Below are 144,179 nucleotides of genomic sequence, written 5' to 3' on the forward strand. Positions count from 1 at the left end.
CCACCGGTCAAGGTGGTGGACAGCATGATGTGTCAACACCACACTCTTGTAGAATCCATACTCTTTCACCAACGTAGAATTAGTGCAAAATCCAAATATAGTGCTCCATGATCATGAGGATGGACAGGACAAACGGATATTGCAGTAATTTCTGGTAATTAGGTCAGAAGGTGAAGGACATTAAGTCTTATGCTAGTCATCATTGAGAATTACACTAGTCTATCAACCGATTTGAGTAACTGTTGGCACTCATTGCTTAGTTACTAAACATTTCTGTACTATGTGTGGAGTATTACATAACATTATTCATAAGTCATCTGATTACAGTAAATATTGGCACTCATTGGCCAGTTGCAAACCATTTTTATGCGTTATTCATAAGTGATCATTCAAAGCAAGAGTTAATTAATGGCATAGCATTTACATAATTCATCTAATTATAGTAATCATTGGCATTCATTGGCCAGTTACTAAACATATAGCAAGTATTGAATATTACAAAACACTTTTCATAACTCATCTGATTGTGGTAATTATTGGCACCCATTGGCCAGTTACAAAGTATTCATATAGTTTTATAAAACATTATTCAGTATTATTCAGAAGTCATCATTCAAAATTAGAGTTAATTATTGGCATATCATTTATAGAGTACAACAAAAATATTATTTACAGAAATTATTGGCATAGCATATATGCATTATTACAAAACATTATTCAGTATTACTCAGAACTTATCATTCAAGTGACATAGGACATATTTAAAATGTAACACAATGTAACTATTACTCAAGGTCTGTGGTCCAATAATACATAGATATAATGGATTAATACATCTGAGAAATTTGCATTATATTTAGAACTAGAAATATCTCTTAAACTGGTAGCATTATTTGGGACTGGAAATACATTTTTTGTGCTAGCAATGCATTGCGTTGAGATCGATAATTAATTGCTGGGGCATGAAAATATTAGCTTTTGACTTATTGCTGGAAATGAGGATTAATAACGTCATTTGTCATGAGTCAGCTGTAGCAAGGTTATGAAACAAGTAGAATATATGTGATCACATTCATGAATGATACACACAAATGGGTAAAATAAAAAGTGTCGCAAGTACTAGAACAAGTTTAATGGCTAACTGAGCACATTAATTTCATGAATAGCTTCTCCTGAAAAAATACAAAATGGATTATTCAGCTGAACGAAGAAACGCATATTATGCTGAAAAGTAGTGAACTTCGAATTAACAGGTAATGAAACGTGTACTCAATATGTATGTACTCTAGCTGTCCTTTCCAAAACATTCAGTCATTATACCATGCGACATAAGACATACTGTCAAAATGAACTGCAACAAATACTTAAATAACTACATAGCATCTCTTAACTAATAGTAAATATATAAACTTCATCATTATTATCATCTGCAAGGAAAAACTTCATTATTCATATTACCATAACTTCATTACTATCATCACCTGCAAAGAAAAACTTCATTATTCATATTAGCATATTCTTCATATAACTATTCATCACCATTCATTATCATCTGCAAAAAAGACACTTCATTATTCATTATTCATATTACCAATTACTTCATACAACTATTCATAGTATAGAGTTTCTTATTTCTAGCATATTTCATCACTAAAACTAAGATGTGTAGTTCTGTCTGACAGCCTGCATCAATCGCCTCGTATTCTGAAAGAAAAATAATTAGTTAAGACTGCTATCATACGATGTGTATAGTATATTCTTGTTAATGTTTGTTAATTCTGATCCATTTACTCTTCGTGACAAGATATTGCATTTTCTTTCGTTCATTCCGAAGATGAAATTCCCATTTCATAGTAATCCGCTGTGGTTTGTTTAAGTTATTTCTTTTACACGTTATTGCTTTCTGAAAATTACGAATAAGGATTAATATCTTACATTTAAATCATATATTCATTAAATAAAAACTTGTTTCTAGTGATATAATTAAGCATACAGCATAGCATGACAGAAAACGTATTATGTCAAAAACATAGACAGTTTTCAAGTGCAAAAAAAATGTACACAGAGTATCATAATGTAGTAGCAAAAAAAAATGTAAAATAGTCACGATGTTCAGATATCATAAGAAAATATGTCAAAGTCAACTGATGTTTGTTATATCTTAAAGATTTCGTAGTGCATACAAACAAAACAGGAAAACAATCATACATACACGAAAAATTGAAAATGTACACGGTCTGATATATAACGACAAGAAAAGCGACCTGCTAACCTCACCTTGCTGGGCACTTGCCAAGAAAAAATATGATAATCATCAGTAAGTAATCACATAGATAGAATTGCATAATTGGTCATAAAATATTTAAGTTTATCTGGGAAAATGTGCACGGTCTGATGTGTAACGACAAGAAAAGCGACCTGCTAACCTTACCTTGCCGGGCACTTGCCAAGAAAAAATATGATAATCATCAGTACGTAATCACATAGATAGAATTGCATAATTGGTCATAAAATATGTAAGTTTATCTGGAAAAATGTGCAAGGTCTGATGTGTAACGACAAGAAAAGCGACCTGCTAACCTTACTTTGCCGGGCACTTGCCAGGAAAAAATATGATAATCATCGGTAAGTGTTCATATAAATATAATTGCATAAGTGGTCATATAAAAAAATCAGGATATGGCATTAAAGTGAGATAAATCATAAAGTATGTTCATTCAACAAAGGGTTTAATATTGGAGCCATGGTGATTGCCCTTGCTTTCTCTGGTTCTCAAAGTTTCGACGTGTACTACATTGGGTTGAGGAATGCTGCGAATTCGATATGGACCTGCGTATAGAAGCTCAAATTTACTGCATCTACTCTTTCCTCTGTTGGATAAATAGTGTGTACATACTAATATCTTCTGTCCAATGTGAAAGTCACGGCGTGTACAAACCTGTTTTTGCTGTCTTCTTCGGCGCTCTGCGGCACGTTTGATGTTGTTGAGTGCAATGACAATTATTTCATGGTGGCGTAGTCGACGCGATGTAGGAAAGGTTACTAATTCTTTAATTTTGTTAGGTGGTTCAACATTTTTCAATATAACAGTCGGAGATAGCATAGTAGATTCATTTCGTATGGAATTAATTACATCCTGGAATGAGAGTATGTGTGTGTCCCAGTTAATATGTCTTTTATGGCAGTATATTCTACACAGTTTACCAATTTCTTTCATTAGACGTTCACAAGGGTTCGAAGAAGCGTGATACTTGGATATATAGATCGGAGAAGTGTTTCTTGCTCGTAACATACGTGTCCATATAGCAGATCGAAACTGTGGTCCATTGTCGGAAATTACTTTCAATACATGTCCTACATGAAATAGAAAATGTTTTACAAATGCTTTCGAAACAGATTTAGAAGTAGCTTTGCGTAACGGAGTGAAGGTAACAAATTTCGAAGTGAGTTCAACAGCGACAAAGATGTAGCAAAGACCTCTATTAGATCTGGGAATCGGACTAAAAAATGTCTACAGCGGCCATGTCTCAATTTAACGGGTACAATGGGATGTAACGGAGGAATATGTGAAGTCGTGTCTGACTTAGCTTTCTGGCAGATTTTACATGACGCTAAAACTCGTCGAATAAGTTTCTCCATGTTGGCAAAATAACAGTTCTGTCTCAGTATAAGAAAACGTTTTCTGGCTCCGTAATGTGCGTAACCTAAATGAGTATACCAAATTAATTTGTTAACAAGTTCGTCAGGAATGCATAGTAACCAGTTGTTGCTGTCAGGGTGAGAGCGGCGAAACAGAATGTTATTGCGTACAGTGTACTGGTTTCTAATGGTAACATTATTCCTATCTTGCCAAAGGTGTTTAATTTCTTTCCATACGTTGTCTTTACTCTGCTCTTGCGCTATGTCTCGTAATGACACCGAAATGAAATTTTCAAATGCAACTTGTTGAATATACATGACGCTAAAATTTACTTGGCAGAAGTTGGTTGCGATGGCTTGCTGATTGTTGCTGAGAGAACGGGACAGTGCGTCTGCTACAATATTTTGCGTACCGGGAATATGAACAATTGTAAAATTAAATTCCTGTAAATAAAGTTTCCATCTGCTTAATCTGTCGTGTGTAAATTTAGCGGAAAGTAAAAACTGGATAGCTCTATGATCTGTGTAAACGGTCGTATGTCTTCCATAAAGAAAATGCCTAAATCTCGTAAATGCCCATACAACACATAATGTTTCAAGTTCTGTAACAGAATAATTGCGCTCAGCAGGTGACAGAATGCGACTCGCAAAGGCGATGTTTTTAATTACTGTAGTATCGTCTTCTTCAATTTCCTGAAAAATGTGTTCGCCTAAAGCGGTGTTAGAACTGTCGGTGGCAATGGAAAAATTTCTAGTAAGATCTGGGTGTGATGAAAGAGCTGCATTCAACAAGGCATGTTTCAAATTAACAAACTCAGACTGCGCTTGGCTATCTCAGGACCAAATAGTGTTTTACCTGTCAATTGACATAATCTAGGTGTGTCTAAAGCAGAGTAATGAATAAATTTACGAAAAAAGTTAATTAATCCCAGAAAGCTGCGTAATTGTTTCTTCGTCGTAGGTACAGTAATGTCACGTAAAGCTTGAAGTTTTTCCGGGTCAGACGCAATGCCTTCTGCTGAAATTACATGTCCAAGAAATTTTATAGAAGTTTTGCCAAAGTGCGATTTGCTAAGATTAACTGTGAGTCCTTGTCCACGAAAAGTTTGCAACAGTTGTTCAAGAGTCAGATTGTGTTCAGACCAGTTAGCTTCTGCAATAAGAATGTCGTCTACATACGTTGTGATTCTGTCTTTTAGTTCTGTCGGAAGTATAGCATTCAAACCGCGAATAAACGCTGCTGAAGAAATAGTTAAACCGAATGGTAATTTACAGAACTGATAACAGTCACCAAAACAGAGAAAAGCTGTGTACTTTCTGCAGTTCGGATGGAGCTGAATTTGCCAAAATCCCGATTTCAAATCTAACGTGGAATAAATAGCAGTACCATGAAATTTCTGTAGAAGTTCTTCTAGTGTTTGAGGGCGATCTGTTTCATTAATAATAATGTCATTGTTGTGGCGCGAATCAAGTACGAGCCGAAGTGATCCATCCTTTTTCTTAACAATGTGGAGCGGGTTTATGTACGGACTAACTGCCGGTTCAATAATACCTTGGTCAAGCATAGCTTGCAATTCTTTCTTAACTTGTTCTCTGTGAATATACGGAATGGGATAATGTTTGGCATTAAATGTATTGTGCTGTTTTGAAATTCATACATAAAACCGGACATAGTACCAGGGATGTTGTCAAAAACTGGAGCTTGCTGTAAAAGAATTTTGCGTAGCTCTGTACGTTCGTCGTCTGTGTTTGCACTGCTCTGTTTAACTTTATCAGAAATCATTTGCATAACGTCATAGTCGGCTTCGTCTGGTGTGTTGTAGTTGTGAACAATGTGGAATGACAGTCTATGTTACGTGGTGCAGAAATGACCTCTGTACGATTAATTGTTTGTTCTTCTGCAGATAAAGAGTGCTGAAATTCTAATGCTAGTTGTACATTTTCATCCTTTAACATTAAATACGAATTTCGAAAGTCAATAATTGCGTCGTGTTGTACCAGAAAATTCGTACCTAAAATAACGTCTGTTGTCAATAAGGGAACAATCCAAAAATTTGAGTGAAACGTATGACCTGCAATACAAAATGATAAGTGTGTCTGTAATTTTACATCTACTCGTTTACCAGATACTGCACCTTTTACTTTAGTTTTGCCTAATGGTAAAGTAGGATAGGTATTCTCTTTGTTACATTCGTTGAAAGTTTCCTTATTTATAACTGACATAGGTGATCCAGAATCTATTACTGCTGAAAATTTGGATGATCCAATCTTTACTTCAGTGACAGGGTGGGAAATGGTTTTTTGAATAACTGGTTTCTCCTGCAAAAGAGTGTCTCGGATATCGTCAAAAGTAATAACATTTTCGTGAACAAGATTCTGTGTGTCAAAAGTATGGCTTACTTTGCTGGAAGATGCAACCTGTACTGTATCTAGTCAAATTCTTTCTGACGTGCTGTTATTTGCGGGAGGATGCTGTGGCATTTCAACTATTTGAACTGTTCTGTTATTTCGTCCTGACGTATTACGTTCGGGATGATATCTACTGTCTGGTTCATTCATGATAATCTGTTGTTGCGGTTGATTATGCTGCTGGTAAGACCGACTGTTACGCTGAAAACTATGCTCATTACATTTACGTCTGTCATAATAATCATTGCTATACGGCGCGTTGCGATAGAAATTTAAATGATGTGTTTTCTGTACATACTGATTTCCTTGTTGCTGTGCGTTACTGTTTGGTGGAGCCGACGCTATACGTGTAAGCGGCGAAACATTAAAGCTTGGTTGACCTTGCAGACTACATTGTTGGTTAAGTATGCTAACCGGCTGGCTTTGATGCTGTTGTGGGGAAAAACCTCTATTGTTACCAAAATATGTCTGCGATTGCTGAAAACTTTCCACATACTGATGATTAAAATTTTGTCTGTTATTAAAATTCTGGTGGTTGTCATTTCGCGAGTGTCTAATGAAAACTGTCACTTTCGGTAAAACTTGTCAAATCAGGTTTTCTTTACACATCCTAATCCTAGATAGATCGATAGCTGAAGAGTTGTTTTGATAGATATAAAGGATAGTAGAAGAGAAGGCAGCAGTGCAGAAAACTAAAGAAGAAATAGCACTACTACGGCTCGGGGCCCTGCGCACGCTACGACACATATTCATCGAAGTGTAATGAATCCCCTGAGGTCAATTACGCGCTGCAAATAATTTTTAGTTTCTGCGTTACAGGCAATGCCGGTAAAAATTCGAAAGAAAATTATTGTATCCAGTTCAAAGGGTGAATCTGTGTTTTGTCATTATTAAATAACTTTAATTTTCTCACTGATAGAAAGTGCTTATAATCAAAATTATCGTCTCTGAATGTCTGAACAGGCTCAGGATTGTATGATAATCTGTTTGTCTGTGACTGTTCGGAATCTAAGTCACGTACTCTCTGTAAATTACCTAAATTATACTGGCTGTGTGAGTCTGACAAATGTTCGGAAAATGGCGTATGCTGTGATGTGTTAAAGGCTGAAATATATTTCATCTCTGTCACTTCTTGCTGTAAAGTTGACAATTTTCTACGTAATATATTATTGGACGAACCTATCTCACTGATCGTCTGCTGTAAATTTTGGAATTCGGGTGTTTGATTAAGCGAAACTGGTGACGTATCGTCTGATTTGGTGTCATTATTATTTTCGATAACGTCAATACGACTGGCCAATTAATCATATTTTTCAGTCAGTGCTTTTACCTGATCATCGTTTTTAGTATCACAAGCATTAATTTGTTTTTGTATTTTACGTGTGGTTTTGCTCAATTTTTTAACGTCTGCTTTAATGGCATCGGGATCCTGCACTAGTTCCAACTTTTCAAGTCTGTTGGTCGTTGTCTGAAAGTCTAATGTGTGTGTGTCTGTTTTTGTTTTAAGATCGGAGATTTCATTATGCAATTCGGTGTTCAACTGTTTGATTTCGTCTGATACTGTAGCAATATTGTTGTCTACGTATGTTTTTGCTTTCGTAAACAATTTACGCTTATCTTCCTGTCTCTGTGCAGTAATTGTTTCCATGACTTGTTGCTTTACTTTATTCTGTTCCAGTATAAATTTACTGTAACGCGTTTCACTGTTTTGTAGGTGGTGATTAAAACGTTCATCAATTTGGCTGTTCTGTTGGTCAAATTTCGCGTCTACTTTCGCATCCAGCGTGCGTGAAAGTTCTGCTGACATTAATTTAAACTCGTCGCGTAACTGTGTTGCGTTTTCAGAACATTGTTTAGCGACTGCACTAATTTCATCTCTAAGTAATTTAGTTGTGGCTGCATGTGTATTACCTAATTCTTGTGCCACAGATCTAATTTCTTCACTACTGTTCCTAGCACAAGCCTTAATTTCCTCGCGTAATTGTTCTTTAGTATCGCGACATTGTACGGCAACGGCTGTAATCTGTTCACTAAGCTGTTTGAAATCGTTGTCTTGTTTTTCATTCAACTGTTTAGAATTGTTGTCTAGTTTTTCATTAATATGTTTGGAATTGCTGTCTAGTTTTTCATTAAGTTGTTTGTTCGATTCGTTAAGGTTGTCGTATTTTTCATTAATCTGCTGTTTGAGGTTTTCATTAAGTTGTAGCAATAATGCCATAAATCGATCCGCGCCAAAATTAGCTGCTGTATTCTCTGTGCTGTGTGATGGTGTATCTGCATATGTCACGTTTTGTGTACCGGCAACCATTTGGTCATTGTCTGATTCACAAAAAGGTTCGCCAATCGGATGTGCCCTGCAGTGTTGCCAATTTAGCGACTTTGTCGCTAGAAATGGCGACTTTTGCCTTCGTCTTAGCGACAAAAAAAACTTTTTAGCGACAAAAATTATTTAGCGACTTATCTGGCGACTTTTGAAGTACTGACGACTTTTGAAGTACAAATCAAAACTATTTTGGGCCAGTATTTTCATTAACAAAACTAAGATTTTAACTATAGAATGGGTACTATACTGACTTTGTTCTAGATTTACTAAGTTAAATTAAGTTCTTAGCAGATTATGTAGCATTGTTTAGCATTTAGTAAACCTGAATGTGGGAATTGCCTACAGAGAAAGAAAACCTTGACTATAGAACAATTTGTTTTTCATTACCCACTAGCCTGTTATTGTCGATAGTGTATCGATCTACAATTCTTCAACTTTTGAATTCCCTTTATTTTTCGAATTGACAAAAAACATACGTAATATTAAGTATAATAAAATACATTCCTGTCCAGAAACCTCTAATTTTTCGAAATGTTAACTCGCTGTCAAATTATTGTCACATGCACAGTGGTAAAGCAACAACAATTCGGTGGGGGTATCTCAGACATTATTAAGTTTTAAGCAATGAACAATAGGACTGACATCGAGTTACCGAATGAGTAGATTGTTTCATGACCTCTAGGTCGCCTGAGTTTTAATGTATTTTCAGTGATTATAAATTGGTGAAACTTATGTTGTGGTGGCTTACATAATGGATTTACCGCAGAAGAAGAAGCAGTACGCTCAAAAATATCGGGATGCGTGGGAAGCGGAACCTGAATTCAATGCGTGGCTGAAACCAGTCATTGGAGACTTATCCAAGGCAAGATGTCAAGTATGTGCAACAGAGTTTTATGCTAAATTGTGTGATATTAGAAAGCATTCGAAAACTATTAAGCATAAACAAAAAATTTATTTAAAAAAACACAAACCACCTTACCTGTGAAAATTGTTCCGAAAACTACAGTTAGAATAGCAAGCAGAGCGGAAGGCGCCCATTCTTTATTTATTGCTGAACATTGTTCTATTTTAGCTGTAGATCATTTAGGAATACTGCGCAAGAAGGTGTTTCCCGATGATGAGGGCGCTAAAAACGTGCAATTACAGCGTACAAAGTGCACCAACATTATAACTGAAGTTTTGGCTCCATATTTTACACAATCATTGGTTCAAGATATAGGTAACCAAAAATACAGTGTACTAATAGACGAATCCACAGATGTATCAATATCTAAAATGCTAGGTATCGTTATACGGTACTATAGTGTAAACAACCAAACCATTAGATCAGCATTTCTCAAACTCGCTGTAGTAGAAACTGCAGATGCAAGGAATCTGGCTGCGGTTCTTGTGAATTCTTCGAAAGATCTCAAACTTCCAATCGCTAATATGGTAGGAATTGGCACAGATAATGCTTCTGCAATGGTTGGAATAAACAATGGGCTTTTCGAACAACTCAAGAGAGAATATGGTTTGAAGCATTTGGTATTGATCCGTTGCATTTGTCACTCTCTTCAGCTTGCAGTTTCGCACGCCTCAGTGAATACCATACATAGTGTTTCTTGTACGGGAAACCTACAATTGGTTCTCCATTTCACCCAAAAGACAAGAGGAATAAAAAAAGGTTTATTAGATAATAAATAATAAACTGTGGAAAACAGTAACTAAAAATTTTGAAGGTCTGTGCAACACGTTGGCTTCAATTGAACCAGCAATACGAAGAATTCTGGTGCAGTGGGAAGAACTAAAACTACATTTCTCACTTGCCATGGTTCAAGACAATTGTTAAACTGCCGATCTTTTGTACAAGATGTATTGTGACGACTCAAATCATCTTTACACGTTTTACCTTAAACATGCTTTAAAAGACGTACAAATAGCAATAGAAGCTTTTGAAGGAGAAGACAATGACCCTACTAAATTACTAGATACACTTGTATTGCTCATGCAGTCACTCGGACAAAACATAGTTTTTTCAACTGTTGATTTGTTGACAATACCAGTTCCAAGCGAATGTATGTACTCAAATCCGAACCTTGGCTTTATGTTTGAACAGAAATTGTCCGAGTCAAGTTTGTCTGAAGAAAATAAGTTTACTTGAAGAAGAGATGCATTCAGTTTAGTATGAAACTCATAAAAGAAATTCAACAAAGACTGCCAAGTAACGTTACGATCCTGAAAAAAATGTCAATGCTGAATATTGAAGAAATACTAAAAGTGAAAAAAATAATGCTGTAGCGGATGTAGCCAAAGAATTGGGTTTTAGTGAGGATTTCATAGACGGTATGCTGCAAGAATGTCATAATATCAACTTCATTAGGTGGAATAACACTACTAACACTGTTCGATTTTGGAGTGAGGTTTTACAGTATAAAAATGCCGCAGGGGAGAATCCTTTTTCTTTGATTTCACAGCTAGCACTGACTGTTCTCTGCTACCGCATTCAAATGCAGAAGTGGAAAGAATATTCAGTTCTATGAACATTATAAAAACTAAACAACATAACAGATTATCGTTAAAGATTTGCTCATATTGGGAGACCAGCTGAAGAAACAATATAAAGATGGTGCATCTTTTGACATACCGTCAGACGTATTGGAGCTTAATGGAAGGAACAAAAGTTCCTCTCTTGCGACAAAACCAGTCGAACTGCAACATCATCTTTTGAGTGACGTTCAACCCTCTACATCAACTAAAGTTCTGTCAGAGTATGAAACAGAAGAGTTATTTGATCTTCTGAGTGACGACGATGAATAGCTCACATACCGGTATGTAGATGTTTTGTAACCTAATTTGAGTTCTTGCTTTCTTTTGTTACAAATATAGTTGTATATTTCTAGTATATTTGACTACTGCGATTGAAACAACAATTTATGTGTTGCGTCAATTATGATAATATGTTTAATTAAACGTTAGCGTATTTTTTATGTATGTTGTTGCAAGCGATGCGTCATTTAATGAAGACAATGTAGCAATTACGTATCAGACAATTTTTATTAATATTTTATTACGCCCCCCCCCCCCCCCCAATGGCTTATTACACCATTCACAGCACGAAATTTTCAGTACACCCCTAGTAAAATCAGTTTTAGCGACTTTCTAGCGACTTTTGACATTGAATCTAGCGACTCGGGTGTTTTAGAGTTGGCAACACTGGTGCCCTGTTGGTCACTACATCGGAATCAAATAGATTTGACGTGATTTGTGTATATTGTTCACCTTCGTTAGCAATATTTATCTGTTCACTGTGTAAATTTTGCAAATCAGGTGTGTTAAACTGGGCAGCGTTCATTGTAACGGAAAGTGCCGCGTCATCAATTGTCGTTAAATTAACAGAGGACACAATTGAATTTGTTTGCTCATCATTAGCATTAAAATCATTACTAGTGACGGGCACGCAATGATTATCTGTAATTAGAGGATTATCGCTATTACACTGAGTGTCGCAAGTATTATCGGTCAAATTATTTGAGTCGGCTATTTCACTCATTGCACATCGCGATGTACTGTTAACAGTTTTTCGCGGCATTTTTCACAAATCAAAATTAAGCACAAAAATGAAACAAAGACGAAGCAAAAATAGAACAAACAATTACAACAAAGAGCAATAAATTGCCGATGCTCTGTGAAAGAAAGAGTGACAAATTAGTAAATGCGTTGCGCCAGATGCAAACTACATTTAAGTAAATAAGAGCAGATATATGACTATTTTTCAGAAATTCACAAAGAAAATACGATCCTGGCCGGTTGTCGCCAAGTGTAACCTCCCCACAAAATTCATTGTTTCACATTTGTAACCTCCCTGCAAAATTCTTTCCCATTTTAGTGTAACCTCAAAACAGAAAAATTCCTAAACCTCTCAATTAAATTGTCGCTCACTTATAAGTTTTCAATAACTGACGGTGAATTTAACCAGGTAAATTTTGGACGTCAGCAGTGCTGCGTCATGGCCCTGAAAGATCATTCTGAATAAAAAAGAGAAAAATTCTTACCTCAATGAAGTCGCCGGATAACGCATATATATCTGCTCTTACAATAAATTTTTTTTAGCACAGCCCTCTGCAATGCTGGCCGATAGATTTGTCAATTATGAAAGGAAGCAGCTGATTTTTCTTTTGCAACAATCGGAATGATCATGGATTGGAGAAATTAGTAAATTCTTTAAATTGAAATGAATGCTTGTTAAAAATTACTTTATATGAGAAAGATTAGTATTAGGACATTTTTAAAACATTTACATGGGAGTTCAGATAACATTACTAGATATGCGCGAGGCTGCTTTTTACCTTATACAATAATACTCAGGCTCCGGCATCACTGCACCGCGACTGGCCCAGCCAACACGATGCACTATACCAGACCAGAGCAGACTGCAGACTAGCCACCAGCAACAACTTACTGCTACAGCTACACAGTTCCTACTCAGTCAACACAGCTCTCTGGTCAGCGAGTCTCTTATACCTTGCATATCGCAGGCAGCACATGAGCAATACATCGAAATTACATCTGCTCGGACCTCTTACATCCTCAAATTATTTGCCACCGAAAGTGCAATTTGCTTTTTTATTTTTTTTAAGAACTCTTACGGTGGACGGGTGACAAACCTATAACCTAAAATGACTATTTAAATAAAACCCATAAAATGCAGACTTACATAAAATGTACAACATGCTCCACATTACACATATACCACCTCGCAAGATGATAAGCAAGATAGAAAAATATTTCAAGAATTCGGCCTTTCAGCAATATATTCGTTAACACCGAATCCGACAAACATGACACAGGCAGCTATTAACGTATGGCAGATTGACGGGCGGAGGGGGGGGGGGTATTAAACAACCCGAACTGCAGATTGCTCTAAACCTCCCCAAATCCACAAGGGAAAAACGGACCACCCAATTCACAATAACCACCTTCCTGTGGGTGGGCAAACTGAGAAGAATGGTGGGATGACCACAAAACAAAGTGGCTGGTGACCTCACCAAGAAAACAGGTAGAATTTAACAAGTAAATGAAACAACAAATCACGAATCGCTTAACTTCAAAAACTTCCGATTGTAAGGTGTCAGGCAAATCCAACACCTTCCATGAAAACCCTGACATGATAAGCAAATCCAGTAGTATGTCACATAGCTTCGATTAAATCGGGACATTAAATTAACCAAAGTAATACGAGTAACGAGTGAGCAAATGGAATACCACATGCCTAAATGCATGCCATACCTTCCCACCGTGAGACAGACGCAGTTCCGAGGAGAGAAACGAGAACAGAAGCCGAGATCAGAACCGTGTTAAGCTAGAAGCCCCTACGATAATGGACGGACTGGACACCCACGTCGCCAGCTAACCACTAGGACCACCCCAGCTGCAAGTTTTAGCGTGAGACTTTTTCGCGTCTCTGTTACGTCAGGACCACCCCCCAGCCCATGTTAAAAGCTAGAGCCCTCCAGAAGAACAGTATAGATCTTACGATAACACAAAAAGGGCCACCCCCCAGCTGCAAGTTTTAGCCTGAGACTTTTTCGCGTCTCTGTTACGTTGCAAACTTCAAAAACATTGCCCCACCACGAAAAGTACAACGTTTCTCATTGGATAGACAGAATTTTTGTAGGCGGAGCTTAAGGTTAACATTGAGACCCTGATTGGTCAGATGAAAACACAGCCAGATAGTTTTTTTAAACCAACTTCGGTACATTGTAGTAAGGAGAAGTTAGGAGAGAGTTGCTTCCGAGACGGCGAAGTGCGGAGCTGTGCTGGCCGCCGCCCCCTGACGAACACCGACAAGGTAATGAACGCACGCAATGCCGCATAACAGCGCATAAAGCTTCACTCAGAACTGCAGAAGTCTCATCTGTTACACCCCCTTTTTGCGTAATACTAGTGTCGATCGTCAATTAAAGCTCATGGTGTTCACATTTGCCACTTGAAGTAAAAATCTGAAACACGATGATTATTCTGTTATATAGTCATTGAGAAGCCACATCAGCCACTGTAATTTACAACAAGTTAGATAAGTAATTAAAGATATCTGAGGGTCACTGTAGACCATTTTGATAGTTTTCTCTTTTGTGAAACTTAATTTAAACCTAGATTATAGATGTGATATGGCATAGGTCATCCTTCGATCCACTGTAGAACTTGGAAACCCATTAAGGGAATATTCGTTCACATTTTTGTTGAACGCAGTTGGTTTTTACCATCCTGTATTAAAACATTTCCTTATATCAATAGTGCAATTTATAAATAATGTTTTGTGAGTAGAATAAAATTTCCAATGGTAAGCTTAACTGCTTTTTCGACGTTATTTTACCAGCTAACTAAAAATAGGAAAGCCTTGAACCCCTTCCACTAAATTTAGTTAGTATTAAGATTCTTTTACAGGGAGTGCAGTGGAGCTGGCGCTGAAATAATTAAGTATTTGGTTATATCATCGCTAGTCTCACTGAACTCTTCTGAACTCTACATGTCATGTGTGGTCTGGCGTCTCCTTACCAGCAACAGGTCCCAGGTTCAAACTAGTCAACTCCCTAAAAACATGCTCAGAGCGTCGTTGCGCGAAAGTGGTAGGGATATAGAACAGACACCACGCAAAATGTTAGAAAATGGCGACCCTTTCAGGATGGTAAAATACCATGATTGAATGTCGACCACATGCCTAACTAGGTCAGAAAAATATTCTGTTAAAAAAATTTTCGTAGTAAAAATTTTTTTCTTAAAGTTACACATAGTCCATAACAGTAGCTGCAGCGATAGATAGTAAGAAAGTATTTAATAAAAGTGATACATTCTGGCAGAGGCAATAGCATAATTAAGTTATGAATTTTAAAAATTGTTAGAATTAAGTTTTCTCCTCAATGCAAGCGCACAGGTGGCGGATACATCGTTGACAAGTTGGTTCTGACCCAACAAGTAAGTGAATGGATTGTCAAGTCGTGTGTGCAAAAAGGTTATGAAACGCGTGAGATCGTATGTGTTATGGATGGGCAAGAGAGCCAACCCGGTATGAGAGGAAGCCGAAAGGCACGCGTTGTAGCTAACGCAGGCTGGCGTGAGGTCTGTAACAGATCAAGGAAATTAGACTAGCAAAAAAGGACGTAGCTGTGGAATACTTAACTTTAATCCATAAATGGTGAACATCGCTCTTGACGGTACATGTTTTACAGCATCAATAGTAACTGGTAATGGCGCCTTGCTAGGTCGTAGCAAATGACGTAGCTGAAGGCTATGCTAACTATCGTCTCGGCAAATGAGAGCGTATTTTGTCAGTGAACCATCGCTAACAAAGTCGGCTGTACAACTGGGGCGAGTGCTAGGAAGTCTCTCTAGACCTGCCCTGTGGCGGCGCTCGGTCTGCAATCACTGATAGTGGCGACACGCTGGTCCGACGTATACTAACGGACCGCGGCCGATTTAAAGGCTACCACCTAGCAAGTGTGGTGTCTGGCGGTGACACCACAGTATGAGCGCATGTTGACGCGAAGTAGGGCGCGTGAATTGCTTTTAAAACAGAAAATAAGGGATTCGGAAAGATAAGCAATGGCAGACCGAGACCTTGACCGAATTGAGGTAGAGACCCAGCATGAAAATGGGCAGAGAATAGAGGACAGTACAACAGACGATGCAGTATCGCGAGAAATAGGACATATAACGCACCATAATGACGATAATGTAAGTCAAGGCATAGAAAACGTAAGTCAGCATACGACAGAGGAGCAGGAAAGTAGAGAGACAGTCGATGAGGATTCTAACTTGCGTCTTGAATACGTAGAACCCATAGTACAAGTAATCAGAGCTCCATCACCACAGAGTACAAGGAATGCGAGCAGAAACGTGTCACAGCACAGTTCAATGCAATCGGTTGCGAACCAACACTTGGGCGAAAACACAGAGCGTAGGACGTCGGAAGAAATCGCAATAGGACCCACCAATCTGGCAGAATTGTTACAACAAATTACGGAAACCATGACAAGGCAAAATAAAGACATAGCGAACCAAATTCAAATTCAGAATGCAGAAACCACGAAACCAATGCGTGAGATTAAAGAACAAAACAAAAAAAATTCAGTTACATCTAAGTCATATTGAAGACGAGGAAAAAGAATCTCGAGAAGTGATAGGAAACTTAATAACAGGTCACAATCAATTGAGAACAGACATTGACAAGGTACAAGCGGACGTACAAACATTGCGTAACGACATTCAGGACGAAACCAAAAATTACGTAACAACACCCAGGAAGAAGTCAAGAAACTAGAGAAACAGATAAACGAAATTACTAGACAAGCAGCAGGTACAGCGCGTGAAGGTGTTGAAAACAGTGTGTTATACAAACGTATCACAAAAGCAGCGCTGAAAAGATATGATAACCGTATAGTCAAAACAGAAGCGCAAACGAAGCGAAAATTTCAGAAATTGCGAACAGAGTTGTTGCAAACCATTGAAGAACGTAGTGAACAGGATCGAACAAGCACAGAGTCTGCAACCACATCCGTATCTGTAACAGCACAGGAAAAACAAGCAATTAACGAAGATATTACGCATTTGCGATTCCAATCACAGGCGGAAAGTAACATACGTGAAATCAGACAGCCTGCACAGCAACAAACACGTTTCGAAATTCTTGATGAACAAACGTCATCACAAACACATGCGGAACCACAAATGTATGTTTCAAAACAGTTTGGATCGTGCAATGAAGCAGCAAGGTTAGCCAGACAAGATACCGAACCAATACCTGACAATGGGAAGCCAGGTCGCGAAGAGTACAGTGCAATGCATTCAGCTACACGTTCACAATAGATGGAAGAAAATTATTGCGTACTACTCCAACGATACTACGCAAGGGTAGGCGAAAGTTACAGTGGACAATATCCAATGGATCTACCACAACCGGAAAGAACGACGGGAGAAATGATCAGAAACAAAAGTGGGGAAGAATCGCGAATTTCATATGGAACTATGACGAAGTACGACAACGATCATTTCCTCACAGTCAGAAAATTTCAACACTTTCGAGAAGGAAACTCATTACATCCACGAACTTTTATTGATCAATTCCGAGTAGGATTACCAGAACACTGGACGCTAGCACACAAATTAGACTTTATATGTGCACACGTGTCAGGAACAGTCGCAGAAACCATGCAGAATGTTGCAGCGACATGCCGATCGTACGAATTTTTCAGAGAGAAGTTTCTCTCACGATATTGGTCCAGCGAAGCTCAGAACAGAGTGAAGTACGAATTATTACAGAATCCATATTTTGAAAATTCAAGAGAGAAGAGTCCCGTGAAATTTTTCGAATTAATGGCAAAGAAAAATCAATGCTTAGATGTACCATACAGTGACGGAGAGTTGATTAAATTATGCGCGATGAAGCTACCATTGAAATACCAGCAATCATTAGTAGGTCGCGGAGCCAATGGCGTCGAAGCATTTAAAGGTATTCTAAGGGAACTAGAGTTCATATTTTCGGAAGATGACGCAAGAAAAAGACGAAGCGCACGTGAAAACGAAAGCAAAAAGCAGTGGAATCCACAAGACACAGTACGAAGAAACAATAATTGCGAACCATGTGATAACTTCGCACCAAGAAACGGCAATAGATTTCAACAAAGAACCAGTTATGGATTTAGAAGAGCATATGGCAATAACTATAATACACCCAGGAACGGCAACAACTATTACAGAGGGAATAACGACAACCGGAACGGGTACTGGAGAACCAATAGACCGACAAATTATCAACAAAGAAACCACTGTCAACAAGCTCAACAAGAAAAGAGAATACAGATAGAAGAGGTGGAGGTAAGACCCCCAAACCCCGATAAACGTTCGAATTGACAGCTAAGCGCCCATGCCAAAGAGAATGACGCACCGACCCCAGACAATTACAGCACCTTGAACAGATAAGTAAAAATCTTATCACGAGAAGAGAAGAAGGAAGAAACAAATCCGCAGGGACCAGATGAAAATGAAGACAAGAAAATAACAATATCGTGTTGGGACGAAATTATTTGGGAGAATACTGACGAGGAAGATGAACTACCAGAGGCATGAACAACGAATGTAGGAGGAAAGGACGAAGTAATGAGTATTGCAGAGCTATTTGAAGTGGAAACCAGGGAAAGCGAATTCAATGAGGATAATGCGCAGTTGACAGAAGTTGAAAATCAGTTACGAGTGGGCACACAACCCAACTTATATAATGAAGGAAGTTATGAAGCGATAATTAGAGCATTTAGATGCGATTATGTGGAAGTAGCGACGAAGGAGGAGAAGATAGACGAGGATGAGGAAAAAGTAGAGGATGTTGAAGAAAGTGTAAATGAAGGAAGAAATTGAGAAGAGGAAATAAAAGAGAGGGAAGTAGCAGTCGAAGCTTATCCTACAGAAAGTTCGGATTCACAAGGGAAATTCCTAAAAAGACTCATGTATGATTCAGTGGAGGATTCGTTGATGCAAGAAGAAGAAGAACAGAACCAACCCTTTCAAATTCAAAAAATTGTGAAGGCCATGGTAAAGCATATCCCAGTCAATATTGTAATTGATAGCGGAAGTGAACTGACTGCGATCTCAGAAAATTTATTCATGCAGTGTAATGCCAATGAGGAATTGCCAGTTCTGAAAACACGTAAGATTAAAGTAAGAGGTCCTATTAGAAACAATGCTGCGGAAGTTACGAGACAAACAAGGTGAACTATTTCGTGTCAAGGTCAAAAGATCGAAGCCAACTTCGTGATTATACCTAAACTAACTGTAGATTTGATTATAGGTGCAGATTTTTTAAATGAGAGACGAGCGATAATAGATATGGGGAAAGGTAGTGTAACACTTCTCTTTGAGCAAAAGCTAAAATTAGAAGAAATACCAGTTATAAACAAACAATTAAGAATGATGCGAGATAAAGAGGATGAAGAATTAGAATGGTACGCACAAAAGGGGCAATCGCCTCAACTCATGTTAGAAGTCCATAAAGAAATAGACGAAAAATTGCAAGAAGTTCAAGGTATTTCAGAACACAGTAAAAGAGAATTAGAGGGTATTTTACGAGATAAAGCAAAGGTATTTTTACCTAAGACTGGCAGTATTAAACACTTTCAGTACAAGTTTAAAGATTAATTTTATTACTGGTAAATAATCAGCACAATATTTCAAGATTATGTTGCAGAAAAGATCGTCAGGAGAAAGAAGAATGAAGAGAAAGGAAGGTGGGAAAAAGAAAGTAGTTTCAATAAAAACAAAAACAAAAATAATACCAATAGTACCATAGATTAAGGTGAATGGATAAAGCATAGATAGTCTAACAGCATCAAATACTAAAATGCTATACACCACGACACTACACAAAAATAAAAAACGAATTTGAGGATTCTTGTAGACGTTAAAACTCAAAATATCTTAGAATTGTAACATGGAAAGGGCGCTGAAATTTGTAAAGCTTTTAAGAAGGCGTAAAACAATGTAGGTACTAGACATATGTTAGATGATTATAAGTAAAACTTTTTGTAAGAACCATTGTAAAAACTCCAGCAAAGACCAGATGCAACGACCCACAAGTTGCAAGGTGAGAAGTATCAAGAAAGAAAAGGACGTAATTAGCAAGACATGATTCCTACAAGGCAGAAGCGTCGAGAGAAGGGAAAGGACAGTGAGACCAACAGAGGGCTCTTGTATCGGAAGTGGGCAGTAAATAAATCTGCTGCCAAGTGGAACCACAGGGTAGCAGAACCCTGCAGAGACACGACAGGACACCGAACGCCAGAAGGGTCTCGGAACACCCCCACTCAGCGAATCGAGCAAAAAACGGCGCAACGAGAAGACCGCTTCGGCAAGCCATCACTGGCAAAAAAATATGTGTAAAAGTCACACTACTGCTATTAAACAGCACGCTGATACATGAAACTGAAGAAAACTTCCACAAAGTAAAAATGACATGCCCAAACAAATGATCAAACTGTTACTAAGAGGAGTCTTCAAAGCGACTAGTTATCAATAAATATTTCCATATCCTGCCCAGAGAAGAACCAAGAAGCAAGTAAGAGGCAGAGCAAAAGCAGGAAAAACAGAAGTTGAAGATTCGCAAGATTGAGACCAAGAAAGAAGATGGGTGAAGAATAGACGACATACCTTCCCAAATCCCTATCCTATTATAAACTAGTCGTCTGCGAAGTATTACAAAGAAAAACGACCGCTTTCAGCGACACATAACGATGACTTTCACGCATACAAAGCCAGTAAACCACGAGATTCTGCACTCACAGCTCCATTCCATTATGGGACCTCCACAACAGCCACACACACTTGCAAAGCCAACAAGGAACGACGAACGAAGCTGTACATCAAATACTTGCCCACATCCATCTCGCTCAAAACCATCACCTTGGTCCAAAAAAAAAAAAAACGCCAACCTTATGCTTAAACATTTATAGGACTGTGTGAATGTGTGAAATCAAATTATGTGATGTAGGAATTGTGCAAAAGAAACGTGTGAAAAACTAAATAAGTTAAGCACACCAGACAGCTAATAAGCTACAAAATAACCGTCATTGACTATGGACTTAAGTAAAAAAATAAACTATCGATAAAAATAAGTCATTAGTTGTGAAATGGACAGTATATAAAGAACAAAAGTAAGGCATAATAAACACTGAATCTATATGCCACTTATTTTCTCCTCATAAAAAATAAAAGAATAACTATATTTTACTTATTTTCTGCTTATAAAAACAAAGAATATAAAATTGTCTTGTTGGATGTTTTCCCTGTTTTTAAACATTTGCACCATTTGTTAGGATAATATCTCAATACTTGTGTATGTATATTTCTTTGTCAAAGCAATTCTTGGAAATAATTCTTATTTGTTAGTGTAACAATGTTGAAATGAGTGTCTAGAAACAAAAATATTTTACTTGTACATGATATTTAGAAAATGTGTTATGAATAGATTTTACTTAATTACTACATTTATATAAAAAAATATATTTCTAAGAAAATCGATTGAAAGACTCCTCACTTTCGATAACAAACGTCTTAAAAAACAAACTTCACACTTAAATAAAGAAAGAAAATAATTAAAATGTAATAGTAGCATAAAAATATTCTTCTCTTCCCGTTTTTGAGAATAATGTGGAAGAACATAAAAATATAAATTAGTAATACAAACTAGCATAGAACCAGATAACATGGCTGAACAGTAGGCACCAAAATTTACATAAAGGAATAATTTTTGACTGACTTAGACAACGATTCAATCATTGCCTAAATTCAGCGCAAAAATTAAGTTCCAAGGGTGGTGATATGTAAGGTGTCAGGCAAATCCAACACCTTCCATGAAAACCCTGACGTGATAAGCAAATAAGTATGTCACATAGCTTCGAATAAATCGTGACATTAAATTAACCAAAGTAATACGAGTAATGAGTGAGCAAATGGAATACCACAGACTAACCATACCTTCCCACCGTGAGACAGACGCAGTTCCGAGGGGAGAAACGAGAACAGAAGCCGAGATCAGAACCATGTTAAGCTAGAAGGCCCTACGATAAGGGACGGGCACCCACGGCTAACCGCTAGGACCACCCCCCAGTCTATGGTAAAAGCTAGAGCCCTCCAGAAGAACAGTATAGATCTTACGATAACACAAAAAGGGCCACCCCCCAGCTGCAAGTTTTAGCCTGAGACTTTTTCGCATCTCTGTTACGTTGCAAACTTGAAAAACATTGCCCCACCACGAAAAGTACAACGTTTCTCATTGGATAGACAGAATTTTTGTAGGCGGAGCTTAAGGTTAACATTGAGACCCTCATTGGTCAGATGAAAACACAGATAGATAGTTTTTTTAAACCAACTTCAGTAAATTGTAGTAAGGAGAAGTTAGGAGAGAGTTGCTTCCGAGATGGCGAGGTGAGTGGAGCTGTGCTGTCTGCCACCCGATGACGAACACCGACAAGGTTATGAACGCACGCAATGCCGCATAACAGCGCATAAAGCTTCACTCAGAACTGCAGAAGTCTCATCTGTTACACCCCCTTTTTGCGTAATACTAGTGTCGATCGTCAATTAAAGCTCATGGTGTTCACATTTGCCACTTGAAGTAAAAATCTGAAACACGATGATTATTCTGTTATATAGTTATTGAGAAGCCACATCAGCCACTGTAATTTAAGACAAGTTAGATAAGTAATTAAAGATAATTGAGGGTCACTGTAGACCATTTTGATAGTTTTCTCTTTTGTGAAACTTAATTTAAACCTAGATTATAGATGTGATATGGCATAGGTCATCCTTCGATCCACTGTAGAACTTGGAAAACCATTAAGGGAATATTCGTTCACATTTTTGTTGAACGCAGTTGGTTTTTACCATCCTGTATTAAAACATTTCCTTTTATCAATAGTGCAATTTATAAATAATGTTTTGTGAGTAGAATAAAATTTCCAATGGTAAGCTTAACTGATTTTTCGACGTTATTTTACCAGCTAACTAAAAATAGGAAAGCCTTGAACCCCTTCCACTAAATTTAGTTAGTATTAAGATTCTTTTACAGGAAGTGCAGTGAAGCTGATGCTGAAATCATTAAGTATTTGGTTATATCATCGCTAGTCTCACTGAACTCTTCTGAACTCTACATGTCATGTGTGGTCTGGCATCTCCTTACCAGCAACAGGTCCCAGGTTCAAACTAGTCAACTCCCTAAAAACATGCTCAGAGCGTCGTTGCGCGAAAGTGGTAGGGAGACACGATATAGAACAAACAGACACCACGCAGAATGTTAGACGATGTCTGGCGAAGACCTAGCGCAGCACCCCTAAAATGCTAGAGATAAGAAACTCTATACTATGAATAGTTTTATGAAGTAAATGGTAATATGAATAATGAATAATGAAGTGTTTTTTTTTTTTGCAGATGATAATGTATGGTGATGAATAGTTATATGGAGAATATGCTAATGAATAATGAAGTCTTTCTTTGCAGGTGTTGATAGTGATGAATTTTAGATGGCCACTTAACGCACCACTTTTAAGTTTTTCTTTGCATATGAGAACAATGATGAAGTTTATATATTTACCATTAGTTAAGAAATGCTATGTAACTATTTAAGTGTTTGTTGCAGTTCGTTTTGACAGTATGTCTTACGTCGCATGGTATAATGACTGAATGTTTTGGAAAGGACAGCTAGAGTACACACATATTGAGTACACGTTTCATTACCTGTTAATTCGACGTTCACTATTTTTCAGTATAATATGCGTTTCTTCTTTCAGCTTAATAATCCATTTTGTATTTTTTCTAGGAGAAGCTATTCATGAGATTAATGTGCTATAAGCAGTTAGTCATTAAACCTGTTCTAGTACTTGCATTTTTTTTTACCCATTTATGTGTCATTCATGAAAGTGATCACATATACTCTACTTGTTTCATAACCTTGCTACAGCTGACTCATGACGAATGACGTTACTAATCCTTATTTGTAGCAATAAGTCAAAAGCAAATGTTTTCATGCCCCAGCAATTAATTATCGATCCCAACGCAATGCATTGCTAGCAAAAATAAAAAAAAAGGAAAAATATGTATTACCAGTCCCAAATAATGCTACCAGTTTAAGAGAGTTCTGAGTAATACTGAATGATATTTTCTAACCACAGACCTTGAGTAATAGTTACAGTGTGTTACATTTTAAATATGTCCTATGTCACTTGAATGATAAGTTCTGAGTAATACTGAAGATGTTTTGTGATAATGCATAAATGCTATGCCAATAATTTCTGTAAATAATATTTTTGTTATACTCTATAAATGCTATGCCAATAATTAACTCACATTTTGAATGATGACTTTTGAATGATACTGAATAATGTTTTATAAAACTATATAAAAACTTTGTAACTGGCCAATGAATGCCACTGTTTCTTATATTTTAAATTTGTCTTATACCACTTACATGATATCATATATGAATACCAGTAGCTTGATGCTACACTCATTAGCTCTTGTTTTGAAAGATGACTTCTGATGGTTTGTAACTGGCCAATGAGGGCCAATAATTACCGCAATCAGATGAGTTATGAAAAGTGTTTTGTAATATTCAATACTTGCTATATGTTCAGTAACTGGCCACTGAATGCCACTGTTTCTTATATTTTAAATTTGTCTTATGTCACTTACATGCTATTATATATGAATACCAGCAGCTTGATGCGACACTCATTAGCTCCTGTTTTGAATGATGACTTCTGATGGTTTGTAACTGGCCAATGAGTGCCAATGATTACTATAACTAGATGAATTATGTAAATGGTATGGTATGCCGATGTATTGCTCATGCGCTGCCTGCGATATGCAAGGTATAAGAGAATCGCTGACCAGAGAGCAGTGTTGACTGAGTAGGAACTGTGTAGCTGTAGCAGTAAGTTGTCGCTAGTCTGCGCTAGTCTGGAGTCTGCTCTGGTCTAGTATGGTGTATCGTGTTGGCTGGCCGGTCGCGGTGCAGCGATGCCGGAGCCTGAGTATTACTGTATAAGGTAAAAAGCAGCCTCGCACATATCTAGTAATGTTATCTGAACTCCCATGTAAATGTTTTTTAAAAATGTCCTAATAATAATCTTTGTCATATAAAATAATTTCTAACAAGCATTCATTCCAATTTAAAGAATTTACTAATTTCTCCAATCCATGATCATTCTGATTGTTACAAAAGAAAAATCAGTTGCTTGTTTTCATAAATGACCAATCTATCGGCCAGCATTGCACGGAGCTGTGCCGGAAAAATTTATTGTAAGAGCAGATATATTCGACGTTTTTATTGAGGTAAAAATTTTTCCTTTTTTTATTCAGAATGATCTTACAGGACCATGACGCAGCACTGCTGTCGTCCAAAATTTACCAGGTTACTGAATTTATTTTTTATTACGAGGTTTAGGAATTTTTCTGTTTCGAGCTTACATTAGATGAGAAAAGAATTTTATGGGTACATTAAATGGGAAACAAATTTTGTGTGGAGGTTAAATGTGAATGAATTTCTGTAGGGAGGTTATAAATGGGAAGCAATGTTGTTCTGAGGTTACACTAAAATTAGAATCATTATCCATATTATTATATATATTTTTTTAAATTTTTGTGGGGAGGTTATACAGTCTCATCCACAAAATTTGTATCTTTTTTGGGAACATGAAGTCCATGAATGGCTACAGATGGTCTCCAAGTAGCCGAACATAACCATTTCCAGTCAATGATTGGGTCAGCTGGACTAGAGGACCCAGTCCATTCCATGTAAACACAGACCACACCATTGTGGAGCCGCCACCAGTTTGCACAGTACCATGTTGACAACTTGACTCCATGGCTTCAGGCTGCGGGATCTGGACCATACTCGGACCTTACTATCAGCTTTTACCAATTGAAATCAGGACTAGCTGACCAATCGAAGGCCGGCCTCTGTGGCCGAAGGGTTCTAGGTGCTGCAGTCCGGAACCACTCGGCTGCTACGGTTGCAGGTTCGAATCCTGCCTCGGGCATGGATGTGTGTGATGTTCTTAGGTTAGTTAGGTTTACTTAGTTCCAAGTCTAGGGGACTGATGACCTCAGATGTTAAGTCCCATAGTGCTTAGAGCCATTTTGGACCAAGCCACGTTTTTCGAGTCGTCTAGCGTTCAACTAATATGAGCAGGAGAAGAGGAGAGGCACTGCAGGCGATGTGCTGTTAGCAAAGGCACTCGCGTCAGTCGTCTGCGGCTGTAGCCCATTAACGTGAAATTTCGCCGCGCTGTCCTAAAGGATGCCTTCTTTGTACGTCCCACACTGATTTGTGTGGATATTTCACGCAGTATTGCTTGCCCATTAGCACTGACAACTCTACACAAACGCCGCTGTTCTTGGTTATCAAATGGAGGCCTTCGGCGGCTGTGTTGTCTGGGGTGAGACATAATGCCTGAAATTTGGTATCCTCGACACACTCTTGACACTCTGCATCGCGAAATATGGAATTCTTAAACGATTTCCGAAATGGAATGTCCCATGCGTCTAGCCCAAACTGCCATTCTGCGTTCAAAGCCTGTTAATTCCCGTTGTGCGGCCATTACCACGTCGGAAACCTTTTCGCATAAATCACCTGAGAACAAATGACAGCTCGGCCAATGCACCGCCCTTTTGTACCTCGTGTACGAGATACTACCGCTATCTGTACATGTGCATATCGCTATCCCAAGAGTTTTGTAACGTCAGTGTACGTTGAACGAATCCCAAAGATTTTGATCACCTCTCTTGGTTTGCGTTAATGAGGAATGCAAGTTGGAATTCAATGAATACCGACAACGCTGTTGAAATATTAATTGTCTTTATTGGACCAGAAAGAATATTCCAATCATAAAGAGGGGATATCTCTTCTTTTTTTAAGCATGAAGAATTGTAGTTTGAAGTGTTAAGATTACAAACAATTTCGCCTCTGACAGTGATTCTGATTCCTTGCCCAGATCGAATGTCGATACGGAAGCAGTGGCAGAGGTACGCGGGCGTCATACCACGGTTGCTGCTCGCTCTTGCGGAGGGTGCTCCCGCTACCGCCACGGGCGTATCACGTGGGCCCGTTCAGATGGTTCAAATGGCTATAACACTATGGGACTTAACATCTGAGGTCATCAGTCCCCTAGACTTAGAACTACTTAAACCTAACTAACCTAAGGACATCACACACATCCATGCCCGAGGCAGGATTCGAACCTGCAACCGTAGCAGCAGCGCGGTTCCGGACTGAAGCGCCTAGAACCGCTCAGTTACATCGGCCGTCCGTGGGTCCGTCCACAGACACAACAAGAGTCCGTAAATACCGCGGCGCCGCACCTATCCAGTAGCTTTCGCTATTCCCGTAACCTTTTGATACACGCCATTGATATTAGAGTGACGACCTTGCCTATGTTTGCGTTTTTCGATTCGGGTCGCTCCCTGGACTGTGTGGACACTCTTAAAATGGCTTTTGCTATGCTCTGGACTTCGCTTCTAGCTAGCCATACACCTCGTGAACTCCGCTGTCACCAACCACAGCTACTACCTGTTTGTTCCTGGTCTCTGTGTCATCGCCAGTGTGCGTGATCGTGATCTGTACTGTACCTACTCTGTGCAGGATAGAAAAAAAAGGAGGACACAGATTCAAAACTATTTAGGAAGAGGAAGAAGAAACTGCAAAAGAGAGGAAAAACTGTCAGAAAGAAGTAATGAAGAAGCTACTGGCAAATAAGGCAAAACTGATGAGCGAAGGACTGCTATAAAGGAAGGAAAGCGACCGAAATAAAAGGAAATCAAATAGCAGAAGTCGCCACAGACGCCTGTGCTCGAGAAGTGCCGTTTCAAGCCCTGGAACTGGAAGAAACTTGTACTACCACTATTTGGCCGACAAGGTGCCAAGTCCCTGTTTACCAGACTTTGCGCCAGCGTACTGGGTTAAATTCCAAGCCTCTCCGAAGTGTTTCGTAGTGTGTGATCATATGAGAGCATATGACGCAGTCGATGACGATGCCTCCGTCTGATGGGGACAGTAAGCTCGGCGGTGCCTTAGATGCTATTCGAGAGGAGCAGGCTATGTACCGGCACTAGGTTTAATCCTTACGATTCCCTCGTCATTGTGCATTATGAAAGCGAGACCACACCAACTTAGGAAACAACTCTCATGCACCATGGGGACAGAGAGACCATAGTGCATAGAGGACGGGAACCCTTTCAGTTAGGCCAACAATTTCATACGAATCATTTTTTATTTTGTTTTCCATTTTGTGAAGACCTTCTTCATTTCTAATCAGATCACTTATTTTTCAGCATTCTCTGACACCACACACAAACACTTCAATTCTTTTCGAAGGACAAAATATTGTTTACGAAGATAAAAATCTAATTTGTTGGGCCGCGTCATGTTGCTCCTCAGGCTCTTCTCACGCAGTCGATGTTTCAGTCCCTCTGCTGGGATCTTCTTCTGCATCTTCTGATGTTCACGGTTAGCTAGCTGAACACTGTGAAAGACCAGTGTCGCCTTCACTTACAAAAGTGAGTTTTCTGGTTCAAATGGCTCTTCTGAGCACTATGGGACTTAACGTCTGAGGTCACCAGTCCACTAGACTTAGAACTACTTCAACCTAAATAACCTTAGGACATCACACTCATCCATGCCCGAGGCAGGATTCGAACCTGCGACCGTAGCAGCAGCGCGGTTCCGGACTGAAGCGCCTAGAACCGCTCGGCCACAGCGGCCGGCACCCACAGGTCCCTGATTTTGTTCCTGAACGCTTTTATTAAATATTTATGCCTCCTGTATATTTTTAATGAATCTAGCGTAATTCCGTGCGTATTACATCTGCCAAGATAGGGGGTTGTTAGGTTAAATTTCTCCGGTTCTGTTGATGGCCACCGTCAATGGTAGGTAGCGAAAAATGCATAGCAAGAAAGGGGGAATACGTAACAAAATATTATTGTCGTACCTCAGAGGTACGCAACCAAGATATTAATGAATATGACCTCCTGTGGCCGCTATCGGAAAGGTTCGGTGGCATGACAGTAACAAATCCACATTAATGTTTTTGACTGTCGCATACTCTGTGAAAGTCAGAATGATTTCAAATTGTCTGGTCGTTCCAGCATCAGAGCACATTATTATGGGCCTCAAGCGCACAGGTAAATACCCAGTGCGACCGAAGCGCCTTCACTCCAAGATGAAATAATGTTGTGATCAACCAATAGTTATTTGTATTCCTCGCGCAACTAGAATGGGTATTTCCTTCGTTCACGGCGGAAAGCTGGAGGCTTATAGCCGTCATCTCTATTGAAAAAAGTTTCGATCTCAGAAATCTCAATCGGGTCTCCGACTTTCCTTTCGTAAATGTTGGCTAGCAATCGCGCGTTGTTGAAATCTACGTATTGGCAGTTGTTCTGCTAGCACGGATTTCACTCTTTTTGTTTTCACAGCGTATGCCGTTTGTGCTCTTTAATACGTTCTTTTACTTTACTTTTCTATCGTGCTTCTTCAAAACAAGAGCAGGGAAGCTGCCTTTTACAAGTGAATGCGACGCTGGTCGTTGACGGTTTTCAGCTAACTGGAAACACTAGAAAATCCTGAAGAAGGTCCCCAGCGGAGGGGTCGAAACGTCGATTGTGTAGAAGAAGTTGAATATGATTCGGCGTAACTTCATAGACGATTTTAACTTCATTGACAAGGGCCACGTAAGCCTGAAACTAACATACCGTATTTCGTTCATCTACATATCTACATACATACTCCGCAATTCACCATACGGTGCGTGGCGAAGGGTACCTCGTACCACAACTAGCATCTTCTCTCCCTGTTCCACTCCCAAACAGAACGAGGGAAAAATGACTGCCTATATGCCTCTGTACGAGCCCTAATCTCTCTTATCTTATTTTTGTGGTCTTTCCGCGAAATATAAGTTGGCGGCAGTAAAATTGAACTGCAGTCAGCCTCAAATGCTGGTTCTCCAAATTTCCTCATTAGCGATTCACGAAAAGAGCGCCTCCTTTCCTCCAGAGACTCCCACCCGAGTTCCTGAAGCATTTCCGTAACAATCGCGTGATGATCAGACCTACCAGTAAAAAATCTAGCAGCCCGCCTCTGAATTGCTTCTATGTGCTCCCTCAATCCGACCTGATAGGGATCCCAAACGCTCGAGCGGTACTCAAGAATAGGTCGTATCAGTGTTTTATAAACGGTCTCCTTTACAGATGAATCACATCTTCCCAGAATTCTACCAATGAACCGAAGACGACTATCCGCCTTCCCCACAACTGCCATTACATGCTTGTCCCACTTCATATCGCTCTGCAATGTTACGCTCAATCGACTTGACTGTGTCAAGCGCTACACTACTAATGGAGTATTCAAACATTACGGGATTCTTTTTCCTATTCATCTGCATTAATTTACATTTATATATATACTTAGAGTTAGCTGCCATTCTTTACACCAATCACAAATTCTGTCCAAGTCGTCTTTTATCCTGCTACAGTCACTCAACGACAACATGTTCCTGTACACCACAGCATCATCAGCAAACAGCTGCACATTGCTATCCACCCTACCCAAAAGATCATTTATGTAGATAGAAAACAACAGCGGACCTACCACACTTCCCTGGGGCACTCCAGATGATACCCTCACCTCCGATGAACACTCACCATCGAGTAGTAGTAGTAGTAGAAGGGTTTTGTGGACGCACGACAGCAAGGTCTGCAGCGCCCGTTCAGTATCATAGTGAGACGGGGGTCAAGAAAGAAAAGCAGAACATTTACATCAAACGGAACATAAAACACGGGGAACAATCATGGAAAAATATGTGCTCACCCACACCGAAGCGTGGGATGAAGCAGGGCGTCAGCAGTAAAACATGGACAACACAGGAAGAAAAAGGTAGAGGGAGCTAAAACAATGGAGCAGATGGAAGTGGCTGGCTGACCGCAAGGAAAAACGGAGGAGTCAGCCACTCTGCAATACACTAAAACCGCCAGCCTAAAAGCTTAGGCCAGAGTCCAGACACATCACTCACCATCGAGGACAACGTACTGGGTTCTATTACTTAAGAAGTTTTCGAGCCACTCACATATTTGGGAACCAATCCCATATGCTAGTACCTTAGTTAGGAGTCTGCAGTGGGGCACTGAGTCAAACGCTTTCCGGAAGTCAAGGAATATGGCATCCGTCTAATACCCTTCATCCATGGTTCGCAAGATATCATGTGAAAAAAGGGCGAGTTGCGTTTCGTAGGAGTGATGCTTTTTAAAGGCCGTACTTATGCATGGACAGCAACTTCTCTGTCTTAAGGAAATTCATTATATTCGAACTGAGAATATGTTCGAGAATCCTGCAAAAAACCGATGTTAATGTTATTGGTCTGTAATTTTGAGGATCCGTCCTTCTACCCTCCTTATATACAGGCGTCACCCGCGCTTTTTTCCAGTCGCTCGGGACTTCACGTTGCGCAAGAGATTCGCGATAAATGCAAGCTAAGTAAGGAGCCAATGCAGTAGAGTACTCTCTGTAAAACCGAATTGGAATCCCATCAGGACCTGGCGATTTATTTATTTTCAACCCATTCAGCTGCTTCACAACCCCAGGGATGTCTATCACTAACTCCTCCATACGGGAATCTGTACGAGACTCAAACGGCGGTATGTTTGTACGATCCTCCCGCGTGAAAGATTTCTCAAATGCTGAATTTAAAATTTCAGCTTTGTTTTTCTGTCTTCCGTTGCCAGGCCAGACTGATCGGTTTAAGCGTCATGCAGAGCTGCCCAGCAGTCGTCGAATTTTGCTTTCGAATGAAATTGAATTCAGGTGTCCGCGCGTTACCTAAGCATTCCTGCCGTTACGTTTGTGAACCAGAACGGACACGCACGGTAATACTCACGATACACGCAACAGGAGGCACGCAGGATGTCCGAGGGCTGCCTCATCGTGCCCGCATCGCGTGCCGGTCACACGTGGCTGGCACGTAACACGTAAAGGCAAACCGCCGGTATGCTCCTAGCGTTCAGTTACTGCCGCCTGCTCTCGTATGGAACTTTGAACTCTTTTTGCTTGCGTGAAAAGGTGACAGTGAACGGTTTTTAAATGACATGTACAATATATAAGGAGCCATCAAGAAGTTTCCGTTTGAGGGCTTTCTTGCAGCGTACATTTAACGTATCATCGACGTGTAGGCCTAGGGTTAGTGTGGCATTCGTCTCTTTTCGATGTGCATGCGGTAACTGCCAAAAAGGTGAACTATGGCGACGTTATTACCAAATACGTACAAGCAGGACCAACGTCCTGTTATTCTTTCCTTGGCTGCCGAAGGATCAACACCAGTAGACAGTCACCGGATAACGGAGAATGTGTTTGGGGCAGTAAGTTGTAACATCACAATCTACATCTACATCTACATTTATACTCCGCAGGCCACCCAACGGTGTGTGCCGGAGGGCACTTTACGTGCCACTGTCATTACCTCCCTTTCTTGTTCCAGTCGCGTATGGTTCTCGGGAAGAACGACTGCCGGAAAGCCTCCGTGCGCTCTCGCATCTCTTTAATTTTACATCCGTGATCTCCTCGGGAGGTATAAGTAGGGGGAAGCAATACATTCGATACCTCATCCAGAAACGCACCCTCTCGAAACCTGGCGAGCAAGCTACACCGCGATGCAGAGCGCCTCTCTTGCAGAGTCTGCCCCTTGAGTTTGCTAAACATCTCCGTAACGCTATCACGCTTACCAAATAACCCTGTGATGAAACGCGCCCCTCTTATTTGGATCTTCTCTATCTCCTCTGTCAACCCGACCTGGTACGGACCCCACACTGATGAGCAATACTCAAGTATAGGTCGAACGAGTGTTTTGTAAGTCAGCTCCTTTGGGGCTACATTTTCTAAGGGTTCTCCCAATGAATCTCAACCTGGCACTCGCCTTACCAAAAATTAATTTTATATGATCATTTCACTTCAAATCGTTCCGTACGCATACTCCCAGATATTTTACAGAAGTAACCACTACCAGTGTTCTGCTATCATATATTCACACAATAAAGGATCCTTCTTTCTATGTATTCGCAACACATTACATTTGTCTATGTTAAGGGTCAGTTGCCACTCCCTACACCAAGTGCCTATCCGCTGCAGATCTTCCTGCATTTCGGTGCAATTTTCTAATGCTGTAACTTCTCTGTATACAGCAGCATCATCCGCGAAAAGCCGCATGGAACTTCCGACACTATCTACTAGGTCATTTATATATATTGTGAAAATCAATGGTCCCATAACACTCCCCTGTGGCACGTCAGAGGTTACTTTAACGTCTGTAGAAGTCTCTCCATTGAGAACAACATGCTGTGTTCTGTTTGCTAAAAACTCTTCAATCCAGTCACACAGCTGGTCTGGTATTCCATAGGCTCTTACTTTGTTTATCAGGCGACAGTGCGGAACTGTATCGAACGCCTTCCGGAAGCCAAGGAAAATGGCGTCTACGTGGAAGCCCGTATCTAATATTTTCTGGGTCTCATGAACAAATAAAGCGAGTTGGGTCTCACACGATCGCTGTTTCCGGAATCCATGTTGATTCCTACAGAGTAGATTCTGGGTTTCCAGAAATGACATAATACGCGAGCAAAAAACATGTTCTAAAATTTTATACCAGATCGATGTCAGGGATATAGGCCTATAGTTTTGCGCATCTGCTCGACGACTCTTCTTGAAAACTGGAACTATCTGTGCTCTTTTCCAATTATTTGGAGCCTTCCGTTCCTCTAGAGACTTGCGGTACACGGCTGTTAGAAGGAGGGCAAGTTCTTTCGCGTACTCTGTGTAGAATCGAACTGGTATCCCGTCAGGTCCAGTGGACTTTCCTCTGTTGAGTGATTTCAGTTGCTTTTCTATTTCTTGGACACTTATTTCGATGTCAGCCATTTTTTCGTTCGTGCGAGGATTTAGAGAAGGAACTGCAGTGCAGTCTTCCTCTACGAAACAAGTTGGGAAAAAGGTGTTTAGTATTTCAGCTTCACGCGTGTCATCCTCTGTTTCAATGCCATTATCATCCCAGAGTGTCTGGATATGCTGTTGCGATCCACTTACTGATTCAAAGTAAGACCAGAACTTCCTAGGATTTTCTGTCAAGTCGGTACATAGAATTTTACTTTCGAATTCACTGATCGCTTCACGCGTAGCCCTCCTTACGCTACTTTGACATCGTTTAGTTTCTGTTTGTCTGAGAGGTTTTGGCTGCGTCTAAATGTGCAGTGAGGCTCTCTTTGCTTTCACAGTAGTTTCCTAACTTTGTTGTTGAACCACGGTGGGTTTTTCCCGTCCCTCACAGTTTTACTCGGCACGTACCTGTCTAAACGCATTTTACGATTGCCTTGAACTTTTTCCATAAACACTCAACATTGTCAGTGTCGGAACAGAAATTTTCGTTTTGATCTGCCTCCTATTACTTTTGCTAAACAGATAAACCTTCCACAATAAGTGTCGTTACATGATTAAAAATTAGTGCCAAAACAAATCTTCATACTATCTGATATACAAAAATGAAAATTAAATCGATCTTTTATGCAACTAATTAATCTCAGCCCCAACAAGCGCATGCCTGTGGAAACAATATGGTTCGCCGTACTTATTTTTTTCATTCTTATGTGCACGTCCTGTGTCCTTATTTCCGTTTTTCACCCTTCCTGAAAGTGTGTGCTCAAGTGTGAGTGATTTGAATGTAGTAGCAGACGAACCAGAGAAGTGGTGGGTTTCTTAATCTTCTACCAACCTATAGAAGGTTGGGCCAAAGATGTGTAAAGCAAAACGTTTTCCTAGCAGAGGTTGGTCATGGGCTTCCCCCAACACCTCGGGCGGTTCGGAATAAATGAAATGAGGGTACGGCATTGTGGGCCGAGAGTCCCCCATTCGGGGAGGTTCAGCCGCCGAGGGCAAGTACTTATTGCATTCGACGCCACATTGGGCGAATTGCGCGCCGGAGATGGGGATGAAATGATGATGAGGACAACACAACACTCAGTCCCTGAGCGGAGAAAATCTCCTGCCCCAGCCGGGAATCGAACCCGTGCCCCTTGGCGTGGCATTCCGCCGCGCTGACCACTCAGCTAACGGGGGCGGATGGCGGTTCGGAGAGAGCTCCGCGCGACAGGACTTTCCCTCAGAACGGCTGTGTCCAACAAGGGACAAAGGGTATTTGAATATGTTATTAATTAGTTAAACTCAACAATTTTCTCTCGTAGCTATTTTTGCAATGACCATTAGGTACTGGTCATAATTTTTGGTTCAGTTAATCGGTTGCAGAATAATGTGATTTCCGTTAGGAGCGACCACGCGGTCTATAAATTCAGATCTCAACTCAAACCTTGAAAGTTACAGCTTGCCTTTTTATTTTTGTTTGTGGTAAACATTTTAAATTATAAAAAAATGAAATAGCAACGAGCGTGCATTTGACAAGATGAGTCGATTAGTTTCCAAGCGCTTCTTGCTAAAGATATGCAGCCACCAAATCCTGCTCGTTGCCAGCCACGAGGTGCATACTATTCTTCTGACTAAAAATGCTGTCGTCATTTTGCTTGCTGTGTGAATTTAGTGCATGCGGATGTCTGTGTTTCAAAATCGACCAGTGACCACGTGCTCCCAAGATCTCCCCACACCACAGGACTCTGGAGATTAAGGCCAACGTGGCTTGTAATTCTCGAGTGAGAAAGACGTAGGACAACTTGGTGATAAATGTATCATGAATGTTTTGTCCATCTGTTAAATACAAAAAGATTATTGTTAACATGCGACAGATTAGTCAAAATAAAGATTTTGTCATTTGCAGCTAACTTCCGTTATCATTAATTTAGTTCTCAACATGTCGGAAGAGAGTGTCATATTAGTAGCATTTGATGGATATACTCCCCAAATCTAAAGTTCTTGGCACAAGATTAGTTCACAGCACGTAATTTTCTCTGATTGCCCCAAAGAATATCATTGCGTTATCCGTTGCGACCGTAATAAATTCAACCAGTAAAGGGATTGTTCTGAAAATTTAGATGGGCCTAAGCCTCAATCAAATAACGGGCAAAACAATCATAGAAGGTTACGTCGCCAAAGAAAAATAAGAATGTGCACAAGATATCCTATCACAGCAGGCTGGAAGAAAAGAAATAATAAAAAAAAAAGTTCCTGCTAGGCAAAGTAAGCAACCCTACATAGCCTGCCACGAACAATGAATAGTAAGAAACCAAATTAGAGTTACAATGTCTGTCGAAAACCCCGGTTGTGGAATGGCGCGCGGCGAGAGTTGCTGCTGCTCCATAACGCGCGTCACATTATCGCAAACGTCTTAATGCAGACGTTACGGCAATGTAAGTGGGAGACACTCGAGCGCCCGCCCTATAGCCTTGATCTGTCCCCATGCGATCATCACGTCTTGGGTCACTTAAAAAAAAATGGTTCAAATGGTTCTGAGCACTATGGGACTCAACTTCTGAGGTCATTAGTCCCCTAGAACTTAGAACTACTTAAACCTAACTAACCTAAGTACGTCACAAACATCCATGCCCGAGGCAGGATTAGAACCTGCGACCGTAGCGGTCTTCCAGACTGCAGCGCCTTTAACCGCACGGCCACTTCGGCCGGCTCTTGGGTCACTTAAAAATGGCCTGGAAGGGTCGACGATGCATATAGGAGGAGGATGTGCAGCAAGCGGTGACGGACTTCTTCACCACCACGACCCAGTGTTTTACCAAACGGTACTGCCGACACGGTCCGCCGGTGTGATAATTGCCTCAATGTTTTAAATTTCGCACCTAAGAAATCATGTAAGCCGTGCCGGCTCGTATCGATTGATCGATCTGGTCGGTATGGTGTGATCTTTGGGCTCGGCTGTTTGACGTGGCTTTTGGTCGCGACGGGCGTTGGGGCGAGAAAGGGGACAGCCGGAGAGCCGCGCGGCGCTGGAGAATCGGAGGCGAGCGTGGTTGAGCAGGCCGGGGCACGACGCAGAGGTGGTGGTGTGTTTGACACGTCTGCAAGACCGAACCTGGCTTGTAGTGTAGGAACTGGACTCGGCCACATTACCCGAATCGAGTCGTGCGGCCCTGATTTGGGTCTGTAAAGGATTTTTATAAAAGATTTGGTGAGAATTGCTTGTCGTATTTTTGGTGCGAATATTATATTGATCCTTGCTTCCGAAGTATCGGCACCATGACTGGAAACTGTTGTCTTGCCAACCAAAAGGTCCCCTCCATTTAGAGCTGTTTAAGTAAACACGTGTTGTTGTGTTTGGTTAAAGCTTTATCTGGAGTTTGTGGTGTGATAGAGTCTGAGTAAGCGACGTGTATTAATTGGTACTATTGCTGTTCGGAGTGACGGACGGCATAAGCCAGTCTGGTGAAACTGTAATACTTTTCCTGGTACAGTGAGCCGTGCGAACGTTGCTATAGTTGGTTCAAAGCATAGGCTTCACATTGAATCTGTACGTTCTGTGTTATCTAATTGCATTACTTGTTCACTCGTAAACTGTGAAATGGTAGCCTTACTTGACTGTTTAAGTTTATCAGTATCCTGTTAAGGGGTAATTTAAATGAACTCCCCAGTCTCAGTGAGCGTATCTTAACCTACTAGTGCAGTTTGAATTTCTAAGCTGACTTGATATTATGCTATTCGCCCTCGTACTTTGAGGTTATGTGAAGGACATTAGTTATTAATTCACCCTTGACTCTTTTATTTCAATGTTCGTGAAATGCCGGCCGGAGTGGCCGAGCGGTTCTAGGCGCTACAGTCCGGAACCGCGCGACCGCTACGGTCGCAGGTTCGAATCCTGCCTCGGGCATGGATGTGTGTGATGTCCTTAGGTTAGTTAGGTTTAAGTAGTTCTAAGTTCTAGGGGACTGGCGACCTCAGCAGTTGAGTCCCATAGTGCTCAGAGCCATTTTTTTTTTGTTCGTCAAATAGGCTGTTATTTTATACATCGTAGTTATTTTACGTTTGAGGAATTAATGTTTGCCGTTTACTCCCCCCCCCCCCCCCTCACCTTTTCTCTGAAATTGTATAGTAGCACGGTCTCTAAGACCTTTTTCTCCAGTGTGTTATAGTGTACTGTGTGTGGCACCCTGTCCAACTTGCTCGCTTGCTGTGGGTTCTGAGTCTAGCCGCCTCTGGTCTGGGTCCAACGGACCCCTTCTGCTACTTGAATTTGCCCGTGCCGATGTGACGTCACCTGTTTTGAAAATGTGTCACGGAGGGGTGTACCTGTTGGTATTTTCTCTTGTGTTAAAATTTTTTTTGTGATATCCATTATTGGTTAAACTTTATCTCATCATTGTAGTCTCCTTTTGGGAGATTTACTGTGTATAGAATTTAATTAACTTGCAAGTCACTTAATGATTGGTTAAAGATTAATGTTGTTGTTTGAATAGGGCGGTTGCCCGTGCTTGTAAGGATTTTGAATTTTAAACATAAAATTTTACTTGGCCAAGGACAGTTAATAAATGTGTTGTTGTTATAAACTGTGAATGTTGCTTATGTGGCCCAGCCATTCCGCTCAACAGCAATTGGCTGATTAGGGTGGATTAACCACCACATCATGCACGCGTGAGGATCGTACAGACTTACAGTCACTGGACGGCTGTATGAAAATGAGAGCATAGAATAGTCATGGAAGAAACCGAATGAAAGCAATCCTTCAGTCGGTTGATTGAAAACAATCGAGTCATTCGGTTGACGTTTTACGTATCGGTTGGAATGTTCATTCATTGTTTTGAGTAGAATCAGTCTTCAGGAATAACCGAATGAAAACAATCGATTCAGTGGGCCATAAAAGGGACGATCAAAAAGCTCGTACAGTCCAGATTCGCTATGCCAGTCAGGCAGAATCACGTTGAGCATTGAGGTAATCGTCCCACCGACGCACTAGATTAGAGATAACTGTTTGGCGAAACAATGAGCCCAGCTGAATAAAGCAGTCCGTTACCGCCTGTTGCACATCCTCGTCCGACAGCAATCGTCGACCCTTCAAGACCTTTTTTAAGAGACTGATGTCGTGATAATGGCATGGGGAGACAGCAGGTCTATAGAGCGAGTGGTCTACTATCTACCACTTGAGTTGACGTAACTTTTGGTTTACATTTGCGATATTGGGGGGGGGCTTGTGTCGAATCAGGACCAGCACAGAACTTGGCGCACCATTTCACAGTGGTCATTTTCGACAAATATACTGACCCATACGAATTCTTCATTCACCGATGGACATTTAACGATGTTTGTCCTTCGGCAGCCAAGAAAATAATAACTGCACTCTCGTCGAAAAGGTACAAGTGACACACTAAATCCTTGCCTTCAAGTCGGTGCTTATATACCTGCATTGGAGTCGCATTACATTGCATGTACGTTGCTGCAGCAATGTCCTAAAGCAGAAACTTTTTTATCGCCTCATAGTTCTATGTACGAGGGTTGTTGTTGTTGTTGTTGTGGTCTTCAGTTCTGAGACTGGTTTCATGCAGCTCTCCATGCTACTGTGCAAGCTTCTTCATCTCCCAGTACTTACTGCAGCCTACATCCTTGTGAATCTGCTTAGTGTATTCATCTCTTGGTCTCCCTCTACGATTTTTACCCTCCACGCTGCCTCCAATGCTAAATTTGTGATCCCTTGATGCCTCAGAACATGTCCTACCAACCGATCCCTTCTTCTTGTCAAGTTGTGCCACAAACTTCTCTTCTCCCCAATTCTATTCAATACCTCCTCATTAGTTATGTGATCTATCCATCTAATCTTCAGCATTCTTCTGTAGCACCACATTTCGAAAGCTTCTATTCTCTTCTTGTCCAAACTATTAGTTTGTTAGTTAGTCAATCATTATCCGCAATTTCGTTATGTTTCTGTTTATTTGGTAGTACTGTCGTTTTACGTTGATGACGCATGCTTTGTTTATTTGTTGTTATATCTTTGCAATTTTCAAGCTGCTAGGTTAGTATCGTTATCGCTACCGAGCTGTTAATCATGGCTGCTCCGCTGTCTATTTGCACCAGAGAAGAGCAACGTTCAGTGATCCTTTTTTTGTGGTCGGAAGGCATATCAGGGGACGAAACTCATCGATGACTTTCGGTACAGTATAGGAACAGTGTTTTGTAGCAACCGAGTGTCTACTAATGGATCCGAAATGGTGGCACAAGTCTTAAGCACGATGGAGCCGGACGACCGTTTACCGCCACAAATGAAGAAACATCGAGCGTTCACGTGAAATGATTCTCTTAGACAGACGATTAACTATTGACGAAGTGGCACATCGTCTGCAAATTAGTCGCGGTTCTGCCTACGAAATCATTCACAACATACTTGGGTTTCATAAAGTTTGTGCAAGATGGGTCCCAAAACAACTCACACAATTGCATAACAAACGCGCTTGGACATCTGCAAAAAACATTTTGATCGTTATGGTAACGGAGGGGACAACTTCTTAGACAGGATCATTACTGGTGACGAAACATGGGTCCATCTTTACGAGCCGGAGAGTAAACGGCAGAGTACGGAATGCACGAAAAAGCTCAAGAGCCAACCGTCCGCACGAAAACTGATGCTTACGGCTTCTTTGGGATGCACAAGGTCCAGTACTGGAACATTATGCGGAAAGGGCACAACAATAAAAAGTGTACGTTACAGTGATATGCTTACTGCCAGGCTAAAGCCTGCAATTCGTAGCAAACGTAGAGGATTGCTGTCAAAAGGTGTTGTGTCGTTGCACAATACCCGTCCGCATACAGCTGCCCACACTGCTGAAACACTCCAGAAACTCAAATTTGAAGTACTGGATCATCCCCCATATAGTCCCGATATTGCGCTAGCTGACTATCACTTGTTTGGTCCACTCAAACAGCCATTAAGGTGCCGTCGAATTGCCTCGGGCGAAGCAGTGAGAGAAGCGGTGCATTCCTGGCTCGCAGCTCAACCGAGAACCTTCTTTTACGAGGGCATCAGGAAGTTTGCACAAAGATTGACCAAGTGCGTTGAAACGCAAGGAGACTATGCCGAAAAATGATGTTCTTATAAGTTTAATAAAATTTTTAACTACTTTGCGGATAATAATTGACTTACCCTCGTATCTGCTGATTTCTTTTCTTTCGAGTGAAACCAGTCTGTGGATGCAACTACATGAAACAACCGATACAGTCCGCTGTAGTTTTGTATGTTGACTGAATTATTCATTCTTTCTTTACAAGTGAAATCAGCCTGTACTTTTACTGTAGGCTGGAACACGTTTTCGTTCTTTCAGTCGAAAGCACTCTTTACTGTTTTAGTTGACTGAGCGATTCCTCTTGAGTGAAATCAATCTGTGGTAGGGAAGAGTGTTGTACCTAAAGGATACGTCGGTATACATGATGTTTTTTGGTCGGTGCTTCACTCTAGTGACTGATTTTAGAATCGCATGAAGTAACAGAGACTGCCACAAACAGTTTCCACCATTTTCTGCGGGCTTTGTTATTGTTAGACATGAGGATTGTGGAGCATTTGTAAATACTTCACATTCTACGTATTTAAGTGCTGTATACGATTAATATAATTAAGCTATCTGGAAGATGGTAATGCTTCAGTTACAGAGTTTTATGGTGTGTAAACAGCTATATATCTTTAGAATTATTTATAGAACATGTTGGCAGTTAAGACGTATATCACCGGTCGTGCATCATCTTGTAACTTAAAGCGGAAGAAGCTCTTTCACCATTGAACACAATCAACTTACAAATAAACTGTGTTTCTTTAACGTCTTAACAATTTTACCCGTGTTGCAAATGGAAATTTATGTTAGTTTCCATTAGGTTCGGTTTCAAAACTTATTTGATTTATAACTGGTTTTTGATAATACTTGTGCTTAATTACGTTTCACTTATTACTGGTGTGTAGGTAATGTAACAGATAGAAGTTTAAATAGAGTATTGAGAAGATTCCCTTGATTGCAACGCTTTGAAATGTAAATGGACCACGTTGTGACTCTTCAGGCTTTCCCGGCGGATATGTCGTAAATAGTCTTCACGGGTGTGCCGTCGGATGACGTGCAAATCCCACAACATTTCCTCGGAGCAACTGTCCGACATCATCAGGTGGTTGAACCTCGCTGGTGGCGAGGAAATATTGTGGGATTTGCACAACGTCATCCGGCGGCACACCCGTGAAGACTATTTACACTAAATGGACCACATTTGAAAAAAAAATTAATTTTCCGGCGCAGTTTTTGTTCTTTCATAAAAAGGCAGCACACAAAAGATGAGCGCCAAAATTTAGAAACTGATTACAAAAATTTATTAAACTTCTGTTACAAGGATGGCTAGAAGTGAAAGTCTGAAAAGTGTTCCAATGTGCAACACACTCCCCTTCTTCCATTGGTTAAAGATTTTTTTCATTTGTTTTTCCACTTCTGACTGGTTCGATGTTATTTGTCATGTATTATTCTCTTGTGCCAACCGCTTCATCTCAGAGAAGTGCTTTCACCTTGCGTCCTTTTGATACATGGGTATGACAAACTTTTTAGTTTTAGTCTACACTGTATGTGTGACGTCACTCGTGCCCTGTGAGGAGTGTAGGAGATGACGGCGAATGATACTTAATTCCTGCTCCATGTGATGGTTGTTTGGTTAGTTTATTGGGGAGGGGACCAGCCAGCTATATCAACAGTCCCATGACCTAAGGTGGCAAAAACCATGGGATGAACTACACTAACAGTACAATAAGGTCAAGATTAAGGGGAAAAGGGCAAGCATAGAGGTAAGAAGAATGTTGGGGCAGCAGGAAGAGTAAGAAACACGAAGGGGGGAGGGGGGGAAGGGGGATGATGAGAGTAGGTGCGACCAAATATGCTACCACGTTGGGGCCCCAGCATCGCCACCAACCCTTCCGGATCCCCACACCATACCATGATTACGACACATTGAGGACAACAATAGGGGAAGAAGACACAAGAAAATGGGAAACAAAATGGCACAAAAGTAGGGAAAAGGGGGGACAACCAGGCCAGTGTGGAAGAAAGGCCAAGGCCTCCAAACCAGTGCCAAGGATAACCCAGGGACCTCAGTTCTAGAGAGAAATTCAGATAGTTAAACCTGGGAGAACAAACCACTTTCACAAAGAAAACTGAATACAGAATTAAACGTGCAAGGGTAGTCTGCTTATATCCAAGACAAGAAAGGTGGGAGGGCATATTTAGTGCAAAGGCCCGAAAGGCTGGGACAGTCCAGGAAAATATTGGTCTCCATGAGGAGGCCCGATCCACAAAGAGGGGGCCAGCTCATTGCAAAGTAAAAGACATGGGTTAACTTAGGGAGGGAAGAACGCCACATGATAGGAGTCTCCCTAATTGCAGGCTCGTTAGACAGAGGGTAGCCCCCCCCCCCCCCCCCCACCCAAAGAGCTGGCCCATTATTGAGCCAAAAGGGATTTAGTGTAAAGCCACAATCCACCCCCAGAGGGGTCATGTAGAATGGCATAGCCAGGCGATTGGCAAGTTTATTACCTGGGATAGCCACATGACTGGGAATCCAAAGGAAATCAACTGAACAAGTAGTAGTGACAAGATTGGCGAGATGGCTGTGGGTGGCAGAGACCACAGGGTGAGGGGCAAACACTGAGTGATAGACTGAAGGCCATTCATTGAGTCTGTACATAACAAAACTTGGATGAGGGAGGACCTTTCAGTAAAGCAGAGGGTCAAGAGGTGGCCATCAGTTCTGCAGTAAACACCCCTTACATGACAGGCAGGAGATGGTATTCTGTGCCAACAGAAGACATGAAGGCATATTCCACGTGACTGACAGATTTAGCCATCAGTGTGAAAAACGATAGCACCCTCTAACTCCTATAAGAGTGGGTGGAACAAATGACAGAACGCCATTGGGGTGAAGGAGGATTTATCATCCCAGAAGAGATTCATCGAAATCTATGTCCGAGGAACTAAACCGAGAATGGGAGATCAGGTGAGAATGTGAGGAAGAGAACAAGGAGGGAAGATGAAAACGGCAGTGGAGAGAAGTAAGGCGAATCCCAATCAATAAACCCACCTGAGAGTGGGCAGCAAGTGATCCCAGCATCAACCAGAAGATTATCAACAGGGCTATTGTGAAAGGTAGCAGTGAGTAATGGATACCATGATTGTGAACTGGATCCACGAGAAGCTGCATAGAAGGGGCAGCTGATCCATAAACTTGACAGCCATAGCCTAGACGAGACAGAACTAATGCCTGATAAAGGTGGAGAAGAGTGCAACGATCTGTGTAGGCAGGGAAGGACGTTGAGTTTACAAAAAACAGTCAACCCTTAGAATGCGGATATGGGACAACCAAGTAAGCTTGTTGTCAAAAAGAAGACCCAAGAAACAGGACAAGGGGTCCACAGTCAGGTGTTGGGCATCGAGGTAGAGCTTCAGATTAGGGTGGACTATAATACAGCGACAGACATTCGCCACCCTCGACTTGATGGGAGAGAACTGAAAACCATGAGAGACTGTCCGTACAGAAGCACGCTGGATGGTACTCTGGATCTCTCAGAATGCAGAGGCCACCAAGCGAGAGCTAGCTCAAATTCAGAAATCAGCGTTATAATAGATCACAGGTGATCTACCGTCTGGAAGAGGCCCCAAGTCCTTTAATAGCAGTGAGGAAAAGGACACTCAATACAGAGCCCTGTGGAACACCGTTCTCCTGGGTCTGTGGAGAACTGAGAAAGATGTCAACCAAAACTCTGAACAACCTGTGGGACTGGAACTGACGAATAAAAATTGGGAGGGGGGCCCCAAAGACCCTACTCATGGAGCATAAGTAGGATGTGATGGCATGGCACCACCCTGTGTCGTAGGTCTTATGAAGATCAAAGAAAACTGCAATAAGATGCCAGAGCTGAGAAAAGGCCTGCCAAACTGCGGTTTCCAAATGAAGCAGGTGACTGATAGAAGAATGTCCCTCTGAGAGCTGCATTGGTAATCAGGTAAAAAATCCCAAGATTCGAGCCACTAACATATCTGTGAACTTGTTCTATATGCTCGTACCTTCGTCAGCAGCCTGCAATGGGGCACCGTATCAAATGCTTTCCGGAAATCTGGAAATATGGAATCTGCCTGTTGCCTTTCACCCACTGTTCGCAGTATATCATGGGAGAAAAGGACAAGCTGAGTTTCGGACGAGCGATGCTTCCTAAAACCATGCTAATTCGTGGACATGCGTATCTCGGCTTCAAGAAAGATTATTATATTCGAACTGAGAATATTCTGCAGCAATAGATTCTGTAGCAAATCGAAGTTAGGGGTATTGGTCTGTAATTTTGCATGTCTGTTCTTTTACCCCTCTTATGTACAGGAGACACCTGCGCTTTTTTCCAGTCGCTTGGGACTTTTTGTTGGGCGAGATATTCGCGATAAATGAGCCAGTGCCGTAGAGCACTCTTTGTGAAACCGGACTGGGATTCCATCCGGTCCTGGTGACATATTTGCTCTCAATCTTTCAGTTGTTTCTCTACAGTAGGAATGCGTATTTCTATGTCGTCCATACGGAAGTCTGTTAGGTGGTAAAAAGATTGTATGTTTGTACGATTTTCCTGCATGAATGCTAGAACGCAAAATTTAAAACTTCGGCTTTCTTCAACTGACACACGAGACTGGTCAACAAGGGACTGAATGGAAGGCTTAGACCCGCTTACTGGTCTTACATAGCAGCAGAATTTCCTCGGGTTTTCTTCCAGATCTTTTGCTGAAATATGACGGTGGTCGTTGTTGTAGGCTTCCCGCATACATCTTTTCACAGTTACACAGACGCACGAGTCTCTATGAACCGAGAGTGCAATAGCTTCTGCTTCCTCAGTATCTTCTGAATTTCGTTATTAAGCCATGGTGGGTCTTTTCCACTCTTTATCCACTTACTAGGCGTATAACTGTCCAGACCCCGATTTACAATATGCTTAAACTTTGCCCACACAGTGGCAGTCATCAATCGTCGGATTCAAAAATGCTTGTGCAACACATAACTTTATCGACGTGATATTGTATTACACTACACTGTAAATCCTACGTACTCGGATCCTTTCTAAGAAGGCAATGGAAAGTGAGGCAGGAAAATCAGGCAGGGAAGTTACGTGCAACAAGGCTTTCATATCTTGCATACAATAAACATGTACTATCCCTCGTGTAATACAGAGTGTATCATACTTAATGGCGTAAACGCAAACAGTTGAAGGTACACGATACTAGAATCAAAAAAGTCTGAGGAAACATAGGGTCGAAAATGCATACCTTAAGACCTACGAGCAATTTTTCATCTTCGAAGCAAATCTCTTCTACTGCAAGCTTTTTGCTTTCCATATTTTGGGAAGCGATAACATGGACCAAAACAAGAAAGAAATGTCCAGTAAACATGTGCTCTAAAATGCGTACCTTAAAAGCTATGAGCACCTGTTCATCTGCGGTACTTTGGAACACAACTCTTCTAATGAACAAGTGCGCATAACTTAAGGTAAGCGTTTTAGAGCACATGTTTATTAGACATTTTTTTTTCTTGTTTCGGTGCATATTATCTGTTCCCAAAATATGGAAAGCAAAGAGCTTGCAGTAGAAGAGAATTGTTTCACAGTATCGAAGATGAAAAATTGGTCGTAGCTCTTAAGGTATGCATTTTCGACCCTATGTTTACTGAGACGTTTTTGCTTCTAGTATCGTGTACTTTCAACTGCATGTTATATGTGGTGGAAGGCGAAACGCATTCTGCTTCAGAAATCCTAGCGGTACTTGCGCCCGGCATTGCGTCCACTCGTAATACACGCTCCTCCGTTCACTGTGTCCAGGCTGTTCTTTGTCTACCTGTATGTTGCGTGTTGGGTTTAAATGAACCGGTCTCGTGCAGGTGCTGATGGGACACAGAGAACATACTGCTGTCTGGCCTTTTCTCTGAGGAAACGCTTCGAGACACAATCGTGCCGGCTCCCGTGCCTTGCCATTAGCACGCACGTACATAAAGAGGTTGTTAGCCATTTCTTCGTTTGAAAATGTGTGTTGAGTCATAGCAACCGCTTCAAATGCTACACGAGCACAATGCGTTTGCTGCTCACTGTGGCAACTGTACTTGGAACATAAGGCCTTGTTTATGCTGCAACCTCGCTGCTCGCATATCGCTGGCATGCCGCAAAACTTTTAACTGCGATTGGTTGCTGCAAGGCCACCCTTCGCTTCACAGTGGAAGAAACTCGCTCACTTGACTGAGAGCGATGCGCCAACAGTGTAGCTGCAGCATAAACGTAGCCACAGATGTTAATAATGCTGCAGCACTGGCATGACTGCACTTGTGCATACACGGTATATGGGAAACCACTATCTTTCGGGGTGTATTTATTATCATCATTTGCTTGTTACACTGTAACCCTCCAGGGTAGCCGAGAGCGCCAACGCGCTGCTTCCTGGACTGGGGTAGGCGCGCCGGCCCCGGATCGAATCCGCCTGGCGGACTAACGACGAGGATCGGTGTACTGACCAGCCTGGATGTGGTTTTTAGGCGGTTTTCCACATCCAGATAAGTGAATACCGGGCTGGTCCCCGCGTTCCGCCTCAGTTACATGACTCGCAGACATTTGAAACACGTTAGCGCTATTCCATGGCTTACACTAGACGCAGACAGCTGGGGTACACTGATTTCATCCCAGGGATACAGGGTGGTGACAGGAAGGGCATCTGGTCACCCCTTAAAATTAACATAACAGCAGACCGCACAAGTCGGGATTAATGCTTGAAAAGAGAGATTTACTTGTTTCATTGTCCTCTACACACCGCTTTCGTTTGTAATAGTCAAACAACTTGAATACAGAATGTAGATAGTTTTACTATTGTCTACTTCGTGCAGCTGCTCTGAAATGCTGATTACATACAGGGTGACTCTCCTAAGAGACGTCAGGCGCATTTTCTCTGGCGTTTCAGTTATAATTTCACGTCTGTTTTGGCATTGTGTAACCGGAGTCAGCGCAAACAAACTGCGTTCATCGTGTCTTTCATGTGACGCCTAGTGTCGAGCGACAAGAAGCCTCGGTTTGTTTCCCAACATAAACAAAATTATTTTAAATGTGGAGATTTAAACGCCCATTGGATAGAACGGCCCAAAATTAGTCTAGTGCGATATCTGTTTTATCGATATGTATCAACAGGGAGATTAAAACTCCAAGAATAACCAGCACTCCAACAGTGACAGCAACACATTGATTCACGCTGATTTCTACCGCCAAGCACGCAGTGCTACTGAGGCACTGCTGGAGTACTGGATATTCTTCGCTTTTCACTGTCCCAGTTAATACATACAGATAAAACAAATATCGCACTAGACTAATCTGGGACAGCTCTATGTAATGGGCATTTAAGATTCCGCTTTAAAATTCATTTTTGTTTATGATGGGAAACAAACCGATTCTTTTCGTCGAGACTGGGTGTCTCGTGAGAGACGTGATGAGCACTATTTGTTTGGGCTGACTCCAGCGACACAATGCAAAAAGGAAATTGCAAATATCTTTCGAAACACTAGAAAAAAAATCACCTGACGACTCTTAGGAGAGACACAATGTATATAGGTGTCCATGCAGGTAGTATATATCATGCCAGTTTGACATCTGGTGCTTGCTGTCTTCATGATGCAATTTTAATGCCTGGACTTTTATATGCTGCACTAGTGGTGATGTGTGTTTTATGGAAAGCGTCTTTTAATTCCGCTGGTTGTTGTTCACTAGCGCTTGGACTTTTATAACTAAAAATCACCATAATGTGCGCATAAATAAGATATTATGACCAAAAATTTACAAAAACATGCACAATAACATAAAAAATATATTCTAACAGTATTGAAATGAAGGAAGTTGTATGATAAATTAGAAATTCGGTTTATGATAACTTATTTAAGAATAAAAGCACATGAGGAACTAGCTAAACTACAGAATTTGACGCTTTATATGCTTTTTATTAACATTATCAGAACATAATTTACGATGATTTTTATATATTCTCATTTTTACTTTAGTTTGCGAATTTTGCGTTGCAGTATACTGGATACTTTTTGCATATTTTCAAATAAAACAGACTTCCTGTAGTCAGCCAAAAAAGCATTGTCCTTCGGAAAACTTCATTCTAATTCATCTTACAGAAGACGAGTATATTTAAAATGGGTAATGTCGTACGCATCTGGATCGAAATGATTAAGAGAGTACTTTCACCCAACAAAATAACTGAAATGGAACACAGGTTATATGCACTTCGTTTTTATTTTTTTCTAACAATTTTTCGATTGTAATTGACATTTCCTTTTCCTCTTTACCACAGACATCATATGATGCATTCACAGTTTTTTTCACTTCTTCTCGCTGTTTCACTAGTGACACTTCTCATTGCTTCAAAGCAGTCATGGAATTAGGAATAAATCTAAAATTTGAATTTCTGTTGGAAAGTTTGCCTGAAATTACAGCATTGGTCATTAATTCCTTGGCTAGTCCAACTAAAGCGGCTTCACTACTACTGAATGAACCAGTGATCTTTCCGCCTCGTTGAAGTTCTGCCAGTAACAGTTGCAGGTTTTAATCTAGGACAACAATCTTGTCGAAATGGGAGATGGTGAGAAGCGAATGCTGCAACACGTGAAGGGATTTTCAAAAATACCTTATTGACACATCCAACAAATTTGTCAACATCACTGAATTTATTACGAATCTCTTCTGCAACTTTGTGTAATGCGTAATATAACCAAGTCACTCGCACCATTTTACTGCATAGTGTTTTTAGTGACTCCGCAGCTTTCACCATATAAAGTGCAGCGTCCCTTATGAAGAGCAGTACATTATCGTGTTTAACGCCTTCGGGCTGTATGGATTTGTCAAACAGCTTACTAATGGCGGAAAAATTTATTTTTTCTAAATGTTCACAGTTTATTAGAAACTTTCTTCCAGAGTTCCCACAAAGACATCTGCAATATATCTTAGTATAGAGTTTGTGGTTTCATCAGTTGATACATGTATTTTTTTAAATTTGTAATCCATTGCCTGAATTGTATTGTTTCTCCGTAGTTTCGGCTGATGTGGTCCTTTCTTAATGTGAAAGAACCAGGAAGAGACTTGCCTGCGAGTTTCCAAGAATTGGTGAAATTTTGTGTGGCGCAGTTTACTTAATGGAACGTCAGCACAAAGGAATGCTGTACAATATTTTTCAAAGAATGGCGAATACGATTGGCGGGATTCCCTTCGGAGCATTTGGTTTCGCGTTTTTCATTATGATTCCCTTGAACTCCACGTTGACACATGCCGCTGAACGTTAAATAACTTCTCTGCAGGTACTCTTATGTTGCACCCTTGGCAATACAGTACACTTCATCAGTCGTAGATATTTCCCCACCACAGTGAGACACGAACTGTTTTAATTTTATTTGAATGCTTTGCTTCACATTAAACATTTTGCTAAACATCTTGATAAACAATTAGTCACATTGGTTTTCACTTCGAACTTTATTACAACTTTTCTGTGAAGATCAGTTAATTACTTTTTTATATAATGGCCCACACTTAGAATCTATGCGCCGAATAACTATCTGACTTCGAAGCTTGGAACTTTAAGTGCACATTAACAACATATCTGCCTGGAGAGTACACTACAATTATGCCATGTCAGTCACAAGTTTTTATTCTGGAAATATTTACATCCGATAATCAAAAAGTTTCTTTTTTTAAGTAATCAATATGTGTTTTCTTTTCTGTTGATAATAAGTCAGTGTCTGTAGTCTACTTTCCCCCAGACAGTATCCTGCAACTTCCCAAAAAAATTCAGACCTCTAGCTCAATTAGATTTTTTGTACATAAAATAAACATGTCAAAAACTTCAATGCTAGGGAAATTAATTCAAAGGTAAATTTGATACATGGCTGACCTCTGTTGTTCCTAATACGCCCCAGTTACGTAATCTTCTTCGTTTACGTGTTACTCATCTTCTCTCTTCCTATTCTTGTTTCTCGTTGTGCCCTTAGTTGCCTCAAGGGTCCACTTTTCAGCTTCGGCCACTCTTATAGAATCGATTGCCAACAATGAATATCCCATATTAAACTCAGCACATAATTTTAGCAACTTTAGAACTTCACACCTACTATCTATCCCACGTTAAAAGAAATTACAGGCGTAATAACTTCAGATAATGTAAAAACAGCAGTAACTCAAAATACAGAAATGTTTATAAGGAAAACGACGCTCGAAAACCGAATATACACGAGGAAAACATAAGAACATCGCAAAGCTTCTCTTCTAACAGGGCTGTAAACTTGAAAAACAGTGGTATAGTATATGTTTCTCGGAGTCTGATGGCAACATTGACATGTGAAAGCAGCTGAAACAAGGTTGTGGACGCACAGGGAGCGATCTTTAAGTTCATTTTTACGTAACTTCCTGACATCCACATCACTTATCTTAAACACCGTTTTGTTCAAAAACTTTAAACATCGATTTAAGATGAAAAACAAAAAATCGATTTTTGAAGCGGATCCATAGGCATATTACCTTAAGCAGTTACCTGCCCACAGGGTAACAACAGGCTATACAAGCTTACTGATGCATGATGGTGAAGTTCATATTGTGAATTCAAACGAAATTGGGGAGTGTAACGGAACATATTAAAGGCTTTACTGTACCGAAGTATGCGATACCCTCCAAATTCAACCAGTTTAACGAGTATTTATGATTATAGAAAAGTTATTGTGTATGTTAACAATGATTGCATAACATGTCTGCATAAACAGTCAACCCATTAAATTATACTGAATAACACAAAAGTTTATATCACTTGATCACTGATACAGCAAATGTCATCATGTAAAAACACTAAGTTCATCTTAAATAATTAATATGAAGTACGAAAAATAGTGGCCAACTTAGGTATTTTGGATCTCCTTAAATAAAAATCACCCAGTGAAACCTATTTGTTCACTAGGAGCGTTTTCACTCAGTATTCACGTAAGCAATCCTATTTTAGACGAAAACCAACGTAATTCTTAATAATTCATGTTATTTACTTATTTATGCAAATTAGAGAAGTCAATTGACAAACTTCTAAAAAACGGCCTTTTTGTAACAAAGAATTATTCTGTCAAGTCAACAAATCTGTCTGTCATTTTAATAACATGTTAACTTATGTCACTCGATGCAAATTAATAACTTTTCTGCACAAATTATGATAACAGATGTACATGTGACTTATAAACTATATCTCTTTTTAGTAGTTCTTTGACAATGTTATAAATACGAGCAGCAAGAAGGGTCGGGAGGCAGTCGGAATGTCACTTTGGTAAAGTGTGTTTGTGTGTTATTGTTTGAGGTGGATAAACAATGCAAAGAACATGTAAAGGAAGTTGTGTTGTGTCATGGTCTTTGGTGGACAGTGGAATTAAGATGGCCACCAGAGTAATAAATATTTGAAGTTTACATATTTGTTGGTTTCGCTCGTTCTTTATCATCAAAAGCACATAAAAAACACGGGACCTCATGTTTTTGACCCTAGACAACCAGATGTAGAGCCAGCATCCGCATCGAGAGACAGCAGCGATCCAGCAAGTAGCAGCGATTACCACAACACAATGCATTTTAATGGCGCCAACCTAACATCAAGTGCTAACAAGCTCCGTAAATGGGAGTGAAATAGTGCGATTATAGCAATTAGCAATATCTACGACCAGGCGACCATTACAGGAGGAAGGCAGATACGGAATTCTGAGAAATGTAACACAGAAAAATACATTGCTTGAGAACAGTTATTTACTCCTTGAAAAGGTAAAAATATAACTGGTGTGACCATTTACTTACTAAAATATGCTCTGTTAGCGAGAAATGGCCGTATATGCAAGTGACTTAACAATTACAGCAGGGTAAGTCCGGGAACGTTGGACTGCTTTTCTTTTCAGCATGAAAATTGTGTGTTTTTCAAGTCTTTTTTTTCTTCTGGTAACTTTTTGGTATAGAGCGTCATATAAACTTAAGTACAATATATTACTGAGGCACTGACACACAAAATAGAAGAGATACGATAAAATGAAAATATACGTGAGTGGTCCATCTCACCAACAGCTGAATGGGTGAGGTGGACCAAGTACTGGGAGAGATGGTCCACATAAAAAGGGGTGAACACATAGAAAAGAGTCAATTAAAGCTACATATTTTTATGTGGAACATGTTGTAATGAATACAAAATTATACTATTAAATATTTTATCCGTTTATTATAATCTTGATTGAACATTGGCTTTTATAATGAGTTGTTGGATTTGTTCAGGCATTAGCCTGTCTTTCTCTCACCATAGCAATTACACTTACTGTCAAATGTTGATCAGCATCCACGTGGCCATCGTGAACAAAAAGCAAACTGCATCCAATCGTCATTTTCATTAGTTCCGTAATAAATGTCACTACATCCAAAATCAAAGTTATTTTCGTAACCCTCTACAATGTCTCCGTCTGATGAACAGAGAGCTATTTGCAGTATTGTTTCCTTTGTTAGCTTCTTCAGTGTGTTTTACTCTTCACTAATATTTTCCTTTGGTGATCTTTTTGTAACTTTTTTCTGTTTCTTTTCTTTTCTTAGCCCTCTTTTTATTTACAATTTCAATGTTTTCAGCAGAGTTTAGCCCTCTGTATATAGTTGCTGTCTGCCTTTTAAAATTCATGGTTTTATCAATAGGAGCAATCGGTGATATTTCTTCCAGAACTTTTGTCTGTGTTGGCTTAGGAGCTGTCAGTTTGGAGGAAATTATTTTGGAAATTTTAGGTATAGTGTGAGTGTAATTCGAAATTGTGCCCGTGAAGGAATTTGACTGGACCAGATAATTCTGCTCTTTTGGTGTGGTTAGGACCACTAGGTCTTTTGATGAGCTTTGAAGTGGTTGATTGAGCTGTGTGCGAGATTCTGATACTCCATTTGTTGTAACAGACTTATCTTCCGACAAATAAGCATAGTCTGTGACTACGGCCATCTTCAGTGGGATTGCTCCACATGGCTTGCAGCTAAATTTAACAGTGCTGTATATCTCCCACCTTAAAACAAGAGGTACATCTCTCCAAAATAACACTGGTCCATCTCTCCCGATTGTCTGGGAGTGGTGGACAACAATGACCTCTATCTGTAGCTAGCGAACTCGGCGGTCATTTCAGCTTACACCTATTTCAAGCTCGCTATAAAAAAACTGCATCAATATTGTACAAACTTAGCTTTAATAATAAAATTACGTAACTACACGTTGAAGCCTTTCGGCTTACCAGAAGGGACAACGTGTTTTTTCTCCGTAATTCACACGAAATTAACAGCAACACTTTTGTACCACGTTTGTTCACAAAAGAGCTTCCTCACAAGTAGTGGGATCTACTCTGTAGCGGCGCGTTTGTGAAATACGAGGTCTGTTCAAAAAGTTCCGAAGCATTCGTAATTTCGCGCCAATGGTGAGTTGGAGGGAAATGCGGTTAGCATCTCTACATACGCCTGTGTTTAATGTGTAACTATCGGAAGTTTAATTGTTCAATATCCGTTAGTTATTGTTCAATGCTGTATTGATTGCAACGTTGTGGCGCACAGTTTGCGAATCTTGAGATAGTAGAGGAGCAACGCGTCTGCTTTAAATTTTGCGTGAAACTCTAGAAAACCTTTATAGAGACACACCAAACGATGCAGGAAGCCTACGGTGATGCGTGCTTAAGCCGTACTCAGTATTACGAATGGTTCAGACGGTTTAAAAATAGCCGGACAGAAGTTAAAGATGGCCCTCGTTCAGGACGCCCTTCATCTGCCGACGACGCTCACGCCAGGAACGTCAACAAAATTGTACGTGTCAATCGAGGACTGACTGCCCGAGAGATTGCAGAAGAATGTAACATTTCCATAGGATCATGGCACGAAATCCTGACACAGCATCTTAGAACACATCCTGTTGGCACGAAGTTCGTCCCACGGTTCATGAGTCAAGACTAGAAAGACCTTCGTCTCGCAATCTGTGAAGAGCTTTTGGATCGCGCAAATGTGAACGAGATGTTCCTTAAGAAAATCATAACTGGTGATGAGACGTGGGTCAACGGTATGATGTTGATACCAAGGTTCAGACTTCCCAATAGGTCGGGAAAGGTTCTCCAAGGCCCAAAAAATGTCGTCAGGTCAGGTCAAATCTCAAAGTCATACTGATACTTTTCTTTGACTTCGAAGGATTAGTTCATCGTGAATTCATGCCACAGCCGCAAACTGTTAATGGATGGAACTATCGGGACGTGTTGCGGCACCTACGAGAAAATGTAAAACGGTCTGAAATGTGGCGAAACAAATCATGGCTCTTACGTCACGATAACGCACCCGCACATTCATCCCTGTTGGTGCGTGACTATTGTACAAAAAACGAAATCATTCTGCTGCCTTATCCTCCGTACTCTCCAGACCTGGCACCTGCGGACTTTTTCTATTTCCAAAGTTGAAAACACCGCTTCGCAAGATCGAGCAGGAGGCGTACCAAGACTGCTTCCGGAAGTGGAAATGGTGTTGGTTGCGGTGTATCAATAGTGGAGGAGAGTGTTTCGAAGGAGGCCATGCCCAATAAGTAAAAGGTAAGCGCAGAAAAATTTTGTGGAGAAAGTTGCGGAATCTCTTTGAACAGAGCTCGTACGCCACTGGGTCCGTCTCAACCAGAGTTCCAGCGCTCCCAGACTTACCCTAATTCATTTTGTTTTTTCGTAATCGACATTTATGTGTATTTAAGAAACATGTCAGTCTTACCGAAAAATACACTACTGGCCATTAAAATTGCTAACCACGAAGATGACTTGCTACAGACGCGAAATTTAACCGGCAAGAGAAGATGCTGTGAAATGCAAATGATTAGCTTTCCAGAGCATTCACACAAGGTAGGCGCCGGTGGCGACACCTGCAACGTGCTGACATGAGGAAAGTTTCCAACCGATTTCTCATATACAAACAGCGGTTGACCGGCGTTGCCTGGTGAAACGTTGTTGTGATGCCTCGTGTAAGGAGGAGAAATGCGTACCATCACGTTTCCGACTTTGATAAAGGTCGGATTGTAGCCTATCGCGATTGCGGTTTAGTGTATCGCGACACTGCTGCTCGCGTTGGTCGAGATCCAATGACTGTTAGCAGAATATGGAATAGGTGGGTTCAGGAGGATAATACGGAACGCCGTGCTGTATCCCAACGGCCTCGTATCCAGGTTCTGTTTACAGTAGTCGAGATGACAGGCATCTTATCCGCATGGCTGAACGGATCGTGCAGCCACGTATCGATCCCTGAGTCAACAGATGGGGACGTTTGCGAGACAACAACCATCTGCACGAACGTTTGCAGCAGCATGGACTGTCAGCTCGGAGACCATGGCTGCAGCTACCCTTGACGCTGCATCACAGACAGGAGCGCCTGCGAAGGTGTACTCAACCACGAACCTGGGTGCACGAATGGCAAAACGTCATTTTTTTCGGATGAATCCAGGTTCTGTTTACACCATCGTGATGGTCGCATCCGTGTTTGGCGACATCGCGGTGAACGCACATTGGATGCGTGTATTCGTCATCGCCATACTGGCGTATCACCCGGCGTGATGGTATGGGGTGCCATTGGTTACACGTCTCGGTCACCTCTTGTTCGCATTGACGGCACTTTGAACAGTGGACGTTACATTTCAGATGTGTTACGACCCGTGGCTCTACCCTTCCTTCGATCCATGCGAAACCCTACATTTCAGCAGGATAATGCACGACCGCATGTTGCACGTCCTGTACGAACCTTTCTGGATACAGAAAACGTTCGAATGCTGCTCTGGTCCGCACGTTCTCCAGATCTCTCACCAACTGAAAACGTCTGGTGAATGGTGGCCGAGCAACTGCCTCGTCACAATACGCCAGCCACTACTCTTGATGAACTGTGGTATCGTGTTGAAGCTGCATGGGCAGCTGTACCTGTACACGCCATCCAAGCTCTGTTTGACTGATGCCCAGGCGTCTCAAGGCCGTTGTTACGGCCAGAGGTGGTTGTTCTGGGTACTGATTTCTCAAGATCTATGCACCCAAACTGCGTGAAAATGCAATCACATGTCAGTTCTAGTATAATATATTTGTACAATGAATACCCGTTTATCATCTGCATTTCTTCTTGGTGTAGCAATTTTAATGGCCAGTAGTGTATATACCCTGCCACAAACATCGTAGCCCCATTGATGACTGTGGTGTCTGCGGCTGCGGACTGCGGCAGTGAACTTTGTACGGCAGCGTGACACCGGGTCCGTGGCCGGCAGGGCAAAGCCCCTTGTCCCGGCGTCGCTTGATTTAAATGAGGCGGCAACGAGATGATGAGGGCGGCCCCAGCGGGCAGGTCGCAGGCTCAGCAAAGGGCCCCCGCAGGCATCCCTGCTGTCCGCAAAGCCACGCCGTCCAGCCAGGTCACTCACTTCCTGTGCAGGCGTGTGGCCGTCCCGCCCACACAACCTCAACAGGTGGCTGCATCGAGGCGCCGGATCTCGACTGTGGGTTGGACTCAGCAAGCCCTACACACGCCAGTAGCATTCTTAGTTTTTATTTAATTGTCTCGAATAGAGCAACCGGTTCCGGCTGTACAATAGTGCATGGGGGCTTAAGTAAAAAGAAAAGACTAACATTAATGAATAAATACAATAATTTTAGTAGCTGTGTGACCGGTTGCGAAGTCTCGTAACCGGTCGGCCCCGACTATTATTAGCACGCAATCTGATTGCATAAAATAAAAATTAAGAATGACAAGGAATATCCATTAACACAATTGATTAATTAAGTCCCCTGCAACTATAAAAGCTAAGAAAGAACAAAGCACAAGTTTAACTGTTCTGTGTGTGACTCAACGTGCGTGTATCTGGCTCGGTTCTTTCTCAATACGACATAATACTTTAAACACCATTTACAATGAACTAATTGAAAAACCAGAAATACTATAATTGCACATAGAAACCAGAATTACAATTCTAATAAATGAACACGAGCCAGATGCTTTGTTGACTGTACCTGTGAGCTAGAGGGATTGTTATTAAAGAAAACTGTAATACCTTTTTACCTTATTATATATTGACGAAAATATTCCACTACACCAGCATCATAAAGCAAAAGCCCATCACCTTTCTTAAATATATTCTGACAATTGCAATACATTACACCAACCGAACAGTACAACATTTCAGTCAACACTCAGGTCGTCTACACTCTCGCCCAACAGAACAACGACTGCCCTCGACAACCTCTGAACTACTACTGCGCCCAGTGGAGGCGGCGGAATAATAATCATTGTCGCAATCTCTGGCGCTGTGACTCAGTGTAGCCACCTTTCAATAGTCATCTTCAGATTCTGCAATAAAAGTAAAGAACAGTACCAGCTAATACATTAATAGATTAAAAACAAATGACAGAAGTTATAACAAACAATATACCTCCCATTCTGCTGCACTGCAGCAAGTCATAACACATAAAAATAACACGAGTCATTAATAGTCATGCAGGTATCAACCAGTTATATGTAGGATGCAAAGGAAACCCAGAGGTCGTTGATGCATGAATAACGTACAGATGATTATACAAGACGTTAAAAGAAAATTCATTTAAAACTACAATTTTTTAAAATATTTTCTGTCTAATACGTGAAAGCATGTTTTAAAATGTTTATTACTTCAACGGTATTCGTCTGCTGACAGTTTAAACTGTAAGTAGGCTGTTCAGGTTTTTATGTTGGTAACGCCACGTAGCGCTCTGTATGAAAATCACTGACTGTGCCGTGTGCAGTCTGTGGCTGGTTTGCATTGTTGGAATATTCGCTATTGTAGTGTTGGGCAGTTGGATGTGAACAGCGCGTAGCATTGCGCATTGGAGGTGAGCCGCCACCAATGATGTATGTGGGGAGAGAGATGGCAGAATTTTGAGATCGGACGACCTGGACGTGTGTCCATCAGAAAGTGTAAATTTGCGATACTGGATATCATGAACTGAGATATATATGATGACTTTTGAACATTATTAAGGTAAATACATTGTTTGTTCTCCATCAAAATCTTTCATTTGCTAACTATGCCTATCAGTATTTAGTGCCTTCAGTAGTTAGAATCTTTTATTTAGCTGGCAGTATTGGCGCTCGCTGTATTGCAGTAGTTCAGGTAACGAAGATTTTTGTGAGGTAAGTGATTCATGAAAGGTATAGGTTATTGTTAGTCACCGCCATTCTTTTGTAGGGATTATTGAAAGTCAGATTGCGTTGCGCTAAAAATATTGTGTGTCAGTTTAGTGTTGATCAGAATAAGTAAAGAGAGAAATGTCTGAGTACATTCAGTTCTGCTCAGCTGTTTGAAAGTCAAATAACGTAAGAGATTTATCAGCACAGTAATTTATTAATTTTTCTAAGGGGATGTTTCAAAATTGGTTAGAATTTAACAAGACGTTTGAAAATTAAACTGACTAAGCAATCATTCCAAGGATGAATACAATGTCAGAGCTCTAAAATCAATCTCATAAAGGAAAAAGGTGTAATTAACTTAGAAAACATGCATATTTCCCTGTTTCTCGTATTCCAGTTTGTGTTTAGATGAGGACAGTAAGTAATAAAACTGTCACGGGAACGGACGTAAAGTAACCAAAAGAAGTAAATTACCACAGTATTTCAATACAATAAATAACAGGTATAATAGTTTATTGTGGGAAGGTAGTGAAGTGCAGCGGTGGTCAGTAGATGACGCTTTCTTATATTCAACTGAGAATATTTTAAAGAACTGTACTTTTAAATGAATTTCCTTTTAATCACTTGTATAGTTATGCATGCACCAACGACCTCTAGCCTTGCTTTGCGTCCTATGTAAAAGTGGTTGAGGCATGCATGCCACTTTTGACTTGTGTTATTTTTACATGTTCTGACTAGTTGTAGTGCAGCAGAATGAGAGGTATATTGTTTTTTATTGAACCTCTGTTATTCGTTTTTAATCCATTAATGTGTTGGCTTGTAATGTACTTTCTTTTACTTCTGTTGTAAAATCCGAAGATTCCTATTGCATAGCCAAAATCGATTACTCTGTTCAAAAAGCTGTGCTATCAACACATTTAAATAAAGATTATGTGTGTCGTGGTCTCACTCCAAAAGGTCATTTTATCCTAATTCTGCTCAAATAGTCTTTTTACTGATGATAAAGTCTTCTGAGTCGCTTGGCCGCGCCATACTCCTCTTCAAAATTCTATATTGCTCAACGTTTCGAATCCTAGGGTGGGACCTCTTTCAGGATTACACAGGTGTACCTGTATGGCTGAACGCTATCGAAAGACAGTATGGCATTCACTTATAAAAGACTATTATCCTGCGCTTTTTTCAGAGAAGTGAAGTTACTAGATAAAAATCTCCCGGTTGGTATTGATGGACTGTCAAAAATCCTGAAAGCAGATACCAACAGAGAGAGAGAATCCAAAGTACAGGGCTACTGTACATGACTCATTCGTTTTGAGACCTCTATATTTTCCAAAGTATTACATTTACAAATGCGATTGATGCAGGAATAGCACGACACTCGTCCCAGTGGTAAAGTTCGGTCCATACCTTATGTAGCAACGTTTTGTACATGGCCGTCACAACAACACAGATGCGTTCTCTGAGATGTTGCAGTGTTATTCGCAGTGGCGGCATGTAAACACAATCATTAATGTAGCCGCAAAGGAAAAGGTCACTGTGCGGCTGGTCCCGGCGGAGGTTCGAGTCCTTCCTCGGGCATGGTGTATGTTTGTCCTTAGGATAATTTGGGTTAAGTAGTGTGTAAGCTTAGGGACTGATGACCTTAGCAGTTAAATCCCATAAGATTTCACACACATTTGAACATTTTTGAAAAAGTCACAAGGCGTTAGGCCAGGCGATCTGGGAGCCTGAGAAAACAGACCCACATCATTTTCACCACTATGCCCAATCCAGTTGTGCAGATGTTCGCCAATGTTCCAATGAGGGAATGCCCCGTCTTGTTGGAAGATGAAATTCCCAGAATCAACAATCAGCTGTGGAAACAAACACAGATGCAACACATCCGTTCTCGCTTCCCACGCCCGGGTTCCCGGGTTCGATTCCCGGCGGGGTCAGGGATTTTCTCTGCCTCGTGATGGCTGGGTGTTGTGTGCTGTCCTTAGGTTAGTTAGGTTTAAGTAGTTCTAAGTTCTAGGGGACTTATGACCACAGCAGTTGAGTCCCATAGTGCTCAGAGCCATTTGAACCATTTTTTTTTGCAACACATCAAGGTAAGTAGCATCATTCACAGACATCTCACAGAAGAAAAACGTCCCACACACCTTCGTCTGGGACAGTGCACACACAACATAAACCTTCGGCGAATCGCGTTCCCGCCACAGCTTCATGAGGATGTTCAGTGCCCCATACTCTCACTTTCTAGCGACTAACCTTTAGAGATAAATGGAAGGTTACTTCGGCGCTAAATATGAGCTTGGAGGCGAGGTGTTCATCCGCTGAAGCTTTCTACATTTTGATGCGAAACTGAAGGTAATGGTCGTAATCTACAGTTTGACGGTACAGTATGAAATGGAACTGCCGTCTCAAAATCTTCCACACAATTTGCTGCGGTATTCCAAGTTGGAGGCTTGCACCTGAACCGTGCATCTTCCCTCACCTTCTCCACGGTTGCATCTGGCACATTTGGTTACAGATACTGCTCTGTTTACAAAAGTTATCGATACGAACACTGCCGGCCGCTATGGAAGAGCGGTTCTAGGCGCTTCAGCCCGGAACCGCGCTGCTGCTACAGTCGCAGGTTCGAATCCTGCCTCGGGCATGGATGTGTATGATGTCCTTCGGTTAGTTAGGTTCAAGTAGTTCTACGTCTAGGGGAATGATGACCTCTGATGTTAAGTCCCATAATGCTTAGAGCCATTTGAAACATTTTGATACCAACACTCTGTTGTAACAGATAAACTTCTCGCATATTTCGACACAAAAAAGCTCTGTTCTTGAAAGGAAGGTAGATTATAGTTCAACATCCCATCGACAGCGCGATCATTAGAGACGGAGCATAGGCTCGCATTATAAAAGAATGGAGAAGAAATCGGTCGTGCCCTTTTCAATGGAATCAATCCCAGCATTTGCCTGGAGCGATTTAGGGAAATCACAGGAAACCTAAATCTGGATGGCCGGACACAGATTTGAACCGTAGTCCTCACGAGTGCTGGTCTAGTGTGCTCTTTAATTGCATCGTTGCCGCTTTGTCAAGGCACTCGTAACCCCAGCTGGTGAGCACACTGCAAGCTGGCGAGTTTACGGTTCTATCCAGCCATTATTCCTGCTTGAACCAATAACAAACACAACAACAACACCGTTCGAGCAGGCCTTGAAGGCCCAACGGCACCGACCCACCGCCGTGTCATCCTCAGTCAGGTGGCGAGCGGAAGTGTTTAATCTCAGAAGAGTATTCTTGGAGCCACTCTGTAGGCGTCACCGGATTCGGATACGGGGGGCATGTGGTCAGCACACCGCTCTCCGAGCCGTTGTCAGATTTCGTGACCGGGTACAAATAATACTTTTAGAAAATATAGAGCTCTGATAAAGAATGAATCGTTTAGACACTGAAGAGCCACAGAAACTGGTACACCTGCTAATAGGTTTAGGGCCACCGCGAACACGCAGAAGAGCCGCAACACGATGTGCCACGGACTCGACTAATATCTGAAGTAGTGCTGGAGGGAACTGACACATGAATCCTGCAGGGCTGTCCATAAATCTGTAGGAGTATGAGGGGATGGAGATCTCATTTGAACAGCACGTTGCAAGGCTTCTCAGATATGCTCAATAATGTTCATGTCTGTGGAGTGTGGCCAGCGGAAGTGTTTAATCACAGAAGAGTATCCCTGGAGTCACTCTTTAGCAGTTCTGGGCATGTGAGGTGTCGCATCGTCCTGCTGGAATTGCCCAAGTCCGTCAGAATGCACAAAGAACATGAATGGAAGCAGGTGATCGGACAGGATGCTTACGAATGTGTCACTTGTCAGAGACGTATCTAGACGTATCAGGGGTCCCATATCACGCCAATTGCACGCGCCCCACACCATTACAGAGCCTCCACCAGCTTGAACAGTCCCCTGCTAACATGCAGGGCGCATGGATTCATGAGGTTGCCTCCGTACCGTTATACTTCCATTCACTCGATACAATTTGAAACGAGACTCGTCCGCTGAGGTAACGTGTTTCCAGTCATCAATAGACCAATGTCGGTGTTGACGGGCCCAGGGGAGGCGTAAAGCTTTGTGTCGTGCAACCATCAAGGGAACACGAGTAGGTCTTCGGCTCCAAAAGTCCATATCGATGATGTTTCATTGAATGGTTCGTACCGCTGACACTAGCTGATGGCCCAGCATTGAAATCTGCAGCAATTTGCGGAACGGTTGCACTTCTGTCACGTTGAATGATTCTCTTCAGTCGTCGCTGGTCCTGTTCTTGCAGGATCTTTTTCCGCCCGCAGCGATGTCGGAGATTTGATGTTTTACCGGACTCCTGATATTCATGTTATACTCTTCAATTGGTCATAGAGGATAATCCCCAATTCATCGCTACCTCGGAGATGCTGTGTCCCATCACTTGTGCGCCGACTATAGCACAACGTTCAAACTCAAATCTTCGTAAACCTGCTACTGTAGCAGCAATAACCTATCTAATAACTGCGTCCGATATTTGTTGTCTTTTATAGGCGTTGCCGACCGCAACTCCGTATTCTGCCTGTTTACATATCTCTGTATTTGAACACGCAAGCCTATACCAGTTTCTTTGGCGCTTCAGTGTAGTAGCGGGCCATGGTGGCCGAGCGGTTCTAGACGCTACAGTCTGGAACCGCGCGACCGCTACGGTCGCAGGTTCGAGTCCTGCCTCGGGCATGGATGTGTGTGGTGTCCTTAGATTAGTTGGGTTTAAGTAGTTCTAAGTTCTAGGGAACTGATGACCTCAGAAGTTAATTCCCATAGTGCTCAGAGCCATTTTTCAGTGAAGTACCTCTGTATTATAGTTGTGACGCTTCGGTTGTTTCCTGGTAGCCGTTCCTCGCTCGCTGTGGTTCGGTGTTTACTTCCGTGGTAGCGGTTGGTCGCGAAATTGGAATCCTGTAGCCTCATCTCTATTGAAATAGTTCTCACTCTTCGATATTTGTTCTTTTTCACGCGCTTTCCTTCTATAAGTACTACTTTCTCTGGTTAGCACGCATGTGTTTTTAAAATCCATAAGCTGGTCATACTCTCCGTGGTTCTTCACTGCCACTGATCCTGCGTTTTGTGTTAACCAGTGCTCTTTAACGCGTTCTTTTACTGTCCTTCAAGTTTCGTCGATGTATACTTTGCCACAACTGCACTGATACAGTCCTGCAATGCGGCGACGGCCGATCACGTCCATTGTAGGTTGGAAGAAGTCTTTTATGTTGTGTAGACTGAAAAACGTACTTCTTAAACTATTCTTTGGAAGGATTCCGCCTATGCGATCGGTTTCTCTAGACCTTATGTAACGTTCAGGAGGTTCCTCATTCTTGTTGTCATTACCGCTTAGTTGAAGGACGTGTTTACTGAAACGTCATCATAGGCGTCGGCCATCAATGTTTTCCTGAGAAAATCTAGCTCTTACTGTAGCCATCATGTTTATGCTAGTGACTGTTAAGCTTTTTATTTCCACTATTGCAATTTCGGCCTTAGGCCATTATCAAGTGCAGATGTTTTGGCTTTAACCCATGTCAACTTTATACACGCTGACACATTTATATGCCGTTGTCATTTGCTATAATATACATTCTTAACGCTGCTAAGCAGTGCGAGCACACATGTCCATATATCGTAAAACAGCACAATCTGTACATACACATATATGTTCCACCATCACTAGTAACTTTCCTTGTAAAAGTTACTAGTGATGGTGGAACAAACATGCCATTGATTTTCTTATGGTTTGTAGTTCTTGCAGGTGAAATTATCGCCCGCGCTTCTCGTGTCGCTCTCTTCAGTCCACATACGGCTTCAAATTGCCTTCCATTACAATAAACACGCCTTACAAGTATTCCCCAAAGGTTTTCCACAGGGCTGAAATCCGGGCTACGTGTAGGCCAGGGCAAGACATTTATATATTCATCTTGAAACATGTTTTTGGTTGTGGCAGAAACATACACAGATGCAATATCTTGCTGAAACCGAGCAACGCGTAAGTTACATTTAGCGTAGAAGGCTGCCCAAATCACATCATGGCCATGATAATAAGATAAAAGAGATTAGGAGACATATAACAGCATGTGGATAGTCGTTCTTCACTCGCTCTGTACGCAAATGGCGCAGGAGAGAAAATCGATAATATTGTTACGATGTATCCTCTGCCACGCAATGCACAGTAGCTTTTGGAGTACAGATGTAGTTATATGTGTAGAAGTACGAGGGGACGTTGATAAATCGTTGGCATTATGAAGAAAAAATTCTGTTATGGGTTTTTAAAAAAATGATTTCGAGTGTGCTGCCTACCACTTATCCGCAGGCTTTCTGATTTCCTCAGAGTTCAGAAATCGTCTTCCCTAGAGCCGTTCTTAAAGTTTGGGAACAGATAATAGTCTGAGGGGCCAAGATAGGTGAATATGGTGGATGTTTGAGGAATTAAAAGTGAAGATATGCCAATTTTTCCTGCTTGGTGACCTCCTTTTAAGCAGGGGCATTGTCTGTCAGAAACAAGATTCATGTTCTCAGGTTTCCTTTAAGTTTAGAGACCAATTGTTGCTTGAGTTTGTATGAAAGTTCAACATATTACTTTACCGTGATGATTTTACATGTTGTAGGTAGTCAATAATTAGGATACCACCTTCATCCCAAAAGACGGATGCGAGGAACATGTCTGTTGATCTTTGTGTTTCGAACTTCTTTGGACATGAAGAACCACTGTGTCTCCATTCTTTGGAGTGTTCTGTGGTCTTTGGATCATAAAAATATATCCATGTTTCACCCAAGGTGACGAGACGTACCAAAAACCCCACGGAATCTCGGCGAAATTAGAGGAAAATGAGCTGTGAAGCAACCACTCGTTCATGCTTTTCGTCTGCATTGTGACATGTGGGAACCCATTTTGTTGAGACCTTTCCAATGTCCAGCACCTCATGAATAAAATAACCCAGATTTTCTCAGGATATGCCTAGGTGTTTGCTATCTCTTTAGCAGTTATGCCCCGATCATCCAGGATCACGGAATGAACAACATCCATAGTTTCCGGAACTGTGGCTTGATCCTGTCTTCCAGAGCGCTCTACATTTTCATTTCTGAAATGCCATGTTTTAAATGCAGCAACCCAGCTCTAGACAGTGAAGCAAGGACAGCTACCACCTTCTGCACCAGACATACAAGGCTCAACAAAAGTTTGGAATGCTATCATAAAATGCAGTCTACAGTACTAGTAGTCTCAATGATCTAGGCACTTCATGTATTATCCAGTTAGAGCCCATACACTGGTTGGTGTTTACTACTGGTATACTTTGTGGCCGTTTCCCAGTCACGTAAACATACCGCTGCCGCAGAAGTACACCGCGAGCAGTCCAGTACAAGCAACAGCTTCATTCAGTTTGTCTTCAGCACTGCAGTAACATGCCACATAGAGGCATACAGTACTTCGGTAGAGTCAGGATAGCGGCTCATACACAGCAAGATGTTGCTGATCGGTTAGATGTCACTCAAAGTAATGTGTCTAAGGTGCGGAGAATGTACAGAGATATGGGAGATGTGAACGGTAGACCTAGCAGAGGTCATTCTCGTATGACAACACCAACACAGGATCGTATCCTCCAACTTTCGGCTCGCAGGCGTCCAACATCAACTGCCACAAATATTGGAAATGTCATCCTCAGGGAAAAAGGGATTCGTATCTCAGACAAAACAGTGCATAGAAGATTGCATCAGGGTGGTCTTCATTCCAGAAGACCAATGAGAAGTTTTGCACTGAACCAACGGAACCGACGCAATCGTAAGACCTGGAATCTTGCATATCAACATTAGACCATTGCAGAAAGGAGTAATGTCATGCTTGTTGACGAGACCAGGGTTGTTTGCGACCGGATACTAGATGTGTTAGGATTTAGAGAAGTGCTGGACGACACCAAGACCGCCGATACGTTCACGAAGTCCATCCGTTTGCAGGGGAAGTGTAATGTTCTGGCCGGCAATAATAATGGGACGGCACGCATCTCTAATTCCCCTCAACAGCAATTTGACTGGTACCCGTTATCTCCAAGAGGTCCTACAAACGACTATAATGTCGACAGAGGGGAAGTCCGTGACAACTTCATCCTAGTCGATGACAAAGCAAAGCCTCGGTATCTTCAAAGATGCAACATCAACCGAAAGCATTGACCAGCACAGTCCCCACGCATGATTGCAATTAAGCATATATGGGACATGCGCAGCGTCCGAATCCACTTAGCAATCTTCAGGACCTCACTGAAGCTGCCATTAAGAAGTGAGACCTCATAACCCTATATAAACTTAATGGTCTCTTCCAGAGCCTGCCACGCGGAGTGGAAGAACTCGTCCGTGTTTGGGGAGGATGTACTCACTACTAAACACTGATAATCATCACAATGAGATAAAGATTTTCACTGTTTTTGTTTTCACGTTTTACACTGAGGAGAGAGCCTGCTTTGTTTTGTAGTTTTTTTTTTTTTTTGTAACTAACCAAAATCGTTTTTGTTTTCAGAATGCATTATATTTTTGTTGTTGATAAGGTAGTGTAAAAACCTCAGTGAGTGTACTATAAGGAGCCATTGCAGTAAACTCTATGAAATCCCAAACTTTATGTATCATCATAAATTTGTTTGGCCCTAATCCCTTTTAAAAAAAGTTTAATCACAACACCACTCTCTTACATTGTTAATTCTTTATTTTCTTGCGTTCAGTTCGAACCTGCACAGAAAAATAAACACCAATGTTACTGCTACCCAATTACTGTCACGTATAATGTAAAGAACAAGGTTTGATGCCAAAACATCAGACTTAATCTATGTGCATTGTAACTGGGAAGCAGCCAAGAAATTATCAGCACCTCCTTGCAGATCTCGATAGCCGCTCGACTCCATAGAATCCTGGCATTAACGCTACAGTTTCTGCTCCAGGTGGTAATTCGTTCCTGGTGGTGCTGTTAACAACTCCGCACTCATAAATACCGTGACGATGCGTTTCTTGTCGCGTCATTTCGCAGTGATTACGCGACGTTTAGAAACGCATCTACTCTCCTTCCGTCTTCTTACAAAGTGCCGATGTCTCTCAGTTTATATCCTTATATACTCACCGGTGGTGATTGCAATTTAATTTTTTTGGAAATTTGTGGAAAGTTCCTACGAGACCAAACTGCTGAGGTCATCGGTCCCTAGGCTTACACAATACTTAATCTAACTTAAACTAACTTTCGTTAAGGACAACACACACACCCATGCCCGAGAGAGGGCACGAACCTCCGACGGGGGGGAACCGTGTGAACCGTGGCAAGGCGTCTTATACCGCACGGCTAACCCGCGCTCCTGCAATTTAATGGACAGCACGTCAGATGAATAGCATTGTTAAATTGCAAGCGGTGTCCGTCATGCAATGAAGATATGTTGAACTTTCTTTGCAAAGATGTGGACGAGTGATGTCCTATTGTCACACACTTTCAAGAAAGCTCTTGAAGAGCGGGTACCATTTCGTGCTCTGTAGCCTCCGTGATGTGTTTAGAGTTCTCATAATCGCGACAGTCGGTCTCATTCATTGTATCCAGTGCCGCCCTAGACCGCTTCGTGAGGCGTTTGTGTGGTACTAAACTACACTACTGGCCATTAAAATTGCTACACCACGAAGATGACGTGCTACAGACCCGAAATTTAACCGACAGGAAGTAGATGCTGCGATAGGCAAATGATTAGCTTTTCAGAGCTTTCACACAAAGTTGGCGCCGGTGGCGACATCTACAACGTGCTGACATGAGGAAAGTTTCCAACCGATTTCTCATACACAAACAGCAGTTGACCGGCGTTGCCTGCTGAAACGTTGTTGTGATGCCTTGTGTAAGGAGGAGAAATGCGTACCATCACGTTTTTGACTTTGATAAAGGTCGTCGGATTGTAGCATATCGCGATTGCGGTTTATCGTATAGCGACATTGTTGTCCGCGTTGGTCGAGATCCAATGATTGTTAGCAGAATATGGAATCTATGGGTTCAGGAGGGTAATACGAAACGCCGTGCTGGATCCCAACGGCCTCGTATCACTAGTAGTCGAGATGACAGGCATGTTATTCGCATGGCTGTAACTGATTGTGCAGCCACGTGTCAATCCCTGAGTCAACAGATGGCGACGTTTGCAGGGCAACAACCATCTGCACGAACTGTTCGACGATGTTTGCAGCAGCATGGACTATCAGCTCGGAGACCATGGCTGCGGTTACTCTTGACGCTGCATCACAGATAGGAGCGCCTGCGATGGTGTACTCAACGACGAACCTGGGTGCACGAATGGCAAAACGTCATTTTTTCGGACGAATGCAGGTTCTGTTTACAGCATCGTGATGGTCGCATCCGTGTTTGGCGACATTGCGGTGAACGCTCATTGGAAGCGTGTATTCGTCATTGCCTTACAGGCGTATCACCCGGCGTGATGGTATGGGGTGCCATTGGTTACACGTCTCGGTCACCTCTTGTTCGCATTGACGGTACTTAGAACAGTGGACGCTACATTTCAGATGTGTTACGACCCGTTGCTCTATCCTTCATTCGATCCCTGCGAAACCCTACATTTCAGCAGGATAATGCACGACCGCATGTTGCAGGTTCTGTACGGGCCTTTCTAGATACAGAAAATGTTCGACTGCTGCCCTGGCCAGCACATTCTCCAGATCTCTCACCAACTGATAACGTCTGGTCAATGGTGGCCGAGCAACTGGCTCGTCACAATACGCCAGTCACTACTGTTGATGAACTGTGGTATCGTGTTGAAGCTGCATGGGCAGCTGTACCTGTACACGCCGTCCAAGCTCTGTTTGACTCAATGCCCAGGCGTATCAAGGCCGTTATTACGGCCAGAGGTGGTTGTTGTGGGTACTGATTTCTCAGGATCTATGCACCCAAACTGCGTGAAAATGTAATCACATGTCAGTTCTAGTATAATATATTTGTCCAATGAATACCCGTTTATCATCTGCATTTCTTCTTGGTGTAGCAATTTTAATGTCCAGTTGTGTATATAATGCAGTTTGTGGTATTAGTGTTCGCCTCCACAGCATTCCCCTCATTATGGGCTACAACTACAGACCAACCACAACGAAACCGAAAAGACAATTTCTTACCCAAAGGGTACTGTGAGTAGTAATGAGTGTATTACAAATGAAAAGTGTGTCATTTACTGTGTTAGGAATGAATGGAATGGAAGTTGTCAATAACGTTATGAAATATCTTGCTATGTCTTACGTACAATGTCATCGAAACTTAAATGAAAAAGCAAAGATATTGTAAAGAAACTAATCCGATCAGAAAAGAGATACTGCCGGACAAACAGTTGTGCTGTGTGAAAAGAAGCCAGGAGGATTTTCTGCGATCATGTCTGGCATAAATACAGGCTATTTTAAAATGGTGATCCACCTGTAACGTGTTGAATACTTGGGACCACCGACCGGAATCTGTTGCATTGACGTCAGATCAGGAAAGTACTGCTGAAGATTTGAAAGACTGGGGCGTCTGTGAGCACCACGGTGCGGTACGGTCCCAGTACGTAGTTTGTGGGCCGAGAGAGAGTCACACATTGCTCCCGAGTCAACAAGCGGCGCTGGCCACGAACATGACATTCTGCAAACAAATGTCTAAAAGACCTTTGGCAATGGCGCTTGTTACTGAAATAGCGCCATGCGTCGCTTACGCAGCGATCAAAGAGTGTGAAAACGTCCGGCGTGACTTACGTCGCCTCGTGCAGCACGCGTCGGAAAAAGATGTTCGTTCCTGCTCATAGTCCACTTTAAAGTTCTCGTCTTCACCACACCAAAAAACTGAAGAAAAAATTCGCATTAGTACTTAAAATCATTGAAGACTTTTGAACATATCAAGATATAGTTTTATTGGTGCTTCTTTCGTTCAATATCATTAGCCTATGAATATTCCTAAAAATTTTTCTTAATTCAATTCAGTGCCGTACACTTTTTTCTGAGAAACTACTCTATTTGTTTAACAAAAAGACCATTCGATCGTGTTGCGTACTGTCTCTTTTGGAGATGACAGTGCTTAAGTACTGCTTTGTCATTACATTAGAAAGTTGACCTCTTAACAGAGTGGGTTAAGACTCCAGATTACAATTAATAAAATGTTCTCGGCTGTTATGTCGTGGTCTAATAGATTTCACCTTAAAACCCAACGGTTCGTCCCCATCTGCGGAGGACATTTTCAAGGGGGATCGTAGCTACTTTGAATGTACAATTCACACCCTGGCTCGCTACTTATTGCAACAAAACTCGGTTCCGCTTGCTCCCGCGCAGTAACGTCACGTCACACGTTTCGAACGCGCGAGCGCAATTGGCTTTTGTCGACTGCCGTCGTCCGCTGTTGCCGTCACCCCATGGTGGAAGGCTGGTACACATCTTCTTCAGCATCGTAATCGAGATGTCATTCAATTTAACGCCCTCCTCCTTCCCATTAAAATTCCTGCGGTGTTTTAAAATCTCTATGGCCTCTCTGTATAACCTTTTGTGATATCCGCTTATGGGTGGCACTACTTGAGTGCTATCAAAATGAATGTGGTGAATTCATTGGTGAGATATTTTATTCTGCTTCAAGCAGCTCTGGTTCGCAGATTTTCCTTGCTCTATCCGGCAACGTTTTCATGATGTCTCACTTCTGTAATGGGTGGTGGTGCGAGTCCCCGCGTAGGCAACGGTCTGTGCCGTTAGGTTTCCGGTAAACAGTGTGGCCGAACTACCATCATCTTTCTTGAAAACTAGCACATCAAGAAAATTTAATCTTGCGCCGTCTCTTCCTCCATGGTAAACTGAATCTTCGGATTGATCCCGTTGAGATGTTTGTGAAAACGATCCAGTTCCTCCCTGCCAATCGTCCACAAAACAAACGTATCATCCACGTACCGGAACCAAATATTCGGTTTCTTGTTCGCAGTATCCAATGCCTGCTCCTCGAATTTTTCGGTAAAGAAGTTCGCTGTAACGGGGCTTAAGGGACTCTCCTTAGCGATGCCATCAGTCTGTTCACAGAACTCATCGTTCCATTTGAAATACGTGGTTGTGAGGCAATATTTAAACATTTCTGCAACATCTGGAGGACAAATCCGATTCAGCTGTTGCAACACTTCATTGAGCGGCACCATACTGAATAGTGATACCACATCAAAACTAACTAATATGTCCTACGGCTGTTGTTGTTGTTGTGGTCTTCAGTCCTGAGACTGGTTTGATGCAGCTCTCCATGTTACTCTATTCTGTGCAAGCTTCTTCATTTCCCAGTACCTACTGCAACCTACATCCTTCTGAATCTGCTTAGTGTATTCATCTCTTGGTCTCCCTCTACGATTTTTACCCTCCACGCTGCCCTTCAATACTAAATAGGTGATCCCTTGATGCCTCAGAACATGTCCTACCAACCGATCCCTTCTTCTGGTCAAGTTGTGCCACAAACTTCTCTTCTCCCCAATCCTATTCCATACTTCCTCATTAGTTATATGGTCTACCCATCTAATCTTCAGCATTCTTCCGTAGTACCACATTTCGAAAGCTTCTATTCTCTTCTTGTCCAAACTATTTATCGTCCATGTTTCACTTTCATACATGGCTACACTCCATACAAATATTTTCAGAAACGACTTCCTGACACTAAAATCTATACTCGATGTTAACAAATTTCTCTTCTTCAGAAACGCTTTCCTTGCCATTGCCAGTCTACATTTTATATCCTCTCTACTTCGACCATCATCAGTTATTTTGCTCCCCAAATAGCAAAACTCCTTTACTACTTTAAGTGTCTCATTTCCTAATCTAATTCCCTCAGCATCACCCGACTTAATTCGACTACATTCCATTATCCTCGTTTTGCTTTTGTTGATGTTCATCTTCTATCCTCCTTTCAACACACTGTCCATTCCGTTCAACTGCTCTTCCAAGTCATTTGCTGTCTCTGACAGAATTACAATGTCATCGGCGAAACTCAAAGTTTTTATTTCTTCTCCATGGATTTTAATACCTACTCCGAATTTTTCTTTTGTTTCCTTTACTGCTTGTTCAATATACAGGCTGAATAACATCGGGGAGAGGCTATAACCCTGTCTCACTCCCTTCCCAACCACTGCTTGTCTTTCATGTCCCTCGACTCTTTATAACTGCCATCTGGTTTCTGTACAAATTGTGAATAGCCTTTGGCTCCCTGTATTTTACCCCTGCCACCTTTAGAATTTGAAAGAGAGTATTCCAGTCAACATTGTCAAAAGCTTTCTCTAAGTCTACAAATGCTGTATGCCGTTTAATTTACTGAAAATGTGCCGAATTCTTGATTTACGAATCCGATAGGCCCATATATGGACGTTATATGTTGTCAGGATCTTGGCAATAGTTGGGTTTTAGGGTGACATCCATTAGACCACGGCATAACAATCCGGAACATTTTATTAACATTTTATTAACTGTGACATTTTCGGCCGTGAAAGTTTACATTTTACAATAAGACTCGAACCGGACGTCGGATTTGATAAGTGACGTAATGACTTGAAGATATTTATTTTGCTTTTATATTACTTTTGGAATGTTAGATTTCTAAGGGGCCAAACTGCTGAGGTGATCGGTCCCTAATAACACACTATTTAATCCGACTTATGCTAAGAACAAGACACACAACCGCGCCCGAGGGAGGACTCGAACCTCCGGCGAGAGGGGCCTCGCAATTCGTAACATGGCGCCTTTAACCGCAGTTTGGTTGTAAATTGGCGAATCCAACGGAATTGTCATGAGAATAACTACAATTCTTGCATACCGGATTTCGAATAATGGTTTATATCCATTCCGATAATGTTGCTGGTCAGAGTAGACAAATGGAATCGGTAGGTTCAGTATTTCCAACTGAAACCATTTCTGTAAATGTACACCAAAGCCCAAAAGAAGAGTAATGTTATACGTAAATTACATGTATTATTACATAGTGAAAAAGGCTGTAAGCCTCCCATTCTTTAATGAAATTCGGACTACATGCAAAAGTGTCTTAAAATACGCCTTGAATAAAACGACCTTTTTCGTTTAAGGTTTAGACTCATGAAATCGTATAACACTACCTGGCTGCACTTTAAGGAAATACACTGAAGCGCCGAAGAAACTGTTAAAGGGATGCGTATTCAAGTACAGAGATACGTAAACTGGCAGAATACGACGCTGCGGTCGGCAACGCCTATATAAGAAAATAAGCGTCTGGCGCAGTAGTTAGATCGGTTACTGCTACAATGCCAGATTATCAAGATTTAAGTGATTTTCAACGTGGTTATTACAATTGGCATACGAGTGATGGAACACAGCATCTCTGAGTTAGCGATGAAGTGGGGATTTTCCAGTACGGCCATTTCACGAGTGTACCGTTAATGTCGGGGATCCGGTAAAACATCAAATCTCCGACATCGCTGCGGCTGGAAAAAGATCGTGCAAGAACGGGACAAACGACGTCTGAAGAGAATTATTCAGCGTGACAGAAGTGCAGCCGTTCCGCAAATTGCTGCAGATTTCAATGCTGGGCCAACAACAAGTGTCAGTGTGCGAACCATTCAACGAAACATCATCGATATGGGCTTTGTCCGCAGCTCGTGGTCGTGCGGTAGCGTTCTCGCTTCCCACGCGCGGGTTCCCGGGTTCGATTCCCGGCGGGGTCAGGGATTTTCTCTGCCTCGTGATGACTGGGTGTTGTGTGATGGCCTTAGGTTAGTTAGGTTTAAGTAGTTCTAAGTTCCAGGGGACTGATGACCATAGATGTTAAGTCCCATAGTGCTCAGAGCCATTTGAACCATTTTTGATATGGGCTTTCGGAGCCGAAGGCCCACTCGTGGGCTCTTGATGACTGCACGACATAAAGCTTTACGCCTCGCTTGGGCCTATCAACACCGACATTGGACTATTGATGACTGGGAACATGTTTCCTGGTCGGACGAGTCTTGTTTCAAATTGTACCGAGCAGATGGACGTATACGGATATGGAGACAACCTCATGAATTCATGGACCCTGCATGTCAGCAGGGAACTGTTCAAGCTGGTGGAGGCTCTGTAATGGTGTGAGGAGTGTGCAGTTGGAGTGATACAGAACCCCTAATACGTTTAGATACGACTCTGACAGGTGACACGTACGTAAGCACCCTGTCTGATCACATGCATCCATTTATGTCCATTGTGCATTCCGACGGACTTTGGAAATTCCAGTAGGACAATGCTACCCCACGCACTTCCAGAATTGCTACAGACTGGCTCCAGGTACATTTTTCTCAGCTTCAACACTTCCACTGGTCACCAAACTTCCCAGACATGAACATCTGGGATGCATTGCAACGTGCTGTTCAGAAGAGATCTCCACCCCCTCGAACTCTTACGGATTTATGGACAGCCCTGCAAGATTCATGGTGTCAATTCCCTCCATCACTACTTCAGAAATCAGTCGACTGTATGCCACGTCTTGTGTTGCGGCACTTCTGCGAGCTCGCGAGGGCCCTGCGCGATGTGAGGCAGGTGCATCGTTTCTTTGGCTCCTCAACGTATAACAAAAGAAGAAAAGAAGTAACCTTCACTCCACCAAGTGAATTCTGTCTAAATTTTCTACACATCCACATCTGGGAAAATTCAGTACACCTGTAAATGAAGAGAAACTAATTCTGGTAAAAGTTATCTACGTTGTGGAGACCTAGTGTCCTCAGAAGAAGTGATCGTACAAGTATAGTTCAATAAGAAAAAAAATCAAGGAGTGTAAAGACTTTTACTGTGATTTTATGAAAAGACATGAAGACTTGAGGCTGAGGATAGCTGAAATTCCTTGTTTGCAGCGAGCAGCAAGTTTCAGCAAATGAAGTAGCTTGACATATTCTTTGACAGATTTGGTGAACTGATGCAAGTTCAAGTTTATAACATCCAATAAAACATTTTTGCAGCAAAAATGCTTCTTTCCACACTACAACTTCATGTGCAATAGAACTTATCAAAATTTTGAACGATCTAAATGCAATGTGTGGAAAAAATATTTAGAAATCAATGAATGCATATTCTTATGAGATCGAGTTTTATAATTCTATTAACTAACGTATCATAGTATTGCTTACTGTGAAGACTATTCCAGTACAATCTTCAGAAGAGATTAGGAATCAGGCTCTACTCGAGTTTCTGCCACTAGATTGTGTCTTAAATAACAGTTTAATTGAAGAAGACCTGAAACATTTCTGATATCCTCTCGTGGGCAGATTAATTCTTTCTCTGAATCTAACAACTGTGTTACTGACGAACTCAGCGAAATACATAGATCGCCTCTGAGAGAAATTGGAAGGTGAAACCCTAGTATTGAGCCCGCATCTCGTGGTCGTGCGGTAGCGTTCTCGCTTCCCACGCCCGGGTTCCCAGGTTCGATTCCCGGCGGTGTCAGGGATTTTCTCTGCCTCGTGATGGCTGGGTGTTGTGTGATGTTCTTAGGTTAGTTAGGTTTAAGTAGTTCTAAGTTCTAGGGGACTGATGACCATAGGTGTTAAGTCCCATAGTGCTCAGAGCCATTTGAACCATTTTGAACCCTAGTATTGATAACATGCAGTTGGAGATAATAAGCTGTTTACAGTAAGCGGCAGTTCACAGCGCTGCGAGACACTATGCTGACGCTGACTTACCTGCCAGAACTGCATCCCTGAAGGCCACCCGCACTTACTAAACCAGTCAAACTCACCTGACCTAACCTCCAGTAGAGTTATCAGTACGCTGCACTCCAACAAGTGAATTCTGTCTAAATTTTCTACACAACCACATTTGAGAAAATTCAGTACACCTAAAAATGAAGAGAAACTAATTCTGGTAAAAGTTTTCTACGTTGTGGAGACCCAGTGTCCTCAGAACAAGTGATCGTACATTTATAATTATATTGAAACCAAATCAAAAACTGCCCTTATCAGAATTCACACAGCTCACTCAAACACTGGTGTGGCGATACCAGTGGCTCAGAAGTCAGACACGAAAACTTTAATCACGTACGAGTTTTTTTGTATAAACGCTACAATGCAGCTAATCTATGTTGAAAAGATTCAGTTAATGCCATTTGCCATGAAGGACTATCACACCTGGCCAGGGTAGTTTGGAAAAGCGTGAAATAGTTGGTTATATACTCTCCAAGCAGATTGAACGCCAGTAAATTGCAAGTCGTGACCAATAGGTCATCAGCGATGACAATATCGCAACACTTTGTTAGTTAACAGCTCGATAGTTTGCCGAGGCCATAATCTGGAGTGATGAGCCGCACACGACATAAGGTTCGCTCAGTAACTACTTAAGTGTAAGCCTCAGCAGTTTGCAGAAATGTACTTAAACACATCCTTAAAGCTCGCTGAATGCGCGAATTTACTTACAAGGGAAACTCCCCATGGCATCCCCCTCGTATTTAGTGGTCTCAGATCAAGCATGAAAACAGGAAGAAGGTGTACTGAACTATGATAAAAACGCAAAATAGAAACAGTGAACGGTCCAAGGACAAGAAGTGCAATATAGAGGTACGCGGAACAGAAATAGCATCGTGGTTATTCCCAGACCGGTTGCACGTCGGCACGGTAGCTCAGCGTGTTCGGTCAGAGGGTTAGCTACCCTCTGTAACAAAAGAATTGTGTGAATGTATCAACAAAGATCCTAAATGTGTGTCATCGGACGTCCGCCCTGAACAAATTCGACAAAAATATAGAACAAAATGAGATCAGCAAAAAAAAAAGCGTATACGGCACAAGAGCTGGCCGGTCTGTGTAATAGAAAAACTGCTTGAAGGGATCAACAACCAACTTCAACAGCTGTCAAGTGACGTCCGCTACGACGAAATACAACGTAAAAAAAAGTTACGATTTTGGACTACCAACGGGACGAGACGTGTTCAAACCTCTCCCGTGCATATATATTGGCTGTTCGCTCAGATTTGTATCTGTGACGTACTGTGACGTCCGTTTGCAACAGCGAGGTGTAAGGTGATTCTGCACAACTACTCTGTTAGTAGCAGAAAGGAAGTAGCTTTCGAATGGGAACCGCAAACGTTTGCTGGCAAGGCGACAAGTCAACCGAATCCCCCACCGGAAAAAACGTCTGTTGTGTCACATACGGCATTAGTGACAGTACGTGTGTCATTTGATAGGAATCTCTTATCGACGCACCTAATTTGTGCGACTGGTAACTGAGCGAGATATGCCTCCTTACCTTCGAATCCTGCCTCTGGCTTGGATGTGTATATTGGGTTAGTTAGGTTTAAGTAGTTCTAAGTTCTAGGGGACTGATGACCTCAGATGTTAAGTCCCATAGTGCTCAGAGCCATTTTAGCTTACCTTCGAATGAATCTGAATGTGATCACTTCTAAGGATATGACGAAAACATAATAGTTTGTCACATAAGCTGCAACAAATGAACGCAACAGTCTCACAATCACAGTTTCCTTGTGTTCTCTCAAAACATATGTTTTTAACGTTTTTGAAGTTGAGTTCCATTTGGAAGTCTTGACTCTTGAGTTCCTTTGTTGTAACGTCGTTCACACCTGTTTATTTGATGTTGTAGTTGCTGTGAGACGTCTGTGTGATATCTCGCCTGCTCCCACTATTCATCACATTTGCTTGCGACGGTGGCGTACTCTTACCACATGATCCATATTGTCACGTAGAAGAAGGTGTAATTAGATAAATGACGAACACTAACTTCACTTAACGAAGGTTTATTCAGCACTTGCGCATACAATCCAGATGTCATTCAATTTAACGCCCTCCTCCTTCCCATTAAAATTCCTCCGGTGTTTTAAAATCTCTATGGCTTCTCTGCATAACCTTTCATGATATCCGCTTATGGGTGGCACTACTTGAGTGCTGTCAAAATGAATGTGGTGAATGCACTGGTGAGATATTTTATTCTGCTTCAAGCAGCTCTGGTTCGCAAATTTTCCTTGCTCTATCCGGCAACGTTTTTATGATGCCTCACTTCTGTAATGGGTGGTGGTGCGAATCCCCGTGTAGGCAACGGTCTGTGCCGTTAGGTTTCCGGTAAACAGTGTGGCCGAAGCTACCATCATCTTTCTTGAAAACTAGCACATCAAGGAAATTTAATCTTGCGCCGTCTCTTCCTCCATGGTAAACTAAATCTTCGGATTGATCCCGTTGAGATGTTTGTGAAAACGATCCAGTTCCTCCCTGCCAAGCGTCCACAAAACAAACGTATCATCCACGTACCGGAACCAAATATTCGGTTTCTTGTTCGCAGTATCCAATGCTCTGCTCCTCGAATTTTTCGGTAAAGAAGTTCGCTGTAACGGGGCTTAAGGGGCTCTCCTTAGCGATGCCATCAGCCTGTTCATAGAACTCATCGTTCCATTTGAAGCGAACTGCCTCCGGCCAGGAAACATGCGGCATATACAGTGTGGTCCATTGATAGTGACCGGGCCAAATATCTCACGAAATAAGCATCAAACGAAAAAACTACAAAGAACGAAACTCCTCTAGCTTGAAGGGGGAAACCAGATGGCGCTATGGTTGGCCCACTAGATGGCGCTGCCACAGGTCAAACGGATATCAATTGCATTTTTTTTAAACAGGAACCCGCATTTTTATTACATATTCGTGTGGTACGTAAAGGAATATGAATGTTTTAGTTGGATCACTTTTTTAGCTTTGTGATAGATGGCGCTGTAATAGTCACAAAAGTATAAGCACGTGCTATCACGTAACATTCCGCCAGTGTGGAAGGTATTTGCTTCGTTATACATTACCCGTGTTAAAATGGATCGTTTACCAATTGCGGGAAAGGTCGATATCGTGTTGATGTATGGCTATTGTGATCAAAATGCCCAACGGGCGTGTGCTATGTATGCTGCTCGGTATCCTGGACGACATCATCCAAGTGTCCGGACCGTTACGTTATTTAAGGAAACAGGAAGTGTCAGCCACATGTGAAACGTCAACCACGACCTGCTACAAATGACGATGCCCAAGTAGGTGTTTTATCTGCTGTCGCGGCTAATCCGCACATCAGTAGCAGACAAATTGCGCGAGAATCGGGAATCTCAAAAACGTCGGTGTTGAGAACGCTACATCAACATCGATTGCACCCGTACCATATTTCTATGCACCAGGAATTGCTTGGCGACGACTTTGGACGTCGTGTACACTTCTGCCACTACAAGATGTTTCAATGCATGACAGAATGGCGATGGACTTCCAACATGATGGATATCCGGCACATAGCTGGCGTGCGGTTGAAGCGGTATTGAATAGCATATTTCGTGACAGGTCGATTGGTCGTCGAAGTACCATACCATGGCCCGCATGTTCACCGGATCTGACGTCCCCGGATTTCTTTCTGTGGGGAAAGTTGAAGGATATTTGCTGTCGTGATCCACCGACAACGCCTGACAACATGCGTCAGCGCATTGTCAATGCACGTGCGAACATTACGGAAGGCGAATTACTCGCTGTTGAGAGGAATGTCGTTACACATATTGCGAAATGCACTGACAAGGAGACGGCACGACCGTGGGGTCGGGGATTTGTCCGCAATTTTGTGTGTTGAAAGAGGACCCCTAACACCTCACGTGGTTAAAATATTAGGACGCACTACTCGGAAAATCCCCAAAGTTTCTTAGGTGCCTTATGATCATAAAATGTTAGTCCACTTTCGTACCGCCGTCTGGCCTACATGGTTAGCCAGAGATCTTGAGTTCGATTCCTTCTCCGGCACTTTTTTTCCCCTTCTGTTTCTTCCAAAATTGCAGCGCATTGTTACAGGAGAATCGTGAAATTAATTCCCGGGAAGATTGTATAAAAATTCATTCTATAATTCACCATCAGTTATCGTCACCAGTATTCCGAGACATGATTTAATATGCCTGGTTTTTCCTCAAAATTGTCAGAAACTCGACACATTTTCGTAAATGAAAATGGGGCATGTTTTTGTACAGATTTATTGCAAACTCCCTGGGATTGTAAAAAATCCGCTTTTATATGTTGCGCAAGATGTCGCTAAAATTATTGCTTTGTTTGTTTTTACGATAATTACCACTGCAGTTCTTGTTTATAATTAATATATGTATACAAATTGAATGTTTCCCAATCGACTTTGTTATTCTGATTAAAAAGACGATGTTTCTCCTCATATACTTTACAATGAAAAATGGAAAACCCACCGCCATGAATTGTGCTGTTGGACGAAAAGAAAATAATTTTTATTCAATAATGTAACTAATTCGTTAAAGATAATGTAGGTTTGGGAAACTTTCTGAATAATTGGTGGAATAACCAAAGAAAATGAAACAGAAGAAAAAAAAAGTGCCAGAGGAGGAATCCAACACAAGACCTCTGGCGTAAGAATCCGAGCCCTAAACACCGCGGCCAGACGGCGGCTCGGCAGTGTACTAACATTTTATACTAATACGGCACCTAAGAAACTTTGGATCGATTTTTCGCGGGATTTTCCGGGTAGTGCGTCCTAATATTTTAACCACGTGAGGTGTTAGGGGTCCTCTTTCACCACACAAAATTGTGGACAAATCCCCGACCCCACGGTCGTGCTGTCTCCTTGTAAGATTGACGGACATAATTTTGAGCATTTATTGCATTAATGTGGTACTTACAGGTAATGACGCTGTAACAGCATGCGTTCTCAGAAATGATAAGTTCACAAAGGTACATGTATCACATTGGAACAACCGAAATAAAATGTTCAAACGTACCTACGTTCTGTATTTTAATTTAAAAAACCTACCTGTTACCAACTGTTCGTCTAAAACTGTGAGCCATATGTTTGTGACTATTACAACGCTATCTATCACAAAGCGAAAAAAGTGGTCCAACTAAAACATTCATATTTCTTTACGTACTACACGAATACGTAATAAAAAATGGGGGTTCCTATTGAAATAACGCAGTTGATATCCATTTGACCTATGACAGCGCCATCTAGCGGGCCAACCATAGCGCTGTCTAGTTTCCCCCTTCGAGCTAGACAGTTTCGTTCTTGGTAGTTTTTTAGTTTGACGCTTATTTCGTGAGATATTTGGCCCGGGAACGATCAATGGTACAGCCTGTATACAGTTATAGAAAATTCCAGTAGAATGATTCTTGACATTTGTGGATACTTCAGAATGTACACGAACCGAATATAGAATTTAAAATTTTACAGTTCTTTTATTTTTTTGGTCGTTGCGGACGGCACATTACATCCGTTCAAGTTCGTTCGTTGATCCTTCCACTCAGTTTTTTTACTACAGAGGCCAACCAGCTGTCTGCCCGAACACGCTGAGCCACCGTGCCGACAGTTCAGGTGAGTTTTGAACTCAAGACCCTCCATGCAACGGTCTAGTATTATAACCGCTACACCATGGTGACTATGTCATTCATCTTCTACTGCGACAATATTCTATAACCATTATACAGTATGAAAACTGCCAAGACTACAGAAAGAGAACAAACATTATAATGATTGAACGGACAGTTTATATAGTTGTGGAAAACAGTAAATGGCACAAGAGAGCTTTGAACACGGTTCACCCGCTGCACAGTCGAACAGCGTGACCACTTACCAACGACGTCGTTGGTGTTTCAATCTGTTCTGTATTGCACTTCTTGTTCCTCGACCGTTCACTGTTTCTATTTTCCTTTTTTTTGACGGGCTATCCCTGAGCATTGGCAAAGCTTATTGTGCAATCAAGACGGAGCAGCGCCTGGCTGACGACCGTCCAGTTCAAGTTCGGAGCTGCGCCTGTCTTTAACAATGGTATGTCTCCCCGCTATTCCCAATACACTACAGTTTACCAAATAGTAACTCTGCTTGCTCTCTGCAACGGACTAACACGGAGACCGACACTACGTGTTACTTTAATAAATGCTGCAACGTCTCTACTATCCACAATAACAAAATTTAAGGTGGACTATTTATCCCTTGGGCTGAGTCAGCTTAAGGTCATGTGTACAGGATCCAAAGTAAAGGGATGTTCGCACCCGCAAACCACGTCTAAACTTTTAATCAGGGTCGGTTTTCAGGATCGCTGCGCCTGCTTCTCCACTTTCCAAATCTCGCTGTCTTAGCCACCAGGCTTACAATATTGGGGACCGCCGGCTACGTCTGCCCTTGAACACGCTATCTTGCCACCCCGCGCTTCATCCACCACAGAGTGAATTCTCTCAACTACATATACTCCGACCGTTATTCTGTTTTCAACATTCTTATTGTAATAAAATACTGTCTCAATTAACACAATTCCAGCTAATTAGTTTTCTTAATTATTATACCTCACTGTTTAATTCGTTTAGTCATCATCTTGAGCGTGTACAGTATGGTCATAGCGCACTGTGATGTCTCAGACTACAAACCTGTTCCTACTTTCGATCGTCTCAGAGCCACGAAAATGGCAGATATCGAAATAAACGAGTGCAGAAGAAAAAGACAATTGAAGACGATCGATCGACATAAGGTCACTGGACCTAATGGGGCATCTGTTTGCTTCTATAGCGTAGGCCAGAAGTCACGAAGGTGTTATAACTATGATTAACTTTTTTATTTATCAGTATTATTCACTGATATTTCACAGACTTACTTGCTGGTCGCATGGTCAACCTCCCGTCCCTCCTCTGTCAGAAACTGAAACGAAAGAAAAGATAACAAAATAAATAAACTAGTTTGTCACAGTTACAACCTCTTTGTGACTTTTGTTCCATTCTGTATACCGAACATGCGGAAGTACTAACCATTCTTCTAGCAACAGTCTATCGTTAGAACTACGGGATGTCCACCGTGACTAGAAGAAGGCACTAGTCTTTGAAGTCCTTAAATACTGCGCTGTCTCCGACGTTGGGTAGGAAATGCTGTAACCCAAAACAATAAAAAACACACTTACAGTTACAGTATTTCCTGGTCATCAAATATTTGCACAACTTATGACGCCTGTTCTGCCATCTACGAGTCTTCGTCCATCGATGGTAAAGATATTGGAGGAACACAGGACACCCGTTGAAAGGGCTCGGATCTCTGCTGCTCCAGCCCTATGTTCGGAATGTGTCATGTGGCATACCGGTTTTAGCCCACAATTAAATTACACGAATTAGGAGCTGCTTTAGAAACAAGTCCGAAACAATCGTTGCACCATTTAACAATTCAGTCTGGTGTGTAAGCAATACCTGGTCACAGAGCTGTTTACAGAATCGAGCTGAGGCTTTAATTCTATTCATTGCACAACAGTGCAAGAGCACATATCAGTATTACGAGGTGTTTCTGATGAGAGGATTGTTAGTTCTTCTTTCTAAGGCGTCAGTTCAATCCTCTAGCTTCCTCAGGTACAAGCCGATACGCCACCTACCGCAGTCAGAGCAACTGGCTGGATAGTAACGTGTGAACGAAGACTGCTTGCGGGGTATAGGCGTTCGTGCAACGCCGGTGATCATGTACAGTTGCGTCCTACGCGAAGCACCCTACATAGGATCTGCGGGAAGATAAATGGAAATGTCGTGAGGCTAGGGCCTCCCGTCGGGTAGACCGTTCGCCTGGTGCAAGCCTTTCGAGTTGACGCCACTTGGGCGACTTGCGTGTCGATGGGGATGTAAGGACACAACATCCAGTCCCTGAGTGTAGAAAATCTCCGACCCAGCTGGGAATCGACCGGGGTGGCCGAGCGGTTCTAGGCGCTACAGCCTGGAACCGCGCGACCGCTACGGTCGCAGGTTCCAATCCTGCCTCGGGCATGAATGTATGTGATGTCCTTTGGTTAGTTAGGTTTAAGTAGTTCTAAGTTCTAGGGGACTGATGACCTCAGAAGTTAAGTCCCATAGTGCTCAGCGCCATTTTGAACTTCTCTCCATTGAGAATGACATGCTGCGTTCTGTTATCTAGGAACTCTTCAATCCAATCACACAATTGGTCTGATAGTCCATATGATCTTACATTGTTCATTAAACGACTGTGGGGAACTGTATCGAACGCCTTGCGGAAGTCAAGAAACAGGGCACCTACCTGGGAACCCGTGTCTATGGCCCTCTGAGTCTCGTGGACGAATAGCGCGAGCTGGGTTTCACACGATCGTCTTTTTCGAAACCCATGCTGATTCCTACAGAGTAGATTTCTAGTCTCCAGAAAAGGCATTATACTCGAACATAATACGTGTTCCAAAATTCAACAACTGATCGTCGTTAGAGATATAGATCTATATTTCTGCACATCTGTTCGACGTCCCTTCTTGAAACGGGGATGACCTGTGCCCTTTTCCAATCCTTTGGAACGCTACGCTCTTCTAGAGACCTACGGTACACCGCTGCAAGAAGGGGGGCAAGTTCCTTCGCGTACTCTGTGTAAAATCGAACTGGTATCCCATCAGGTCCAGCGGCCTTTCCTCTTTTGAGGGATTATAATTGTTTTTCTATCCCTCTGTCATCTATTTCGATATCTACCATTTTGTCATCTGTGCGACAATCTAGAGAAGGAATTACAGTGCAGTCTTGCTGTTTTATTTTCTCTTCCAAGTCATGAACCCAGATTGCATCGTCTTTGGAGTTCGACAAAAATTGTCACAATCAACTACATAACCTACAAGCAGTTCCACACAGACAGTCCTCCGTTGCTCTTCATGGTCTTCTGTCAGGGGGCGAAGAACTCAGTGGGACGAGTGTGTCACCACTACCAACAGCAGTGCGTGGTGTTTGATTGCGATCTGTCGATCACCTCGAATGAGAGTGTCCGCACGTACCAACATTGCAGGAGTTACAGCTGAGTGCGGCAGACTGGCAAGTGGGAGATCAGACATGTTTGCGCGACCTTGTTGTGAGGGTGGCAGACGGACTGTGCTTTTGTTCACTCTCTGTAGACATTCTGCGATGCTCTGGTTTTCCGTCAAAAGAAACTCAAGGACAGCTCTCTGTTTGGAACGCAACTGCGATAAGACACTATTTTGAAGGCTACGAATAGCGCTGCCACCTATCAAATGGTTCAAATGGCTCTGAGCACTATGGGACTTAACATCTGAGGTCATCAGTCCCCTAGAACTTAGAACTACTTAAACCTAACTAACCTAAGGACACCATAGACATCCATGCCCGAGGCAGGATTCGAATCTGCGACGGCAGCGGTCGCGCGGGTCCAGACTGACGCACCTAGAACCGCTCGGACACTCCGGCCGGCTGCCACCTATCGGAACGTTATGAAGCTATAGGGGCTGAAGCGGGAATATTCCTCGATGCTCGACAACAAATTCCGCATTTTTTTAAACCGAAATTGACGGAGAAAAAAATGTATTGTATTACTTACTAAACGCCTCCCGTAGTTTGTCAGGTGAGGTTTCGATATTCATACAGTTGTCTCTTCTCTAATGTTCTCTTTGATTTTTCTACATGCGGCAGCTACCTTTCTTTCCATATGTCATACCTGATTCTACAGCCTTGCATTTGGCCTCTAGCGATTCCTGTTGAGCCATTATGCGTTTTCTGTCAGTTTTATTTTTTATATGTGGCATCATCGCTTTTCGCCTGTTTCAGGTGCTGAATTTTTATATTTCCTCGTTTCGTCAACGAAATTAAATATGTGTTGCGTTATCCAAGGGTTTCTACTAGACCTTGTCTTTTTACCTGTGTTGTTCCGGTGCCTGCACTACGTCTCCCAAAGACACCCAGCCAGCTTCTACTGTATTCCTTCCACTGTTTCACTCCAGTGTTGCCTAATGCCCTGTCTGTAACTTTCAACAGACTCTTGTTCTTTCAATAAATCCAGGTGTCATCACTTTAAATCCCTAACTTTTTACAATTTATTCAGTTCTGATCTGCAGTTCGTAATCAATAAATTATGGCCAGGGTCCACATCTGCACGTAGATATGTCCTACACTTCAAACCGCAGTTTCAAAATCTCTGTTTTTCTTGATTTATAAACCAAGTTTTGGCACTTATTAAATTACTCCCCTTGCAAAATTCTACCTCGTGGCTTCCTCTTTCCTTCCTTTCCCACAGTCCATATTCTCCTACATTCTTTCTTTTATTTTGCTATTGCATTTATCCCGCATTGTGCGCAGGGTCGGCAGGGTTAAGTACGGATTTGGCATGGTGAATGTTAAGGGGTGGTCGAATGCCCTTCCTGCTGTCACCCCATACCCCCAAGGATGGAATTAGTGTACCCCAGCTGTCTTCATCTAGTGTAAATCGTGAAATAGTGTGAACGTGTTTCAGATGTCTGTCGTGTAACTGAGGCGGGACGGGGGGGAGCAGCCCGGTATTCACCTATCAGGATGTGGAAAACCGTCTAAAAACCACATCCAGGCTGGCCGGTACACCGGCCGTCGTTGGTAATCCGCCGGGCGGATTCGATCCGGGGCCAGCGCTGGCGGGTAGTCTATATTCTCCTACTATCTTTCTTTTATTCCTTTTCCTACTACCGAATTCGAATCACGCATGACAATGAAATCTCTTAAATATCTGAATAATTTCCATTATCTCATCGTACATTCTTTCAATCTCTTTTTCATCTGTGAAGCAAGTTGGAATATAAAATTGTACCTCAGTGGTGGATGTTGGTTCCGTGTCTGTTCTGCCTACGATAATTCGTTGACTACGCTGTTCAAATTAGCTTATCCGCATTCCTATTTTCTTATTAATTATTAGGTTTACTCCTGTATTACCCTAATTTTGTGTTTGCAACCCTGCACTGACTTGCTCGGAAGTGGAATTGTAGTGGGAGAGCAAGTACAGTAAAAAGTTTCATCTGGATGCAAGTTGCGATAGCAAGCAGAGATGAAGATAGTTGGTTGGTTGGTTTGGGGAAGGAGACCAGACAGCGTGGTCATCGGTCTCATCGGATTAGGGAAGGATTGGGAAGGAAGTCGGCCGTGCCCTTTCAGAGGAACCATCCCGGCATTTGCCTGGAGTGATTTAGGGAAATCACGGAAAACCTAAATCAGGATGGCCGGACGCGGGATTGAACCGTCGTCCTCCCGAATGCGAGTCCAGTGTCTAACCACTGCGCCACCCCGCTCGGTGCAGAGATGAAGAGATTTGCATAGGATAGACTAGCATGGAGATGTGGATCAAGCCATTCTTCTGACTGAGGACAACAACAACAACAACAACAACAACAACAACAACAAAAATAATGTACGATAAATCAAATGGTTCTGAGCACTATGGGACTTAACATCTCAGGTCATCAGTCCCCTAGACTTAATACTACTTAAACCTAACTAACCTAAGGAGATCACACACATCCATGTCCGTGGCAGGACTCGAACCTGCGACCTAGCAGCAGCGTGGTTCCGGACTGACGCGCCTAGAACCGCTCGGCTACAACGGCCGCCTAATGTACGATAATTCTGTCACATTAATGACTACCATATACATATCACTGCACAAAAACGAAGACAATATTATGACACATTTTGTGGAGGTCGTAATTATAACAAATAAGTAAAAGTAAAAAGGAGGAGCAGGTGATTAGTGTTTAACGACCCTTCAAGACGGAGCCCAAGCGTAGACTAGGAAAGAATGGGAAAAGAATTCGGCCGTGCCCTTTCGAAGGAACCGTCCCGGCATGCGCTTGATGCGATTTAAAGAAATCACGGAAAACCTAAATCAGGATCGCCGGAAGCTGGTTTGAATCGTCGTCCTCCCGAATACGAGTCCAGTACGCTAACCACTGCGCAGCCTCGCTCGGCAAATAATTAAAAAAAAAGAATTATGGTTTCCGGTTTCTGTCAGATGGTGTTATAGTGCTGTAATTTGACACGTAAGCGACGTGCGAACTCTGCTTTCAGCGCATTGTGTTAGTATCTAAGCTTGTAAAAAGATACAAGAATATGCGATTGTTGAGAAGAAATATGTCGACGTGCACATCCCATAGCTGAGTGTAATAGCACCTTAACAAGTGGAAGATAAACAAGTAAATAAGAAAATCTGAATATTGTCTGGTTGCTGAAAATCTTTCCTAGTAATATTAGGCACAATCACGGTGTACCTTAATCCACTACCGCTAAAAAATCAGGAGGAGTAGGAATTCAGATAAACTTCAACACTAGTTAAGCTAAAGGCAATACTAAAGAAACCACTGTGCTTAGCGCAAGTAGAAAATAAAATCTTCGGCCAGTGAGAATTTCGCGTTGAGGCGAGTATTGAGAGGCTTTGTCGCGTGAGGAATTACGGCATTTCTTATTATACGTGCGGGTCAGAGCATTCCCGGCCCACCGACCATGCAAGTCAAGTACCGCGTCACCTGAGGACTATAGATAGAGCTGACGGCGGCTTCCGCCAACAGGCGACAGTAAACACTGTCGCAACATCTACACTCCGCTCTACACAGACCATGACTTGGTTCTTTCCTGTGAGCGGAGGAATAGGTGGAAATCGGATGACTTCGGGTCGACTTTCCGCCCGTTGCCAACTTCGGCTACTAAGCAATACGTTGTTGATTCCAGAGCGAGTGTCGGTGCGGAAATCTTCCGCCGCTTGCCAACTTCACGTACCAAACAACACTATGTTGATTCCAGTGCACTGCTTGCCCCGTGCCCTGTGAGAAAGAGACGGGGCTTGTTTCTTCCTCCACCCCCCCCCTCCCCCGCTGCAGACCGTAATCTAGGCGCTCGCAGCATCCGCTGCTAATGGGTCAAGTTATATTGCGCGTATAGCAAAGGGCCTGCAAAGTGTCATATTTACAAGACGTTGGCGCCTGATTAATTCCACAGACAATGAGGGGTATATTTCTAATGATATTTGCTGTACTCGTATCTCCGACAACTCTGGAGACGCCAGGAGAAGGAAAAATACGAATTTTATTGCTGTTCGTTTCACTGACAGAAATTTAAGCCGTCCTATTAGGTTCCTGCCTAACCACACACTTGAAAATCACTACATATTCGAAAACCAATAGCCAAGTATTTGTGACAAGGTAGAACATGAATTTTACTATCCTCATGTTCCTGCCTAACCAGACACTCAGAAATCGTCACATATTAAAGAATAAACAGCCAAATATTTATTTCATTCTTCGTTTTTTAATCAGATGGAAATGTAGATTACATCGAATATTGAAGAAAATGCTTGTACTAAATCTATATGATGGTCCCAGAATGTGTTCAAAGCAGTAAGACGAGAAAAAGTTTGCATATAGCAGGATGTGAACCTACTTTCTTAGATATATAAGAAATTATCAACCTCGATTGTGGTAATGAAACTAGTCTTTAACTAGGTTTCAGCCCAAGTAATTGAGCGTTCTTCAGAAGATATACCTGATTCTATAATATGTCTACGAGGGCATGGTCTAGAAATAAAACTAAAACAGTCTGAATAGGCGTAGTCACATTTCTTCTGAAGAAGGCTCAATTACTTGGGCTGAAACCTAGGAAAAGGTTGGTTTCATTACCGCAGTCGAGGCTGAGAGTTTCTTATATATTAGATTATCACGACTGCTGACTGGGCTGCAATGTTAAAAGTACTAAAACTACTTTCTTAGACTCTATAATCCACGTCTATATACATTACGCTACGCCCAAGCCTTTTCTTTCGGCTTTCATAGAATCTCTTGAAGGTTTGTATAGTTGATGGATCATTAACTGGCACTTAATTACAAGGGTGACATGCTTTTGATAAATCTCCAATACACAATTGCCTTGAAACAGCACACTAGTAGACTCTGGGGCCTTTGAAGCAGCTTATTGCCATAACACAGAAGTTATTATGCATCTCCAAAGTTGTTCAAGATATGAGTACAGCACAAACCATCAGCGGAAATATTCTCCTCTTTTTGAGAGGAATACATCAGGTCCAACATCTACTTCATATTTACTGATATCTCTGGGAACCGTCAGTTTCATTGTGAATGCATTTCATGTTCCAGGTGCAGCTCCCACTGTACAATTTACTTCTACTGCACAATAATCATCACTGTTGATCAGTCAACAGATAGATCCTGTCTTCCAGGATATCCGAAATGCATTCGACACTGTTCACTACTTCACAGTTGAACAGCAATATGCCGTTGCATGACCAAGGTTTTCTGCTTTTAAGACTGTTTCTTGCTGAGTTATGAGCAACGTTCTACCACTTCTAAGTTGCCTACCTCTTTACATTTCATGTGCCACTTTCAGTTCAGTTCAGTGAGCTTCGATGGTGCGAATAGCACTGTAAAGGTAACGTCTAAATTTTGTACCACGTGTATTCGATATTGTCGAGACACATATCCGTTACAGGGTATTCATTACTTTCGTTACTGAACGTGATTACTAATGTAGTCGTTACATGTAAATACAAAGTGTTTATAAATGACTGGTGCAGATTTAAAAATTAATAATAAATCGATTTATTACTTTATATGAGCAAAACTTAAAGTATAAGCAGCGGCAACTGTCCAGATTTTTGATGCGCTATCCACTGTCATACTTACTGCGTAGGCGTATCGTCTGTTGCCAAGATGGCGCCGCAACAGGAAAAAGCTTTGTGTGTGCTCCGTTTCGAGATGTCCATATCTGTGGTTATGGTGCGGAGTGAGTTTCGTGCACCGTTTAGGAAAGAGCGACCACATAAGAATAACATAAATAGATGGTACCGACAGTTCGTGGAAACCGGACGCCTTCTTAAGGGAAAGAATGAATCATGGTCGAACATGTCTGCCTGATGCATATGTCGAAAGAGTGCGCGAGGCGTTTCACAGAAGTTATTGCAAGTCACTTAGTAACAAGCAGGGAGTTGTTCATACCAAAGATTACGGTGTGGAAGGTAGAGCGCAAGCGGTTATCTTTTAAACTGTGCGAAGTGGGTCTAATGCAGGCCCTTTCACCACCAGAAAAAATGAAAAGACGTGACTTTGGTGAAGAGCTGTAGTTAAAAATGGAGGACTCTGGTTTTGTACAAAGACTTTCCATGTAACTGGCAATGCCCGTATATGGCGAAACGTAAAACACATTCGCTGACAAGAGTATCAAAGCGATTGTCAAAAAGTGAACGTTTTCTGTGCGTTGTCGCTTGAGAAAGTGCACGTCCCGAACAACAGATGATGGGTAACCATTTCTACACATGATGGAAACTTGGTTGTTACGCCAGCTGAACATGAGTTTTGATCATCACATTTTGCAACTGAACGGTGCTCCGCCCCATTTTCACAGGAATGTACGCTAGTGCCGACCGATGTGGCCGAGCGGTTCTAGGCGCTTGAGTCCGGAACCGCTCTGCTGCTACGGTCGCAGGCTCGAATCCTGCCTCGCGCATTGATGTATGTGCTGTCCTTAGGTTAGTTAAGTTTGAGTAGTTCTAAGTCTAGGGGACTGATGACCCCAGATAAGTGCCATAGTGCTTAGAGCCATTTGAACCATTTTGTACGATAGTTTCTTAATCGTGTTCTTCACAAGGCTGCACCAGCAGCCAGCCACCTTTTCCCTTGGGCACTCCGTTCGCCGAATTCAAGTCCCTGAGATTTCTTTGTGTGGGGGTTTGTAAAATTAAATTTTATGTGATGTCAATGAAAAATAGATTTAATGTACTGTCAGTGACATTGTCCCTTGAGGAAGCGTGTGATTGGACTACACCTAATGTGGTGAGAATTTAATTACCGTGTAGATATGACCTGTGTGACCAGTGGTGCACATATAAACGGATTGTGATTAATGCATCACAAACTCGGACGATTGCCGTTATTTATGCTGGAAGGTCTATATCTACATCTTCATGGATAAGCAAATCACACTTAAATGCCTGGCAGGAGGTTAATCGAATCACCTTCACAATAATTTTATATTATTCTACTCTCGAACAGCGCGCGGAAAAAACGAACACCTACATCTTTCTGTGCGAGCTCTGATTTCCCTTATTTTATCATGATGACCGTTTCTCCTTATATAGGTAAGCGTCAACACAAAATTTTCGCCTTCGGAGGAGAAAATTGGTGACTGAAATTTCATAAGAAGAGCCCGCCACAACAAAAAACGCCTTTGTTTTAATCCCGTATCATGTCAGTGACACTCTCTCCCCTATTTCGCGATAACACAAAACATGCTGCTCATTGTTGAACTTTTTGGATGTACTCCATTAATCCTGTCTGGTAAGGATCCCACACCGCGCAGCAGTACTCCAAAGCGTAGTGTAGGCAGTCTACTAGATATGCTGCATCTTATAAGTGATATGACAATAAAACGCAGTCCTTAGTTCGCCCTCCCAACAACATTTTCTATTTGTTCTTTACAGTTTCATTTGTTCGTAATTGTAATTCCTAGGTAATTAGTTGAATTTACGGCCTTTAGATTTGATTGATTTGTGGTGTAACCGAAGTGTAATGGATTCCTTTTAGCACTCATGTGGATGACCTCACAGTTTTTATTACTTAGGTTCAACTGCCAATTTTCTCATCATACAGATATATTATCTAAATTGTTTTGCAATTTGTTTAGATCTTCTGATAACTTCACTCGAAGATAAACGACACCAACATCTGCAAACAGCCTAAGACGGCTGCTCAGATTGTCTCCTAAGGGCCTATAATACTACCTTGGGGAACGCCTCAAGTCACTTCTGCTTTACTCAAAGACTTTCCGTCAGTTACTGCAAACTGTGACCTCTCTGACAGGAAATCACGAATCCAGTCACATAACTGAGATGTTATTCTATAAGCATGCAATTTGACTACAAGCTGCTTGTGTGGCACAGTGTGAAAAGCCTTCCGGAAATCTAGAAATACGGAATCAATTTGAAATCCCTTATTAATAGCACTCAATACTTTGCGAACGCAGTACGCTATAGCCAGTTCCAGTACAACATGCGTTGCTGCCGTACTGCGGTCGCGAAGTGAGGCCGAGGCTGTTTCCCAGATTAGGTATCACAATATGCAGATGTATTGCTATATTATAGTTTTTAGTTTTTGACGTTGTCCATTATGGACAAATCGTAGTTACTTTTATCCTGAAGAAGGTTGGGTTATCCCAACTGAAACCTAGGTAAAACTAGGTGAACATTGCAACTGAGGCTGTTGTTAATTTAAAATTAATATTTATACAGTTGCTGACAGGGCCGCGAAATTTTAGAAATATTATAAAACGAAAAAAGCGTGCCAAATTTAAACGAATGCAAAATCCCCAAGATTGGCGATCTTTCACACAAGCTCGAAATTTAGCGCTAACTTCAATACGAGACGCGTATAATAGTTTCCACAACGAAACTTTGTCTCGAAACCTTGCAGAAAATCCAAAGATATTCTGTTCGTATTTAAAGTATGCTAGCGGCAAGACACAATCAGTGCCTCCTCTGCGTGATAGAAACGAAAACACCACCGATGACAGTGCTGTTAAAGCAGAGATACTAAAAACATTCTTCTGAAATTCCTTCACCAAAGAGGACGAAATAAACATTCCAAGATTCGAATCAAGAACAGCTACCAACATGAATAACTTAGAAGTAGATACCCTCTGAGTAGTGGAGCAACTTAAATCACTTAATGAAAGCAAGTCTTCCGGTCCAGACTGTATACCAGTTAGGTTTCTTTCAGAGTATGCTGGTGCAATAGCTCCATATTCGACAATCATATACAACCGCTCCTCCGACTAAATATCCGTACCCAAAGCCTGAAAAGTTGCACAGATCACATCAATATTCAAGAAAGGCAATAGGAGTAATGCGGTAAGTTACAGGCCCATATCATTAACTTCGATATGCTGCAGGAGTCTGGCACATATATTCTTGTTCGAGCGTTATAAATTACCTCGGAGTAAACGGTCTATTGACGCACAGTCAACACGGATTTAGAAAACATCGCTCTTGTGAAACACAACTAGCTCTTTGCTCACACGAAGTGTCGAGTGCTATCGACAAGGGATTTCACCTGATTCTGCATTGCTAGATTTCCAGTAGTCTTGCAATCAAATTCCGTGCTTAAGGACGATCGACTCAGTTATGCGGCTGGATTCCTGATTTCCAGTCATAGAGGTCACAGTTCGTAATAACTGACGGAAAGACATCGAGCAAAACAGAAGTGATTTCTGGTGTTCCCCAAGGTAGTGTTATAGGCCCTCTGCCACCAAGAATAACTACAAAAATGTGATAGGAGCTGAAAAGTTTGTGGGACAAAAGTTGCATGGGACAACCGGGGGCCATAATTTGAGGTAGATTTTTTGTTGTTAGGTGGGGTCGCTTCAGAGATATAAAGATCAACTTTGCTTTTTAAATTGGATGCTATAGTTATTTTCTGATAGCGGCTATCGAGACGAATCCAATGATGTGTAACAGTAAGGTCTTTGAAGTTCAACGGAGGTCACAAAAGTGACATGAACGTCCATTTACACAAGGTGTTCGAAGTGATGACCACTGGTACCGATGCCGTGCTGCAATCTTCTTATCATGGATTGGGTGGTATACCTTATCACATCGGCACTTAACCGAAGTACATGCTCTGACAATTCTCTCTCGCATATCTTCAGTTGTAGTTGGAACGTCTTTATAAACAATGTTTTTTACGAATCCCCACAAGAAAAAATCCAGAAGCGTCAAGTCTGGCGAACGAGCCGGCCACAACACATCTCCTCCGCTTCCAATCCAACGATTTTGGAATTGTCTCTGAAACTCATGTGTAGCCACAGCGAAAAATGTACCGAACATCCATCGTGTTGATACTAGATTCTGTTCCTTGTTCCTAAAGGCATTTCTCCCAATAACAGAGCTAATGTTTCTTGCAGGAATGTGGCGTACTTCCTACCATTAAGGTTTCCTTTGATGGAATTGGGGCCTATAATTGTGTCCTCCAGAATCCCGCACCATACATTCAGCGACCACGGTTTTTGGTGTGCAACTTGCCGCAACCAACATGGATTTTCAGTTGCCCAATAATGCATGTTACGCAAATTAACATTTCCATGGTTCGTGAATGTAGCCTTGTCAGTAAATAAAATCAAATTAATAAATGTGTCATCCCTCTGAATCTGAAATTGAGCCCATCGGCAGAATTCAGTGCGGCGCATACATTCCGTACCAGTTAATTCTTGTTGGAGACTGATATGGTAAGGATGATATTTATGGCGATGCAGAACACGAACAACACTGCTCTGGCTCATGCCAGATTCCCTTGCGATTTGACGCTAACTAACACAAGGATCTCGGACCACAGTGGCAAGAATACCAATTTCCGTTTCCTCGTTAGTAACTTTCCTTTGCCGGATATGTTTCCGATGCGTTAAAGAACCAGTTGTAACCAAATTATCACACACATATTTAAATGTACGACGTGTAGGGTCTATTGCTGCCTCGCTCACCTGATGGTCGTTCACCTGTTGAGTCTAGTTTTTATAATCCGTCGCAAAACTGACAGTTAAATGTAACGTCCCGACCCTGTTAATGACGATGGAACACACAAATTGCGTCGCGATTCAATACATCGTCCTCCAGGCGACTTATCTCCAAGCGTCTATTGCAGCCTGGGTCACCTGATGGTCGTTCTCCTGTGAGTATAGTTTCCCGAATCCGACGCGCGGTCTTGGGTCGTCTTGTCACGGTCCGTGCGGCTTAAACCGTCGGAGGTTCGAGTCCTGCCTCGGGCATGGGTGTGGGTGTCGTCCTTAGCATAAGTTAGTTTAAGTTAGATTACGTAGTGTGTAAGCTTAGGGACCGTACGCTGAGGATATCTTTCAGCGTAGAAGTCTCTATTTTGAAAATTTTTGGTAACGTCTTATGAGACCAAACTGCTCTCTGAATTTCGTTGGCATTCTCCGTAAATGAAAGCATATCGACTTCTTCTTCGAAGGAATACATCTTTCACATTCGCTTGATTCGACGATACTAGTTTTACCGTTCCTATTAGGGTTGTATTGCGAAACAGTCGAATGGTGTTTACATGTCAATGGCACATTAGATGGATACGCCGTATTCGGCGAATATTTCGTATTTGTACGGTATACGACAGAGAATTGTCAGAGCATGTGTTTGATAAGTGCAGAAATGATAAGGAATATCACTCAATCCATGATAAGAAGATTGCAGCGCTGCATTGATACCAATGGTCATCACTTCGAATACCTTCTGTAAATGGACGTTCATGTCACCTTTTTGACCTTCGTTGACCTTCAAAGACCTTACTGTTACACATCATTGGATTCGTCTCGATAGCCGCTATCAGAAAATAAGTACCAAAATATAGCATCCCATTAAAAAAGTTGACTTTCCTATCTCTAACGCGACACCACCTAGCAACAAAAAACCAACGTCACGTTATTGCCTCCGTTGTCCCACGCAACAGTTGTCCCACAAACTTTTCAGCTACTATCATACATCCGGAGTTGTTCTAGGTGGCAATAGCTAGCGTCTCACACTGTGTAAATGATGTAGGAGGTTCCGCAAAGGGTCTGTACAAAGTGAAAAATTGAGAGATGGCGTCGAACAACCCACCAAGCAGATAATTTTTAAGCCCCAAAGGAGGTGCCTCCCTACATATGAAATTTTGGGAATTGGAGTTCCAATCTCTTACCAATCACATGTTTCCTTAAGTTACCCAATGAGGTACCTTCCCGTGTTGCGAGAAAAAGAACTTGTTCGGTATTTCCTCTGGCATTCGGATGGCTCGATAATTCCCGCACAACAGCAGAAAGAAAAAACTGTAACAATAACTGCCACATAGCTTTACCACGTGAAATTAGCGAGGTGGTTATCTTTCGTCAAGGATGGCTTCCAATAGCTTTCTTGGAATGCAGGTAAGCCAGAAACACACTACCAAGGTGTTCTTTGAACAGAGATACAGGCTCGTTAAATGATTTGTTGTGCATTCGTGATACGCCCTACACGTTTTCCAGACCGAGCTTCTTTGAAAGACTTTCCAGCTGCAGAGGGAGATGACTGCAGTTGTAAAAACTCTGCCCGCATCTCGTGGTCGTGCGGTAGCGTTCTCGCTTCCCACGCCCGGGTTCCCGGGTTCGATTCCCGGCGGGGTCAGGGATTTTCTCTGCCTCGTGATGGCTGGGTGTTGTCTGCTGTCCTTAGGTTAGTTAGGTTTAAGTAGTTCTAAGTTCTAGGGGACTGATGACCGTAGCAGTTAAGTCCCATAGTGCTCAGAGCCATTTGAACCATTTATTGTAAAAACTCTGGTCGCAAGTGCTCCCGCCTGGCGCTGCAATAGACAATACAGCTTGGCTGGCAAATTCTACCTGCCGAATAGCAACGGGTAGGTCACTGCACTCTACTCTGAGCTGCGAAACCCCGCAAGGGAGAGGCTTCCTAAATTGCTTGATAAGTGTCCCAACTACTCCTCTTTCGAGATGTGCTGCTCATTAAACATGCAGTTAAATACATTACTCACGAAAAAAACACAACACCTCAAAAAAAAAGTAGAGTAACGACGTTTTGAGAATACACTAGTGGCCAATAAAATTGCTACACCACGAAGATGACGTGCTACAGACCCCAAATTTAACCGACAGGAAGAAGATACTGTGATATGCAAATGGTTAGCTTTTCAGAGCATTCACACAAGGTCGGCGCCGGTGGCGACATCTTCAACGAGGTGACTTGAGGAAAGTTTACAACCGATTTCTCATACACAAACAGCAGTTGACCGGCGTTGCCTGGTGAAACGTTGTTGTGATGCCTCGTGTAAGGAGGAGAAATGCGTACCATCCCGTTTCCGTCTTTGATAAAGGTCAGATTGTAGCCTATCGCGATTGCGGTTTATCGTATCGCGACATTGCTGCTCACGTTGGTCGAGACCCAATGACTATTAACAGAATATGGAATAGGTGGGTTGAGGAGAGTAATACGGAACGCCGTGCTGGATCCCAACGGCCTCGTATCACAAGCAGTCGAGATGACAGGCATCTTATCCGCATGGCTGTAACGGATCGTGCAGCCACATCTCGATCCCTGAGTCAACAGATGGGGACGTTTGCAAGACAACAACCATCTGCACGAACATTTCGACGACGTTTGCAGCAGCATGGACTTTCAGCTCGGAGACCATGGCTCCGGTAACCTTGACGCTGCATCGCAGACAGGAGCCTGCGATGGTATACTCAACGACGAACCTGGTTGCACGAATAGTAAAACGTCATTTTTTCGGATGAGTCCAGGTTCTGTTTACAGCATCATGATGGTCGCATCCGTGTTTAGCGACATGGCGGTGAACGCACATTGGAAGCGTGTATGCGTCATCGCCATACTGGCGTATCACCCGACGTGTTGGTATGGGGTGCCATTGGTTACACGTCTCGGTCACCTCTTGTTCGCATTGACGGCACTTTGAACAGTGGACGTTACATTTCAGATGTGTTACGACCCGTGGCTCCACCCTTCATTCGCTGTGAAACCCTACATTTCAACAGGATAATGCACGACCGCATGTTGCAGGTCCTGTACGGGCCTTTCTGGATACAGAAAATGTTCGACTGCTGCCCTGGCCAGCACATTCTCCAGATATCTCATCAACTGAAAACGTCTGGTGAATGGTGGCCGAGCAACTAGCTCGTCACAATACGCCAGTCACTACTCTCGATGAACTGTTGTATCGTGTTGAAGCTGCATGGGCACCTGTACCTGTACACGCCATCCAAGCTCTGTCTGACTCAATGCCCCGGCGTATCAAGGCTGTTATTACGGCCAGAGGTGGTTGTTCTGGGTACTGACTTCTCAAGATCTATGCACCCAAATTGCATGAAAATCTAATCACATGTCAGTTCTAGTATAATATATTTGTCGAATGTATACCCGTTTATCATCTGCATTTCTTCTTGGTGTAGCAGTTTTAATGGCCAGTAGTGTACTTTTGGCTAGGGAACATATTTAAGTGATTAACTTTGGGCGATCTCAAATTGGGGTAAGCTCAAGATAACCCATTGCAAATGTGAAATGTTCGTACGTTAATAACCGGTGTAGCCGCCAGAATATTGAATGCAAGTATGCAAACGTGCGTAATTTGTGTTGCACAGGTGCCGGATGTCAGTTTGCGGGATGGTGTTCCATGCCTGTTACACTTGGTCGGTCGACAGAGAGATGGTTAATGGCGGTTGTGGGTGGCGCTGGAGTTGTAGTCCAATGATGTCCGAAATGTGCTCGATTGGAACAGATCTGGTGATCGAGCCGGCCAAGGCAATATTTCGACAGTCTATAGAGTATATTGGTTTACAACAGCAATATGTGGGCGAGCGTTATCCTTCTGAAAACACTCCCTGGAAAGGTGTTCATGAATGGCAGCACAACAGGTCGAATCCCCAAACTGACATACAAATATTCAGTCGCCGTGCGTGGGATAACGAGAGTGCTCCTACTGTAAGGCCACAGACAGGTTGGTTCAAGCCGTCAACTGGCCTCCTCATAACCAAAACACGACCATTACTGGCACCGAGGCAGAACCAGATTTCATCAAAAAACACAACAGACCTCCACCCTGCCCTTCAATGACCTCTCGCTTGTCACCATTGAAGCCGCAAATGGCGGTGTTTTGGAGTCATTGGGGCACAGGGCATCTGAGTCAGAGCTGTCCTTGAAGTAACCAGTTTCTAACACTTCGTTGTGTCACTGTGGTACCAACTGCTGCTGAAATTGCTGCTGCAGACGCCGTTATGATGCACCAGAGGCAAACGCCGAACACGATGGTCTTCCCCTCTCGGTAGTGCTACGTGACCGTCCAGAGTCCGGTCTTCTTGCGACCGTACATTCTCATGATAAACGCTGCCGGTAATCATGTACAGTGGTTACATTCCTGCCAAACCTTTGTGCAATATCGCAGAAGGAACGTCCAGCTTCTTGTAGCTCTAGTACACGATCTCGTTCTAACTCAGTGAGGTCTTGACGACGACGTCTGTGTCGCCCCATTAAGGCATTCGTGACTAACATCAATCCAGTGTCACAGGTAACTGAAGCACACGAACGTTACAACGTTGATTTGCATCCTCACAGTAGCGCTACTAACGCTACTCTTAAGCGACTGGCACGAAATTTGAACAGACATCATCTTTCAGATGCAGAAACATGCCTACCGACGTTGTTTATGTCGCACAGCTCCTTCTTGTCATTGTGACTATTTTTACGATGATATGGATAAATGCAAAAAGGGAAATGAGATGGGTGTTAGCAGCTCTGTCTCCACAATGATTGACATTACACTTGACAATGAATATACAGATACCTATGAATTGGTACAATCATCAAATGGATTTCTATAAATTGGTGCAATAGAAATGAAATATGTGTAATCTTTCAGCCCAGTACTAGGCGACGCACCTCAGTCCTTGTGAGAACGATTTGCCTTTTCCGACCAGCGTTTGGATAGTTTCTGGTTAACAGATTCGAGAATGGCCTGACAAGTGGGTGGTGTCAGAGCGTGAACGTGCATGGAGAAATACGTACACATGACGAGAGTGTGTTTTACCTACTTCAGTTGTGTGTCATTTTTAAAAGCTTTTGTGATTACGAGTAGCGGACATTTAACAAGTTTAATTTTTGTGATAAGTATGAAGTATGATGGAATCCCTAAAAGTTATTCAAACACCAATCGCCAGCAGCCAGAGGGCTCATTAAACTTTGTAAGTTATCCTCCCTCTGTTAAATTCGGACTGCACGCAAGTAAATATCCTGTAACATGCCCTGAATTGAAATCCAAGAAATGGTATTACCTCGATATTTGACTATAATTTTTTAAAGTAATAGTGAAGAGGAAGACAGTTATAACGATGGTAGGCAATGAAAACCTTGTAACTTCAATTTTTCTTAAATTTTGTAGGTGAAGATAAAACGGTTTCTTAAAAAATAATACAGAGTGATACAGACAGTTGCTGCATGTGTAACTGTATAGTGGAAGCCTAGTTATTGACAGATTTGTAGCGGCACCACCGTTTAAGATGGGAAAAGGTCAGCTTCAGTGCAATATTTCTGAGTGCACCAGTTACAGCCAGGCGTGGGCCTGTTGACAGTAAATTATGCTACCAGCGGTTACGAAGTAGAATGGAGGCCAAAGGGCCATAGACTTGCTGAAAAGAGTAAAAGCAGCGATGTTCAAGGCGCGCCGGCCGCGGTGGTCTAGCGGTTCTGGCGCTGCAGTCCGGAACCACTGGACTGCTACGGTCGCAGGTTCGAATCCTGCCTCGGGCATGGGTGTGTGTGATGTCCTTAGGTTAGTTAGGTTTAAGTAGTTCTAAGTTCTAGGGGACTTATGACCTAAGATGTTGAGTCCCATAGTGCTCAGAGCCATTTGAACCATTTTTGATGTTCAAGGCGCAAGTTACAGGCAGAAGAGGTCCACTGGCCCAACCCAGGTGTTATGAGGACATGACTTGGAGCAGTGCGTTAGCAAAACAGAGGTGCACAGCCGGGTATAAACAGGCACTGGTTCACTAACAACTCTTCTGGGTGGCAGGGCATGTCATACCACTGGCTACATTGAGCAGCAGATGGGGCGCCAGTGTTCCAGTCCAAGGCAGGTCGTAGGTTCAACCCTCTGAGGCCAACACGGGGTCCACAGCCAACCAACGGTGGGCCACGCCATGGCTCGCTACTGCAGGCAGTCTTGTTGGCTCCCAACACAAGCCGCAGGCATCCCCAGTTGGAGGCCACAGTTTTGGATGCCGGTTCGCGGGGGCTTTCTGTCACTTCGATCTTAGCCACACTGGTGAGGAAGCATGCTGCAAGTCGCCTTGCAGCTCCCAGAGGGCGGCACAGAGGCGGCAGGGGCAAATACCACTGAGTCGACTGCCGGCGCATGCTGACGTCGTCACAACTCCATGGCCGTACATGGCCGACACACAGCGATGTGCTGCATGGGTCGCTGAGGCAGCCATTCCGCACCAAGCCATTTCACAGACAGTGAAGTGGTGTCCTCAGCATTGTGGGACCCTGTGACGCATACCGAGAGGAATGGGGGCACTGTAGCTGGAAATACTTCATCACTTGGGAAACTCGGATGAGTTTTAATACAGAACATCCTGACAGCCCATCCTCATCCAACATTTCCTCTACAGATTACAGAAATCCACGCACTTTCAAATCTATATGTGATTATTGAGTTAGTGATTAATGGAATTACGAATTTTCACAGACACTTGGAGTTACGAGGTTTTCATTGCCTTCCATCGATAGCTTACTTTGTACAACGGAATAATATCGGGTATAAATGAACATCTGAAAGGATTTTCTGATCGTGCTAATTTGTGATAAGCTCACAGCACAGTTTCAAAATGTATAAGTAACACAGCTTATAGCCAAGTTATGTGCTGTTATGTGCACTCAATCTGTTAATATAACTTTTCTTAATTAGAAACCCGAAATTTAAAGATACAAAATAATCACATTGTATATAAAGTGATGAACCGCTACATTTCTGCATCTCAGTCTGAGGAGTTACCTCCCGGCCTGAAAAACACACAAAGAAATGGCTGCAGCGTACCGCTGAGTGCAGTTTACAGAACCTCATATACTAATTGTAACAGTGGCTCAACAAGACTGAAACAGAAAATCTGTAACATTGAATTACCTCAATGTAGACTGCGAAGTGCACACTCTATCTTAAACATATTAGAATATTTAAGCAGTGACAAGGAATCATCAACGAACCATGTAATCTTTGATTCAAGAGAGTGTAATTTCATATAAAGCACTGGACTCACATTCGGGAGGACGACGGTTCAATCCCGCATCCGGCCATCAAGATTTAGGTTTTCCGTGATTTCCCTAAATCGCTTCAGGCAAATGCCAGGATGGTTCCTTAGAAAGGGCACGGCCAATTTCCTTCCCCATCCTTCCCTAATCCAAGCTTGTGCTCCGTCTCTAGTGACCTCGTTGTCGACGGGACGTTAAACAGTAATCTCCTCCTCCTCCTCATATAAAGCACAATCATGGCCAAAATTAAGCACACAGTTGTCAGATCATGAAACATGTGGTACAATAGATCACCACAAAAGAAATATTAAACAAAAAGAATTTCATATGCATTAGAGAGCTTTGAAAACAGTCACTGCCGGCTCTGTGGTCGAGCGGTTCTAGGAGCTTCAGCCCAGAACTGCGCTGCTGCTATGGTCGCAGGTTCGAATCCTGCCTCGGTCATGGATATGTGTGATGTCCTTAGGTTGGTTAGGTAGTTCTAAGTCTAGGGGACTGATGACCTCAGATGTTAAGTCCCATAGTGCTCAGAGCCATTTGAACCAGAACCTCAATAAATATTAAACCCAAGTTCACACACGTAACTAATGTGACGCTGTATCTTGTGGCATTCTGTAGAGGCACTGTGAGCTACCGTTCACACAGGACGCCACAAATTCTATGTAGCTGCACAGCTTTCAGTATTGCGTCAACTGAAATCATGTGGGTGGTTATTAGTGTGACAGCGCAGGTTATGGCAGTAGAGCTCTGACAATAATTAAACATAAGGAAGAGGAACCCAAACGCTGGATATCCGAATCAGCTTTCATGTAGAGATAAATCGAGGGTCTCAAAAGAAGTAAGGCTCATATACGAAAATGCTGTCTCCTACGGCAAACTGACCAACAACTGGTATTACAAATCATATGCAGACATGTCGCTCTACCACGATTCCAAAATCTTATTGTATTTCGAATAACCAATTTTTAGTTTAACAGTTGCCACGTCACACTCGGGGGCTATTTCTCGCATGTAATTCACAATTTATACAGGGCTTTGTCTCAAACCACGAAATTTATACAAATCGCATTTTTGGGTACAAGTTAACTTTATTTATTTATTAATCCAAAAATTTTTCAAGATTGTCAAATGCATCATTCGTTTGCACACACACACACACACATACTGCACAGAGAATATAACAGTAATATTGTATTGTTGTTCTTCTAGTCCCAGAATCTGCGAAAGTGTTCTTGCCACCCACTGTTCTGACTTTTTCAGTAATAGAATGAAGCGCAGTGAAATCTTATGGAGTACTGCAGCAATTACTCTACGATAACTGCGACAGAATTGTCGTGTTTCGAGATACAGCCATCAGGGAGCAGTCGCGGAAGGCAAGTTTCGTCCGAAAGCACAACCGAGTATAACTTTTTGTGTCGTGAGAAAAGTTGCGGCACTTGCGTGACGCCATTGAAAACTGTGTGCAAATGCTGTGCCACTGCAGCCTACTATTAGCTGTGGCGTCATTTTAGTTGCGTGTGTGAACCCGGCTTCATAACACGAGATCCGAGTATGATGAACAGGAGGTGACATAAGCTGTACTTAGTATATTACTCAGGCATAGCAGCATCTCTGCACTCAGAAACACCCCAAACAGAAACCCCAGCAAAATTCGTACTCGCTTTGTCCGTTTAAACCCCGGGTTCGCAGCTGAAAACGTGTCGCGTTAACTTATTGGTATGCGTCACAGCTTGCCAAAGTGTTTCATCTCAGATATCCGTACTCAGTCTGTGAAAGTCAGTGATACTTTCAGAGATTGATTGCTCAGCACAGGAACATCTTTGCTGAGGGTCTGCCATTTAAAATACGTGGGAAAAAATCCGTTTTCAAAGTCATGGGTGTGACAGACCACGAATGACAGTCCAAGGAAAGTGCTATCAACGGACCTACGACAGTGGGATATCTTCTGCGTAAGGTGGGTGGGAAGAACTTTCGTGACGTTTACCTAAAGTGTACATGGCCAGCTGCAACGTCCGCATACAGTGTCTGACTGTCACTACCAGCTCACACTACCTCGTTTTCGGCACTATACTCCGTTCATCCTTAGAATAAACCTGATGTAAACAAACACAAACGCGATGATTGGCCAGAAGTCGTAGCACACGTACCCTGGTGTTGTTAAGTTCTTGGAAGTAGGTCCTACTTATGTATTAGATATCCTATTCCTGAGTTGCGTTAAATGAAACTTTAAAATATTCTAATGCATTAACAGCCATCAACGTTTTTCTTAATCACACATTAGCTATGTAGTTTTTATTTCAAAAATCGTGTACAGTCACAGTACCTGTACTGTTGTGCTCCGATTGTTAATACGCAGTATGAAAATGGCTGAGGCTGCTTCCTGATCCGTAGTGAAACACGCGTGTGGAATACGGATAACAAGTGCTGAGAAATATATTCTTAATGTCTTTATAAATTTACAGAAAAAAATAGGCTTGGAGGTTTTCCGAGAGACTGTTTTAATACAGTCGAGATATATGCACGTTGGATGTATAGTGGAATCCGCAGCGTTGTAGGTTCACAATCTCCTGCAGCTCATGGATCACTGGTTCAAGTCTCACCATGTGAAACGTCCCCTTAGGAAAATTATACATGACTGTGTTTAAACTGACACACAATATTTTTAGCGCAACGCAATCTGACTTTCAAAAATCCCTACAAAAGAATGGCCCTGACTAACATTAACCTATACGTTTCACAAATCACTTACCTCACAAAAATCTTGGTTACTCGAACTACTGCAATACAGCCAGCGCCACTACTGCCAGCTAAATAAAAGATTCAAACTACGGAAGGCACTAACTACTGATAGGCATAGTTAGCAGATGAAAGATTTTGATAAAGAACAAACAATGTATTTACCTTACTAGTGTTCAAAAGTCATAATATATATAGCAGTTCATGACATCCAGTCTTACAAATTTCAAAACTCCGCCATTTCTCTCCCCACATCCACCACTGCTGGCGGCTCACCTCCAACTGCGCCACGCTACGCGCTGTTAACAGCCAGCTGCCCAGCACTACAATGGCAGACAACAATGCAAACTATCCACATACTGCACACAGCACAGCCAGTGATTTTCATACAGAGCGCTACGTGGCGTTACCAATATAAAAACCTAAACAGCCTACTTACATAGCCCCCATGCTCCCCACAAAAATTTTTACAAATTGTTTTGGGCACTGGCCAATACAGATTTTAAAAAATCTAAGCAGTAAAAGACAGTGCACATGGAAGTAGTGGATTTCCATGCAGTCTTGAAGAAGTAGTGTTGTCCTTCCAACGGAAAGACAGTGCTGACTCTTGACGTGCTGACAGCTAATGGGCCACAACAGAGCAAACTCACAGCAGAGTCATTCGACGTTTTGAAGAATATTGGTAGGTAGGTCATCACAGAGCAGACCTACTGTAGTCCTGGTAGAGATTACGGTATTGGTGGGCCACCAGAGGTGCAGACCCACTGTAGTCCTGGTAGAGACTGTGGTATTGGTGGGCCACCAGAGGTGCAGACCCACTACAGTCCTTATAGAAATAATGGTACTGGTGAGTCAGCAAAGGTGTAGACCCACTGTAGTCCTTGTAGAAATAATGGTATTGGTGGGTCATCAAAGATGCAGACCCACTGTAGTCCTTGTAGAGATGGCCAGCAGCCATCTGTTGTGACTGTGCAGGTGCACAATCACCATTGAAGAGTGTTGCGGATAATATAGCAAGTCCATAACCACCACATGTGCACTCACAAAGTTTTTGGAATTGTCCTTAGAACCAGCAATGCTGTTATCCAGTCCCTTGCTGAATTATTAACACATGTGCAAACACTAACAGTTCCTACTTCTCACATATTGTCCATATACTATGACCAACAGAAACGTGTGCAGTGAAATGGAACTTACAAGTTAATAATATGATGAACTGGTGTCAATTACAATTTTATAACATAAGAATACAATTACAAAGGTACAAAATACATCATTAAAGAACATAACAATACAGATAACATTTGCAGTAATACAGGCTTTACAAAAGAATAGAAATAAACATGTAAATCAGTGTTACAAGAATTATGACATAAGTAAATATATAAAAGATCAGAATAACTTTTGAAACATCAACTTTACACAAGAGCATTAAAACAAAACAGAATAAATAATGTCTAAACATCTTTACAAAGTAAGTAACGTAGTATCAGAAAAATTCTACAACATAACTCTCATCAGCTAAACACATCAAGACAGGATAAAGACAAATACACAAGGGTACATAAACACATGGCGGAATAATACAAAAGGAAAGACAGGGTTCGTTTTCAGTGTAACATTTGGTACTGCAGTCCAACCCAAAACTTCATTCCATAGATCTTTCGTCTTATTTCAACATTTGTTTCCATCAAAAAAATCCTATCCAAGCATGCTTTCCGTATTTATATGTTCACACATTTCTTACCTCATTATTTATTTTCCATTATCTTACCGCATCATTTATTTCCAAGAAAATCCTACCTAAACCTGTTGTCCCTAAACCCTACTTTTTTTGTTCATATCCTCTTTCAAAATACTGTTTTGGCCAAACTATTTTCTTATAGCTTCTCAATGCATTTCTTCCAATTCATCACAACTTGTTCTCTTATATGGCCTACCCCATCTTAAGCTAACTTAAATCTACTGAGCTGAGATGCTAAACTAAGGGATGAGGCAATGCAGCAGCACAAAACAATTAACACAAACAGCAATGACAAAAAATGCAAATTGGCAAATCAATTGCAATATTACAACTAATATAAGGCACTGTGCAGCAAACAAGAAAAATAAATCCGTAGTAAAACTGGCTGAACAGTGTAATACAAAGTCAAATTCAGTAACATTATGCCTGGCAAACAGCAGCAGCAAATGCAATAACTTATATCTAAACACGACAAAGCTCAAGCAGAAAGAATATTACAGTAAAAATGGCCATGTTTAATACCTATCTCACATCTTAACACTAGGGTGATGCATCACCTTAACTTACACTACTAAATAAGTTACCCAGTCATTGACAAAAATTATATATGCAATTCCTGTGAAGGGAAATGTCTGTTTGTGCTCCCTCGTTTTTTTGAAGTAGATTATAAAATGGTTATTTACTGGATCTGTAGGCATAAAAATCTATATTAATACATCTATTAAATTTTATTTTAACCAATGCTGCAGTGCAGCTAGAAACTAGATATTAAACAAAACAGGCAAAGCAAGGCGTGAAACGTCATTCACTAGCCATATGGCATTTCATAATGCAGTAAACAATCTTTCAACTAGCACGGCAATAGATGTGAAATGTTTCTCATCATTTCATTAGGCATTTTAGTAAACATCATAAATTACGAGCTCCACAGTGGAATCACATGTTATCAAGTTTGAGCGTGTCGTATTTGCGATGCTTTCTACAAAGAAATGTCAATAGCGAGGATAATGGCCTCCTTTTTTCTCCACCTGTGCCTCTGAAAGGCACACACTGATGGCTTTTTTCCAGGTGACTGTCGCGCAGATGCCCATGTAATGCGTCGTGCCCACGACACATTAGGTGAAGGTCACTTAACTTCCTTACCGAAATATTTACAACACCAGTTTGCACTACAGTGGCAGTCTCATATACAAAATTTCATGGTCGACAATTTGCGTTGCAAATGTATAGAAACAAAATCTTATGAATATAACAGTGTCCAAAAAATTTTCGCCGGCATTGTGATACATTCACGCATTTACACACATTTCATAACTCTTAAAGTACGATTCTTGGTTTCCAACATCGTTCTTCACACGTCAGAGTCCCTAACCACCATTCATTACTCCTTACCTTATTACATACATATATATATTCGTCGACATGATAATCTTGCGACGACACTTCAATATTTCATCATAATAAATACATAGCATAATGAAATTCCTCATACAGCATCAGCTTATTGATCATAAACGTACCTTAACAGCATAATACACATCGTCGTCGTAAAAATAACATCAAAACACCTCAGTCAAATCTCACAATCGTCGTAGCTTTCTGCAAAAATTTCAAAACCTAAAAAACTTATCTGCTCATTTCAGTAGTGTCATCTACCTCAAATGTACTTTAAAATTATGCTCCCTTACCAGATACATCATTCAAAGCTCTCATAGTATCACAATGGTTCTGAAAAATATGAAGGGTTCACACAGTACAGACAAAATACAATTTCGTAAGTGTGAAGTTATCCAACTATGTAATTAGTAAACATCTGTCACTGCCGTAGTAAAAAAGTTTGTCTCTCTCAGTTAAATGATCAGATAGCTATGTAATTTATGTGTTACAGGAATATGGTACCGATGTGTAAAGTTGTATAAGCAAATACCATATTAGCTAGGGCTCCTTGTGCTTGCCAAACACATGGTACACAAAGTAAGCGTGTACCCCCCTGAGGATTAATGTAATTATACCCTCAGGTGTTACAGATTACAGCAATGGAATGAAATTTATCACGGAAAACTTTCTTTGTAATTCAAAAATCTTGAAAAATAAATGGTTTAAGTACCAAATTAATCTCTCAAATGCATGTCATGTAGCGCTAAATGTGCGTCTTGCTGTAAGATAAGTGTTGTAGTTATCGTCCTCTGTAAGCAAAATTCTGCTGAAGTCAATGTACTTACCTCATCATAAACGAAAGTGAAATGCTTTGCATATAGATATCGTAGTTATTACGTACAGTACCGTGATCAAGAAAGTACTACACTGTAACGTATTGTTGTGCTACAAAACAAAAAAAGGCTGTCTTATTGTAGCTATACCACAAAGTTACTATTAAACATGTTTTACTTTCCAGAAGAATTCAGAAAAACTGTGCCGATATAAAACAGATACATCGCAAAAGCAATATATAAATATAAATTGTGTCACTCATTAGTAGCGTCGTGATATAATCGTGTAGCTGTCAAATAAACTAACCACTGTGTCATCTGGTATCTCACAGAAAGTACTTTAAATCCGGAATGTATTTTCAAGTAAACCAAAATGTTGCATTAAAATCTCATTAGCAGTACTGGCAAATGTTATAAGTATGTGAGCCTTATAGTCGTTACGTGATCGTGCAACTAACAAGCAAGAATGTACACACACAATAACACTGAGTTGTCTGTTCACAATAACAATGCATTCGTAATTTCTGTTTAAATAAGTTCTCTTGGTTCTTGACTGGATATTTAACTTCAGACATTGTTGCATGTTAAAAGATTCTAAGGCTGACAAAGCATACTGGTAATGTAAAGTGAAAATTTATATGGCAAAGACAAAGTTAAAAAGCAGATTATCTTTCAATAAACGGTTTTACATGCGAAATGTGGTGTAAACCTTTACTCTTCCTAGTACGCAGAGGTTCAACTTGAACGGAATTATCATGCGGTATACGTCGGTGAGGAATGCTAAAATTTTTCTCAAGGTTAGCATCTATGTTATTTTTCTCTGAGCCAGCCAGCGCATGCGGCTGCCTGCGGTGCGAGTCATTGTCTGTTCCTTCGTTGGCACGCATCATTATTGGGATTAGGAGACCTAACTTCTACAAATTCATCTTTTTGAGCGGGCCCTGCTCTGTTTGAATCCCGCCAGTTCTGATGCAATTCAGGTCTGTCGTTACGATCATATCATCTGTCGTCATGTCGGTAGATTCCATAGTTTCTTTCTTGTCGGTCACATGGTGGAGAATTTCTCCCTGAATCGTAACTGCGCGCTGGACCGTTGCGTCTGAAGTTATTCTGTCTCCCGTGATAATAATTGTTTTTGTTCCCATATTGTCTGTTTCTATGGTAATCTCTGTCATATTCATAACTACGGAAATGCGATCTTTCTCTGTAACTATTATTCTGCCAGTGTTTGTCATATGGGTGGTGTCTGTTTTGTTCACGATTTCGTTGTAAGAATAGCCTTTTCGTGTCCAGTTATTATTTCTGTCGTCACGGAATTGTGACGTATGTCACCTGTAGTGATTGTTTTCCTGGTTTCGCATCCCGCGACTGTCTGTGTCAATTTCTAATTCTTGTAATAGTCCCTGAAAAGCTTCAATGTCGTCTTTGCAACGCCCTGCCAAAATAATATTTCTTAAATGTTCAGGCAATTTCATTAAGCAAATGCGAATGAGTTCTGAGGGGCTGTATGGGTTTGACAGGTACTGATTCTTGTGCAACATGGCTTCAAAATATTTCACAAGACTGGAAAATTCAGATTGTTCGAAACGTTTCATCATTACGATGCTGTGTTTTACTCGGTCTTGTGTAGCTTCAGACCAATACGCTGAGAGGAAGGAATGATAAAATTCTCCTTCACTGTGACAATCGTGAATGACCGATCGCATTCTTACAGCTGGTTCATTCTCTAAATAGCCACACATAAATTCTAACCTGTGCTCTAATGACCAGTTGGGAGGAAAACAATGAGAGAATTGATGGAGCCACGCTTGTGGATGAATATCGTTGCCAGAATTCTTAAATGTTTTAAATTTACGTGTAGTAATTAACAGCTTATAGTCAAAATCATCATGTCGGCGAGTCGCATGTCGGTCATTGTTACGTCGTTTCGGCGGATCCATCTCAAAATTCGGTGTACCTTGCCAATTTCTTTCATAATTTCTGAAGTGCCCTGAGTTATTATTTTGTGGTTGTTTCGTATTTCTATGTTCCTCTTCCCGTACTGGATCGCAAGTGTCCTCTGAAATATGTAATTCTTGTATTACTTGTGCCAACTGATCTTGTACTTCCCGGATTTCTCTTTTGTACTGTGTATTGATTTGATTTTGATTTTGTTTGAATTTTCTAATTTGTTCATACTCTTTAGTGTTCGTGAAGGGTACAGGTCTTGTGTCATTCAGATCATCATCTACCTTTGTAGATAAGTTAGTGAACTGATCTGAAAGTTTGGCTACTTTATCTGATAGTGAAATTATTTCCTCTGTGTGTTTTTCTGAACCAAGTTTCAGAGTGTCCATTTGTGTTGAAATCGTATCTACTGTGTCCTTTAAGTTTTCCTGAGTTTTTGCAAGTTGCGTAACCAAATCGGTAGATGCAACTGAGTCAATTTTAGCTTGCAAAGTCTCGTAATTTTCATGAACAATAGTTTGCAGTTCTTTTATGGCTGCTTCGTGAGTCTGTAATGCATTTTCATGACGCGAAAAAATAGGTTGGAAATGCTCACAAATTTGTGTTTTTACGTCATTACAGACTTTTTGACATTTCGATTCTATTTTATGTAACTCAGTAGTTAAATCTTCACGTGTTTGTTCATGCGTGGTGTGAAGATTTTGTTCCATTGCGTCTAACTGTTGCTGTGTTTGTCTCTGGTGTTGTTCCATTGTGTCTAACTTTTGAAGATTTTGTTCCATTGTGTCTAACTTTTGAAGCTTTTGCTGTGTTTGTCCCATTTGTTGTATTAATTGTAATAACAATGCACTGGTGTCTGAAATATGTTCCTCAGTGCTTTTCGGCAGTGAATTTGCACCGGCAACATTCACATTTTGACAAGCAGAAAATGTGTCTTGACTTAATTGAGAAAACGGTGAGGACCCAAAACCTGAATCTACAGTATTTGCGAGATTGTGTCCTGTCATTTCGGATTCCTCAGGCGAGCTGTTGCCGACCGATCGATCGATCAATAATGCTTCCCTGTTCACTAATTGTTTCATTGTCTACACCATTATTTGCAGCCCGCTCCATTTCCCTATGCACAGTTACCAAATTACTATTTTGAATGTCTGTTAATTCATTACGCAGTGGTCCTAATAAACTACGCTCGTCGTCACTATTATTTCTCAGTTTACTTTGGAGCCTAGTATTACGTTTTTCACACATCTACATCTACATCTATACTCCGCGAGCCACCTTACGGTGTGTGGCGGAGGGTACTTATTGTACCACTATCTGATCCCCCCTTCCCTGTTCCATTCACGAATTGTGCGTGGGAAGAACGACTGCTTGTAAGTCTCCGTATTTGCTCTAATTTCTCGGATCTTTTCGTTGTGATCATTACGCGAGATATATGTGGGCGGTAGTAATATGTTGCCCATCTCTTCCCGGAATGTGCTCTCTCGTAATTTCGATAATAAACCTCTCCGTATTGCGTAACGCCTTTCTTGAAGTGTCCGCCACTGGAGCTTGTTCAGCATCTCCGTAACGCTCTCGCGCTGACTAAATGTCCCCATGACGGTAAGCGCTGGCTGCTTTTCGCTGGATCATGTCTATCTCTTCTATTAATCCAACCTGGTAAGGGTCCCATACTGATGAGCAATACTCAAGAATCGAACGAACAAGCGTTTTGTAAGCTACTTCTTTCGTCGATGAGTCACATTTTCTTAGAATTCTTCCTATGAATCTCAACCTGGCGCCTGCTTTTCCCACTATTTGTTTTATGTGATCATTCCACTTCAGATCGCTCCGGATAGTAACTCGTAAGTATTTTACGGTCGTTACCGCTTCCAATGATTTACCACCTATGGCATAATCGTACTGGAATGGATTTCTGCCCCTATGTATGCGCATTATATTACATTTATCTACGTTTAGGGAAAGCTGCCAGCTGTCGCACCATGCATTAATCCTCTGCAGGTCTTCCTGGAGTACGTACGAGTCTTCTGATGTTGCTACTTTCTTGTAGACAACCGTGTCATCTGCAAATAGCCTCACGGAGCTACCGATGTTGTCAACTAAGTCATTTATGTATATTGTAAACAATAAAGGTCCTATCACGCTTCCTTGCGGTACTCCCGAAATTACCTCTACATCTGCAGATTTTGAACCGTTAAGAATGACATGTTGTGTTCTTTCTTCTAGGAAATCCTGAATCCAATCACAAACCTGGTCCGATATTCCGTAAGCTCGTATTTTTTTCACTAAACGTAAGTGCGGAACCGTATCAAATGCCTTCCTGAAGTCCAGGAATACGGCATCAATCTGCTCGCCAGTGTCTACGGCACTGTGAATTTCTTGGGCAAATAGGGCGAGCTGAGTTTCACATGATCTCTGTTTGCGGAATCCATGTTGGTTATGATGAAGGAGATTTGTATTATCTAAGAACGTCATAATACGAGAACACAAAACATGTTCCATTATTCTACAACAGATTGACGTAAGCGAAATTATTGTCACAATATTTCACACAACAACATAGAAAAGCACAATTTGAAGAGCAAAAATAAGAGAACACATTAACATAGCATTGAAAATAATATCTCGTTAATTGCAAGCGCAGCTGCGAAAACTTGGTGTAAATCTACATGCTTGCAACAATTGTTTTACTGTACAACAATGAAATACTGCAACTACAAAGGAGATTCTATCTACAATTACGCGCTAGCAATAAACAAAATCTACACTAATTACACAAATCACAAGAAAAAATCAGAAGACTCCAGTGAGGTATCCTCGGCTAGGTGTCGACATATGAAACGTCCCCTGAGGATAATTATACATGACTGTGTTTAAACTGACACACAATATTTTTAGCGCAACGCAATCTGACTTTCAAAAATCCCTACAAAAGAATGGCCCTGACTAACATTAACCTATACGTTTCACAAATCACTTACCTCACAAAAATCTTGGTTACTCGAACTACTGCAATACAGCGAGCGCCACTACTGCCAGCTAAGTAAAAGATTCAAACTACGGAAGGCACTAACTACTAATAGGCATAGTTAGCAGATGAAAGATTTTGATAGAGAACAAACAATGTATTTACCTTACTAGTGTTCAAAAGTCATAATATATATAGCAGTTCATGACATCCAGTCTTACAAATTTCAAAACTCCGCCATTTCTCTCCCCACATCCACCACTGCTGGCGGCTCACCTCCAACTGCGCCACGCTACGCGCTGTTAACACCCAGCTGCCCAACACTACAATGGCAGACAACAATGCAAACTATCCACATACTGCACACAGCACAGCCAGTGATTTTCATACAGAGCGCTACGTGGCGTTACCAATATAAAAACCTAAACAGCCTACTTACACATGCTCATTCTTTTTTTCGTTCAATTTGAAATACCTACATATTGTAATTATAATTCATCACCTTTTTTATGAATAATGCACGTCTTCTTGTTTCTGATGACATATTATACGCGAAATTCCTGTTTTCATTTCAAATATAAATTCTTAACTGTTGATATTTTATGAAATTTTGTTATAAAGATTGCTTAAATTGCGAAAACATAACAATCTAGTTTTTAAGACAAAAATGAAAAACCAAATACTTCTTTTTGGACTATGTCCATTGTTTTATACCGCAGATGTAGTCTCATACGAACCAGCGTGATAAGTGTCATAGAAGCATGAAAAACTATCATTTTCACAGTATCGAACACACTATACAAATGTTATGTTTTTACTTTTGCCACTGTACCATTACAATGTGAACCCAACAGAACTGATCTGGAGCCAAGTTAAGGGATTTGTGTGAGAAATAACAAGACTTAAGCTGCCAGATGTACTGGAACTAATGCGCGCAGCTTTTTCACTTGTCATTGCCGAACGCGCACGTCATGAAAGAAGAGAAGAAAATACGACGCTTGGGTGGTTTCGCGGATTCTATTGTAGGTCGACTTGTCATCACCGTAGCAGATGACAGCTCCAGAACTGAAATGTGTTTCTCGGATTCGGATAAGGTAGGTGCTAAGAGATTACCGGACGACTGACTGTAAATAATATCTTAGTGGCTTCAGTATTCAACAGTACGGTGAAATCCCTGCAGCATGCTTTTGCATCACACATAGCTCGCTCAGAAAAATTGCCCTGTGTTTAAGTTAGGAATTTTCATCACTCTTGTTTGTAATTAGAATACGTGTTAGGTGAGAACGAAAGCATTTCATGAGTTCCGTGTGGTCAACTAAGAAGAGTGTGACACTGCTGGAGTTTTGACGAATATTATTTCATTCTCTTTAAAAATTAAATGACATTCGAAGCTATGTTGTTTCTCTACTCGTCGCTTCTTACATCTGAACTGCTACTGCTCACATCATTCCAGGTTAGTTGGACCAGCTGGCTGGACAGTGCTGTCAATCAGATGCACTGGTATAGCGGTTGTCCCACACCATCGCTTAATACGTGCGTGTAACAGAGCTTAAAACGTATCCTTACGATTGTAGTTGACTGTACTGGGCACAGTTTGGCTTCCGCTCGACGTGAAACGAAATCCAATGAGATTCAAGCAAACGTGGAAGAATACGTGGTGTAATGTTTACATCAGGCTTGTTCTTACAATGAAAACAGTATAGTGTACTGAAGTTATTGCACCCAGCATGTATACTTCGTTTCGGGGCAATGTTTGGAGAGGTAAATTAGGGCTCTCTCGCCCTTTTAATTGGAGATATATTGTACCGCGACTCTCCAATGATAACAGCCGACGTATTAATTGTCATAGAAAAGAATAGCTACTATTATTAAGATCAGATTCAAGTATGTCAGTTTTTACAATGAATTAATATTTTAGTTTCTCCCAATTACGACTACAACTCTTCAAGAAATGTCACTAATGTTATTGTCACTTGCAGGAAGTTCGGTTCCCACTCTGACCTCCGTTCGTTTCGCTAATGATTAAAGTCAAATTATTGACTTTGTCAGCCGATAATCAGTAATACTCATTGGTATATAGTGCTATGTCAAAGCACAAATGGAGAGGCGAAAGATTATAAAGTTGTAAACAGAATATTATATGAAAAGTAATATGACTTAACTTGTCTCTTCTACGTAGTCATCTGGAAGTTTCTATCATTTGGTTGCTCAGCGTCCCTTTGTCTAAGTTCCTGCTTTACAGGGTGACATCAGTTTTCTCTTGATAGTACGCATTTAGCTGTATAATAAAACGTTGTGGAGATTTTTTCATCTTCATTATTTACTGCTTCAGCCAGAAAATCTCACCACCTCACACTCAAAGATGTAACAAAACTGGACTGGTAATACAGTACATCACTTCTCCAACACAACTACATTAACACTTAGCAAAAGTCAGACAAAGTCGACCAAAGATGCGAATCTTACGATGCAAAGATATTACAAGATACTGATTTAAACATTCTTAGAAAGTAATGTGTGATTTACTTGAAAGTTTTCAAACTATCACAAAAAATTGTAGAGTAACAAGAGCAATAATTTCAAACGTCTTTTACGAATTTATACAGATATGTTTATCACAACTTTTTCGAAATAATTCCTGATTGTGCGTCATTTTTATACGTAAGTAAGGAAAACACTTGAAACGTCCCCTTAGAAAAATTTATACAAGACTGTGCTTAAACTGACACACAATATTTTTTAGCGCAACGCAATCTGACTTTCAGAAATCCCTACAAAGGAATGGCCCTAACTAACATTAACTTGTACCTTCCACAAATCACTTACCTCACCAAAAATCTTCGTTACTCGAACTACTGCAATACAGCGAGCGCCACTACTGCCAGCTAAATAAAAGATTCAAACTACGGAAGTCACTAACTACTGATAGGGATAGTTAGCAAATGAAAGATTTTAATAGAGAACAAACAATGTATTTACCTTAATAATGTTGAAAAAGCATAATGTACATAGCAGTTCATAATATCCATTCTGTACTCAAAAATCCGCCATCTCATTTCCCACATCCACCACTGCTGGCGGCTCACCTCCAACTGCGCAACGCTACGTGCTGTTCACATCCAGCTGCCGCTGCCCAACACTACAATGGCAGACAACAATGCAAACTAGCCACAGACTGCACACAGCACAGCCAGCGATTTTCATATAGGGCGCTACGTAACGTTGCCAATAAGGAAACATAAACAGCCTACTTACATAGCCCCCATGCTCCCCACAAAAATTTTACAAATTGTTTTGGGCAGTGGCCAATAATGATTTGAAAAAAATTTTCATAATTACAATAACAAAGATATCCAATGCACACACTTATTAATACAATGTTGGTCAAAAGCTAAAATTTTCTCACAGTCCATAAAGATAGTCCTGATCATTCATCATAATAGGAATTACAATTTTTTTTCACAAAGTCTCATTAGTAAAAGAAACTGCACACAGAAGTAGTGGAGTTCCATGCAGTCTTGAAGAAGTAGTGTTGTCCTTCCAACGGAAAGACAGTGCTGACTCTTGACATGCTGACAGGTAATGGGCCACAACAGAGCAAACCCACAGCAGAGTCATTCGACGTTTTGAAGAATATTGGTAGGTAGGTCATCACAGAGCAGACCCACTGTAGTCCTGGTAGAGATTACGGTATTGGTGGGCCACCAGAGGTGCAGACCCACTGCAGTCCTTGTAGAAATTGTGGACAGGCCCACTGTAGTCCTGGTAGAGAGTATGGTATTGGTGGGCCACCAGAGGTGCAGACCCACTGTAGTCCTTGTAGAAATAATGGTATTGGTGGGTCATCAGAGATGCAGACCCACTGTAGTCCTTGTAGAGATGGCCAGCAGCCATCTGTTGTGACTGTGCGGGTGCACAATCACCATTGAAGAGTCTTGCAGTTAATATAGCAAGTCCATAATCACCACTTGTGCACTCACAAAGTTTTTGGAATTGTCCTTAGAACCAGCAATGCTGTTATCCAGTCCCTTGCTGAATTATTAACACACATGTAAACACTAAGAGCCCCAACTTCTCACATATTGTCCATATATTATAACCAACAGAAACATGTGCAGTGAAATGTAACTTACAAGTTACTTAATTTGATGAACTGGTGTCAATTACAATTTTATAACATAAGAATACAATAACAAAGGTACAAAATACATCATTAAAGAACATAACAATCCAGATAACATTTGTAGTACAGGCTTTACAACAGAATAGAATTAAACATATACATCAATGTTACAGCAATTATGAGATAAGTAGATACTTAAAGATCAGAATAAATTTTGAAACATCAACTTCACACAAGGGCATTAAAATAGAACAGAATAAATAATGTCTAAACATCTTTACAAAGTAAATAACATATTATTAATGCAAAGTATATTTGAGGATAACAGTATTCCTCATCATAGTTCATGTAGCTGAGTATTAGAAAAATTCTACAACATAAGTCTTATCAGATAAACATATAAAGACAGGAAGAACATAAATATACAAGAGTACACAAACACATAACAGAGTAACACAAGAGGAAAGGACAGGGTTTGTTTTCACTGTAACATTTGGTACTGCAGTCCAACCCAAAACTTCATTCCATAGATCTTTCGTCTTATTTCGATATTTGCTCCAGCCAAAAAATCTTATCCAAGCATGCTTTCTGTATTTATATATTCACATTTTTCTTACGTCATTATTTATTTTTCATTATCTTACCTCATCATTTATTTCCAAGAAAATCCTACCTATACCTGCTTTCTGTACTTTTTTGTATAACTTCTCAATGCATTTCTTCCAATTAATCGCAACTCATTCTCTTATAGTCTACCCCCTCTTAAGCTAACTTAAATCTACTGAGCTCAGATGCTAAACTAAGGGACGAGGCAATGCAGCAGCACAAAACAATTAACAGAAACAGCAATGACAAAAAAATGCAAATTGGCAGCAGCAGTAAATCTAAATTAACAGAGAAAATGCAACATTACAACTAATATGAGCCAATGTGCAGCAACAAGAAAAATAAATCAGTAGTAAAACTAGCTTAACAGAGTAATACAAAGTCAAATTCAGTAACACTATGCCTGGCAAACAGCAGTAACTTATACCTAAACATGACGAAGCTCAAGCAGAAATAATATTACAGCAAAAACAACAATGCAGAAAAGGGAAATGTCTATTCACATCTTAATGTCTATGTAATTAAAGTGGTGCACCACAAAAACTAATTCTACAAAAAATTACCAAGTACTTGAAAAAAAAATTATATATGCAGTTACTGTTATTAGTCCCTTCTTATTGTTCTTTCCATTCCAAGAGCTCCTTTTTCGAAGAATGTGGATCAGAAAATAATTATTTAACAGATCTGTTGACAGAAACATTAACGTGTACCTTTCACAAATCACTTACCTCACCAAAAATCTTCGTTACTCGAACTACTGCAATACAGCGAGCGCCACTACTGCCAGCTAAATAAAAGATTCAAACTACGGAAGTCACTAACTACTGATAGGGATAGTTAGCAAATGAAAGATTTTAATAGAGAACAAACAATGTATTTACCTTAATAGTGTTGAAAAAGCATAATATACATAGCAGTTCATAATATCCATTCTGTACTCAAAAATCCGCCATCTCATTTCCCACATCCACCACTGCTGGCGGCTCACCTCCAACTGCGCAACGCTACGCGCTGTTCACATCCAGCTGCCGCTGCCCAACACTACCATGGCAGACAACAATGCAAACTAGCCACAGACTGCACACAGCACAGCCAGCGATTTTCATATAGAGCGCTACGTAACGTTGCCAATAAGAAAACATAAACAGCCTACTTACACACTACAAATTATATTTCTAAGGAAATTATTCTAAGAAAGAAGGAATTCAAGAAGATAGCTTCTTGTTCCCAAGAAATAAGTGTGATTCTTAGCCACATATGTAATAGCTCGCTGAAGCAGGGTATTTTCCCAGATAGACTTAAGTGTGCCATTGTTAAACAACTGCATAAAAAAGGGGATATGTCTGATGTCAACAACTATCGCTCCATCTCTCTTCTGACTGCCTTATCCAAAATTCTTGAAAAAGTAATGTATTGTAGAGTAGCTTCACACCTTTGTAAAAATAAAGTTTTAACAAAATGTCAGTTTGGTTTCCAGAAGGGTTTTTCAGCGGAAAATGCTACACATACTTTCACTAATGAAATATTAAATGCTCTGAGTAACCGGAAGTCACCCGTTGGGATTTTTTGTGATCAATCAAAGACTTTTGATTGTGTAAATCATGGAATACTTCTAGATTAGCTCAAATACTGTGGTATGAATGGGAAAGTGCTCAAATGGTTTAAATCATACCTAACTGGAAGAGTGCAGAAAGTTGAAATAAACAGTTCATATAATATGCAAAAAACTGGTGATTTCCAAACTGGGCAACAATCAAGAATGGGGTGCCACAAGGTTCGGTCTTGGGTCCTCTGCTGTTCTTAATATATATTAATGACTTGCCGTTCTATATTCAGGAAGATGCAAAGCTGGTACTTTTAGCCGATGATACAAGTATAGCTATCACACCTGACAGACAAGAATTAACTGGTGAAATTTTAAACGATGTTTCTCAGAAAATCATTAAGTGGTTCTCTGCAAATGGGCTCTCATTAAACTTTGATAAAACACAGTATATACAGTTCCACACAGTAAATGGAATGACCCCATTAATAAATATAGACTTCTGTCAGAAATCGGTAACTAAGGTAGAATATTCAAAATTTATAGGTGTATGCATTGATGAGGGGTTGAACTGGAAAAAACAGACTGAGGATCCGTTAGAACGTTTGAGTTCAGCTACTTATGCCATTAGGGTCATTGCAAATTTTGGCGATATACATCTGAGTAAATTAGCTTACCATGCCTATTTTCATTCTCTGCTTTCGTATGGCATCATATTCTGGAGTAACTCATCATTGAGTAAAAGAGTGTTCATTGCACAAAAGCGTGTAATCAGAATAATTGCTGGAGCTCATCCAAGATCATCCTGCAGACACTTATTTAAAGAGCTAGAAATCTTCACTGTAGCCTCACAATGTATAGATTCACTTATGAAATTTGTTATTAACAATCTGAAGGAATTCAAAAGTAATAGCAGTGTATGTGGCTACAACACTAGGAGAAAGGATGATCTTCACTATTCAAGGTTAAATCTAACTTTGGCTCAGAAGGGGGTAAATTATGCTGCCACAAAAGTCTTTGATCACTTACCTAATAGCACCAAAGTCTGACAGATAGCCATATAGCACTTAAAAGGAAATTAAAAGAATTTCTTAATGGCAACTCCTTCTACTCATTAGATGAATTTTTGGATATAGTAAGTGGGTAATTTCACAACCCCCCCTAAAAAAATTGATTGTTATGTAATATGTTGTCTAATGTAATATCTTGTATAGACACCTTTTATTAACCTGACACATTGCACATTATTACGAAGTGTCGTATTCATGATCTATGGAACAAGTACTAATCTAATCTCTAATCTAAAGCCATTACTTCGAGTTGCAGCATATGAAATTATTGCAAAAAGTGTATGGAAAAAGTTGCACCACGTCTATGATAGTCAATCTGCAGAAGACATCGACTTGTCACGACATAAGTTTCATAACACTGAATGGGAATGGTCAGGTGGAGTGCAGAGCCACTTAGCAAAATTTGATCAAGTTTAAACAAAGACGTCTATACTACATAAACCAACAGATGAGGCTGATTTGTGTGCACGTTTACTTCAGACGTTGCCAAAAGAATTTGATCATATTTCTATGACTTGGTATGATCTTCCTCAAGAACATCAAACATAGCATAAATTGCAGAAAAGATGTCTGAATAACGAGTTGTGGATACAAGGAAGAGATGATACAAATGTAGTAATTGCAATGATTTCGAAATCAAAAGCAAATAAATCATTCCAGCTACGAAACAAAAATAAAATCGTTAGTGTATAAAAAGGGCAAAATTGAAGCAAACAAAATGTGAAAAAGTATTTTCCTGTGGTAAAAATGGACGCATTTCAAAAACTATAGAATAACATTAGTGTGTTTTAAATGCAAAGGTAAAGGTAATTTATCCAGGAACTGTCCTAACCATGGTGGTTCTGCAATCTTATCAGCTGTGAAAACGTCATCAGAAGTAAGACCAAGGAAGATTTTATCCGTGAAAATGTCATCAGAAGTAAGACCAAGGAAGATTTTATCCGAGATATCTGATTTACCTCTGTATACAGATATATCAGTGCGTGACGAGTGGTACACTGATAGTGGTGCTACGGATCATGTAACGAACTCCCGAGGTTGGTTTGGTTCGTACAATCCGTTTGCTATGCCAAAGAAAATGGACAGCCCTAAGAATAACGTGCACATCAAAGCATTTCGAATGTTGAGATTTTTTATGAAAAAAGGAGGACTAGACGATATTTCGAAGACGTGGCGTACTGTCCAGATGGTGCTTCTAAAATGGCCGGAGAAAAAAATATCGATCAAAGTATCAAAAACAATGGTAAATTACAGTTATTTTACAGAGACAACATATCAATTGCTGTTTCTCTGTCTGAAAGCAACTATGAACTTCATCGTTTGGCAGTGAAAGTGATTCAGCAAGAAAAGTCTTTTGTTGCAAAAGGACCTACTGATACTCTTAAAGCGTGGTATGAAAAATTTGGGGACCAGAGTAAACGCTATGTACACTTATTCTTGACAGTACATGGTGTTGATGTAAAGGCCGATCACAAATTATATGCTAGGTACACAACATCGGTTATTTTGTGCTAACTGAGACGATAGACCAACTAACCCAGGAGCATTACTCCTCGCCGATGTCTGTGGTCCAGTGGTAGAAATTGGTTTATCTGGCTATCGATATTTTCTTGTTTTTAAGGATGATTTTTCTGCTGCAAGGGTGACATCCGTTAAGGCAAAAAGATAAGGATAGACATAATTTACCAATGTTTATTGAGACGATGAAAACATAAGCTCAGCTGAATATTAAAGACCTGCGAACTGATGGTGGTAAGGAGATTGATAAAACACGTCACAGCAAAATGGAGTTGCCTAACGTGAGACCAGAATTATCTGTGAGATGGTAGGCTACGTTCGTGGCTTCAGTGGGCAACGCATATTCCAAAAGCATTGTGGGGTGAAGCTGTACTTGTTGCAACTCATACTCCTAAATGTCCGCCTCCGGTAGCCGAGTGGTGCTGGCATGGTAGCTCAGCGTGTTCGGTCAGAGGGTTAGCTGTCCTCTGTAATAAAAAAACTGAGTTAATCGATCAACGACGAACTTAAACGGATGTCTCACGACGTCCGCCCCATCAGCGCGACAGAACGTCAATCCTAAGGGCCCGCGTTCGATTCCCGGCTGGGTCGGAGATTTTCTTCGCTCAGGAACTGGATGTTTTGTTGACCTAATCATCATCATATGACCCCATCGACGCGCAAGTCACCGAAGTGGCGTCAAACTGAAAGACTTGCACCCGACGAACGGTCTACCCGACAGGAGGCCCTAGTTACCCGACCACACAATACTTTTAAATGGAATGGGCCAACAAGGGTTAAAGGAAAAACATCAGTTGAATTATTTTTGAGAAAGAAGAGCCACTACGATCATCTGAAAATGTTTGGGACACAATATTTTGCATGAATTGCAGCTCAGAAATGGAAGAAATTTGAAACCAAATCTTTGAAAATACACTCCTGGAAATTGAAATAAGAACACCGTGAATTCATTGTCCCAGGAAGGGGAAACTTTATTGACACATTCCTGGGGTCAGATACATCACATGATCACACTGACAGAACCACAGGCACATAGACACAGGCAACAGAGCATGCACAAAGTCGGCACTAGTACAGTGTATATCCACCTTTCGCAGCAATGCAGGCTGCTATTCTCCCATGGAGACGATCGTAGAGATGCTGGATGTAGTCCTGTGGAACGGCTTGCCATGCCATTTCCACCTGGCGCCTCAGTTGGACCAGCGTTCGTGCCGGACGTGCAGACCGCGTGAGACGACGCTTCATCCAGTCCCAAACATGCTCAATGGGGGACAGATCCGGGGATCTTGCTGGCCAGGGTAGTTGACTTACACCTTCTAGAGCACGTTGGGTGGCACGGGATACATGCGGACGTGCATTGTCCTGTTGGAACAGCAAGTTCCCTTGCCGGTCTAGGAATGGTAGAACGATGGGTTCGATGACGGTTTGGATGTACCGTGCACTATTCAGTGTCCCCTCGACGATCACCAGTGGTGTACGGCCAGTGTAGGAGATCGCTCCCCACACCATGATGCCGGGTGTTGGCTCTGTGTGCCTTGGTCGTATGCAGTCCTGATTGTGGCGCTCACCTGCACGGCGCCAAGCACGCATACGACCATCATTGGCACCAAGGCAGAAGCGACTCTCATCGCTGAAGACGACACGTCTCCATTCGTCCCTCCATTCACGCCTGTCGCGACACCACTGGAGGCGGGCTGCACGATGTTGGGGCGTGAGCGGAAGACGGCCTAACGGTGTGCGGGACCGTAGCCCAGCTTCATGGAGACGGTTGCGAATGGTCCTCGCCGATACCCCAGGAGCAACAGTGTCCCTAATTTGCTGGGAAGTGGCGGTGCGGTCCCCTACGGCACTGCGTAGGATCCTACGGTCTTGGCGTGCATCCGTGCGTCGCTGCGGTCCGGTCCCAGGTCGACGGGCACGTGCACCTTCCGCCGACCACTGGCGACAACATCGATGTACTGTGGAGACCTCACGCCCCACGTGTTGAGCAATTCGGCGGTACGTCCACCCGGCCTCCCGCATGCCCACTATACGCCCTCGCTCAAAGTCCGTCAACTGCACATACGGTTCACGTCCACGCTGTCGCGGAATGCTACCAGTGTTAAAGACTGCGATGGAGCTCCGTATGCCACGGCAAACTGGCTGACACTGACGGCGGCGGTGCACAAATGCCGCGCAGCTAGCGCCATTCGACGGCCAACACCGCGGTTCCTGGTGTGTCCGCTGTGCCGTGCGTGTGATCATTGCTTGTACAGCCCTCTCGCAGTGTCCGGAGCAAGTATGGTGGGTCTGACACACCGGTGTCAATGTGTTCTTTTTTCCATTTCCAGGAGTGTGTATATAGCTGACTATTATGGCTGTGGCTTGGTACACTTCCTCCAGACAGGCATTCAGTTACTGTCAGCCAAGATGTAAAATTCAAGAATGAAACATTACAACAACCATTGAAGAGTGATTCAAGCAAGTTAGTTGACATTTCGACTGTGGATGATTTTACACATGCGACGGCATCTAACCTGAATAATAAAGAAACCTTAGAAGGAAATATTACAGAATCGGATCATCATGATCACGCTGAAGTGAATGAAGATGAAAATGACATCTCTGTAATTCGAACTGCAAGTACAAATGGAAATCGAGTTTTGGAAAAAGAGATATGATTAGACGGCCAATATGTTGTCAAGATGAACCCGACCAGCAAAAGGTGATGATCCTGAGGTGACCTCCAAAAGACTACGATAAAGCAGTGAAGTCTCCAGATGCACAAAATTGGAAAGCTGCGATGGATGAAGAAAACTGTTCGAAATTGATGGACATTTGGAACAGAATTGAGTAACAATAATGACATCGTCCATTACAAGGCAAGATTAGTTTCAAAAGGGTTTTTTCAGATTACATGGCTTGATTTTTTTGAAACATTAAGCCATGTGGTTAGGTTTGAAACTATGAGAGCTCTTTTTTGTGTTACCGTTCAACGAAATTGGAACATTAAACAATTTGATATTAAAACGGCATTCCTGAATGATACATTGGAGGGAGAAATTTACAGGCAACAGCCACAAGGCTATGATGACGGTACAGGTCGTATGTGCAAATTGCTTCGAAGCTTGTATGGATTGAAGCAAGCAACAAAATGTTGGTATGACTGTTTGAAAGAATATCTTATGAAATTCAATTCACAGGAGAGCAATGTTGGTCCCTCTATATATTGTAATGAAAATTTAATCTTTTTATTTCATGTGGATGATGGACTGGTAATGGTACCTGGTGAAATGGTTCGTAGCTGCAGAAAAAATTACGAGAAAAGTTTGTTATTGTGATAAATGACGTGGATAGCACCTTGGCCCTAAAACCGAGAGTTTTGAAAATTGTGTGACGATTAATTAAATTGCTTATGCAAAGAGAGAGTTGGCAAGGTATGGTATGACTGATGCAAACCCAATATCGTTACCAACTGAACCTAGGTCGGTGGATACCTGGAGATTCACCGCCAGCGACTGATACTGATACTTACCGAGACATTGCTGGTAGTCTCATGTACGAGGGCGGTTTGAAAAGTTATCGCAATCACCACGAGAGGTCAGCGCTAGCACAACGAGTTGTTCACGTGATATTCATTGGACTGTTGCCTGTAAACGCGTGCCACGTCAGTATTCTTGGAAGAGAACTGTGGCGGTGACGTGGTTCTCTTGGTGCTCCCGAGTAATGATTTGCGAAGATGGAAAAAAATCGAGATCGAGTAGTGATTAAGTACGTCGTAAAGAAAGGTATGAAAGCAAAGGACATTTATGCCGAGTTCCAGAATACACTGGGTGACTCTGCTCCTTCATATTCAACTGTTGCCAAGTGGACAAATGAATTTAAATTTGATCGGAGGAGCTTAGATGACGATCCGCACAGTGGTCGGCCAAGATGTGTCACTATTCCAGAAATCATTGTAAAAGTGCACGAAATGGTCATGGAAAAGTGCGTGAAATTGCTCACGCTTGCCAGGTGTCATCTGAAAGGGTATATCACATTTTAACTGAAGAATTAATTTTTTCATTTCTAATTCTTCATTTCTAATTCTGCAAGGTGGGTGCCACGACTCTTGGCGCTGGATCAAAAACGTATGAGAATGGACATATCGGACCAACGTTCGGCCCGTTTTAGGAGAAACGAACAAGATTTTTTGCACCAGTTTGTAACGAAAGATGAAACTTGGATGCACTACTGTACCCCAGAGACAAAATAATAGTTAAAGCAGTGGAAACATGTTGATTCTCCGCCATCAAAGGAAGCAAAGACAATTCTTTTGGCGGGAAAGATCATGGAATCAGTGTTCTGGGATGCAAAGGGGATTCTGTTTGTAGATTATCTCCCTACTGGGCAAACAATTACTGGAGAATACTATGCTAACCTCTTGGACAAATTGCAACAAAAGATACGCGAAAAAGGCCAGATATAGCAAGGAAGAAAGTCATCTTCCATCAAGACAATGCGCGCCCGAGCACACGTGCCGTCACCATGGCAAAATCAAACGAACTAAGGTATGAATTGTTGCCACACCCGGCTTATTCACCTGATATGGCTCCGTCAGACTTCCATCTCTTCCAAAAATGAAAATTTTTCTTGGTGGACGAAGATTCACTTCAAACGAAGAACTGATGGTTTGAGTTGACAACTGAAACTTCCTGACAGATTAAAACTGTGTGCCGGACCGAGACTCGATCACAGAACCTTTGCCTTTCGCGGGCAAGTGCTCTACCAACTGAGCTACCCCAGCACGACTCACGACTCGTCCTCGTAGCTTCAATTCTGCCAGTACCTCGTCTCCTACCTTCCAAACTTCACAGAAGCTCTTCTGCGAATTGAAGCTGTGAGGACGGGTCGTGAGTCGTGCTTGGGTAACTCAGTTGGTAGAGCACTTGCCCGCGAAAGGCAAAGGTTCTGAGTTCGAGTCTCGGTCCGGCACACTGTTTTAATCTGTCAGGAAGTTTCATATCAGCGCACAGTTCGTTGCAGAGTGAAGATCTCATTCTGGAGTTGGCAACTATTTTGCAGTCCTGGAGGAAACTCACTTTCGAGATGGTATCAAGGCACTGGAGCGTCGTTGGACCAAGTGCATTAATCTACAAGGAGACTACACTGAAAAACAGAAAAGTTTCAGTGATGTAAGTACTTTTTTTCTGTTCCGTTCCGAGATCTTTTCAAAGCACCCACGTATTTAACATTGGGAAAACGACCAGATTCAACGTATGCTGTTAATATTGCTTCACGACCACAAGATTCACCTACTGAAGCCCGTCTTCAACTGATTAAACGAATTCTTCGCTATCTGAAAGGTACAGTTCATGATGGAAATCAGTTCAGTGAAACGACGAATTCTGCCATAGAAGCTTATAGTGATACTGATCATGCGGGTGAAAACTTCACAATACTTACAAGAAGAGGAAATCTAATGAAGTATTGTGGTGGACCAGTAATGTGGAAAAGTAATCATCAAAAATGTGTTGCACAGTCACCAATTGAAGCTGAATTTGTTGCTGCATGCGAGGCAAGTAAATCGCTGGTGGGCTGGATCATTTACTGAGCGAAATTAAAATTATTGAGAAAGTTCAGTTCCAACATTACATATTATTAATCAAAGTACTATAAAATACATAAAAGGTACTGTGTTCTATGAACAATCTAAATATATTGAAACTCGTTATCAGTATGTATGACCGTTAGTGAGAAGAGGATCAGTGTAGAATATTTTGCGCATAATATCAAGCAGTAGACATTTTTGCTATGGGTTCACCAGTGAAGATGTTATCAAGATGAAAGCTTTGGTTGGAATGACTTTGAATTAAATCTTTGATGCGTTAATAAAATGAGCATTGTGGGAGAGTTTTGAAGATGAAATTACAATTCCATATTGTATTATATATGTGTAACAGCATCTATGCTGCTGTGTAATTTCTCTTACTTGTAAGTTCTCAGTTGTAGATGTTATATGTGTGTGTGTGTTGCTAAAAGTAACGTGTTGTTGAGTTTACAACACTGAATAAATCTTTTTTTAAGCAGCATACTTGTAAGGTCTTTCATATTACTGACAAATTATAATCCTAAAACCATTTTTTTTTTTTTGTAATTTCTGAAGGATGCTGTGTGTCGAGTAAACCATTTATTCGAGTGCACTGAAAAGTACAATATGTAGCGAAAATGGCCCATTGATCTGTAAGGCTGTTCAGATAGTTTCAATTAAATCCCCGTGAAGGATATTTCGATTTATGTAAGCAACACGGAGATACGTTTCGCTGTAAACTGATGAAGATTGGTATTCTCAGCCGACTTTCCTTAATGTCTCCCATGTATAGCTATAATCCACTAATACACGTTTATTCGAAATATATTTTGTTGTGCATATTAAATTGGGACAATGAGAGAAGGAAGAGTAAGGTTTAAAACCAAGTCGACGACGAGTTTATTAGGGACAAAGCACAGACTCCTGGCATCTGGCAACTCGCATTAATTGATTTAGGAAAATTGCGGAAGGCGAAAATCTTGGTGACCAGACAGGCATTCCAACCTCCCTCTTCTCGAATATTAATGCAGTGTCTTACTGCCTGGACCACTGCGTTCCTTAAATTGTGACTGTCGTGTTAATACGTGTAGCTGGATGAGTTTTATCCTTTAAGTGATGTTGCATCTCCTCCATATTTTACTCGTAAATGCTTCATTCTGTCACTGGAAACACTTCGTGTATGACGTTTATGGTTGGCTGACCAATGCTAAATAAATAAAATTAAGAAAAACGCATTTCACTGTTGAATTCATTAATATCGTAATGCTAAGTTTTTTCCTGAAGGGTTGTTATCAGCATAATAGAAAGATCTGTGAGACCACATATAATAAAACGAAAATAAATTATGAGTGGTAGTATAATTAGTACGGTACATTATGTTGCTGCTGCTGTACTATTGAAAAACTGTCCGGTAGGCTGCACAGCTGAATACACTGAGATGCAAAGTCGAATTACGGAACTATTCACAATTGTCATGATCCAAAGAACACACCAGGCCAAGATATCTACTATTAACTTTCAATTACTTTAATAGAAGGAAGAAGTTCAGATAGGGATCCCTGCCATACGTATGGATTTCGTGTAGCAGTGTTATCGGCACTCGCCATTAGGTATGACGTGAAGGAAGTAGGTTCTGTCAGGTACTGGTTCTGTGCAGTCAATGAGACAGCACATTCCGATGACGTGGGTTTTAGTAAGCGATGAGGGAATAGTATCGTACTCTCAGGTCGTACATGAAGTGGACAGAAGCATCTAAACGCCGAAACAAATTACCATGCCTAATATGGTGTAGGAAAACAGTTGCCATTCGAAACATCTTACGTTCAAAATCGATAAATACAGGTCCTATATGGTTTTCAAGCGAATCTTATACCATTCTTCCTGGAAAATAGTGAGGAATACGCATAACGATGACGGGGGTGGATAGCGATCACACATTCTTCTCACCAGTGTAGACTACAAAGGCTCAATAATATCGAGGTCTTATCACTGTGGTGGCCATGGGAGATGCAACAATTCATCACCGTGCTCACAAAACCAATTCTGGTCGATGCAAGTTGTGTAAAGAGGCACTCTTGTCTTCCTGAAACGCAGCGTCATCATTGGGGAACAAGCATTACACCATGAGATGGACCTGAGGAGCCAAAATGGTCACATAATCCTTGACAGTAATGTGACCTTGCAGATCGACCATGGGGTCCATGTGAAACATCCCCTTAGAAAAATTTCGAATGAGAGTGCTGGAAAACCTCTATGTTATTTGATTTTCAAACCTGTGAGCAAAACTGAACATACTCCGGAATTTCTCTCATTACTTACTCTGATCAACACTAAACTGACACACAATATTTTTAGCGCAACGCAATCTGACTTTCAATAAACCCTACAAAAGAATGGCCCAGACTAACAATAACCTATACCTTTCATGAATCACTTACCTCAGAAAAATCTTCGTTACTCGAACTACTGCAATTCTGCGAGCGCCAATACTGCCAGCTAAATAAAACATTTCTAACTACTGAAGGCCCTAAATACTGATAGGCATAGTTAGCAAATGAAAGATTTTGATGGAGAACAAACAATATATTTACCTTAAAGTGTTCATAAGTTCAAAAGACAAAAAAAATAAATATATATATATATATATATAGTTCATGACATCCAGTCTTACAAATTTCCTTTTACTGACGGACACACGTCCAGATCTTCCGCTCTCAAAACTCTGCCATCTCTCTCCCCACATCCACCACTGATGGCGGCTCACCTCCAACTGCGCAATGTTACACGCTGTTCCCTTCAAAATGCCCAATACTACAATAGCAAATATTCCAACAATGCAAACCAGCCACAGACTGCACACAGCACAGTCAGTGCTTTTCATACAGAGCGCTACGTGGCGTTACCAACATAAAAATCCAAACAGCCCACTCATACATGGAATAACACAATATGGCTGCCAAAACCATCACCGAACCTCCGCCATCTTTCACTGTTGGGACGTAAACTCGGCCAGAAGTTAAAACATTGTGAAACAAGACACAGCCGACCAAATGACATTCTACCATTGTTTCATAGTCCAGGTTTTATAGCCAAGGCACCACGTTTTCCTGTTACGAGCATTTACATCACTTTTGAGATTCCAGCTCGCCTTGCAGTTCCGTGCTTACAGAGCTCTCTTTGTGTTGTGGTAGTGGTGACAGAGTTCACGTGTTGGACATTCAACTCTGCAGTGACTTTTGCAGCTGTCTTTCTCTTATTTTTCTTCACACTCCTCTTCAATGATCGTCCATCACGGTCACTCAACACAGGTTTCGTCCCCATTGTTAGGGTGACGAGATGCAATTGTTCAAAAAAGAGGACAAACAGCTTCAAAAAGGAGGACAAAGGAAGAAAGAAGCGGACACATCAAACGGGTCAACTGCAGATGAGGATACCACCCGTCACCTTTGGACAAGTCACGTGACTGCCAGGAATTACCGGTAAAACTAGTAGTTAATTGTTACTGGTGGTCAGGTGGTGATTCCCAGAGCAATATTTTTTTATTTTAAATTAAAAACAGTGATTGTGGTGACAGTGTGGCATCAATTGTTCTTATATTTTTGAGTAGTTTTAAGATTTAACAAAGACGGCTGCCTAAACGCCACTCCTGATAGGCTACTTTCATGTGACTTGTCCAAAGCTGACGGGTGGTATCCTCATCTGCAGTATTCCCCGTGAAACATACGTTCAATTTTAATAAATAATAAATGAGTTTATTATTTATTGACATTACATACATTACTTAATAATTATTGATACTTCTCGGAAGAAACAATTTTTTGCAGAAGTTTAGGCTTACTTAACAGATAATTGTAAAATGACACACATGAAAATTCTTTTACATTATATTGGGCCATCAACAGACCTTTCACTTTGATCTATAACTCTCAACAGTCCACTGTGTGGTAATTAGAGAAAATATTTTCGATCCTGGTGCCAACTACTAACACCGCATTCGCGCGTGTTTATCACGAAGGCTGTGCCAATAGTTAAAGTACTCAAGAAAAGAGCAATAGAACGGGACGAATTGTAAATTTAACTGTATTATAATCAACTTTGCGAAAAATCCGGACACTGTAAAAATCCGCCCGGACCCCGGACAAAGAGCTAAAAAGGAGGAAATGTCCGGATTAATCCGGACTTGGTCACCCTACCCATTGTGACATAGCGGATGATGCTTTTCTGCTTTCCCTGTATGCAGTATACGTATTTGATGAGGTGCGTGTTGGAAACCAGAACTTCGGTTACCTCAGCTACGGAATCACCAACAGTTTTCCCACGTTAGAATTCACTTTAAATACAACGCCGATCATAGAACACTGTTCTCAACACGACTGATACTTGCACCGTATTAAGGACACTGCACAGGTGCCGTTCGTAGTGAAATACAACAGCGCATCCTGCAGACTTGGCAAGCATTTGCATTTACATTCAAGCATGCATTACTCGTAGTGTTTCCATATTGTTGTCCATCCCCTGTAAATGGGAAATCCACTATGTATTCGAAAAAAAATCAGTTCGCCAGAGTTAATGTTGCATTCACCATTAACTGAGGAGCCAATATAAGGGATGCAGGAAGCGAATCCCTAGCTACAGAGCGGTTACAGGTTAGTATAGTGCAACATTCGTTTTATCGATATGCATTGGCAAGGCCAGTACAACACGAATAATAACAAGTACTCCAGCAGGGACAGACAAGCGCTGCTGCATGGCGGTAGCAGTCAATATGTGCCTGAGCCTAAAACAAAAATTGTATTACACTAATTAATGAGCACGCAAAAATCCGCTTCAAATGCCATTTAGTTTGTAACGAGAAACAATCTGACGCTTTCCATCCACGCTGGGCGTCGCATGAATGACATGATGAACAGGATTTGTTTGCGCTGGCTCCAGCTAGAGGTTGCAAAAACTGAATTGCAAATATCTGCCGAAACGCCAGAGAAAATGCGCCTGACATCCTGTATGTGAAGAGTATAGTTGGCTATAGGATAGCGGCATACTTGCATGCTCGCCATAATAGAATAATTTGGACAACACATGAGAAACAAGAAGAATCAATTATTAAAATAAAATATATCAAAAAATAAACTCAACTTTTGCTTGTAGAGAAGGCGTGACACTGATGTCAAAGTTCGGAATCTAAATTCACCTAACACAGTAAACTAACTGAAATTCAGTATGGCCTTTAGTTAGAGAGTTTATAATGTCAGTTTCACAGTAGATAAACAGTTTGGCAACCACTTCTAGTAATCTGCTACATTCGACGTTAACTGGCCGACAACTGGAAATGGTGACCAACCGTAGGTAGCTGGCTGGCAACTGGAGGCAACTTTAAGCGGTTGGCCCAGTGCCGGCTTGCTGTCACGTAAATCTTGCGCACGGCGGGTTAATGTGCAACTGTGATCTGTTTAGCGGATGCATCAAATAGTTCCAGGTTTCAACGTTTTCTGTGGTGGCAGACGTAAATGTTGACGGATGAGTGGACTATTTGAACATCTTGTAGTGGAAGCATAAAGTAGTGTGCCATTTAGGAGGCGACAGACCATACTGTGTGTGGAGCTAGTCTGGGATTGCCTGATGTGTGGAGACCTCTGAACTCTCGCCGTATACTGCATCTGGCGGCATCACAGCAGTTAATAAAATATTAACTAATGTATGACATCTAGAACGAAATAAGAAGCTACAGGTATGTGATCCATGATTGGTGATGAGTGACTCTTCGGAACAGCTCCACGAACCCTTCGGTAAATGTAGCTGGAATCCGTGTCATAATATAGCGCTTCTCGAACACAAACTATCACATCCGACATAATAAAGGCCTCGGGCTACGCTACAGATTTTCACCACGCTCTTCACTCCGAGACGTAGTAGCTTCTTTTTTTGGTGACTCACTCGTGCCACATTGATACCCATCGCTCAGAAGAAAATCAACAGCGAAGAAGACAATGGTTTCATTTTCGGCGCTATAAATACTTCCCCCTTTTCTCGTCTCATTAGGTACGTGAACTGTCATCCAACTAGTTACGCGCAACTCACGCTATGAACAGTAAAGAAACTTAAGAGGATGAAATTAATACATTTCGAATATCAATCAGGTCATTTCAAGTTTACATTATAAAAAAGTCAAATACAGTAAGCAAATAATTGATTGATGGCTCTGCTGATATACCAGATAGTCATACTTTACAGATATATAATTTTTTTCCTACTTTAACTGTCTCCAACTAAATTAATGAAGAGTTTCTTATAACTTTCTGTACAATTGCTTATTGATTGAAATATATTTGTCGTTGGTTTGAAGAATGACTCCCATCTCAATGCGAGAAACTGATTTGAATTATGTTTCCCTTGTTATTTCACTCACATGCAATTACATAAATTAATTACTAATCTGTTACCTATTTAGAATCGTGAAAAACTATTCATTAATTCACAATGTGCCTTAAAGATCATCGTCGAATAAGAAAGTTGAGTTTTGTTATTTGAGAATATTAATACTGTCCAAGTGCTTCCATTTCAAACTTCAACTTTACGTTGTAAAATTTCTAATTATGATGAATATTTAACAAAATTTAACTTCATCTTCCGTTATTTAACTTGAACGGTTGTTTTCGATCAGCTATTGAGAAATTTACATCTAATCAAATTTTTATCGTCACGTCTTATGCTGACGGTCCTGTCAAAGATGTGACGCTGCGTTAAGCAAACATTCATTCTCGGGTAACACTCATTTCACAAAAAATGGTTCAAATGGCTCTGTGCACTATGGGACTTAACTTCTGAGGTCATCGGTCCCCTAGAACTGAGAACTACTTAAACCTAACTAACCTAAGGACATCACACACATCCATGCCCGAGGCAGGATTCGAACCTGCGACCGCAGCGGTCGCGCGGTTCCAGACTGTAGTGCCTAGAACCGCTCGGCCACTCCGGCCGGCCTCATTTCACAAGACTTTTCTGTAAACATGACGTTTTTTTGTCGTCATTCGCAATATCTAAAATTGCAGGAATTGTCACTGATTTTGTGAAAAGGAAGAACATGAATGTTATTGCTCCTTGTTTTACTCCAGCAATGTAAGCTGCCCTCTTAGGTTCCTGCCTAACCACACATTCAGAAATCGCCACATATTCGGGAATAAATATTTGTGACAAGAAGAATATGTTATTTTAGTGTGTTCTCTTAGGTTTCTGCATAACCAGACTCTTGGAATCCGCCAAATAGTCGGAAATAAAGAGCCGACCAAATATTTGTGAAAAGGAAGAATATGAGTTTTATTGCTGGTCGCTTCAGCTGCAGCAATTTAAGCTGTCGTCTTTGGTTCCTGTCTAACCACACATTCGGATATCGCCAAATATTTATTTCATCCTTCTTACTCCAATCAGACGGAAATGCAAATAACATTGAACATTGCAGAACATACTTGTATTAGATTCATAAGAACGTCTCAGAATGTGTTAACAACGCTGACATGGAAAAGAAAAATAATACGCGTGTGGCCAGATGCGAACCTTCATCTTTCGACTCCAGAAACCACGACGATATCCATTAGTCACGTGATTTCATTCTCTTGCCTTGGTTGTCAGAGTATCTCTTGACTTATATCGTTTATGCGTTATTAACTGACATTTTATGATAACGTCGATAGAAGTTCCTGCGGTCGTCGATATTGCCCGTGACTTAAAAATGACGTCACGTTTGCTTAAAGCCTTTATTTCCCACCTCTTTGGCGAAGCTACAAGCTACTGACTTACTGAATATTTTATCCACGTCACAGAGTAGGAGGTCCATATTGGCGTTGTGTGTTACCGCTACTCGGAAAAAGGCGATTTCTGGTATTACCGTTTACAATACATTTGACGTGTTCTGATAAATTTTCAGTGTTCCTCGTTTTGAAACGGCATAAGCCTATTGTAACTTACAAATATAAGCGTGTGTCATGTTTAATTTGTAAATTATTGACGATAACAACTCACCCCTGAGACAGCACTCTTATATGAAGGCAATAACCGTTGATAAATCATTGTATGACGTTTAATTATAACAATAGCTTTAATTAATCGTTTACAAGAACAACGTGTTTTATAAATCTCCGATGCACGTGCATGAAGTCCTGTGACAGACCCGTATAAAACGCCAATGAACCTCGATAACAGTTCCTGCGGTAATCGATATTGCGCATGACTTAAAAAATGACGTCACGTTTGCATGAAGTCTTTATTTCCCACCTCTTTGGGGAAGCTGCAGGCTACCGACTTATTGAAAATTTTATGCAGATCTCAGAGTAGGAAGTCCTTATTGGTGTTATGTGTTACCGCTGCTCGAAAAGAAAAGGCGATTTCTGGGATCACCGTTTACATTACATTTGTGGAAAATCTGTTTTTTGCTTGTGCTGACGTTCGCAGATAACAGAGTCCTCTGTTCGGAAACATCAAGATCGTCAGCAGTATACACGGCCAACGTGAAGCAGGAATAAGGCCTTAATCGGGTCACTCGCAAAATATGCTCTTCTGAAAAGTTTGCGGGCGCCGATTTTGTTTCTGGACGCCGCGAGTTTACTGCAACACAACACAGTCGTTAATGTAAGCCAGTTTCCTTCCAGTGTTTCCTTTTAAGTACTGCAAATGTTCTCGTGGTTTATCGGTAAAATATTCAGTTTAGTTTACTGATCTTTGTCGAGATCGATAACATTCCCGCTCCAAGAATCACTTAGTCATAACTGGTATGTTTCACAAAACGTTTTGGTTTGTGCATCTCACGGGACAAGGTATATTCAATCAATATAATATAGTATTCCTATTTAAATAAAATAGGTGCACTTTCCTTGTGTCTGAAACTTATTCTGTTGAAAACAGAAGATAGACCACTACAAACATCTTACGCTTTTTTATCGGCCATTTTTTCCAGAGATTAATGGGTATGCTGAGTCATTCTCAATCAGCTCTCAGTTTCATTTCTGTTGTTACGCTGAAATTCGATCGTAGAGGTTGTATAATAAACAGCAGGCCAATTTCTGTCATAAGCCTTGGATGTCTCTTTAGTAGCGAAAGCTGCAGATATTATGAAAAACAGCTTGCTATGTCCTTCATCGTTGCTACAGATTTCGTTTAATATCTATCACCGCACTATCTGCATACAGTAAAAAAAGCGTGAAACAACCAGAAACACAGAGCGTATAATATATGGTATAATTAGTTCTACAGTACATGGGGTGTTGTACTGACATGAGGTGACATGATACGTAAATAATGCATAAATCTTGCAAGTATTAGATTATATCACCCCGTGTGTAATTGATTGTACTCTACGCATTGCTGGTTGTTTCATGCTTTTTTGCTGTACAGATACTGTGATGATTGTTATTAACCAAAACTGGTAGTGATGAAAGGAGATATAGACATATGCCTGTGACGCATTTCACAACATAATTAACAGCTGACAATCGCCTTCAAAAAATGTGTAACGTATACTTTTAGAACTCACTATTTGACAGTTCCGAGACGCAAACTATATCCGCAAGCTCACAGCCAGTATGCAGCCGATATTAACAACGTAGTTACAAAAATACAGTAAACAACTGAACCCAGAGATGCCGCTTACAAACATCTCAGCTGGCAGCATAAAATGCTTCCAAAACCTGTGCACTCCGTCTGATTTGCTGCAGTCTGTTACCCTCTATTATCGGAATCCTTTATCATCACATCAAGTTCTTCTCCGTCTCATCAACATCTCCGTGCACCCTACACATCCCGCAAACTTGTCTCAGCCACCACTGTAACACTGAGACACTGCCGAGCCAACATCAAAACATCCAACAGACCCTGCCAGTGCACAAGTTCCATATCCTCTTCAACGATACTTCAGTAGCTTTGCCGGCCGATGTGGCCGAGCGGTTCTAGGCGCTTCAGTCCGAAACCGCGCTTCTGCTACGGTCGCAGGTTCGAATCCTACCTCGGACCTGGATGTGTGTGATATCCTTAGGTTAGTTAGGTTTAAGTAGTTCTAAGTCTAGGGGACTAATGACCTCAGATGTTAAGTTCCACAGTGCTGGGAGCCATTTGAACCATTTTATCAATAGCGTCCCGTTCCCAGTCAATAAAATCTGCTTGATATTTACCCGGCCTATCAGATCTAGGGCCGGTTGCACAATCTCGGGATGAATACAGGGACATCTAACCGAGGAATAGGCTAACCACGGGTTAACTTGGAGTGCGCGTTGCATTCCACGGTTAGTTATTCCCGAAATAGCTTTCCCATCCAGTTAAGATGGTAACAACTAGAGAGCACGCTGGGTGTTTTCGCGTACGTCATGTGATATTTACTCAGTCGTCGTCTGCAGAAATAACATATGTAACACGAGCGATAACTGATAAGCGTTCCAGATCGCAAAACTATTCGCTTGTGGATACTTTGAGGCTGGTAGATACTGTAAATAAGTTCAAAAATGTTGTAGAAAATACAAAAACTGCTACACTCTCATTCAATGAAAATATTAGTGTAAACATTTAACAATGTTTGTAAGGTACCTGTACGTATAACAACATCTATCTTGAAATTAGTAAAAGGTTCAGGTATTTGTTGTCTGGCCAGTAAGAGATATTTCTAGATTTCCGAATGAAGTATGGGAAAAAATATGCAGCAGTTTAGATTCACAAACAACTTGACATAGATCGATAGCGCGGTTGCAGCAGACGTTCGACTTTTTTTTTTTTCAGGGGGGAAATACGTAAATATTATGCCAGAAAATGTAGCAGAGACTAAAGACTGGTGGCGCCATGTAAGTTCCAAGTTATGTGCAAACAAATACACGATTTGATAAAGTTGTCAACAGAAGGACGCCGCAGTCAGTTCTATTCCTATTCAACAATTCTAGACACAATAGTATTCCATCAAATGTAGCTGTATGACAGACGACGAACTGTAAGTAGGCACATAATATAGAAGGAACTGTGAAGTGCAGTCTGCTTTGTGAAATAATTGGTCCTTTCAGAGTCTCCAACAAACTGTAACAACACAGACATCATGGATATTGATTTGACTGACAATTCTGAGAGATGTTACTGGCTGGCTTGCTTTTATGTTTATGTCTAGAATGATTTATTCGTTACAACAGCAATGGGTGTTTTACAGAAAATGCCTTTGCTAGATAATTGAACGCTCTTTGTACATCCTCATTTGCAGTTCTTGGGCATATATAAATCCTGTTTCTATGATATGATCATTATTAATAATTGTGTTGATGGCATATATTAAGAATAAGATGCCAACATTTAGCATAAACAACCATAACCCTTTTTACAATCCCAGCGTAGAAATGTACGTATGGTAAATAACTATACTAGAGGCTCTTGTTATTGAATCTCACCCTAAACGTATGAGGAACAGTAACCACTTCAAGCATAATTTTGAATTGTGCAATCGTCTATAGGAGCAATATGTAGTCTGGGAGGGAAGGGGAAGTAACTGGAGGTGTGACACCTTCCTTCTTGTATTCTGACATCTCACCTTAAAACTATCGGTTTTGTTTACAGAATAAAAAATACCTATCCCAAACCCGACAGAATTAGCAGAACTGTAGGCAGTGCTTCTTCAAAAGTAGCATGGCAAGAACGAGAGCAGGAATGAAGAACTGAATTGTTTAAGAAAAGGAACATAAAGCTCAAAATCAGAATCATAAAATAAAAATTAAAACAAACTGTTTCAGAATAAAAGTATATTAATTCATTTTGTTTCCATTTGATTAAGTCAGAGAACTTTTTTCTAATACTGCTGGCTGTCTCCATGCGAATACGAATGAAGTCTCCAATGGACAGAAGGAAACCATCAGAGGCAAAATATTTGAGTGACATTAGTAGTTGGTCGTTGGTGGAACTGATTCATTCCTGAAACAAAGAAAAGAATGTCGCGAAACAATTTGTACTGCAGTTCCAGAGAAATTTAGAAAACGTAACTTGCCGCTGTGACCGAGCGGTTCTAGGCGCTTCAGTCCAGAACCGCAATGCTGCTACGGTCGCAGGTTCGAATCCTGCCTCGAGCATGGATGTGTGTGACGTCCTTAGGTTAGTTAGGTTTAAGTAGTTCTAAGTCTAGGGGACTGATGACCTCAGATGTTAAGTCCCATAGTGCTTAGAGCCATTTGAACCATTTGAACGCAACTTGCCAGCCACTCCTTCCACCGTTATGATTTTGCAGATTCAATTACTAAATATTCCTGTTAGCTGAATGACGAGTACCTATGTTCTAATAAAATACAGACAAAAATTGCTTTATGATAAATATGGCTGTGTTTATGTGGATAATCCTAATAACTGAGAAACAAAACAGCTACAGTTTTCTTAAAAAAAACAGAGAGAGAGAGAAAGAAACTGGCTTTCCTGTTGATTTTCTGTGTGAAAAGTAGCTTGAGTAAGCATAAATAATTTATCACGTTTATGGGAATAATGCTACGTAATGGACAATTTTGTTGCTCTGAAGCATTTACTAAAAGACTGAAAGTTGTTGTCCCAGTGGGAGATAAGAGTGAAAAATATTTTCTACTATAGATGGGACTGAGTGAACATAGGTCATTATCGTACTATCAAACTATACGGTACTATACTGTATGTTACTATACGTTAAACAATTTCGTGAAAAAATAGTAATCCACACAAGTACAGTAGAACACATTTCACTTTAATTTACCTTAACCAGCTATAATTTGGCATAAAGGACACTGAACATAACTCGATATTCAAGGAAAGTTAAAAACATAGCATTCCCGGCACTCCTTCCACAAGCAACAACTACGTAGATTCAGTAACTAAATTCCTGTTCTCCTATTATAACACAAACATACGTTATTATTTTAGGATAAATATAGATGGATTTATGTGTATAGTACTGATAGTTGAGAAACACAACAGCTATGTTCTACAGCTAAGGAAGCATCACATTTTTAAAGAAAATATACTAACTTTTCTGTTAATCTTACTTTGCTAAACTTAGCTTGAGTAATCACAAATACTTCAGTGAATAATGGTGGGTGGAAGACAGTGTTGTTGCTTTAAAGCATTAATGGGGCCGTAGTCCTAAAATTTTCACTAGAAGACTTACAGTCGTTCTGACACTGCTATGGTATTTACAGAAAGGGTCATTGCCAATAGAAAACAGAGGGGGCCAATATTTTCTGCTGTTGACGCGATGTGACTGAGTGAAACTGGGACGCTATAGCTTTATCAAAACGTTTTACACCAAAAATCGTGTTCTTTTTGTCTAAAACCGAAAAAGCTATTGATACAAACAGTACCCATAACTGGTTTGGTTTTTCGGTTTGGCTAGGTCTGTTATGGCACTGTCTGCTAAATAAAACGAAACAGTCCTCTTCCAGTACTGCTGCAGCTATAACACACGCCAGATAAACAAGACTATTTTAACACGAATCGTCAATTTAATGTGCCTAGTTTTCATAAATGACATGATGGAATTCACGAAGTACCAAAATCAAATGCATATTACTACAAATACACAACATTAGCCGCCCGCTGTGGCCGAGAGGTTCTAGGCGCTTCAGTCCAGAACCGTGCTGCTGCTATGGTCGCAGGTTCGAATCCTGCCTTGGGTATGGATGTGTGTGATGTCCTTAGGTTAGTTAGATTTAAGTAGTTCTAAGTCTAGGGGACTGATGACCTCAGATGTTAAGTCCCATAGTGCTTAGAGCCATTTGAACCATATGAAACAGCATTATTTTAGAAAACAGAGCAGCAGTCTCACTTGCCCGTTATATGCTCTAACATTCTGCGTGGTGTCTGTCTGTTCTAAGTCGTGTCTCCCTACCACTTTTTCGCAGCTGCTAGAATGTATCACTCTCTATCGCTGCAGCTACTGTTTTCAACTATTTATGCCTTTCAAAAAAATTTTTTTTTATTACGAAAATTTTTAACAGGATATTTTTCTGACCTAGTTAGGCATGAGGTCGACCTTCAATCATGGTATTATACCATCCTGGTAGGGTCGCCATTTTCTAACATTCTGCGTGGTGTCTGTCTGTTCTAAGTCATGTCTCCCTACCAATTTCGCGCAACGATGCTCTGAGCGTGTTTTTTAGGGAATTGACTAGTTTGAACCTGGGACCTGTTGCTGGTATGGAGACGCCAGACCACACATGGCATGTAGAGTTCAGAAGAGTTTAGTGAGACCAGCGATAATATAACCAAATACTTAATGATTTCAGCATCAGCTCCACTGCACTCCCTGTAAAAGAATCTTGATACTAACTAAATTTAGTGGAAGGGGTTCAAGGCTTTCCTATTTTTAGTTAGCTGGTAAAATAACGTCGAAAAAGCTGTTACGTTTACCATTGGAAATTTTATTCTACTCACAAAACATTGTTTATAAATTGCACTATTGATAAAAGGAAATGTTTTAATACAGGATGGTAAAAACCAACTGCGTTCAACAAAAATGTGAACATATATTCCCTG

This window comes from Schistocerca cancellata, chromosome 2, assembly GCF_023864275.1.
Source record: "Schistocerca cancellata isolate TAMUIC-IGC-003103 chromosome 2, iqSchCanc2.1, whole genome shotgun sequence".
In the NCBI taxonomy this organism is placed as follows: Eukaryota; Metazoa; Arthropoda; class Insecta; order Orthoptera; family Acrididae; genus Schistocerca; species Schistocerca cancellata.